This window comes from Enhydra lutris, unplaced genomic scaffold, assembly GCF_002288905.1.
Source record: "Enhydra lutris kenyoni isolate GAN:26980312 unplaced genomic scaffold, ASM228890v2 scaffoldscaffold80, whole genome shotgun sequence".
In the NCBI taxonomy this organism is placed as follows: Eukaryota; Metazoa; Chordata; class Mammalia; order Carnivora; family Mustelidae; genus Enhydra; species Enhydra lutris.
Genome location: NW_019154164.1, coordinates 5,245,287 through 5,385,144, shown reverse-complemented (window position 1 = coordinate 5,385,144; position 139,858 = coordinate 5,245,287). Strand labels below are relative to the sequence as shown.

At 41.3% G+C, this 139,858-nt stretch overlaps 2 protein-coding genes across 4 annotated transcripts; both read right to left on the bottom strand.

Annotated features, from left to right (window-relative positions):
* Positions 1-847: 847 nt before the first annotated feature.
* On the bottom strand, positions 848-1,261 carry LOC111160952 (potassium voltage-gated channel subfamily E regulatory subunit 5). The gene has a single exon (XM_022524353.1). The coding sequence runs from the start codon at positions 1,259-1,261 to the stop codon at positions 848-850; it is 414 nt and encodes a 137-aa protein (XP_022380061.1).
* A 17,277-nt stretch (positions 1,262-18,538) lies between these two features.
* LOC111160975 (acyl-CoA synthetase long chain family member 4) lies at positions 18,539-98,147 on the bottom strand. Of its 3 annotated transcripts, none has more exons than XM_022524389.1 (16): positions 98,078-98,147; positions 66,401-66,455; positions 53,149-53,385; positions 52,737-52,914; positions 51,283-51,392; positions 51,029-51,167; positions 46,041-46,191; positions 45,765-45,888; positions 42,875-42,946; positions 38,770-38,909; positions 37,483-37,655; positions 35,403-35,477; positions 33,179-33,370; positions 31,816-31,930; positions 27,182-27,339; positions 18,539-18,696 (listed from the first exon to the last, which is right to left on the bottom strand). In XM_022524389.1, exons 3-16 carry the CDS (start codon positions 53,374-53,376, stop codon positions 18,539-18,541), a joined length of 2,013 nt encoding a protein of 670 aa, XP_022380097.1. In that variant the 5' UTR covers positions 53,377-53,385; positions 66,401-66,455; positions 98,078-98,147. The 3 variants fall into 3 exon arrangements, with proteins under 3 accessions (XP_022380097.1, XP_022380099.1, XP_022380098.1); XM_022524391.1 differs by lacking the exon at positions 98,078-98,147 and adding an exon at positions 72,727-72,773 and having other exon boundaries at positions 53,149-53,679; XM_022524390.1 differs by lacking the exon at positions 98,078-98,147 and having other exon boundaries at positions 53,149-53,388; positions 66,401-66,447.
* Between the last annotated feature and the right edge of the window lie 41,711 nt (positions 98,148-139,858).

Here is a 139,858-nt window from a genome sequence, read left to right as displayed (position 1 = left end):
GGAGGAGAGCGGAGCGGGGGGGGGGGGGGTGGGGGGGGGGGGGGGGGGGGGTGGGGGCATTTGCAGGTACGGAGGGGATACACCCAACCATGGTTACCCACATCAGAAGACGGCAGAGCTGCTCAAAATCGGGCAAGTTACCTTAGGGATGAGAACTGGATGCAAGAAAGCCATACAGTTGGGGTCATAGGTCTTCCCCTGCCCTTGAGCTTCCCTCCCCCTTCAGTCCCCATTCAGTCCATTCTAGCCCACAGACTGGTCCTAGTGTCCTGCGAGCTCCCTGCGGCAAGAGGGAGGGAGGAGAAAGATGTCTGAGGTCTCTTGATTTTCTTTGTCTTGGTCCCTAAGGCAACAAGAAGCTGGAGCTGCTGCGGCCTGCCTGGCAGCGATGGCAAGCCCGCTGGCTCTGCAGAGCGAGCAGTCCCTGGCAGGCCCTGGAGCAGCTGCCCGTTAGACGGACCAGAGTTCTGATGGACTTCATGGCTCCCCTTCAATGCCAGGTGTTGGACGTTGTGGGTTCAGTTTCCCAGAGGGCTGGAGCGTGCTGTCAGGGCTGTCTGAAGACAAGAGAGCAGAGGCAGTTTAGTGCAGTTGGGTGTGGGGGGCGGGGCGGGGGGAAGGAATAGGGGGTGGAGAGAGGAGGGAGAGGAGGGAGAAACCTGGCTGGGCTGGGTAAGGGGGTGCTTCTTCCAGAGCCTGTCAGACAAGGTCTGCGGGCCTTTCCTTGTCTGGGCCTCGGGTGAGGCGGCGCCTGGAAGGGAAGGAAAGGAGCAGGAGGGCACCGCGCCCGCGGTGGACGCGGCAGCTGAAGAGAGCGCGCGCGCGAGGGGCAAGTGGGGCGGCGGGTCTAGACCCCCTCCGTGCCCGTGGCCGGGGTGGTAGGCGCCCCGGGGGCGAGCTGGCGGCGGCCGGCGGCCGGCGAGCCGGCTGCAGTCTCGGCGTCGGCGGCGGCCCACTCGTGCGCCGCGCAGGCCTGGGCCGGCTCGTCCTTGGCCTCGACGAGCTTGCGGGAGCGGGTGTAGGCCAGGATGAGGCCTCCGGCCAAGCAGGCGTAGAAGATCATGATGAGCAGGATGTAAAGATAGGCGTCGTCGCCCTTGGCGCTGGTCGCCTCGCGGCCCACGAACGGGTCGGGCACGACCCCCATGCCCATGCTCGGGCCGGGGCCGGCGCCCAGGCCGCTGGCGTTGCCCCGGTGGTGCAGCTCGAGCAGCAGGCGGCTGAGGAGGGTGCGCAGCCGCTGGCTCTCACTGCAGTTCATGGCTGTCGGGGAGGGGCACGGCGGCTCCAGGACGCTGCTGACCTTTCCCCCGAGGCGAGGGGAAGCGGGCAAGAGGCGGCGGCGGCACCCGGCTCCCGCGCGGGCAGTGGCTGGGGGCGCGGGCAGCGCGGGCCTCCTTATCCCCTCACCCCCGCCCTCCTCCCCTTCCCCACCACGCCCCCTCCGGCCGAGGCCGCCTCTTCCCAGGCTCCGGCTGTCTGGGCGCTCCGGGGAAAGGGGACAGCTGGTGGGGGGAGGAGAAGGGGACAAGGGAGGGGGCGAGGCCCCCGGAGGGGCGGACGGGCGGGGGCGCGGAATGCGCTAGGCCCCAGGCAGCGGAGGCTGGCAGGGCAGCTAGCCGGGGCCAAGCCTGGACCCTGGGCTGCGGAAGAGAATTCCTTCCAAGTTCTGGCCACCTGCCCTTGCAGGCCCGGCTTTGGCCCAGAGACAGCATCTGGCCCCCCAAGACAAGCCCTGCCCCCCGGGGTTTCCATCTGCGCTGCCTGCCCATAACGGGGCCGCCAAGGCCGCCTGTCCACGTCCTATGGCAACTGCTCCCACAGACAAGGACCCTGGCCTATCTTTCCAGCCCGTTCCCCTCCCCCCCCCCCCCCGCGCAGAGGAGGAGAGCATCTCATTCCGAAGATGCTCAGGACAAATTGGGTGGCTGAAGCAGAGTACGACTCCCTGGTCTCCCAGAAGGGGGGCTGACATACACCCGCCTCCTTGGAAGGACCCCTGCCCCGACCTCCTATCCCATTTTTAGAGAGGCCTACACATCTTAGCATGTGACTATACCTTCCACGATGTGACCCTGTTTCCCGCCAGCAAGCCCTCTTCCCAGAAATGAAACCAAGTTCTTCCATTAAAAGGAACACAGACATTAAAAAGGCCCTTGGATGACAGTCTCTAGATGTATCAGGATGTGAAAAGTGCGTCTTCTAGAGAATACGCACACCTGCTTTCTCTGCGTCCGGTTAGGCCCTCCGGCCCCCAGCCCTGAGCCCCTCCAGGCCTAGGCCCTGCCGGCTTGTTGTGAGGCAGCCATTTTTCCCCCAGAGGGTATCTTCTTTTAGGGGAAAGCAAGGCACTGAGACCAATAGCCTGGGCTTCACCAAGGAAACATACCCAAAGGATTGATTTGTAGACAGTGAATAGGAAAAAAAAATGAACAACAGGAGATCGTGCCGATCAGGTCTGGTTACCGAGTGAGAATAGAAGGAATGAAAAAAGGATATGTCTTTATGCACGCCTTGAGAATCAAGCTGCCTGTTCGAGACAGTTTGGTCCAACAGCCATTCAGTCTGCAGGTGCCATGGGTCAAAAAAGGAGGCCTTTTGGGTGCCTCTGCCCCAGCTGCACTTCAGAGAATGCAAGCTTCTGCATCTTGGGGTGAGATTGGCACACTGGGGACTATATCCAGGGTCTCAAACAGAGCCCTGCTTAATAGCTTCTACCCTGGTCTCAGAGGCATTCCACGTAGCCCTGAACACTGACTCCCTCCCAACCACCTTACCTCAAGGTCCTCAACTCCAACGGGCTCAGGAAAGAATTGTTAAAGTGACTTGGCATGAATGCCAGAGGACACAACTAGAAAATTCTCAAAACAGTATCAAACCAGGGACAGGACTAAAAAACTAAAAGACTTCGGTTACCTATTACATCATGCCCTGAAATCTCTAGGGCTTGGGGGTCTGGGGGTGAGGAAGAAGCCCCTTCGCTGTCACATAAAAGTCATCATTTAAATTTCTGTTGTACTTTCAACAGCCTTATGGACTAATATAGGATTATTCCCATTTTCAGAAGAGGAAAGGAGTTCAAGTAGTTAAGTAGCGGGACTAGAATGATAAAGTTTAACCTTCTTCTTCTCACTCCTAACACATTATTCTTGTCACATGGACGGTATCCATGAACTGCCTCCATTTTTTCACCTCTCCCTGCCGTGGAACCTTCTAGATTCTGGCACATTTTGCCAAACCGCTCTCTGTAAGTTCGCTAACGACCTCCTGACCAAATTCAAGGGTCTCTGCTCAGTTTGCATCTCTGACCTCAAGGATGAATTTGATACTATCAACCACCCACTCCTTCCTGTAAGTGTCCTACCCTTGGCTCTCATGGCATTGCAGTCTCAAGTTTCTCTTCTTATCTCTCTGAGCCATCATTCTCTGTCTCCTTTGCTGGCTCCTCTTCTTTCCTTTCCTCCTCCCGTTAACTGTTGGAATCCCTGAAGACTCAGTCCTCAGCTTTTCTCTCTTAACATCCATTTCCTTGGAAAGCTTCTCCTTACATGGTTTCACAGACCACCTGACGTGTACGTAGCCAAATCTGAATCTCTAGGTCTGATTCTTTCTCAGATCCACCCCCTCCTTCCTTTCTGGTTTTGCTACCATAAGCTTAACCCAAGCCCTCATTACCTCAGGTCAAATAGGCAAACTGCAGAGTCTTCTGGCAGATCTCCCTGACTGTAACCCAATCCGCCCTGCTCTGGCTAGAATACAGATCTTCCTCGACTTACAATGAGGTTATGTGCCAATAAACCCAACGTAAGTTGAAAAGACCTTAAATCGAAAATGCACTTATTATACCTAACCTGTAACACAGCTTAGCCTAGCCTATGGTAGACATGCTCAAAATTCTTCCATTAGCCTCCAGTTGGGCAAAGTCATCTAACACAAAGCCTATTTGATAATGAAGTGTTGAATGTCTCGTGTAACTTACTGAATACTGTGCTGAAAACAGAATGGCTGTGAGTGTATTGGTTATTAATGAGAGTGAATCAGAACACGTACAGCCAGTCTGGGAAGAGATCCAAATTCAAAACAATTTCAAGTACACTTTCTAAGAACATGTATTGTTTTTGTACTATTGCAACGTCAAAGAATTATTAGTCAAGCCGTCCTAAGTCTTCCAATACCGCTTCTGCCAATTCCCTTCTATGTTCAGAAACCCAGAGTCACTTCCTTTTGCTTCTTTAATGAAATCCAATCTTTTTGGCTGGGCCTGAGGTCCTCACCAGCAGTGGACACCATCTCCTCCCCTTGAATTTGAAGAACAGCTTATTTTGAAAAGCAAAACCCTGCAAATAACCAGAAATCTTACAATAAGAGCTAAAATGATTATATAAATATATACAAAGCTAACTCTAATTCCATGAAATGAAATAATTGCTAGAGAGAGAACACATTACTAATTTACAGAAGACTGGCATGGTGGGGCAGGAGATGTGGAGAAGGGGGTGGAATCAGGAATGGAGACTAGTCATAAAATTTTAAAAGGCCCAACCCTCAGCAAAAAACAACAGGTGTATGTGTGGGGATTCTGGCTTTCTTTTCACTCAAGGGGGCTGCTGGGCATCCCTTCAAATCCCAGTCCCAGGCCAGCCCTGAATGGCTGAGATGCCAACCCCATTTCCCCACCACACTTAATGAAACTACATCAGACAAGGATTCAGTCTCATTCCTCCCCACCCTTCCACCCCACCCCACTCCCAAACCTGCCTCCATACCTGTCACATAATCATCTGTTTATCCATCCTAGTCTAGAACTCACTTACTTCCTGGATGGTAATCAAGTGTGTCGACAAAGGGAAGTAATTTATAATCATGTATTTAGACTTTCAAAAAGTCTCGGAAAAGGTTCTGTCCCATGCCAAGTTTGTTTTAAAAGTACAATTGAGGCGCCATGGGCTAGGAAATGCTCTCGCCATTCCTTGAGACTGTGAGTGCTTCCTGACAATAGTGCAGCTCCATGGAAGTTGGTTGAATTGAACCAGAGTTGAATTTGGCTCCTGGCCAAGGGACAGGCGCAGATGGTAAGCACTGTTGGAGTCCAGAAGGCTGGCAGACCCACAATGGGCTCTGAGGAAGGGGCAGAAAGGAGGCTTCGTGAAGCACGAAGTCCAGACCAAGAAGGAATCATTCATTCGTTCATTCATTCCACAACTATTGATTGCATGTTTCGCTGGGCAGGGTGCTGTGCTGGGTCCTACAGACACATGGGTCAAAGAGTTATCCTGGTGAACTGTCTGTGGCTTCATGACTCTCACAGCCACTTGGGGAGCTGCAAAAAAGCAGGGAGTGAAAGGATCCAGAATAAAATGCATAGTGGGTGTGAAGTCTCACCGGAGTTCTGTTTCGGAGAGAATTCGGACCCTGGACCCATACTTGAAACACTAGAGTCCAAAGCCTTGTTTGAAGAAGGAGATACCTGGTGGTCTGAATTTACTGTTATGGCAACCCACCCTACCCCTTCCCACTCCTCCAGGGCAGGTGCATTCTCAAAAGAGGGAGGAGAACAAATGAGAAATTTCCTGGGTCCAACTGAGGCTTCTCAGTTGTTCCATAAGAAAATGTGTGGTGTTTGGGGAGGGGGAGTTGGCTGGAGTTTGATAAAGGTCACAATATTTATGGGCTGGAACGGGCCTGAGGGACTTTAAGTGCCTACTTTAGAGACTTTGAGACATCTCGGTGGGCTTGTGCTGAGGACATCCTCTATCGAAGCCACAAACCCGAGCATCAGATGCGGTTCTCTGATCCTCGTGGATTGAATGCTTAACATGTGCTGGGCAGATTCCATGTGTTATGTTCATTAACCTTACAGCAACCCTGCGAGGCGGGTAGGGGTGACGTCACACATATTTACCAGCAGCAGGTCTTGGGCACTGGCCGTGCAGAATAGACTAGAATTCAGAACAGACACTGGCTGTAAACGACCAGTTTAGCCTCACAGAGCCACAATCTAGTGGAACAAAGAAGTAAGAGAAGGGCATAGACTAAACAGCTTCCTCTTTCCCAGAAGACGGGAAGGAGGAGAATCTCATCTCCTCGACACTGCCTGGGTCATTGTGCATCTCCCTCCCCTCCATGCACGCTTCCATCTGTTCTCTCTGCTCATTGTATGTACATGAAAAGCTCCCTCGCCTGCCAACCCCTCTAAAGCAATGATATCTGTTGCAGCTGCCCCTTTTCTCCCAGAGATTTTCCAAGGATGTCACTCGTTGGCTTAAAATTCTTGAATGGGCCCCATTGGATCGCCAAATTATCACCTTAGTGCAGCCTTCCAGACTCTCTGCTCTGGCTTGAAAATCCCTTCCAATCATATTTGCAGCAATAACTACCCACACGTCTTCAATGCCAGGCACTTCTCCTTTTGTAATTATTATTATTATTATTATTATTATTATTATTATTATTATCACCCTGCAGTTGACTTACAACATTATGTCAGCTTCGGGTATCCAACCTGTAGGTTTGATACATTTATATGTTGCAGTATGATTACACTGTAGCATGAGCTAACACGTCTGCCATGTGACATACCACTTCTTTCTTGCGGTGAGAACAATTAAGACATTTTCCCACCAGATGAAATTTCACTCTCCTAAGCATCCCCACAGGGTGGGATAACAGGGACATGTGGGCTTGTCAGATGGTCCCTGCAGTCCTTTTGAGGGCAAGTGCTGCTTTCTTCCTTGTGTCCCTCCCCTAGCGTGGCGCAGTGCCTGTCATATCATAGGTGTTCAGGAAATATTTACCTAGGTTTGCGGTCTGCCTTCCTCCAATGAAACCTTTTTACATTTGAAAAAAAAATTCACTCCATGCAGGATGCCAAACCTGGTGGTTACATTTTTGTTCACAAAGAAAAACTTCATTGTGCAAAATTTCAAACGCACAGCAAAGCTGGAAAAATTTTATGGTGGAAACCTTATCACTTCCTAGCTAGTTTCCACCACTAATGTTTTCCCATATGGGCTTTATCCACCTGTCACCTGGTCATCTCTCCATTTGTCCGTCTAGCCACTGTCTTTTTTCTTTTCGAGGATGCAGACATCAGCGCACTCCACTCCTAAGCCCTTTCCACCTGCCCAGCCTCAACTTGAATTCAGTATTTGCTTATGATTGTTCTCCTGCCGAGGTAAAATACCCCTAAGATGACATGCATAGACATTAACTGAACATTTGCTGAGTTTTGACAAATGTAACTGTATGATTGAACTGCCACTAAGATATAGAACCTTCTCACCACTCAAGAAGGCTTCCTCTTGTCCCTTCCCAGACGTTCCCTTCCCTTCCTCCCCAGGGGCAGCATCTCTTCTGATTTCTTTTTTTCCCCATCATTGGTTAGTTTTGCCTGTTACATAACTTCATATAAATGGAAGCAAACAGTATGAATCCTTTTGTATAAGACTTCTTTTACTCAGCCTCATGTTTTTGAGAATCAGCTACATCATTGCATTGTCTGTGATCACAGTGCAGTTTCATTTTCCATTATCCATTCTCCTACTGATGGATCCCTGAGATATTTCCGGTTTCTGGCCATGAAAAGCAAAGCCTTGGCACCTGGGACACCTGGCTGGCTCAGTCAGCAGAGCATGTGACTCTTGATCTTGGGGTTGTGAGTTTAAGAACCCGTTCTGGGTGTAGAGATTGTTTAGGAATGAAATCTTTAAAAAAAAAAAAAAAAGGACAGCTGCTACGAATGTTTTCATACAAATCCTTTCGTGAACATGGGTTTTCCTTTTCCTTGGGTAAATACCTAGGGGTGGGAATGCTGGGTCACAGGGAAGATGGTTTTAGAAGACACAGCCAGACTGTTTCCCAAAGTGGTTGTATCTTTTTATACTCCCAAGGTTTGTGGTTGCTTTTAACCTTGACTTGTACCCGTAAAATGCATTTACTCTTATACTTCTGAAGGGGCCCGTCCCGACCATTTGTGGTTTATTACTTAAAGACTTCCCCCTGTTTTGCTGAGTGCTAAATGTACATCCAAAGTGTAGATAAAGTTGCTAAAATGTGAGAGTCATTTATGTGTGAGGACAGCTTTCGCTAAAAGCTTATGTGTACCAAGCACTGGGAGAAGAACTTCATTGGCACTATCCCACTCAGTCCTTACAAGAACCCTGTGAGGTAGGTATAGTACCATTCCCACTAGACAGACGAGGAAACTGAGGCCCAGAGAGGTTACGTAACTTGCCCAACGCCACACAGCATGCAGGTGGCCAGGGTCGGTAATCTTCATTACTGTCATGCTCTAATGCTGCTGTATAACTTCCTTCAGACAGAGGTTAAGGAGGGGGAAAAAAACCTTCTGTGTCAGAAGACTCATCCGACCCCCTTATTTTGCAACAGAAGACACAGAGGTCCAGGCAGAGGGGACTTGCCTAAAGTCCTCCATCGGTTCATACCGAGCCATCTGAATCCAGCCCAGAGGCCTTTCCACTCCACTGCACAGCCCTCTTCAATGCTTTGCACAGGTCCGATTTTATTTCTAGCTTTTTAATGATGACAAGAGTCTGTAACTCCTCTTGAGGTCTTTCAAAGCAGTGCATGAAATCAAAATGGGTGGCAGATCAACCCCCCTTTTGGGGCCCAAACACAAGGTCATAAAGTCAATTGTCAAATTTATGTCAATACACGCCTCGACCTTATCTTAAAAATGTTTCTCCCACCCATTCAGTTTTCTCTGGAAGGGGAAAGAAAACAATGTGGGTACTGGGGGTTTTCTGTGGGAAAGGAAGCGTCCCCGGGGGCACTTTTCTCTTGGACTCCCACAGCGCCATCTGGTGGAAGCCCGGAGTTTTCGAGCTGCTCCCTTCAGAGTGTTTTTCAACCGGAGCATTTGATGCCAGTTTCTGTGCCAGGCACTGCGTTAGGAGGTTAAGCACCGGGGACCCAGAGAGAGCCTCCTTCTAGCATAGAGCTCACTTTCCAGGGGTCAACAGCTACCTAGACCATTGCAAGGCGGTATGGTGGATACCCTATAGGAGGCAAAGAGTAGAGTATGGTAGTTGAGAGCAGCCGCTCTCAGCATTTTAATTCTGGTTTGGCCACCTCCTGGCTGTGCTACCAGGAGACATCACTCAACCTCTCTGTGCTCGTTGCCTCTTCTGCAAAATGGAAATACTAGTAAAAGTGCTCCCCGCAAACATCCCTGAAGATGTGACACTTGGGATGTTTTGAGTTCTCCGTGTGCATAACATATGGGTAAGCGAAACAACAAGGTTCACCTCCCTGCACCCCTGCATCATGAGGGATGGCAGAACAGCCTTTGGTTCAGGGATTGGGGGTGGATGTGTGTGCCAGGGAGTTCAGGGAGGGCCTTTGAGCTGGGAGATGATCTGGGAACATTTAGAAAGCACTGGAATCGGGACCCAGACCAAAGGAGAAATTGGTTCCCACAGTGAGTAGGCACAGCTTGACATAAAATTAGATGCTAAGAGAAAAATCAAGACCAGTTGTGTCAACTGCCATGTGTTTAATTTTTGGCTTTGTTTTGGGGCAATAATGCTTCAGTGGCTCTTTATTTATCCAGCACTATGCTAAATAGGCATGATGGGGCTTGTTAATTTCCCACTGCCTCGAAACAAGATCAGTTCTCAGCCCCTCAGCTTTTTTTCCCAAATTGTGTCTGGTGCACACCACGACTGTATATGTCTCTGTTTGTGCTGTTCTTCCCTGCAAATGTTTAACTCTTCCATGTTATTCAAATCTTACTCATCCTCCAAGGTCTGAACTCTCTTGTTCATTTACCCATTCATGAAATCTTTTCTTTTTTTAAATTGAGACATAATTGACATGTTAGTTTCAGGTATACAACAAAATGATTCAATACTTGTATATAATGTGAAATGGTTGAGTGAACATATGTCACCATATGCAGTTACAGATTTTTTTTCTCATGATGAGAACTTTTGAGATCTACACCCTTAGCAACTTTCCAATACGCATCACAGTACCACTAACTATAGTCACCATGCTGGACATGACATCCCCATGACTTATTTATTTTATAACTGGAAGTGTGTACCCTTTGACCCCCTTTACCCATTTCAACCACCACCCAACCCACTCTGTCTTTGGCACCCAACTGCCAATCTGTTCTTTGAATCTATGAGCTTTTTTTTTTTTTTTTTAAGATTCTACATATAGGTGAGATCATACAATATTTGTCTTTCTCTCTCTGGACATTTCCCTTAGCACAATGCCTTCAAGATTCATTCATATTTTCAGAGATGGCAACATTTCCTTCTTTTATAGCTAAATAATATTCCTCTGTGTTTGTGCACGTGCGCATGTACTTCCTGTATTTTCTTAATTCATTCATCCATCAGTGGACGCTTAGGTTGTTTCTATATCTTGGCTGTTGAAAATGATGCCGCAATGAACACAGTGCTACAGATCTCTTTTTGAGTTAATGCCTTATATTCTTCAGATAAATACCCAGAAGTGGAATTGCTGGATCGTATGATAGCACTATTTTTTACTTTTCTGAGGAAACTCCATACTGTGTGCCACTGTGGCTGTACCCATTTACAGCAGTGTACAAGTGTTCCCTTTTCTCCACATCCTCACCAACACTTGTTATTTCTTGTCTGTTTGGCACTAGCCATTTGCACAGGTGTGAGGTGATATCTCATTGTGGATCTGACTTGCTTGAAATATTTTCCTGAGAACTCACCACATGCCAGGCACAGTGGCAGGCCCTGGAGAGAGAGCAGTGAACGAGACAGACATTGTCTACCTTCCCAGACCTGACAGTCTGCCTGGGACTACAGGCATGGCATCATGGCCACGTGTTACCAAGGTTTTCCAAGATGAGGGATGTATCTAGAAGTGTATTTCCCATAGTTTTCACCACAAAGCACACACAGATAACGTCTATGATGCCCTGGGATGAATGAATAAGAAAGTCAACCTCCCAGGGAGCCCTGGCCACTCCCAAGGGCAGAGGGCATCAATAATTCAGCACACCTGGAATCTCTGGGCAATCTCTGGTCTAGAGTCTCAAGCTACGAGATCGCTATCGCTCTCACTCCACTTCATCCTTGCGGGCTGATGGGCACAAAAGCGATGCTGCTACAGATGAGTACACACTCTTCAATATTAGCTAGAAGCTGCTAAGAGTCACTCGTGTCTCTTCAGCATTAGGCTCAGGCTGGAGGCTCCGAGGAAGACTTCCCGGACAACTGAATCCTAAAGGGATCTCTGCCTTTGCCAAATTCCTACATACTTAGAGACTTCAGCTCACAGTCCAGCTTCTATTGCACGCCCATCGTCTGATACTAAGTGCTGACAGCACAAGCCCTTCTTCTGTCTCCCTTAGAGAGACACAGAGAGAGTGAGAGGGAGAAAACACGAGCGGGGTGAGGGGCAGAGGGAGAAGCAGACTCCCTGCTGAGCAGGGAGTCCAATGTGGGACTAAGACCTGGGACTTGGAGATCATGACCTCAACCGAAGCTTAGCCAACTGAGCCACCAGGGGCCCCTCAGGAGTACTTCTTAACTTTAATCACCTTAAAAAACTTTACAGAGAGAAAGTTACAAAGTTGTAAGAGGATACAAAGTTACAAAGTTGTAAGAGGATAAAGTCCTACAGCCTTCCTCCAGGAGGCAGAATGCTGAATTCCCACAGCTCCCAGGCCAGTTTGGAGTTTTTCCTTCTCTGAGTGAAACCAAAAGCCAACCAAGATACCCCACAACCCCGGGGTGGAGGGGATTGGGTCGAGAGAGCTCTTGTTTATATCATAAGCCCAAGGAAAGAATTCACAAGCAAAGAGAGCCCAAGAGCCCTCTCGCAGACAAACCAGAAGCTCCTGCTGAAATGAAACAGAAGACCCCATGTCCTTTCCTTCACTCAGACCCCCCACCCAGGGAGGTTAATGTTCTTGCCACAGGGAGTCTCTATGGCTAATGAAATGCAGATCCGGATTAGAAACAATGCAGACTTCCCCAAATCCACCTTTCCCTCCCCCTCCAGGGAGAAGGCTGGGTATCAAACTGGACAGAGTTTTAACTCATCTCTTAGATCCCTCATTTCGTTCATGCTTCCAACAGTCACTGTCTGGGCAGGAAGACATCCCTGGGCTTCCCTCTCTGGTCCCGTCCCTTATCCACTCTTGGGGAGCTACGTTACAACTCCTTACTACTCTCCTGTGAGGATATGTGCGGTTCACCATCCCAAACTGAATTAGGGCATTGGAATGCCCTACCCTAAGGAATGTGGAAGTTACCCCTAAGGTAGGGCTGTTGGCCATGAAGAAGAAAATACGTTTGGACATGTCCGTAATAGATACGTGCGTGTGTGTGTGTGTGTGTGTATATCTGATTCTGAGCTTCCTATAACTCTGTGGGCTTGCCAAGAGCCAGGCACAGGAAGAAATATCTGACTTTGAAAGACTTCTTTTCAGATTTATGCGCAAAAGTCACTCTGGAGAGATAACAAGATATGGGAGTCTCTTGACTTGTTTTGTTTGACTGATCTCTTACAACCCCAAGGCAAAAATATAAATTATTTAGAGTTGATAATTAGCACTTTTGAGTGGCCCCACCACAAAAGCCTGTTTCTGATTCTTGATACCTTTAGGAATGCCACCTGAGAAACATTCATTCTCTAGGAACCTCTCAGGTTTGCAAGCATCAAAGGAAATAGTCTGCCAAAGCAAAAGAAAACTCAGTCTTGCACAAATAAGAGAGGGTTATGGGAGCCAACTGTTAACCAGGAGCCTCCTTCCTTGGTAACCTATGAAGACCGTCCTCTCCTCTAGGAATTCTTTTGTGGCTTAGTCGTAAAAAGAGGTGCTTCTGGTGGGGGCCTGGGTGGTTTGGTCGGTGAAGCGTCTGCCTTTGGCTCAGGTGATGATCCTGGAGTCCTGGAATCCAGCCCCGCATCGGGCTCCCTGCTGGGTGGGGAGTCTGCTTCTTCCCCTGCTCCTCCCTCTGCTCCTGCTCTCACTCTCTCTCTCCCTCTCTCTCAAATAAATAATAATGTATTTTAAAAAAATAAAAATAAATACAAAGAGGTGCTTTTTGTTTATTTGGGTTTTTGTTGTCATTGTTGTTCATCTTGAAGTGCAGCAAGGGTGAAGAACCACTTAAATGGATGAGCTCACCTTGCTAGGGATCCAGGGATTTGAATACCAAGCTGACATTTTGATTTGAATAAGAATAGCATCAACAAGGTGGCATTTTAGCAAGATAAGTTTGATTTTTTTTTTTAAGATTTGATTTATTTCTTTGTCGGAGAGAGAGCCAGAGAGAGCACAAGCAGGGGGAGGGGCAAAGGGAGAAGCAGGCTCCCCGCTGAGCAGGGAGCCTGACACGGGGCTCCATCCCAGGACCCCAGGGTCATGACCTGAGCCCAAAGCAGATGCTTAACCGACTGAGCCACCCAGGTGTCCCCCGTTTGGCAGGTTTACATACGAGAGAGTAGACCAGCAGTGATGGAAGGAGTGGACTTGCCGAGAAACAGGTTAGGAGGTTGATGTGTAGTTCTAGGGGGAAAGGACTGAAGGTCCAGTCTAGGGTGGTAAGAGTGGGAAGCAAATAAGAGATGAACTGTAGGTACGTGAAGATGCCACGTCTAACAAACGAAGCTCAGCGGAAATGACAAGCGGGTGCCAACACTGACAGACACTCATCTGTGAGCGGGTGTTTTAAGGTCACTGGAGTTGTCTTGTCCCCTTCTTCACAGCCGTCAGGCCCACAGAGATGTTTCTCATGACCTGAGCCTCGGGCTCTCCTGCACCCTTACCGGAACACGCTAGTTCCAAAGACTGATCCTTCTGAGGCTTAGCACCTTCTGGACAGAAAGTAATGAACCTAAGTGATTCATCTTTTTCACCCTCAACGTACCCAAATACACCCATCCTTCAACCTCTTCACTGTATTACCTATCTTACCTGTCTACGCCACCCATCCTACTCAGGATGCTCCTAAGAAAAAGACAGAGGACAGGGGCGCCTGGGTGGCTCACTCAGTTAGGTGTCTGACTCTTGGTTTTAACTCTAGTTGTGATCTCAGGGTCCTGAGATCAAGCCCCGCCTACATTGAGCCCCACGTTGGGCTCCACACTCAGTGCGGAGTCTGCTTTAGATTCTCTTGCCCGTGGCGTGCCTGGGTGGATAAGTTGGTTAAGCATCTGCCTTGGGCTCAGGTCATGATCCTGGGGTCCTGGAATTGAGCCCTGCATCAGGCTCCCTGCTAGGTGGAGAGTCTGCTTCAACCTTTCCCTCTGCTGCTTTCCCAACTTGTACTCTCTGTGTTTCTCTCTCTCTATCTCTGTCAAATAAATAAATAAAATCTTTTAAAATGAAAAAAAAAAAAACCTCTTTCCTGCTCCTTGTGCCCCTCCCCTACCTAAAATAAATAAACAGTTTAATTAAAAAGTAGAGGTACAGAGGCTGGGGCCCAAATCAGGACTAGTTGAGAACTGTTGTTATGGACTAATCGTTCGTGTCCTCCTTGCCAGAAAAAAAAATTTTTTAAGATTGTATTTATTTGAGAGAGAGAGAGAGAGAGAGAGCGAGCGAGCGAGCAGGAGTATCCTCACTTCTTGTGATGGCTTCATCTACAGCCTCATATCCTTCTAGGAAAATTCGGGACCTAGGGTGTCGTTAACAAACCACAGTCACAGTGGAAAGCTAGAAGTTCTCAACCCTATAGGCAACATGACATGCCTTATTTCCTCTGTCGTTCGCCGTTCCATTTTTACAAAGGGTGTCTTCTTCAAGGTTTGGTCCTTTGATTTACTTATTTTTAAATAAAGGAAGAAGAAACTGAGGCTAAGAGGGTATCATGAGATTTGTCCAGGGTTACAAAGCTAGTGATAGAATGAGCCAGGCCTCCTCTCCTCTATATCCAGAACCCTCCATGGTCTTCTGGGACCAGCAAGCCTGAAAGCCTTAAAGCCCTCAGTGTGCTAAGTAATACGTGAAACCACCTCGCTGAGGAAATTGTTTGGCTAAGGTTGCCCTGATCCAAACACTTTACATGGACTAATGTGTTTTAATCCTCGCAACCACCGTGTGGGGTAGATCCTCTGATCAACCAACCCCATTCATTCAGATGGAAAAATGCAGCGGGCACACATTCATGAACTTGCTCACAGTCATAGAGTGTGTGAGGAGCAGAGCCAGAAAAGAGACTGAGGACAGTGTTTTATTCCACAGTATCAGGTGTTCCAAAGCAGTTCTACTCTATTAACTGTATCAGTGTAACAGCTTTATGTTCAGATGCTCCAAACTAATGGGTGGGACATATACAGGCTGGATGAACTGCTTAATGCAAATCCATAAACCTACAGATGAGTGCTTTTAAAATATGTGCTTAAAAGTCTGGCTAAGGGGCACTTGGGTGGCTCAGTTGGTTAAGTGTCTGCCTTCGGACTCAGGTTATGATCCCAGGGTCCTGGGACGGAGCCCCGCATCGGGCTCCCTGCTCAGTGGGGAGCCTGCTTCTCCCTCTCCCACTCCCCCTCCCCCTGCTCACACTCTCACATGCTCATTCTCAAATAAATAAAGTCTTCAAAAAATAAACATAAATAAAAGTCTGGCTATTTAGGGGTGACAGGCTGGCTCCACTGGAGGAGCATGTGACTCTTGATCACGGCGTTGTGAGTTTGAGCCCCATGTTGGGTACAGAGCTTACTTAAAAAAAAAAGAAACTAAATATACTTTAAAAATCACCCAATTTAAATGAATAAAGAAATAATGGCTGACTAGTAGTCTTCAAACCTCTGGGTTTTATCTTGGCGCATCAATGAGGTACAAATCAGCTTGATAACATGTGTGGATTTATTTCTTAAGATTTGAGTGCAAACTTAAAAAACAAGAACAAACCAAGCTTTTCATTAGGAATAAACACAAAAATCGAAGTAACAACCCCGCGATCATGCATTTTAACAGAAAGTACAAAAAATGAATACATTCTAATTTGTAACTACATTCGAAAATTAAAATATTCCTCTGGAGTTCCAAATACGACACAATCATTAACCTGTTCTCATTCTGTCACCTCAGACATATCCATCATATGCTATCAGGAAAACACAGGCAAGGATTATTATTAATCAGCCTTTATGCCCGAAAGAAACATTCCTCTCCTTAACTTCTGACTCTTTGAATCATTTACCTGTATCTCAGTTCTGAAAGCTATACAATTATACCTCTGCTCTAAGAAAAAGAAAAGAAGCAATACAAGTATCAGGGAGGCAAGATATTTTCATGTCATTAAAGCAAAAGTCGCAAGTGTTCAACTTAGAAATGTACAGAATTGTAGTAAATTTTTAAAGTACAACTTCATTTGATGGCTGACACGTCCTAACAGCGAACAATTTAAACAGGTATAAAAATGTAGGATTAAAATCTTTAGGCTCAAATACTTGAAAAGTCACTATGAATATGGTAAGATCGGTTTACATAACCATGTATTTTTTTTTCTGATGAAAAATCAGGTGGGTAGTGGCATCTCCCTTGGTCCCTTAACAGTATTTGGATTTTCTCAAAGAATTAGCAGCACCCAACTTTAAGTGTTGATTCCATGTTTCTAAAGGACCTTATACAACTGATTAGTTGGCAGTGTTCTAGCTTTCAGGAGATGGGACTGGGCAGGGGTGCAAACACGGGAGTATGCATGCATTCACATATTTGAAATCACCATTCCAGACGGGAAAACAATTCACATATTGAAAAAAAAAATCTAAGGGACTTGTCCTTGAAGGATCAACAGTGGGCCAGAACAGTAGAAGCTGAATAGTAGTCTACTTGATGACTGGTTTTTCACGCTTCCAAGGCAAGTTGGGAAAGATGAAAATACTCACATACACATAACTTCAGAGAGAACTTGCCTTGAATTGGACACTGCAGAACACTGAACAGAAATCTTTACAAAAACCTTCATTCTTGCTTATAATAACATCAGATTATTTATTTTTTCCTTTTCACCACCATATACATAATACTTAAATATTTTCATTATAAATATCTTAGAGCAAAAAAGAATGTATTTAATTGCAGTGGTGGCCCACATCTGTACAAAGCAATGTAAGCAACATATATATATATATATATATATATGCATATGTGTGTGTGTGTGTGTATAAAATGATTAAGAAAAAAGTGCAAAGAATAACAGTATTAAGAATTTTTGCTTTTTACAGTAACTATGGTTCAAGTGTGAAAACCTGTCAGATCTAGAATCCCAGATTTTAATGAAAGAGTCAAAAAGAAGCCAAAATGCTGCACAAGTATCTTCCCTTTGCCCAAACCGAGCATTTCCAGTTTCTAAACTTTTCACACAATCAGGAAAATAGTGGTAACAGTGTGTTCTTTCCCTGTCACTTCCCCAAACCCATCCATGTTAAGTCATCACTCAGAGATCCAAACAAGATATTGGGGAAGTCAGTCATCATAACCCGCTTTGCTCACATTAAAGCTAAATGAAAGGCTTTCTGAAATAAACTACGGATCAAGAATCAAATCAGCAACAGCAAACAGACCTTCAGTTCCAAGTGTAATTTAATACGAGGACATTTGCAAATCAATCCCTGTTATCATAGGTAAATTCCAAATGGAAATCCTTTCCTAGGTTAGGTGCTATGCAAGGATCAGAATTCTAAGTATTTATGATTCTTTCACCTTTTCACCTTTTCGAACAAAGAAAGTGCTTCCTGTTAAAATTGGATTCATTTTTTATCATCTTACTCTTGGTCTCAGTTTTTTCTTTTGAAAAGACAGACAATTTTTGGCAGTCTTTAACATAATTTACCCTTAATCATTTGAATAATTAGTTACTGATTTTAAGACCTCCAAGTTTCAGAAAACCAGTTCAATTTCCCTTTAAAAATATATTACTAAATATTTTTGGTGTGTTTAACGTTGTTGTACTCAGACTTCGGGCACTGTAATTATTCACAATATTACAACGATTCTACGTCTAACTTATGCCAACAATTATGAATCCTAAAGTGGCTTCCAAGGTACTACTATTTGATTCTATTATATTATGATTGAATTTTGCCTTCAAGAGAAATGGTTGGAAGAGAATTTCAAAGCCCTGCAGAACTCCTGCTTTGAGTAGTGTTAATACATATTTTTTTGTCATGCTTAGTAGTTTAAGCTTCTTCTGAACTAGGAAGACAATAGACATTGGAAGATACGAATTGCTGCAAACTACATTCTACTCCAATTTATTTTGTTCCACATTATTTTCCTTTAAGAAAACAAGCATATCTTGGGCTGATTTTTAAAACAGAATTTTTGCTCTAAAATTAATAACACAGCTAAAGGGAAACAACTTCTCAATTTCAGCCACATGAGAACTAGGCAAAACTAAGTTAAAGTAGACTCAACGACTATCTTAATCACTTTGGGTTTTTTTTTTAAATTACCATGTCTTTAGAATGATATACCCCTTACATTCTAACAACTCAACAAGGCTTAAAACTCTAGAGCTGAAAACCCGCCAAGCCACCTCCCGCACAGCTGTAAATGAGAGGCAGCATTCTACTTGCCCCCGTACATTCGCTCAATGTCTTTGAGGTAATGGTTCTTCAGCTCCTTCCTCTTCAGTTTGAAAGCGTCTGTGACCAAACCAGTTTCAGGCGTCCATGGCTCTGGACTTAGGCGAACCTTGATTGGAATTTCAAATCGCTCCAGTTTCACTGAAATGAGAAGGGGGGAGGTAGGAGAGAGGGACGGACAGGGGAGAGGGGAAGGGTTGGTTAATTTAGGGTGCCAGTATCTTACAATCTCAGTTTCATTGTAGAGTTCTTGAAGTGTACATAAATCGTTTCAGTCGCATGTAGTTTTAGCCCACACATTTTTTTTTTATTCTATTGTATATGTAGACACCCTCCTCTTTTGAGTCTCCCTATTTGTCATTTCCTCTGCCTGGGCTTGTCTTCCCTGTTGGTAGCTGCCTAGCTCACTTTCTTACTCCATCTTGGTGTCTGCTCAAATGCTACTCCTCAGAGAAGGCCTCCTGGACCCTTCAGAACAGGAGTCCCTGTGTCTGCTTAGCCTCTCTATCCTCTGACATTAGACTTTTTCTTAAAGATTTTATTTATTTATTTGACAGAGAGAGATACAGCAAGAGAGAGAACACAAGCAGGGGGAGCAGACTGGAGAGGAAAAGCAGGCTTCCCTCTGAGCAGGGAGCCAGAGGCAGTGCTCGATCCTAGGACCCTGGGATCATGACCTGAGCTGAAGGTAGACACCCAACTGACTGGGCCACCCAGGCGCCCCGTACATTACACTTTCTTCAGAATGCTTCTCACCAGCCCACAGATTATACGTCCCCGTCTGACCTACTAGAAGGCAAGCTCCATGCAAGCAGGGGTCTTTTGTTCCCTGCCATCCACGGGGCTCCATCAAGAGCCCTCGATAAATGTGGACGTATGTATTCATTCATTCTGCGGAAAACTATGCCTCTAGACAACTGTTCTTCAGGAGCTGTATTCGACACTCAAGGAAGAATCAAAAGGGGGATGGTGAATTTCAAACTTCAGCAGCATAAGGATGTGAGACAGCACGTACCGTATCAGAGTTAAACAACTCAGCGCATGCGGAGAGAGGTAATGAGGCCACTCAGTCAATCAACCAAGTACTCCATAATTTTAAATTCAATTATATCCCCTCAAGCTACTTACTATTAATACGGGCTCATCCTGAAAATCCTGATGGCCCCTTAACGGCAATGTCAAGCTACAAGAGGAGCTTTATTTCACATGCCATGAGGTGAAGGGACATGGACCTGCATGGGTACAGTCTACCGCTAACCAGCCTGGGTGACTTTAGAAACAACTAGGTTTCCATGACAGGTGCCAAAACCTCAAATACATGGAATTTTTGACCTAATACTGGCCTGGAGGTTTAGGAAAACTTGCTTCGATTACTGAATTTCTCATTAAAATGAGAGAAAAATAGCTGAGTGTGGAAAAATAATCCTTCAAATTACATAGAACCAAATTCCTAAAAGTAGTCCCTGAAGAGGCAGTAAAAGAACAGGAAACTTGCTCAAATTTACCACATCTATTCTGTTGACACATCACAGCTCAGTTATGGGGAGGGGGGAGGTCCAAAGTAAACCCATCTGCTCCCCAAGCTCACATTTGGTTCTCAAAGAAACACTTCCATTCTCAAGTATAGATTTGGCTCCAGAACCTTTTATTTCATATTCCTTTCCTTATTTACATAGGCCCTATTCATAAAAGTCACTATATTTCATTTTTATTAACTAAATTCCTGTTCAAAGTGGGGAAAAGGCTACATGAGAGGTTTCATTTTGGGAACTCCTAAATATTATCTAGTACCACAAGCTTTAGAGAACAATGGGCAATCACCTCGTTTCTTATAAACAGGATATACTGCCAGCAAGTGAGAAAGAGCAGGGGGAAGAAAAAACAAACAGTATTTTATGCATGCCATTTTATCGGAATTACCTACATTATGAAACAGAGCCTATAGGTGGCAGCAAATGTCGACATTTCAAGCCACTGGTCTTTCTCAAATAACCACAAAACTACTAATTTGTATCCTTCTCTTTTAAATTAGACTTTATTATTATTTAAGAGCGAGCGAGCACACCTATGGGCGGGTAGGGAGAGGGTTAGTGGCAGAGAGAGAGAGAGAGAGAAAGCAAGAGAGAGACTCTCAAGCAGGCTCCATGCCTAGCATAGTGCCCAACCTGGAGCTCCATGCCATGACCCTGAGATCATGACCTGAGCCAAATTAAGAGTCCAACACTTACCTGACTGAGCTACCCAGACGCCCCTATTACTTTGTATTCTTAAGATAGATACTACTTATACCTGAAACCATGCCCATAAGGTCAATGAGGCTGAAATGAATAGGAAATTTCAAGCTTGTTTTTCAGAGACCTGTTTCTCCCGAATCTGCTACTCTTTCTTTCCAGACCCCAACAACGAATCCACTAGCCCCCCTGGTGGAGGCATAAACTGAAGGTCAAGGGTATGGTTTTAGCCTGTGAACAAGCAAGGCTCTGCAAGCATTCCTTCCCAGAGATAAGGAATCCGAGACCCCATCCAGTTTATACTGGATCATGGAGCTTGCACCAAGCCCTTCACCTTGTCCTAAGACGACCTCCTGAAGGCAGGGGCCAAATTTTGCCTCATTTTAATATTAAGTCTGTATCCCCAACAACACAGCATACAGGTTACAAATGTTTGCTCAAAGTCCACGCTCCATCTTTCTTAAGAATCGTTAAGTTTCCCGTGCGGGGGGTGGCTCAGTCGGTTAAGCATCCGACTCTTGGTTCCTGTTCAGGTCATGATCTCGGGGTTGTGAGGTCCAGCCCCCGCCTCAGGCTCCCCGCTCAGCATGGAGTCTCCTTAACACTCACTCTCCTTCTCCTCTTTCCCCCACACTCTTTCTCTCAATAAATAAATCTTAAAAAAAGAGGCATGTTCCCCCACCCTTTTCATCAATATGTATATAATCTCAACCCCTGTAAATGTTAAAAACAAACAAATAAACAAACCTTGTCCTCTCCTGAACAGGTAGTAAAGGAACATGAAAGTTGCTCAAATTAACCATGTCTACCTGCTGAAACATTACAGCTCAGTTATGGGGAGGCGTCTGGAACTGTGGAATCACTATATTGTACCCTAGAAACTAACATAACACTGTATGTTAACTATACTGGCATTAAAATAAAATTGAAAAAATAAAAATAAAAAAGGCTTTGTGGATGTCGGATGCTACTTCTGATTCACTGTTTTTTGAGTGTTTGTTGTTTCTCTGTAAAACTTGGCCGGGTACTGATTTCTTCTCCCTGAGTATCTGCCTATGACCCTTCCAACCAAGGCGTCCAACTTTCTCTCAGTCCCTCGACTTGAAATGATTTAAAATGAAAACAGCCCTTTTTCTAAAGCCCTAGGAACAGATGCTAGGCTACTTGAAATGAATGTCAGCGAAATGGCCACAGCGGCTCAACTTTAGACAACCTTCTTATCTGCTGCTGTGCATGGGCCACTCGGAAAGATCACCAGAGACATTAGAATGGCAAGCCAGGGAAATCTGTCCAGTGGCCACCGCCTGCCTCCCTCCAACTAAAGATGCTTCACACCTGATAGCTAGAAACCATCTCCCTGGCAGCTCTCAGGACTCAGGACAGGGGGTTTATACTTTCCCCCAACCACGAACGTCTATTTTCCTTTTGTTTCCAGAGAAAGGTCACTTATTAGTTCCTTGACCGCTTGCATAATATAGGCCTAAGTGTGAAAGCCCACCTACCCCACCGCCTCCCGAAATGAGACAGCCGTTTAACTGAACTGAACTTCTCTAAGACTACTGCATGAGATGAGGAGCACACCTCTTCCCTAAGGTCCACAACACAACTCTGGCTACAAGGGAACAATGCACACAATCTGTGTGATGTTTTTCTAAGAAAAATCTTGGTCTAAAGGGGGATCTCCCCACTACTTCTAACCAGATCTAGGGGAGCCGTGTCTTGGAAGTTGGAAGATAAATCTATTGATTTAAAAATTTGGTCCCCCCTTTCTCTAGTCACAATCCCAAGGAACCCCTTTCTCACATGTGCTGTCTCTCTCAAATAAATCTTTAAAAAAAAAGTATACTATTATTTTTTTAAAGGCTGTGTCTCCTACAGAGCATGACTCCTTCTGAACAAGTCTGGGGCTCTCTCTCACTTTGTGTTTCAAGGTTAAGAGTCCTGTGTCTTCTCCAGGGGTCATAACCAGAGGGGGCCCTACCTTCAGGTGCAACCCCCTTCTCTTTACAGATACACTTCTCAACACACAACAACTGCTTAAAAGGAACATAACAAGGGAAGCCTGGGTGGTAAAGTCAGCTAAACATCTGACTCTTGGTTTCAGCTCAGGTCATGATCTTGGGGTGGTGGGATTGAGCCTCGGGTCAGGCTCCATGCTAAGTGGGGAGTCTGCTTAGGACTCTCTCTCCCTCTGCCTCTCTCTCACCCCTTTCTCACATGTGCTGTCTCTCTCAAATAAATCTTAAAAAAAAAAAATGAGGTTGAAACGAACAGGAAATTTCGAGCTTATTTTTCAGAGACCTGTTTCTCCCGAATTAGCTACTCTTTCTTTCCAGACCCCAGCAACAAATCCACTAGCCCCCTTGGCAGAGGCATAAACTGAAGGTCATGGGTATGGTTTCAGCCTATGAACAAGCAAGGCTCTGTATACATTCCTTCCCGGAGATAAGGAGCCCGAGACCCCATCCAATTTATACTGGTTCACAGAGTTTGCACCTAGCCCCTCACCTTGTCCTAAGATGACCTCCTGAGGGCAGGGGCCAAATTTTGTCTCATGTTAATGTTAAGTCTCTACCCCAAAGTGAAATGAGATGTATATTACCTGTCTGTTTGCTCAACGCACAAGCTCCGTCTTTCCTCATTAAGAGTCGTAAATCCGCCCCCCTTCCTCCGTATGTATGTATTCCCAATCACTATGATTATTTGAAAAAACAAAAAGAAAAACCAAAAACCTAAGAAAAAACCCTGTGCTCTCCCCCTTCGGGGAGGTGGATGTGAGACTTGCCCTCCTGTTGGTTCGGCTGCCTCTCAATTAAGCCCTCTCCTTCCTGCACACTCGCTGTCTCAGTGACTGGCTTTGCTGTGTGGCTGCACCCATGCTGGGTCAGGTTAGGTACCTCATGCTTCTATTTAAAACATGAAGAGGCCGTCTATAAAAGATGTACGATTTCAGGCAGATTTAGCTGAATACAACCAAGACTATTTTATACTTTTCGCATTCAGTCTTTGAAATTGTCATTGGAAGCAAAAGTTTGGCAAGATAAGTATTTTGTGGCACAGGAAAACTAGGATTTATACATTGAAGCTCATGATTATTGTGTATTATCGAAATCATCAATTGTTTGATTTCCCGCCTCAGTCTAGGAAAGTTATGAGGACCCAGCAGGTCCTAGAATTTTATTCCATTTTTCATCTGATTGTGATCCAGGTTGACTTTCCCCATTATTGCTTTTACACAGTGAAATGTACAATGACAAATTATTTAAGTTGCATTTTCCCCATCAGTACATTCAGAGAGTGACTAAGAATAACAGCTTATTGGCTGAAATACTTTTTGAAATAGTGAATTTAAAAAAAAATTAGGATCTGTACCAAAGAAAATTCTGGGAGCCCAGTGACAGTAGTATAAAAAGTGTGGTATATCAATAATACTATAACTGACAAAGCCATCTTCAGTAAGTGCCTGTTTTCAGGGTCATAAACTTAATTTTGTACCTGTTAATAGGCCATCTGTCATTTAAAACTTTATAGTGTCTAGAGTTAACTATAAGAATGCTCTTCTTGGCGGAACTGGGGGGCCTGGGTGGCTTGGTGGGTTAAGTGTCTGCCTTCAACTCAGGTCATGATCTCAGGGTCCTGGATCAAGCCCCATGTTGGGCTCCTGGGTCAGTGGGGAGCCTGCTTCTCCTTCTCTGTCTGAACCTCCCCCTGCTCATGCTCGTTCACTCTCTCCCTCTCTCTCTCTCAAATAAATAAACAAATTCTTTAAAAAAAAGAATGTTCTTCTTGGGGAAAAAAATTTTTTTATTTCAACCTGGTAGTTAATATTATCAAGTAGTGAGTAGAACCTAAATAGTTAATTTAAAAGAATAAATTATAGTAGACTAGTTAGGGAAATAGCGGTGCTTATATACCTCAGATAAAAGCATAAACATGTCTACAGGTTTTCTGAGAGACGAGGAACTTATATAGCAACAGAGTTGGAAACAAGCCTTTAAAATATACATTTTCTTTGACTCAGAAATTCCATTTCCGGGGATTCATACTTACTGACTAACTAACTAACTAAATAAATAAATAATTGAGTATACATGACAATATGTTACATTTGTTTATAGTGTGTTGCCAGGGAGAGGAACTCACCCTAAAATCCAACAAAGACTTAAGGGGATATTCCTATGCCGGAATACTATTTAGCTATTGAAAACGACAATGCAATTCTTTATCTACTGACTTAGAGATATGTCACTGATGCTGACAGGCTGGGGACATATACCATAAACAATGTAACATTACCACCAAAGATACCACTACTAGAAAGTGATTTTTTTACTTCCTCCTTTATAATTTTCTGTACTGTCTGGTATTTTATGATGAATATACATAACCTAATCAGGAAAATGATGTCTTCATTTTTTAGGAGGGAAAGCAACAGGGTAAAACTAGGTTAATAGCTTCCTCATAAACATGAAGAGTTGGGTGCCTTGTTGGCTCAGTTGTTAAGCGTGTCTTCGGCTCAGGTCATGATCCCAGGGTCCTGGGATCGAGCCCCACGTCGGGCTCCCTGCTCGGTGGGAAACCTGCTTCTCTCTCTCCCCCAGTTCCCCTGCTTGTGTTCCCTATCTCGCTGTGTCTCTCTCTGTCACATAAATAAATAAAATCTTAAAAAAAAAACACAAACATGAGAAGTTCACAGTTTCTCTCTGTTCCCTTGGAAAGTAATTTAATCAGTTTAAAATAATCTTTTAAATTAAAAAAGGTAGTAACCACAAGGAAACAGCTGAGATGAGAGAAAGAGGACACTGGGTGAGTGTTCAACAAAATTTTGGAAGACCTAAAGCAAACGGACTAGCGGTAACTGATGGAGAGTTGAGGGACTTAAAGCTCACTGCCAAAAAAAGAAAAAAGAAAGCTATAAAAGCTCACTGCCAACAGAGGACACCAGTGAGAGGCAAATGGACCTCTTGAGCCCATGTCTCTGAAGACAGAGGTGAGGGATACACTGAAAAGAGAGTTCTGGCCCTCGGCCCTTTTTCAGAGGACAGCTCTTCTCCCTCGCCTTGCTCTTCTCCAAGCAGGATGGCAACAGGTTTACTTTTTGGAAAGGCTGAACTAGAGAGACTCTGGACTCCAAGGACACTAGGTATGACAGAAGGAGGGAACAGAGCTGAAAACAAAAGGATGCTGTGAGGGTAAGAGCCACCCACCCCACCCTCAGCCCCTTTCCAATTTCTTCTTTTTGGGTCCCCAAATAGGCAGTCATGCTACTATCCTCCAGGCAAGAGACTCAAGAAATCTTTACAGAAATGGGATGACTTCAGATACTAACTTTGAATAACCTCTCAGTGAAGCCCAGTGAGCTCTCCAAACACTATTTTAGTGCCTCGTTCTCAAGTATGAATGGACAGACAGGGATCCACGGGTATAGGAGAGGCTATGAGCAAAGCAAGCAGGAAGTGGAGCTTGTAGGAAACGAACAATAACAGGAGAAGAATACGCAGAAAAGGAATCCCTTGAACATCCTTGGGGGGAATAAGAGGCAACACAGTGAGTGCATTCATGAAAGAGCAATAGGATGCTATTAAAAGAACATGGAGGAAAGAGGAAAGAGCTCTTGAAAATTAAAATTCTGACACTGGAAGTTGGAAATTCAATAGACAGAGAGATGACAAAAGTGGAAGGATTCTGCCAGAATATAAAACAAAAAGGACAAGATAGAAAACAAAAGGAAAAAAAGGATAATAAATCTAGAGGATGAAAACAAGAGGTCCAACAGCCATATAATAGTAGTCTCAGATAAAGACACAAACACAGAACTTGGGGGAGAAAAGCCATAAAAAGAGCGAGCAAGCAAATAAAAAAAGATGAATGGATGTTTCCCGGAACTAAAGGGCAGAGATCTATAGATTGAAAGGGCGCACACCAAGTAACCATATGCAATGATAAACGATAAGAGATCCACACCAGGGCATCCCATCATGAACTATCAGAACAAAGACAGACCATTCCAAATACAGGATAGATGACCAGTTAGCTGGGATGTTGTAACATGCAACAAAGAACTAGGTAAGTTTTTCTACTATATGATATTTAAGGATCTTTCCAACATACAAATACATTTACATATATATATATATATTTATATACACTCACACATATATACATATATACACACTAAGGTATATATATAATATGTATATGTATGAAATTTGTATATATACATATATATATATAAATTTTTTCAAGAAGCAGGTTTTAAAAACCCTGTATTATGAAAACAAAATAGATAGACGTCTCAAAGAGCCTAATGCATAAGACATCATTAAATGACTTCTAGGTACTTAGTAGATTAAATGACTTCTAGGTACTTAGTAGATAAGCAATTTCTTACTTACTGGCATTGGCAGCTTCTCTAATTTCTTTCAGTATTTCAGCTTCCATGGCAGGGTTATTGCAGATATCAACCCAAGATCCTTCCACTCCTTTCTGTTGTGCCAAAAGTGTCAACCTTTTCTGATTAGGAACCACAAAACTAATCACATAGGACTGATCACTAAAAAATTAGAAAATAACACAAAATGGAAATTAAAACATGGAGAACAATTATTTTTACATTATCGACTAGAACAGTACACATAATTTCAAATACATATTTCTGTTAAGTGTTACAGTTTCATTAAGAAGTAATAAAACCCATGGCACCTGGGTGGCTCAGTCAGTTAAGGGTCTGCCTTCAGCTCAGGTCATGATCCCAGGACCCTGGGATCAAGCCCCACGTTGGGTTCTCTGCTCAGAAGGGTGCTTGCTTCTCCCTCTCCCTGTCACTCCCCCTGCTTGTTCTCTCTCTCTCTCTCTTAAATAAATAAAATCTTGGAAAAAAAAAGAAGTAATAAAATCCATAGTACTGGCATAACGATAGACATTTAACCAATGGAACAGAACAGAAAGCCCAGAAATATGACATATGGTCAAATGATGTTCAATAAGGGTGCCATCACCACTCAATGGGGAAAGGACAGTCTCTTTAACAAATGGGTGTTCAGAGAATTGGATATCCCTTCGTAAAGAAATGAAGTTGGACCCTCAGCTCACACTACATATGAAAAATAACTCAAAAAGGATCAAGGACTAAACATGTAAGAGGTAAAATTATAAAATGTCTAAAAGAATATGTAGGGGAAAAGATTCATGACACTGAATTTGACATGCTTTCTCAGATATGACACCCAAAGCAGAGGCAATAAAAGAAAAAAACTGATAAATGGGAGTACAATAAAAATTTAAAATTTCAGCATATCAAAGGACATAGTCAACAGTGTGAAAAGTCAATCTATGGAGCTGGAGAAAGTACTGGCTAGCCATATAGCTGATAAGAAGTTAATATCTAGACTATATAAAGAACTCCTGTAACACAACAGCAAAAAAGAAAACCCAAGTAACCCAATTAAAATATGGCCAAAGACCTAAACTTATAAAACTCCTAAAAGAGTATGGGTAAGCTCCTTGACATCAGCCTTGACAACATGTGTTGTTGGATTTGGTACCAAAAACAAAGGCAACGAAAGCAAAAATAAACAAGTGGCACTATATCAAACTAAAAAGCTCTGCACAGCAAAGGAAACCATTAACAAAACGAAAAGGCAACGTACGGGGTGCCTGGGTGGCTCAGTCAGTTGAGCATCTGATTCCTGATTTTGGTACAGGTCATGATCTCAGGGTCATGAGCCCGAGCCCCACATTGAGCCCCACATTGCGCTCCTCGCTCAGTAGGGAGTCTGCTTGAGATCTTCTCTTTCCCTTTTCCCCTCCCCCGCAAATAAATAAACCAATCTTTTAAAAAAGGCAACCTGCAGAACTTGAGAAAGTATTTGAAAATCATTTATCTGGCAATGTGTTAATAACCAAAATGCATGAAGAAGTCCTGCAACTCAAGAGGGAAAAAATCTAATTAAAAAATGGGTTGAGGGGGCACCTGAGTGGCTCAGTTGGTTAAGTGACTGCCTTCGGCTCAGGTCATGATCCCGGGGTCATAGGATCGAGTCCCACATCGGGCTCCCTACTCAGTGGGGAGCCTGCTTCTCCCTCTCTCTCTGCTGTTCCTCCCCCTGCTTGTGCTCTCCCTCTTGCTCTCTGTCAAATAAATAAATAAAAAACCTTTAAAAAAATGGGTTGAGGGACACCTGGGTGGCTCAGTAGGTTAAAGCCTCTGCCTTCGGCTTGGATCATGATCCCAGGGTCCTGTGATTGAGCCCTGCATCAGGCTCTCTGCTCAGCGGGGAGCCTGCTTCCCCTTCTCTCTCTGCCTGCCTCTCTGCCTACTTGTGATCTCTGTCTGTCAAATAAATAAATAAAAATCTTTATAAAAAAATGGATTGAGAAAGCGAATAGACATTTTTCCAAAGACGACACGCAAATGGCCAGCAGGCACATGAAAAGGTGCTCAGCATTACTCATCATCAGGGAAATAAATGCAAATCAAAACTACAATAAGATAACATTTCACGCCTGTCAGTATGGCTATCATCAAAAAGATAGGAGATAACAAGTGTTGGCAAGGATGTGGAGAGAAGGGAACGTGGCACACTGCTGGTGGGAAGGTAAATTGGTGCAGCCGCCATAGAAAACAATGTGGATGTTCCTTAAAAAAAAAAAAACAAAAAAAAAAAACGAAAAATAGAATTACTGTATGATCTAGCAATCCAATTGCTTGGACAAAGAAATATAAACCCAAAGGATATGAAAAGATATTGAAGAGATATCTGAATTCCCATGTTCACTGCAGCATTAGTCACAAAAGCCAAGATATAGAAACAACCTGTGTTCGTCAATGGACGAATGAATAAAGAACATGTTGGGTGTGTACACACACACAAGGAAATATTCAGCTAGGAGAAAGAAACTTCGGCCATTTGTGACAACACAGATGAACCATGAGGGTGTCATAGTAAGTGAAATAAACCAGAGAAAGACAAATATTGCATGGTATCACTTACATGTGGAATAATTAAAAAAAAAAGTGAAACTCAGAGTAGAAAAGTGGTTGCCAGGGACTGGGGAAAATAGGAACAAGTTGGTAAAAGGGTACAAGCTTTCAGCTAGAAGACAGATAGGGTCTGAGGGTCTAATGTAAAGCATGGTGACTACAGTGGATAACACTATATTGTGTAACTGCAAAGAAGAGAGAACAAATTTTTAACGAGCAAAGGACTTGACATTTCTCCAGCGGTGATACACAAATGGCCAATGAGCATATGAAAAACTGTTCCATGTCACTAATCATTAGCGGGGAGATAGCCCTTCACACCCATTAGGATGACTCCTATCAAAAAAAGAGAAATAAATGTTGGTGAGGATGTGGAGAAATGTGAACCCTTGAGCAGTGTTGGTAGGAATGTAAAAATGGTGCTGCGGATGTGGTAAACAGTATGGTGGTTCCTCAAAAGATAAAAAATGGAAAGACCATATGACCCGGCAATCCCACATCTGGATATATATCTGGAAGAACTAAAAGTAGGATCTTGGAGAGATATTTGTATAACCATGTTCATAGCAGTAGGAGTCACAATAGTCAAGAGGGGGAAGCCACCAAAGTTGGCCGTTGATGGATGAATAGATACACAAAATATGGTCTATACACCAAATGGAACATTTTTTAAAGATTTTATGTATGTATTTGAGAGACAGGAAAGAGAAAGAGAGGGAATATGAGCCAGGGGAGGGGCAGAGGGAGAGGGAGAAGCAGAGTCCCTCCTGAGCAGGGAGCCCAACATGGGGCTTGATCCCAGGACCCTGGGATCATGGCCTGAGCCAAAGGCAGATGAGTAACCAACTGAGCCACCCAGGTACCCCCATCCAGTGGAACATTACTCAGCCTGAAAAAGGAAGGGAAATTCTGACATCTTCTACAATATAGATGAACCCTGAGGACATTATGCTCAGTGAAGGAAGCCAGTCACAAGAGAAATACTGTATGATTCTATTTATATGAGGTATCTAGACTAGTCTAACAGAAACAGGAAAGAGAACGGTAGGGGCCAGAGACTGGGGCCAGGGAAAATGGGGAGTTGTTTAATATCTAGAAAGTTTCAGTTCTGCAAGATAAAAAGTTCCAGAGACTGACTGCACAATGATGTGAATATACACAACACTAGTCAACTATACATTTAGAAATGGTTAAGATGATAACTTTTATGTTCTGTGGAGGTTTTTTTAGTTATATTTTAATTTTATTTATTTATTTGACAGACAGAGATCACAAGTAGGCAGAGAGGCAGGCAGAGAGAGGGGGGAAAAGCAGGCTCCCTGCTAAGCAGAGAACCTGATGTGGGGCTGGATCCCAGGACCCTGAGATCATGACCTGAGCCAAAGGCAGAGGCTTAACCCACCAAGCCACCCAGGCACCCCTACAGTTACATTTTTTAAAGGGTGTGATAAAGCCCCTAAAAATAAACCCTATTAACACAAAAAGAAAATGGTCCAATCCGTTAGATTTTTGACTTAGAAAACTTGTAATAGCTGTGTAAACTTCCTAGGAAAATTACTTCACAACTTATCTCAGTTGTTAAGGATGTTCAATGAAGTAAGTTCTGTGGCACAGCTAAGTAATTTAGCAAGACGTTGAAGGTGTTGAAGAATTAGTTAAAATGTCTCCATTAGGGACACCTGGGTGGCTCAGTGGGTTAAGCCTCTGCCTTCGGCTCAGGTCATGATCTCAGGGTCCTGGGATCGAGCCCCGCATCAGGCCCTCTGCTCAGAAGGGAGCCTGCTTCCCTCTCTGTCTGCCTGCCTCTCTCTCTGCCTACTTGTGCTCTCTCTCTCTGTCAAATAAATACATAAAACCTTTTTTTAAAAAAATGTCTCCATTATCTTGAATGATCTTCAGGCTGGTGAACTTTCAGAAATGTTTAACATTCCCCAGTGCTGGTGAAATGTTGGAGTTTCCCTTATGATTAGAAATGATCAAAATGTCTTCCAGTTGTCCTTCTACCATGAGTACAAGGAAGCACAAATGCAACTTTTGAAAAATTACCTTTTGGCAAATGCACAGATGTTGTCTATGAGTGGACAATTCTTCAGTGCTGCTTCTACTTTTCCAAGAGATACATATTCTCCTGCTTGCAACTTCACCAGGTCTTTCTTACGATCTGTAAGATGAAAAATGAGGAATGTTAAGTCACCCACAGTCCATTCTGATTTTCTTTCACTCTCACTGCCTTCATCTTGACTGACAAAGAGAATTCTTCTAAAGTCTCCTAAAATCTTCTTATATATAATGCTTGCCCATGCACAACACTTAAAAAGAAAACACCCAGCTGAAGAAGTACTGGCTAAAATGTTAGACCCCATACAGAATGCTTCGGTATCTTACTATAATCTTAACCACCATAATCAAGTGAATAGAAGGAAAAGGATCTCAGCGCACTTGATTTGAATGGGTGGCTCAGCCCATTATAAGCCATGTGAGCCTGGGCACGTCAGCTGACCTCTCCAACTCTCAATTTGATCAGAGATATTGACACAAGCATGTAGCACAATGTCAGGCATAGGGAACACAATTAATTAATGTGAATTCCCTATTTCCCATATTTGACATCATCTTGTTAAAACGACAGGGCTCCTGGCATGGGATGGCATGGCTTGCATAATCATCCATTGCCTTACGACTTTCGTACGAGTGCTGGCTTGCCTACCTCTAGCCTAACCCACTCTACATGCCCATAGAAACTACCTTTGATCCCAGGGCAAATAAGGATCAAGGGGAAAAAAAAGGCAGGGCAGGGAAAGGGATTGGTTCGAGATTGAACCATGCTTACTGGGGATTTCCCCAGCAGATCTAACTTCTAGATGAAGAACCACTTTTCCTGGGAGATCTCTAACTATATTCAGGTCAGGCATGGGTCCAGGGACAGATTTAAATGGACCACTGGAGATACAACTGAGGAAATCTGATGGCTTGAAAAGGACTGGACTGGGACCCTACAGACTGGTCCTTGCCAGCTAGCTCGTTGAATTTTACTTTCAGGTTCTGCCTGCTTAAAGTGAATAGCATAAAGGCTCTCTTGGAGTTCAAAGTCTATCTCAGTTGGCTCAGTGAGGGCAGTGTCAAACCAACCGACATTCTCAGAAGAATGGACTGCTATTGAGGATTTATAATTTTCTAAGGTTCAAGGATAACTGGGGCTATATAAATAGCCACTAGGTAAAGTAATGTGTCCACACTGCTTCTCGAGTGGGGAGGTAAGTGGTGAGGGATTCTATTCTGTGGTGTTCTAGGTATTCTAGGTAGGGTATGTTACAGTAGATGGTTATACAGTGCCATGTGTAGTTGACCAAAAAAAAAAACCCCTCTGTTGTGCAATCTTTGTGTTCTTGCAAAATGAGAATACACTGACCTATAATCTGCAAACATCCGTCAGGATGAAATTCTCCAATATCACCAGTACAAAACCACCTTTGGCCATTTTCATCCACAGAATAATCCTCTGCAGTTTTCTCCTCATTCTTAAAATAGCCCATGGAGATATTCTGTCCACCAATTACAATTTCACCTCTGGGGTTCGGCTTGTCGTGAATTGTATAACCGCCTGGAAGTCATTAAATGAAATTAGTTACTGTTCTAACACAGAATGTACTTGCATTAATTCTTAAAACTCTTACACTGTTTCTGTGGATCAAATTTTCTGTCACGTCCGGTGAGAATATTAGTTTATATTTATTCACATGGATGTGAGGACCATGGGTAACTGTAATTTCAGAAGCAGTAAGGAAGGCTCGATGATAATCACCAGCCACCAACTATGCCAAACCTCCCCATTGTGAAAAAATTTTCACACTTCGAAATGGGCTTCATAGAGCTCTGTTAAGACAGAAGTACCCCCAGAAGGGTAACGCTTGAAGCTGTTATAAGTTACTAGTATGCGGTCATCAATGTATTTCAGATTGTTTCCCTAAAGACGTTTTATTTGCTTAATCTTATTTAAATTTGTGTTAGTAACATACAGAGCAGTATTGGTTTCAGGAGTAGAATTTAGTGTTTCATCACTTACACATACCCAGTGCCCATCACAAGTGCCCTCCTTAATCCCCATCCCCCATCTAGCCTCTCCCCCACCCACTTCCCTCCATTGATGCTGTTTGCTCTCTATCGTTAAGGGTCTCTTAGGGTTTGTTTCTTTCTCTCCTTTTTTTTTTTTTTAAAGATTTTGTTTTAGACAGAGAGAGAGAGAGAGAGAGAAAGAGTATGCACACATGCGCGCATGCATGAGTGGGAGGAGAGGCAGAGGGAGTAGCAGACTCCCCGCTGAGCAGGGAGCCAGATGCAAGGCTCCATCCCAGGACCCCAGGATCATGACCTGAGCTGAAGGCAGATGCATAACCGACTGAGCTACCCAGGCACCTCCCTCTCTCTCTCTCCCTTTCTCTTTCTCTCTCTCTCACGTGCGCACGTACGTGTACGTGCACTCACTCTTTTTTAAGGTTTTAATACAAGAGAGCAGGTAGAAAGAGGGAAAGGGAGGCTAGGAGAAAAAGGAGGGAAACTTTATTTTCTTAACTTTGCCTATGACCAGTCATGACTTTAAAAGTGAGAACACTGAAATAATTGACAATAACTCTAAAATATCTTACCACTACTCATTACCTGTTTATTACTGAATAAAACTTACTTGCTTACTTGAAGGGAAATATACAAAAATCTGAATTCATAATCTGAGATGTTGATTGGATTTTATGTCCTAAAACAATTAATGCTGCTCTTAAACATTTTAAACTAGTCGGTATTTGAATTGGACGAAACCCACTGTACATAAAACATTAAGATCATTCCTATTCTAGAGAGCAGAGTTTCCTTCACAGCAAGAAAAATTCCAAATACATTTGCACAAATGGACCCACTCCCCCAAATGAATATTAAGGCTCGATGCCAGAAAATCAGAAACAAAAATTAGAGGCAAAATTTGCCTTACCCAGTTGTAGCAATATACCTCGTTTCTCTGACTTCACTGCCTCATAAACAACCCATCGAATAAAAACAATTGTGATGCCGACGCTCAACAGAGAAATTGTCCTAAAAGGTAACTAACCGGTCCTTTAAATTTTCCGTCTACGGCTCCATCCCAAGGTGAATATTCCCTTTTAAAATTGTAATTTTCTAATTACTTTGCTTCATCTGGCAAAGCCAGGCTGCTAATTATTTTGCAGTTAATGCAGCTAAGGGGTTGTTGGGGTGTGTGTGTGTGTGTGTGATCAGTCACTCAATCCCCCAACAATCTGGGGTTTCATTTCCCAGCCCCAATCTCCTCACTAGCAAAGTTGAGCTTCAAAAGATGGGATATATCTCCTTCTCCAAACCTAGGGAATGGCCCACTAAGAATATTTTTCCTCTTTACCATCAAGTTTTCTCAAGTTCAGAATCACCACGCCTGTATTCTAGAGATTTTCTTTTCCTCTTCGGAACCTGACGATGTTACCAAGGAGAAAGCAAGCACTGGGAATGAACAGCAGAAAAGACTCACACAGCACCACAGACCACCTAACACTTTAAGGACTGGGCGTCTTGAGGCTCAAGGTGGTGTGCAGCATATCTAGAGCCAGTGGAGCTTGTCATAAAATTCTTACCTTCCTGCCAGTCTTTTAGCTTAATTTCACAGCAAATGAGAGGGGCTCCAACTCTGCCAGTAGTATAGTCAGTAACTACAAAGGAAAATGAAACAAAGATATTAGCATACCACATTTCAGACCCACGTGAGACCAGCAATACTGGAGTCCAAGCCAGAGTCTTACAGATGACAAAAGAGAGGCCATCGTGAGTGCAGTGCAAAGTGCAGTCAGTGTTTTGATATTTCAAGCTCATTTCAACAGTGCAATCAATTTCAGCTGCTGTTACATCATTTTTGCTTCTCACGGGCTATATTTCAGATAACGAAGTACAAAGCCCTCCGGTAAATGAGAGCTCGCTCCACCATTACCTACCTAGGATTACAGTAAGACAGATTTGGAGTGGAATTCCTTCTCTACCATTCACTGACTGGCTGTGCAACTTGACAAATTACTTAACCCCACTAAGCCTCCATTTCCTCATCTATTAAATGGGGAGAGTAAGAAAATCTACTTCTTAATAGGGATATATACTATAGGGATTAAATGAAATGATGTGTGGAAGGTGCTTAGTACTTCCTAGCACAAACTAAGTTTTCAATGAACGTTAGATGTTTTTACCAAACATGAGGATGACGATGATGACGATATTCTCCTTCTGTAAGCTGGAAGTCCTGCTATCCATAATCAATTATTTATAGATAGCCAGTAATGTACCTAGCATTATATTAAATACTGAAAAGAGAAAACACATAAAGGACCACATGTGTTATGTGCCCTCAGTGAGCTTACAAACAACCTACCTGAGCCAAAATGCACATGAAGCAATTTAGAGCACATTTAAATACTCAAGCGCACAGTCATGGAAGTGAGCACCACGGTTACCTCAGAGACTAGCAAGATCAGTGTAAAACTGGGAAAGACTTCATTGGGGAGTCGAGCATGAAAAGGCAGCCAAAGGGCATTCTAAGAGAAGGGAACAGAAGCTGCAGAGAGGTGAGAGCAAGAAGGCCCAGATGAGAAAGAGTAAGAAGACTGGCTGGTCTGGAGAGCAGAGCCAGGTACAAGGAGATGGGAGAAATCATGGAAAATGACAATGGCTACAATGGCGCCAGATCAAAGATGTCTGGAAAGCTCGGTTGGCCGGGAATGAAGCAGTGTTTGAGGTGGAGGCGTCTAACACAGGTACACACGATGAATCCAAAGTGCAATCATGGAGGCAGGCACAGCTGCGGAGAGGCTGTTGCGGCAGAGCATTGTGAAGTAATAAAAGGCGGGATGCCAAAGGCGACATGAAGGGAGGGACCAGTACGGTGAAGAAGTGGGAAGATCTGATCCGAGTTAAAGATATTTAATTAGATGACTTTAAAGTGAATGCTCTGAATGAATTTAAGGATGCTAAGACCACTGTCACAAACAATTTGTGAGGTGGCGAGATGGTCTGGGATGTTGGATATGATTCTGAACATAATAAACTTAAAGTGAAAGAGGGATGATCTCCCAAATATCACCATACCCAGTATTTCCCAATCCAAGATGATTTTGCCCCTCGGGGGATATTTGGTAATGTTTCCAGTTATTCCACTGCCATAACTGGGAGGAGTGAGTTACCCCTGCTATCCATCCATCCAGCCACTGAACAACTTACGACACACCAGACAACCCAAACAATAAAGAACTCTCTGGTTCAGGATTTCAGTAGTGCCAAAGTTGAGAAACCCTGCCATGGGATGATGGAAACGACAGAAGAGAAAACAAACAAGAAGTCAGGGCGGGAACATGCATTCAAGAGGGAGCATGAAAATGATACTTTATTCCAAGAGTGCAGTTCTCTGAGGAAGAAATCATTTGGAGAGAGAAGTTTAATGGCCCAGGGTGACAGAATTCTGAGGACTGACAAAATGGCATAAATATTTACAAGGCTTAAAAATAAAGGGCACACATGATAGTTCAATTAAAAGTTACTGAAAGTCTTCAGGTTTGCCCTGAACCTGATATCACGTAATGAGGTATAAAAATACCATAGTTCCTAAAGCTAATGCAAATGGGTTTTATCAGCACCAACTAACATCGAATTATTTGCCACGTTACCAACACTTACCTTCAGTAACTGTCCCAGCACCACACGATTCTGTGAGTCCGTAACCCTGACCCACTGGGCAGCAGAAGCAGACATTCATGAATCGGTGTGTCTGCGGCGACAGTGGTGCTCCGCCAGACAGCATCATACGGACATTCCCCCCCAGCAAAGCCTTTACCTTCTTAAACAGTAACCTTGAGAAAATGAAAAAGGAGGAGGGATCGTTTTAATGCATGCATATGTTATTCTTGGTGACATCCCAATTTATAAGCTCTGAGCAAGACCGCTCAACTTGGCTGGACACCTAAGTTTGAGAACCATGGTGGTAACATGAGAGGTTAACAAAGTGACAACCAGTAACACTTTGAAAAAAAAGTCAGAAAAATGCCAGATGGTAGTGACAACTGTGGTGAGCCCAGCATAACATCCAGAGAGGTTGAATCATTATGTGATATGCCTGAAACTAAGGGAACATTATGTGTCAACTGCACTTTAATTTTTAAAAATGCCAGAGAAACTCTTAAAAATGCAAAAAAAAGAATGCAGTGTTGGGAAATTGCTTTGACATACAGTAAATGAAAGAAAATGATGTCATTGAAGGAAATAAATTACAGCTCTCTTTAGAACATTTAGTTATCAACTTCTCTTTCTCTTAATGAAAAATGTTTCCCCATCTCCACTCTCCTAGCACTGCACTTTAAATAGCCGTTATAGTCATATACTTATTATACTGTTCTATGAAGACAATACATTGGAAACTTTATGCAGAATAAAATCTTGAGTATCACTTTTAGTTAGACACGACCTTTTTTAAACTCAAATATCTTTTTTTTTAATTTATTTGACAGATCACAAGTAGGCAGAGAGGCAGGCAGAGAGAGAGACAGGAGGAGGAGGCAGGCTCCCTGCTGAGCAGAGAGCCCGATGCGGGACTCGATCCCAGGACCCTGAGATCATGACCTGAGCCAAAGGCAGAGGCCTTAACCACTGAGCCACCCAGGCGCCCCTAAACTCAAATATCTTGATTTGAAAGTCTAGTTTTTCTTCACAAGACCAAATTTTATAATTGAATCTTAACTATTCACTCGATTATTAAAATCTATTAAATTGCCACAATCAGAGCTTGGGGTCCTATGTGTTGGCTGTGTAAGCAGTGAGGGTTAGAAATGAATAAAAGAGAAATGCAAACCTTATGATGACGGTGCTGATGCTCAAACTAACTTAACTTGCTAGTTACTTATTCAGCTTCCAGATGGAAACACACAAGATCTAAAGGCTCACACTATAGAGTCTATCAAATGTACTTACAGATTGCAAAGTGGTGCATCATATCCCTTTTTGATCTGTTCCAATTTGTAATCATACCCAATCTTGAACAGTGTTTTCTGAATATAATTCATCTCTTGGACTTTGCTCATAACATTCTTATAAATTCTATCCATGATTTCCTAAAAGGTAAGCACAATAACCAATAATCTGAAAAGAATTACACCAACACTGAGACACTCTTTAGTTGAAGATACCTTGTTTACAACATCTTAGGTAAAAGTCTTCACTATAATGGATATGTGTATTACATAATTAATTTCACTGAATTTACTTGTTCACTATTTCAAAAAGACTAGGGGTTTTTCAGTTCTATACACTAAGTTTACCTAAAATTTTTTTTAAATGTTAACTAACTAGAGTGTAAATAATTCATTCTCCTCCCACATAAAAAACCTTTTTTAAATCTTTTCTTTCACATATATTCATTTATTTTCAAAAAACACCAAAATACCATGTTGAATCTAATCCTGATGTTTTTCTCACTACTACCTTGTAACTGTTAGAGCATGGCAGAGAGATTTACAGAGCTTCTTAAGAGTTTACTCATACAGTTTTCTAAAGTTCTATGTCCCTATAATTTAGATATTTTGATTCCCTTTCAACAGAAGCTAAGACAACAAAAAAGAATAGGTTTCTTGCTCACAGCTCCTTGGAAAATTAAACGTAGAACTAGGTTTAGGATATAGGGATTCCCAAGATAGTATTTAAAAAAAATAAAACAGACAAGCAAAAAGGCCCAGACTATCACTAAATGTTTTCTTAAAATGACTTAACACAAATTAATAAGAATTGTTGCACAAAGCACATCTATTTGCAAATACCTGGTTAAATATTTGAAGTAGCAATCAGTATAAATTCAGTTGTGCTACCATGAATGACTTTAGGAATAGCTCCTCCCATATCAGAATAGAGCCATTCACAAATGAAGACAACAAAACCATCTCTTGCATTCTGCTACATGAAATAAGGCAGACGGAAAAAGACAAATACTGTATGATCTCACTTATACATGGAGCCAAACTCAGCAACAGAGAGTAGACTGGTGGTTGCCGGAAGTTACGGGGTGGGCGGAAATGGGGAGATGTTGGTCCAAGGGCTTACAAAATTACAGGTAGAAGATGAGTTACGTCCTGGGGATGTAACATACAGCACAGCACAGTGACCACAGCTAACAAGAATGTATTGTATATTCGAAAGCTGCTAGAAGAGTGGGTCTTCAATGTTCTCATTGCTCACAGACACATACACACACATACACACACGCGGTAACTATGTGAGGCGATGGGTGTGTTAAGTAATCATTTCACAATATCTGCATATATCAAATAATCACACTGTACACCCTGAACTAACATAATGCTATGTCAACTGTATCTCAGTAAAGCTGGCAGGGGTGCAGAGAGGCTACGTCAGCATTCAAGCATGGGACAGCGTCGTTCTGTCCATTTCCACAGATGGAAGCATTATTACAGAACTGAAATATTTGTCTAGATCTGTGATTGAGAAATTCCAAAACTTCCCTGGAAGGATTTTAATATCCTGTAACTGTCCCTCTGAAAAAAAGTGAATGGGATGTTGGGTGGGAAAAAAGCATATGGGAGTGAGACAGATGTGTGAGAAGCAGCCCCCCCGCCCCGCTCCTTCCAGTAGATACGAATCATCAGCACAGAAAGGCCTCAGTGAGGAAGGAACACAAACAGTACGGTTACAACAAGTTGGCAGGATTTATTGTTAGCCCATTAAGTCACCCTTTAGTTCAACCTAATAATTACATGATGTTCAACTGAGTCACTGCTTACAAGAAGCAGCGATTTATTCTAAATTCTGTGAATATACGATACTAAATGGATCTTTTGTTCTGACCCAGGAAAGAAATTAACTCAGATAATAGAATCTATCAGTTCTCAGCAAAAAAGATTTTTTTAAGGCCTATTTGTAGAGGAGTAGGAAGAACTAAGGGAACCAACAAAGTTGGGTGAAGCATCAATGGACCAGCAACATGGGGATTGTTTACTATCCCTAGGCCTGAAGAAGTAAGTGGAGAGAAGTATCATTGGAACTGGTAAGGACTATAGCCATGGGCAAGGCCTGGTTATGGCTAGTGGGAAAGAAGAGACTGTCCAATGGGCACCTGACCACTTCCCCAAATCACAGCCCAAGAGGAAAGGAGCAAAGTATGCAGAACACCCCTCCACCCCTCCCCATGCCTCCATGCCCCATGATCTCTCCTGAGTGCCAATAATTTCGCTGAAGCCAACCACAAATCAGAAGGCAAGCAAGCCCTGATAATTCATCCACAGAAGCGACCCTTTTAAGACACAAAGCAAAGAAGAATGGACGATGGGCAATTGGAAGATAAATAGCATATCAGCTAACTCCTGCTTATCTTCAGACCTAAATTCGGACATTACTTCCTATAGTCCTGGCCCTTTTCCTTCCCTTTGTTCTCTGATATGATTTACTAAGGATTCCTGTACTTTGGGTAATAAAGCCAAAATACTGTCTCCCAAAATGAAACAATCCTAAATAGATAAGCATAGTAGTTAAGTCGACTGACTCTGGGATCAATGTAGTTAAGATGACTCAGTTCACACTTGAACTTTAGCACCTGCGGGCTCTGTGACCTCAGGCAAGTTTTTTTCCTTTAAAAAAAAAACCGGAAAAACCGAACCCACCTATAGCACAGTGCCTGGAACACAGTAAGTACCTTGTGCTACCTATCACTAGTGTCACTTTCTTATGCTTTAGTGAGAAGATTCTTTCAGTTGGTAAACATGCTGAATCCCACAGCACCTCTAAATAAAAAGGCAAAGGCCACTCTGATCTATCCTTTTTGGTTATTTGGTAATTTTGTAATTAGAAGCTAAAAAAAAAAAGTAACTTCCATCTGTAATTCTTAGAAAACATGGGCCAAACACTTCATGATCTAATCTCTGACTTTCCGTGTGCAAAAAGAGTTCTGAGAAAGATACTGGGATAAGTCTTAAAATCTGATGATAATACAAGCAAGTCATGATACACAATCCCACTGCAGTTGCCAAGCCTGAAAGTACTAGAATATATTTCACTCTGTAAATTGGAAACACTGTGTTAAATATTTCAGAATTTATTATTAAAAGGTCAAAAAATGGGGCACCTGGGTAGCTCAGTCGGGTAAGTGTCTAACTTTGGCACAGATCATGATCCCAGGCTTCTGGGATCCTACCCCATATTGGGCTCCCTGCTCAGTGGGGAGTCTGCTTCTCCCTCTCCCTCTGCTCCTCCCCTCCCCCTACGCTTGCCGCTTGTGCTCTCTCTCCTCTCTAATAAATAAAATCTTTTTAAAAAAAGAAAGACCAAAAACTATAATGTCTTCCTTTTCATAAAAGACACTATTTCACATAAGGATTTTAAATATCTAGAAGAGCTTCACTTTGGAAGCTCTCTCCAGTGCCACTTTTCCTGGTCACCGTAAGGGTCGGGAGGCTCGGATTCAAGACTCAGTTTCCTAACCTTGGATAAGCTGCTTCAGTTCTCTGCGATGGCCTACATTCCCTCCGTTTTGTTTTGTTTTTGTTTTTTTAAATTGTGATGAAACAGAAATCATCTATAGGATAAACTTATACCTTTGAAACATGACTGATTCTCACATGAGGTGATCCGAACTCAGGTCATTTTCAGCCCCTAATTTTAAAGTATCAGCAACACTAGCAGGCATATATTTCAGAAGCTTGCCATCTCACCCCTCTCGATACTTATTGAAGCTTTTAATGAACACATCTGCCATCATTTCAACATAGTAAAATTAACATTTAAAACCGTACACAGGGGCGCCTGGGTGGCTCAGTGGGTTAAGCCTCTGCCTTCAGCTCAGGTCATGATCCTGGGGTCCTGGGATCGAGCCACGCATCGGGCTCTCTGCTCAGCGGGGAGCCTGCTTCCCTTCCTCTCTCTCTGCCTGCCTCTCTGCCTACTTGTGATCTCTCTTTCTCTGTCAAATAAATAAATAAAATCTTTTTAAAAAACTGTACACAAATCCCTAAGGGTATTACCTTTTTAAAAGTCCAAGTGCGAGCAGTAAAGAACATTTACATTCTGTACTCACCGGAACAGCTGCCATGAGTGTAGGCTTCAGTACAGTGCAATCCCCTTTGCTTCCTTTTTTAATTTTGCTGGACTATAGCAAAGACAAAGTAAATAGGATGAGGAAAACCAATCTTCACAAAAAAATGTTGTAATTCAAATATCAACGATGACAGTGACAGAAATTTACACATGGAATTCATCTACTGCCCTGGGAGTTATCAGAACTATCATAACCTACGAAAGTCTAAAGCATAAGTGCTTTATTGCTTTGGCCCATAGATTATTTCTTCTAGCATATTTCAGTCTTCTTTAGAGCAGAAACACTGATTCAGAATGAAGAAGAATGGGATATTTTGGTAAATTGAGCATTATTATTTATGACATAATGACCATAACAAAAATCATCCATTAGGGGCAGGAAAAAAAAAGGAAAAACAGAAGCCCTCCACTGAGGTAGGTGGGGCACTAAAACAAAATTGAGGATACTTTTAACTTTCTTGGATGAGCCAAATGGTAAAGCCACCTCTCAAAGTCACTGCTGTCAATTAACATCATACCAAAATACTCAAAATTTGATAACATTTTGGTTGACAGGATACTGAAGACGCTGCCAGTGACCATGGGAGATTTGCACATACATATGTCAATGTGTATGTACTACTTCTTTCTTTTGTTTTCCTTTCTTTTACTTCTTATACACATAAATACTGTTTGGGATTTCAAATGTCAGATCAGTAGGTAGAAACAATGATAAAGGAGCCCACTGAAAAAGGGAGATGAAAATAGAAATCTGTTAGGGTGCCTGAGAGGCTCCATTGGTTAAACGTCTGACTCCTGATTTCAGCTCAGGTTATGATCTTGGAGTTGTGAGGTCGAGCCCCATATCAGACTCATGTGCAGGGTGTGGAGCCTGCTTCAGATTCTCTCTCTCGTCTTCCCCCTCTGCTCCCCCCTCTCTAAAAAAAATAAATAAAATTTAAAAATAAAAAGTGAAAATAAGAATCTGCTATAATGCAGTTCGCTAGTCTGTAAGCTTAGATGTAGGCTGTGTTAGTTGTGCTGCCACAGGCGGGAAGAAAACCAGCTCTTAAGAAAAAGTGTGATATTCCAGGTAGCACCAGCCTTGTCACACAGAAGGTTCTGCTGGAAGAACTCAATTGCCTTTATCCTACTTTTCTTTAAGATGGATAAAGGAAGGGGCGGGGGGTGGGGGGTTGGGGGAACAAGGTGGTGGGTATTAGGGAGGGCACGTATTGCATGGAGCACTGGGTGTGGTGGAAAAACAATGAATACTGTTACGCTGAAAAGAAATTAAAAAATGTTTTTTCTAACAAAAAAAAGTCTTATATTAAACTGAAAACAAACAAACAAAAAGATCGATAAAGGAAATAAAATAACTACTTGTTGTTTTGTGTATGTGCAAGCATGTGCACTTTTGCAAGTGGGAACCTATCTATCCCCACACAGGCATACCACACACAGGGTGGGGGGAGGCGCTGCTCTATAGGGAGAAAGATGGGTTCTTAAGTCCTTTGAGAGAGAGTTGCCCTCTGTGTGGTGCTGACCACTTGTTGTTCTAGAGAGCCATTCCACAGTAGACGCAGCCTAAAAAGCCCTTCCTCACTTTATTACTCTCAGTAATGACATCAGTTCTCTTGTCTTATTACGATTGCAGGAACCCTAGTTAGAACATCACAGTGATCTCTGGCTTCATATGTGGTGCCTCTCATCTCTCCACTTTTTCTGATTCCAGACATGAGAGAGATTCCTGGGTCTTAGATGCCTGGTAAAATTTGAGACTCTTTCTTATAAAGGTCATTAAAAAGGTAGGTGGGGCATTCACTCCATTGGCCCCCTTCCCTACATGGATGCGACTGTTTTCAGAAAGGCAGTGAAAACAAGGGCTGCTAGTCCCTGGCTTCTGAACTTTCCCAGGGGTGGGGGGGAATCACACTCAAAGCCTATTGAAATGTTTTTCACATTAAAAAACCACACTACAGTGCACTGACACATAATCATCACAGATCTCCCTTTCTCCCTTCTTTCCTTCCTTCCTTTCTTCCTCCCTCCCTCCCTCCCTCCCCTTCCTTCCTTCCTTTACCATTACAAAGCTTTCTAAAAAATCTGTTTTACAATTCAAGCCCCAGTGTTAGTCACAGGTCTATTTTAACTTGACTACATCAGGTGCCATTTACTAGCAGGTATTGGTTGTGTAATTTCAAGTGGGCTTAAAGTACATGAGTTCGCTCTACACACTACTGGCCTTGCTACTTGTGAACACCAGGGAGAAGGGAGATCCTGGACCCAGGGCACAAAGCTGAGGCCTGTCTTTGGAGAGGCAACAGAACTTGCCACGATGATGGAAATGTTTGGTACCTGTGCTGTCCAGCGGGGTAGCCACTAATGACATGCAGCTACTGAGACCTTGAAATGTGGCTACAGCAATTGAGAAATGAGATTTTTCTCATCTAATTTTAATTCTTCCTACTTCAGTGTGTGGCTAGGGACTACTGCAGTCGACAGCACAGTGCTAGAGAAAACCCGGAGTAAAACCAGGCCCCAATCCCACCACCACATCTCTGCCCCAAAACCCACCACTGTTGATGGATAATGCACCCAAAAGGCCCAGAGCCTTTATATTCTCTATCCTAGCTCTCCAAAATCAAAATCTAATAAAGACAAGATGAACTGTGAGTTTCAAAATCGTTTAAAAAAAAAGATGCAGATAAAGCAATGCTAACAAATCCACAAGATTCTTTTCTACGCCTACATATCTGCTCATGGGAGCTATTTTTGAACTCAAGGAGAAAGCTTTCACAGAATTAAAATATCTCAAGTTTCCGCAATATGTTGTCAGCCAAACAATGCAACTTAATCTGATCACGCCGATATAGTGAAAAGCTTGTCACCTGGTCAGAAAGTGTAAGTGGAGAAGAATACCCAATCCTACAGCCATAGGTAAAGCAAGATATCTCTGCGGTCAATTCTAGTACGTGAGCCAGAGGCAAGTAGCCAATGTACGTGTCCTTTGGTCTAAAACAAAATGAGAGAAACATTTTAGCCATTCTTAAAAAGGTGTGGTAATTAGGAACATCAAGAGTCTTGTCATTTTAATATAGACTGGGCTCAGGGAAGGCCAAACACGAACTCTGACTTCTAAGGAGAAAGTGGAATAATTCTCTTACCCCAGTCCAGGAATTCGCTCACACTGGCCAGTCATGCCAGCGATCAGATTGCTATGGTGCATCATCACTCCCTTGGGACGGCCAGTAGAGCCGCTGGTATACATGACAATGGCCATGTCCGAAGGGGTCGGTCTGTTCGGAGCTACGCTCACTAAATAAACGAAAAAGCACCACATTTTCTTCAGTTTAAAAGTTAAACTGCTAAACAAAGATGAAGATTTTTAGGTTTCTGCATCATGATAACCTGTGTAAAACAAAACTCTCTACTGATACGCAACAGAAAAATGGTGATCGAATTCTGGTGACCTGCAGTGAAAATTTCAAACTTGATTTGGCCCATTTTCTGGATACTCAGCCTAATCCCGGTCTACACCTGCCTACCAGCAGTGTTATGGAAAGCTATCCAGGACTTTGAAGAATTGGGAGAATAGAGTATTGTGCACAAGCGCCTCAGGTCTCAGTCTTCCCATCTTTAAAATGAGACAGTTGGACCTGATTGTGGTTCTTAACCACTGGTGGGCATGAGAATCACAAAATACCATCTCTATCTCTGGTCCCTAGCTTGGAACATTCTGTGTCTGGGATGGAGCAAAGGCTCGACAGGTGACACTTATACACGCCCCTAATTGGAAACCACTGGACTTGATCTTTCTTTTTTTTTTTAACTTTTTCTAAAAATAATTTTATTTTTCAATAACTAAACCGTGGGCACTGAATTACATAACCATAATACATTTAACAGGTGATTTTAAGATCAGATTCCAAGTGGCAAGTAAAATCCAAAGAACACCAAACCAAAATTACCTTTTCCACTGTTTTTATCATTCCTTCTTGAAATCTGTATAGGAAATCATTTTTTCAAAGTACTGAATGTGCAGTTAGATAAAAATAATGGTGTAAGAGGTCCTTTCTCTCTGACTCACTTGCTCACTCTCTCCTGTAGTCAGAACACTTGTCATGTGTCTGGCTTCAGGACTCCTTTAGGCCTTCCAGATTTAGTGCTTCTTGCCCTGCCTGGATTGGATCATACTTTGACTCTGTGTAATTGAAATTAGGCAGGAATTTCCAGACACCGAGAGAGAGAGACCACGTGGAAGGGTTTATAACAACTCCATTCCCTACCAAAGGTAATATCTACATAGTATCTAAACTTCTCGTCTTCTAGCCCTCTGTCTGAAGGCAGGGCTGTTTAATCATCTTAAAGGTCTTGAGCTCCAGTGCTATCTTTGCTTACTGAATGACTGAGAGAGGAGAATAGAGAGGTGCTCCCCACTGATTAGCTTCAGCTATCTTGAGCAGGGGGTCAGCAGACTTTTTTTTGCAAAGGACCAGACAGCAAATAGTTCAGGCTCTGAGGGCCATACAGTCTCTGCCAAAACTATCCAGACATAGATGCTTGTTAAACAATTGGAATGGTGTTCTAGTACCAGTTTATTAACAGAAACGGAGAGCAGGCTGTAATTTACCAACCTCTGTGCTATAGTCATGCTTCTCAAACTATGTGTGGTAAGGACTTTTTCTCCCCCCCCCCCAATAATTTGTGGATGGATGCTTTCAGAAAATACAATAAAAATGCATTCTTGGAAAAATGAAATAAAAAAGACACAACACACGAACTGAAAAAGCTTAGATTACACAGACAACAAATTACATTTCAATAAGTACAATTAGAGCAGTCATACACAGGGAAAGCGAATTAGAAAAACTGTAAATATTGTTACTTGAAAGTATCTTTGAGCCTACCAATAAAGAGAATTGCTATTACCGTTATTACTTTTTTGTCATTCCACAATACTAACAAACAGTTGAGTGAAATCGAAATTCCCCCTTTATTAAGTGCCTAGATACACACTCCAAGCAAATGTTGTATATGTCAGTATTTTAAAACTAACACGACAGAATTTGTTTCTTGTTGTTAATTTACCTACTCTAGACTGACAAGTGTTACACAGAAGATATTATGTTTACCTAAACTGTTCCTATGTTGTTTTTTTTTAATAGCTCTGCTGAGGTATAATTGATACACAAAGAATTACACGTATTTAATATACACAATTTGGTGATCTGAACATATGCAAATGCCTGTGATACCATCACTATGATCACAGACCTCTCTCCATCACCTGCCTCCGTTTCCTTGTGTTCCATTGCTGCTGCTGTTGTTGCCTTCATCTGTCAGGCGACTTCAACTCTACATGCTCATTTGAAACAGCATACTGAGGCCTCCACTTTCAAGGTGGGGTATTGTGGCAACCTAGTAACCTCCTTACCATTCCAGAATACACCAAAATGGCCAAGAATCCACAGATCTTTTATCAGAATTAAATAAATGTTCTACAAGATGAGTGGCTTTTTATTTATTTTTTTAAGAGAGAGAAAGCAAGCTCTCTCTAGTGTCTCTCTTTTTTTTTCTGAAAGATTTTATTTATTCATTTGACAGACAGAGATCACAAGTAGGCATAGAGGCAGTCCGAGAGAGGAAGGGAAGCAGGCTCCCCGCTGAGCAGAGAGTCCGATGCGGGGCTCAATCCCAGGACCCTGGGATCATGACCCGAGCCGAAGGCAGAGGCTTTAACCCACTGAGCCACCCAGGCACCCCGATGGGTGGCTTTTTAGAAATTACTTTATATCCTTTCTGGTCCTATAATGGTGCCACTAGGACAGGGAGACTGGAGCGGTGGTACTGTAAAGGCGATGTCATGATTATACATGTGTCTAAACTCGCAGAACGTCCAACACCAGAGTCAACCCTAGTATAAACTATGGGCTTTGGGTAATAAGGATGTGTCAGAGTAGATCCATCCATTGCAACAAACGTACCACTCGGGCGGGGGATGTTGGTAAACAGAGGAGCCTATGCTTTGTAGGGGCAGGGAGTGTATGGGAAATCTCTGCACCTTCTGCCCAATTTTGCTATGAACCTAAAACTCTACAAAATAAACTTTGTTTTTTAAAAATCAGTTTAGAAAAATGAATTCTACTTTTACATACCAGTTAAAATAAAAAATTTAAGCAGTGCGATTTACCACTGAAATAACCAAAGATAAAGTTATCCTTCAACTGGGTCATGCTAATGCTCCTTAAAGAGATCTACTGTCGGGGTGCCTAGCTGGCTCAGTTGGAAGAGTATGCGACTCTTGATCTCAGGGTCATGAGCTCGAGTCCCATGTTGTGCACAGAGGTGACTTAAATAAATACAACTTAAAAAAAATCTACTGTCAATTTATAGAATCAAGCAAATAAGAACTGCATTCTTTCTCTGATGACTAAGGGAAGCAGCAGCAGTAGACATGTTAAGCTCTTCTCAGTCTAAGAACACGACGTGATGCTTCACTTCTTGTTATCATAACAACTATTAACTAAGGTAAAAAAAATACATGAGTCTCATTACTGTAGAGATAAGTGGCACTAGGTGGGATATGTGGTCTATCAAGTTACCACTGACACAAAATTATGAAGATTAATACCCCTACAGTCTTGTATCAAAATCATCTGGTGAATCAACAGCATTGGCAACAGATCCCTGCCGCTAAGGACCTCCCAGATGACCTCAATCTTGCAGTGTCAGTCTGGTGTTGAGAGACAATTCTCCACGGGTCTCTTGAGTTTCTGCATGTCTCGTGAACAGAGGCAGTGACTGGGTTCTAGACCATCTTTTCAAGGATGTTTGTGCAATAAACCACCTTGGAAGATAGAGATAGCATCTACCTCCAGAGCAAAAGAGTAGATGTGCTTCCTGTCCAGTACAGTAAAAATAATCTCTCTCTCACCAGAGCAGTCCTACTACCCTCTATAAAAGCTCTGGGCTCCCTAATCTCATGGTTGCTCTCCTGTAACACGACTCACTGCGGGTGCAGGCAGCATCCCAACCCTCTTCACACTGCCCTGTGAAAATGGGAATGTGGGGAAGCAAAATGAATGCTGACATTCATTTTGGCTGCTTTGGCTGAGAGTAAAAAACTGTCCTTCATCTCTGACCCAGGGATTTCGGACCTCCAGGAAGCTGCGGCTGGCTCACTTGTTTGCTTGAAAGGGGGGCGAAATCTCAGCCTCCATGCCATTCTCCATACTGGGTAAAGGGCTATACAGTCTCTCTTTTTCATTGCAAATGTGTTCGGTACCTAATGGTCAAATACTCAGAAGCTAAAGAGGGGTTCAACCAATGTTTTCTCCTATCAAAATTAGTCCTTTTCTCATCTAAGTAGACTTTCGTGATCTTCACATTAAACATGAAGAAAGAAACTACTTAAATGGAGTCTGTAATTTCCTCAACCCTCTGTCCTGCTGACCAGCTGACACTCTGCCATAAGGTGCATCTGCTGGTTTCAAATGAAATACCAAATACCACCTCAGTGGGAGAATAAATCTGACCATGAGCTTGGCCAACAGCTTTTTGCATCCTCTAAAACATCAATAAAATCACTAGCATTAAGCATTTAAAAAAAGTTACTGGGGGCACCTGGGTGGCTCAGTGGGTTAAGCCTCTGCGGTCAGCTCAGGTCATGATCTCGGGGTCCTGGGATCGAGTCCCACATCGGGCTCTCTGCTCGGTGGGGAGCCTGCTTCCTCCTCTCTCTCTCTCTCTCTCTCTCTCTCTGCTTGCCTCTCTGCCTACTTGTGATCTCTCTCTGTCAAATAAATAAAATCTTAAAAAAAAAAAGTTACTGAATGGAAGTCCTTAGATCTTTTCTTTACGTGAGCTCCAGGCTGGAAAATTACAGTGAGTCACTTGAAAAAGAAGTTCAGACTTCCCTAAGTCTGAACCACTGAATACATTAACTATTTGGTAGATTTTTAAAAAATGGTTACCTTTGAGGAGAAAAGGAGAGTAAACTTTAATCATATATGTTCCTGATAGTTTAAACATTTAAAAAAATTTTTTTTAAATCCAAGAAGTTTATGGTTTTCACTTGCATTACTTCTTTTCCTAACCTACCGAAATAAACCTTAAATAGATGAATAAATTTTGTTTTCACTGCTTTACTTACCATTTTCTGGCTTGGATCCCAATTCTTCTACTGATTGCATGCTGTGAATCTCAAATCCTTCAGGGTATTCTGCTTTATTGATAGTCTTATTGTCCACATAAATGATGTGTTTAACACAACTGATGTCTGACAATGCAGTCTGTTGAGCAGAAAAAAAATCCAGCTGTTACATGTAGGCCTGTAATATACTCAATTATTGGACATTTTCCTGTCAGAGAACACTACCATGAAGTCAAAGAAGAATTCTTATTTACCTTAAGTTTGCTTTCCAGAAGTTCAACGCTAGTGATCAGGTAGGTCGCCTCAGATTCATTCAACCCATGAACTACAGCTTCTTTGCCAAGTGTGGCATATAAAGTCACAACTACATAATAAAAAATAAACACATATGTTAAATGATAAACATTTATGAGATAATATTATTTAAATCGGCCTTTTGTGATGGGTACACTCATGGATGCAAAGACATTTTATAATGTCATTTGATTTCATGTTCTCTGCTATCACCTTCAAACGTTGCCTGAAACTTCCCAATAGCCCCAATTTGTCCTTACAGAGTCTCAGGATTCCAACCTCCTAAACCTGAAGAAACCTAGGCATACTGGAAGCGTGCAACTGTTAAAAAATTAGTCAATCAAGATTCTCAAGGCCAGTAAGTTTCTGGCTGAACTCTTAATTTAGGTCAGAGCTAGCCCACCTAGAACTACCCTGTGCCATGCTCTTTCATTGGGCATAGCACCAAAGAATGAGTAAGTCCTTGAGAATCTTCAGATTGAGGATTTCAAGGTGGAATCATGTCCCCACTCCTAGGGAGTGTTTTTAGTGGGCCTAATATCCAAGCTCAATACTGGTGACCTCCAAGCCTTAACTGGGTGGGCCAACGAGATCTACTCTTTAGGGGCTGCCAGACAAAGGAAACATAAGCTGAAACCAAGATGAGTTAGAATCAAGGGGTGTCTGTTAAACTTCAGACTGGAAACTCAGCTCTAGGCTAGCAACCAAAACAGCAACATGGTTAGGAAGAGTGACTTTTCACAAGCTGTTGATTGCTGAAGGTGGGTGATGGGTATATAGGGGGTCATTTCATATTCATTTTGTTTGTTTGAGATACAAACTCTTGATCACTACACTGCACTTGTAGTGTTCTTCATTCAGTAAACAACTGAGTGCCTAGCATGTGGTAGGCACTGTTCTGGACCTTGAATTTTCAAAAACAGTGTCATGCACAACAGCAAAAACAAATGCTTATGAATCAGGAATACACCCTGTACTTTACTTTCTGGCCAATGTAGCTACTGTCAGTTCAAGTTGTTATGTGCTCATTTCACATGTAAAATGGAATAGGTCAAAGAAGAGGCCTTGAAGTAAAGCAATGAACTAGAACGATCCTAAGCAATGATTTTCTTTTGTTGTTTTAGTCATTATCCTGTATGTCATGCCTTAAAAAACACTCCCAAACCTTTCATATATAATTCACTTCCAAATGAAAAGCAAAACTAAACTCTATTAAGCCGCCAATTCCCATACTGGCTATTAGAAATTACTCTCTTTAACAGAAATTATCAGACAGCTTTTACCAACAGTACATAGCGTTTTATGGATAGAACTTATGCAGAAAAATTGCTAAAGAACACAACAGCATCACAGAACAATTTCATATGTTACTAAAACCCCTTCTCTCCCCCCTCCAAAAACATAAGGCACTTACGAGGGAAGTTGTACTTAAAGCAGGTCTGGGCCGCAATCATCCATTCGGCCCTGGTCTCGCAGAAAATGGCAATAGTGTTCTTTGGTTTCAGTCCCAGGGCAGTGAGTCCGCTACCAAAATTATTCACTCTGCAGTTCACTTCAATATAGCTCATCCATTTATAGTTCCCAAGAATTAACTGTTAAAGGAAGACATTCTCTAATATGAGTATGTTTATTTCAACAAGCAGTCAAAATACTATTCAAAGAATAGAACTCTAAAACTGCCTTTAAGTGAATATGCAGAAGCTGTGAGCACCCTCTGGGAATTGGTTACACAGTGTATTTAAGTGGAATGGCAGCATATTCTAAACGATCAACTGATGCATACCTTCCCCTTAAAAAAAAAATTAAAAAGTGCAAGAATGCTGTACCTTCTTAAAAACCTTTCCATTAGGCTGCATTTCGTTTTCTTCACTTAGGATTTCTCTGGTCCCAAGGCTGTCCTTCTTCCCAAACTTGGACACGGCGTGATCGAATAACTTATCCAGAGTGTCGGCTCCAGGGATGTCTATAACAGCTAGCGAGTCGAAGTGCGTGACAGAGCGATATGGACTTCCAGGTTTGTCTGAAGTGGGCTTAGCTTTTATTCTCTTTGCCATAGCGTTTTTCTTCTTGGCGTTGGTAAGAAAATACCATGGAATAAATATAAGGGCACTGTATATTGTTATTAACAAGTGGACAGGCAGCAAAATAATGGTGAGCACGTTTAGCCTAAGTTTCATAGTGGCAAGGCTTCTACAGTGGTGTTTGTGTCTTGTTATTCTTTGGCTGCAGAAAGCCTTATTTTGCTGAAGAAGGCAATAATGGAAGCAGCAGTGAGAGTAGCAGTATAGCCAAGGCAGTTCAATTTTAATGCTACAGATAGAAGTTAGTAATCTTTGGAAGCCGACAATAAGGTACACCTGTAGGTGAGGACAATGAACCAGGCAGAGAGCAGGATAAAGGAAAAAAAAGAAAAAACAAGAGTATTAGCAAGTTGATAGCAACACTGATTTAAATACTCAGGTCTTCAGTAGTTTATGTAATTGATCTGATACAGAAAGTTGAAATAACTGGTCTGAAAGACTGGCATTTTTCAGTTCCAAGCATTGCCATAAACTTCTGAATTTAATGTTGAGGGATGCTACTTTAATGCTTACACGAACGTACGGATGGGATACTGAAGTCTGGTTGAATTTGGGGAATGCCAATAGTGAGATTTCCCTTAAGCATGTAGATGTAAAACGGGTAGTTTTAAACAGGATTCGGTTTTATATGCAAAATGGGAGAAATCCACTAATGTAGGTTTATTTCTCAATGACCAACCCGGAAATACTATTTCTGAGGTAACGCTGTTCACGATCTCCTGGCCCCCAAACTGTTGAGCAATAGAATTACAAAGTCATTTCCTAAGTGCTCTTTTGTGCTCAAAATTGCACCCCAGTGCCTGGGAATAGTCATAGCAGATCCAAACTGGTATCAGTCCAGTCCTGGCCTTTGTCCATGACCAGTTAACACTTATGAGGAAGTCGGCACACAAGTCAGATCCAGTGTCTTTCAAGCTTCTTTCCGGAGTGGGGGGAGCAGCTAAACAGCTTCTTCAAATAAAAAGTCACGCAGACTTTCCACATATGCAACTAAAGTGGAACTGCTCTGGCTGAATTGGGGGCGGGGTACTGGGGGTGTCCAGAGCACCCACACTGGACTTCCCGGAACCCCACTCCCAAAGTGACCGCCACTGAAGCATTTCCAGTGAAAAGCCTGTGGAAAAAGCTAAGTGCTCTGGTGTGCGGTGCAAGCAATAAATGCAAGAAGGCGTCCAGGGGAAGTGTGAAATAGCCACCAGTAGGTAAGGGAGGCTCTGTGGACATGGGACTTAAACTGGACCTGGCAAAGGAGGAAAAGACTGGAGAGCATTCGGGCAGGGAAGCCACATGAAGATACACAGAGATAGGGGTGAAAGGGCCTTGGGGGAGTAGGAAGTGCCAATAACAAGGACACTAGCCTAACTGGGGCACAGAATGCATGCACGTGGGCTAAAGAGGCTATGGGTAGTACAGGGTCTGATAGATCAGACAAAGTCATTTTGATTTGATTAGGCACAAAACCGGGGGCCATGGCAGGTCAGGAAAATAGTGCCAGTTAGAAAGGAAGTGCAGCAACAGCCTCGGGGACAGTACTAACTCACAGGGAGCTGGCCTGCCTTCAGCTGAGAAAGCTGTTTTGGAGAGTGGTGGCATATTTCAACTATAAAAATTAATAGTTCACTTGGTGGAGACAAATTGAAGCCCATCCTTTGGCAACTCCTGTGACAAGAGAGGGACTATCAATCCCAGGACAGCTGTGTCTTTTTACACCAGTTACCATAAAGAGGTAGTTTAATCCTGCCTCAGTTTTTGTTTATGCCCTTCAACTGAGTGGGGTAAAGTGAGCAAGAAACTACAAGTGGAAAGACCTGGGTTTTGGTTCCCATCTTGGTCACTAACTGGCTGGGTAAGCTTGAGCCAGACAACAGATCTAAGCTTAGTATCAGACTAGATCAGTAACCCTTAACTTCTTGAGGCGATGGACCCCTTTTAGAATCCAATGAGAACTATAAACCCAAGCTATACAAAATGGTATCTATAAATTTAGGGGGTCTGTGGTTTCCCGGAAATCTATCCACAAAACTCTAAGGGTGACACCAACACTGAAGTAAGAACTGCTGGCCTAGATGATTTCCTGGGATCCTTCCAAATTTAAGTTTTGTGATTTACCCTACCTAGAAATTGCTTCCTTGGTCTGACAAGGCTGGTCATTCACTTCTTCCTCTAACTTCCTACATCACTTGAAATGTCTAACACTCATTTTGATCCTTGATTATATTACCAATATTACCAAACATCTAAGCACCTAAGTATATAAGCAGAGACCAGTATGTAGTTCTCAACCCTATCAAACCAAACACCTTTTTCTTAGAACGAATATCCTGTAATAATATTCTTCTATCAATCTTAAAGGATAGTCACAGATGATAACCTACTTATGTGCATAATTTAAAAAAACAATTCCTGCTGGTAAGAGAAAGGAATACCAAAAGGAAATCAACTCAAGACAATATAATATTTATTTCAATATATAAATTCTCAGAGACAATACCAGAAGATCAAAAAAAAAGTCTAGCCTTCAACTGAAAAATTGTCAGACTTGGGGCTGAAGATCTATAAAGAAGACAGCTTTTGAAGGGTTTATAATCTAACTGGATTAACTGTACTATATATTTTTAGTCATTCATGTTATATACACTTAATCTTTTATACATATTTGCCTTAAGCTTCAGAGGTAGGGACATGTCTTCTACTTAATCCTCATAGAAACACACACACACACACACACACACACACAACACAACACACACAGAGTAGGCACACCTAGAAGAACATTTAGATGAGGAGAGATTGGAGACATCATTTATTCCAGTCATTCTGAAATTCTTTCTGGTGGTGGCGAGGGGGACATGGGTCATCCATTTGAATAAAATCTTACATGAACATGGGAAATACAAATATGTATAGATAAAAGCCAAAAGCAGAGCTGTTTTGGTGGGAGAGGCCTGAGAGCCCCTGCCTGGACTTCTTGGAACCCCCCAGTTCAGCTGAATGACCCACTGTTGTTGGTGAATAAGTAGCCAAGTGCACATCGAAACCAACCCCCAGCCCCCAGTCCGGTGCTCTTTCAAGCCCACTGGCCAGCCTCTGCCCAGTTTTGCCTGTCATCTTAAAATTTTTCCTTGCCAAAGATTTTCTAGGGTTACACTCACATCTATTGATAAATTCATTTCAAAAAGAGAAAGAGGAGAGAACACCTACCATGTGCAAGTTTTGAGCACTGGGTACAAAGATGAGTAAAGGATGCACTCAGTCTTTTAAATGCATTTACATATGTGTTCATATGTATGATAGATGGCAGGGAAATGAGTTCACAAACATGTAGAATATATCCCATAAGAGGGGTACCTGTCTGGCTCAGCTGGAAGAGCATGTGACTCTTGGTCTCAGGGTCCTGAGTTCGAGCCCCATGTTGGGTGTAGAGATTACTAATTTGGCAAGGGAGGAAAGATGGTTGAAGTAGGAAGTAGAACCATCTGGAAAGGTTTCACAGAAAAAGAGCAGTGGAGGTAGACAAGAAGGATGGCGTGTTTTCAAAAGACGAATAAAACAACTGGAAAAAGAGGACAGTCCTAACAGAGAAAACAAATGGATGGGCGAACGGATGGAGGCAGAAAAGGGCAGGATGGCGGAGAAACAGCCGTAGTGTAGCAGAAGCTTTAATGCCTTCCACGTGAGGAGCTACTCCACTTGAGGGATTGAAGTCAATGGGAAAATTGAATTTTTTGGGACCCAATTTTACGAGCATGCAGCTGTACCCTAAGAGACACACGTGTCTGACGAGTCAGCAACTCAAGATTCAACGCCTGCCTATTGTACTAAGGGGAAATGAACTATTCTCTAACCTCACATGTGCTGATAAGCGGGACTCTGAACAAGTTTACCGACCTCTCACTGAAGAGCTCGGGGCCGGTGGCATCACACAGCAAACAGGATGCTACTTCGTGGCACCATTGGCAGAATTCCTCCCCATAGCCAGCTTACAGTCCACGGACACCAATCATCAGTGCTCGGAACACAGTCTTGCCCCCCTTTCACTTTGTTGTACTTTTTGGGGAAACTTCAACCCGGTTAAATCTAATTCTCCACTGAAGTCTGCCCCTGTACCCATGCAGCTGAATTTGGCTGGAGAAAAACTGGACTGTGCTGAATGCCCCCTGCCCTACCATGACGGCTTCTTCCAGCAGGCCCTCCATGCCGCGCAGGAACTACACTGCACCAGACTGCTCCATTCACTGGCCTGCTCTCCTGGGTTTCCTGTCTGCTCCTCGCACTTCTGACCGTCGACATCTGCTCTGCCTCCGTCACTCCCGCCACTGTACCTACCCGCCTTCTCGCACCTTTAGCCACGTGCTCTTCCCTCTCCTGTGACTCTGCCCGTGGACCAGTGCTGCGCCCGGCTGGCGCTGACCCCTGCCCAGGGGCTCCCGGGACCATGTCCGCCTGGGCCCTGCCTCTAGCTGGGGGTGCCCGTGCCCTGCTCCACAGAATCATGCCCATTAGCATCACAACAGGGCTATTCTTTCTCTCACCTTAAAAACCATAGTGCATGGAGCCCTGGATGTGGTGCATAATCAATGAATCTTGGAGCACTGAAAAAATAAAATTAAATTTAAAAAAAAACACCATTGCCTCTCTTGGATGTTCTCTGGCCACAGCCCCATTTCTTCACATCCTCATCAGGACTTGAGAGTCACCTGCACTCTTCCTCTCCCCGCTCTCTCTCCCTAGCTCCTCTTGAGCCTACTACTCAGGCTTTTACCCCCTACCACTCCACAAATTGCTCTGATCAAGGACCCCTGAGCACCTCCACATCTTCACATCCCAAGGTCAGTTAAGGCTCCCTCATCTCTCTTGACTCATCAGCAGCCTTGGACAAGGCAAACCCCTCCGTTCCTGGGATTGAAACCTTCACTTGGCTTCCAGGAGACCACACTTCCAGTTTTCTTCTGACTTCTCTAGCTGTTCCTCCTCAGTCTCCTTTGCTGCTTCTTCCTTATGTCCCTGACCTCTAAATGCCACAGTCCCTGGTCACCTAACCTCCTCTTGGCCTTCTCTACACTCACTCCCATGGTGACCTCATTCAGTCCCACAGCCTTAAGATGGCATGTATGTATATATATGCTGATGAGGCCCATATGTCTCCCCCTCTCCTGGAGGTCTTCCCTAAACATTAGATTTGTAGATCCAACTTTTTCCTCAATAGATCCCTATCAGTCAAGTACCTCTGACTTAACATGCTCAAAGCTGAGCCACTGACTGTCCTGCCACAAACCGATCCCATCCATTCTTGCCCGGTTCAGTAATTCCAGCTGCTCTGACCAAAAACCTTTGAGATTCCCTCTCTTGCACCTCTCTCTCTCTCTCTCTTGCTCCTCTCTCTCTCTCACACACACACATTCCACACCCAACTCAGCAGCAGCAAATCCTACTGGCTCTACTTACAAAACACATACCAAATTCAACTATATCTCCCTACCTCCACCGCTACCATCCTGGTTTCAGCCACTATCATCTCTTACCTAAATAAATGCAGTTGCCAATCTGATCTCCCTGCTCCCACTTTAATAACAAACTCTAAACTCGGCAGCCAGAGGGCTCTAGTTAAAATGTAAGGTAGATTAGGTTTTTCAAAGTATCCCCATACAACCCACTCAGAAGTTAGTCCTCACTCTGCCCTATGAGACGACAGGGATTTTTCCCCTGCTCTCTTATATTTATGACTTCATCTCCCATGCTTTCCCCTGGCTCATTCTGCTTTAATTCAACCTGTTCCTTGTGGTTTCTGGAACACACCAGGCATGACCCTGCTTCAGGCCCTTTGGACATGTCTTCTCTCCCTGGAATGTTCTTCCAGCTCCTTTTTGTCTTCACTTAAGTATCACCTTCTGCAGCCATCCTAAAATGGCACCCCAACACCTCCAGTCCCTTTCTCGTTCTTTCTCCTCAGCACCTATCACCAATATGACACATGCTTTCCTTTTCATATTTGTTACAGATGTCCCCATAAGCTCCATGAGGCAGGGTTGACAGTCTGCTGCTGAATACTAAGTGACCACAACAGTCCCTCTGTGCATTAGCAGTGCCATAAATCTGCTGACTGAAATAAGAACAGATATGGTGGGCCGCCTGGGTGGCTCAATGGGTTAAAGCCTCTGCCTTCAGCTCAGGTCATGATCTCAGGGTCCTGGGATGGAGCCCCACATCGGGCTCTCTGCTCAGTGGGGAGCCTGCTTTCCTTCCTCTCTCTGCCTGCCTCTCTGCCTACTTGTGATCTCTGTCTCTGTCAAATAAATAAATAAAATCTTTTAAAAAACCATTAAAAAAAAAGAACAGATATGGCATTGCTCTGGAACAATAAAGCAAAAAATGTACTCAAGTACAACAGCCTGAAAGCCACCAACCTTTGTCATCTTTAAAAAAAAAAAATCACTCGTCTGTGTTGACATTCTAGGACAGGGTATCCTCTTAAAAATCCCTATAATAAACTTAACCTGTTTTTAGCTGCTTAATAAAAAACATGAAACTGGAAAAACTGCCTGTTGCACAGCAGTAAAAGACTGCTCTTCTAAATGCATGAAGGCTATGCAGTGGGGACTCTGTGCTTTCTCGCCCATGCCTCTCACTGAGGTATGCTGTCCTTCTGCATATCAAGAGCGATACCTGCTGCCCTCCCCATTAGGAAGACATGAACTCGAAGCTGTGCTTCCTTGAAATCAAGAAATTCATTTGTACGGCCTCCAGGAAAGGGCAGGCCATCATCTTCGGTCACAAAACAGTTCACTGTTCCTGTTGAGGATTACCATTTCATATGGAGAGCAGATGAATAACCACTCACTGAGCATGGACTCTGGGCTAGGCACTGTGCTCAGTCCTCCAGATGCATTATCTCACTGAGTCCTTCAAGAAACCCGTTTGAGGTGGTACCTCATTTTACTGATGATATAACCAGTCTCTGAGAGAGCATCTGCCCAACGTGACCCAGTAAAGTAGGGATTCTGATCCAGGTCTAATAGATTTTAAATAGATAATAATAGCTTCAAATAGATTTTAAAGCTACGTTTTCATCTCTCCTATCTGTGACCCTGGTCACAATGACAAACTTTGTGTATGAAGAAATCCTGGCAGCCTATATCCCAAGGCATTTTTATAGGTGAAAAAATGTCCTCTAGATATCGAGGGAATCCTAGAAGCTTAGGGGAAAATTAAATAAAATTTTACCTTTTGTTTTAAGGTCAAGTTTAATGTTAAATATTTCATTCCAGTTACTTCAAATGCTCTGAGATAGTTAGCTTAAACACAAAAAGCATTAGTGATACATTTAAGCTCTAGTACACAAAGTAAACAAATGCTATATATTGATTAAAGTCTGAATTTAAAAGAAGAAATCATCTCCCCCAGAAGCATGTGACACAACATCGATTTAAGAATGAAAAAGAAAAACTAATAAACTGAAATCCATTAATGCCCACACGTTTTTTTCCCCCAAAAGTCTGGGAAAACAGACTTCACTAAGCAAGGATGCATGCATTTGCCAAGTTGAAACACACAATAAGGACAGATGAAGGTCATCTGTCCTGTCCTTTACAAACAACCTTATGAAAATGTAAAAGGTATCAATTTGAAAATCAATGATTAACTATGTAAGTGCTACTTTAAGAAATAACATTTTCATGTCACACATCATTTAAAGGGGTAATTTAAATACCAAATAAAGAGAAAAATTGCCTTCTGTATCCACTCAACATTAAATCAGAAAACAATTACAAAAGTTCCAAGAGGGGTGCCTGTGTGGCTCACTCCATTGAGTGGCTGCCTTTGGCTCAGGTCATGATCTCAGGGTCTTGGGTTCCAGCCCAAATGGGGCTCCCTGCTCAGCAGGGAGTCTGCTTCTCCCTCTCCCTCTGTGCTCTCTCTTTGTCTCTCTCAAATAAATAAATACAATCTTTAAAAAACTAATAAAATAAAAATAAATAAGTAAAAGTTCTAAGAGATTAAACAGATAACATACCTGTGGCACTTTAAAAGATCCTATTTCTACATAGTTGTTGCCTCCCCGAGACTTATAAATGGGTGGAGTGCTTTTAAAAAAAAAAAAAAAACCTTTTCTCTCACATACTATTAAAAAGTTCCAAATGATTTTAAAATACAGAAAAGAAAGCTCAAAAATGATGTTAAAAGAATGGTTGCAACTCTGGAAAACAGCATGGAGGTTCCTCAAAATGTTGAAAATAGAACTACCCTATGACCCAGCAATTGCACTGCTGGGTATTTACCCTAAAGATACAAACGTAGTGATCCGAAGGGGCACGTGCACCCGAATGTTTATAGCAGCAATGTCTACAATAGCCAAACTATGGAAAGAACCTAGATGTCCATCAACAGACGAATGGATAAAGAAGATGTGGTATATATACACAATGGAATACTATGCAGTATATATACAGCAATATTTCAAAAGAAATGAAATCTTGCCATTTGCGACGACGTGGATGGAACTAGAGGGTATCATGCTTAGCGAAATTAGTCAATCGGAGAAAGACAACTATCATATGATCTCCCTGATATGAGGGAGAGGAGATGCAACATGGGGGTTAAGGGGGTAGGAGAAGAGTAAATGAAACAAGATGGGATTGGGAGGGAGACAAACCATAAGTGACTCTTAATCTCACAAAACAAACTGAGGGTTAATGGGGGGAGGGGGGTTGGGAGACGGGGGTGGGATTATGGACATTGGGGAGGGTATGTGCTATGGTGAGTGCTGTGAAGTGTGTAAACCTGGCGATTCACAGACCTGTACCCCTGGGGATAAAAATATATTATATGTTTATAAAAAATAAAATTAAAAAAAAAAGAATGGTTGCATTTGGTTAATGAAATCAAACCTCACAGGAGCTGTATTATAATATAATAAACTTCATATTTAATATCAAAACTTTAAAATGGTACTATTTTAAGAAAATAAAAGGCATTAAGGGCAGCTAGTAGGCTTTCTTGCTGTTAGTTTGCAAGACTGAATAATCATGTGAAATATATATTCATCTGCCCTTTGTAAGTCTCACCTGATTCAAACTGACAGACCAATCTAATTGACACGGTATAGTTTGTACAATCAAACTTTAGACCCGAGATACAGTAATTATAACAAATGTATTTGTTATAAACAAAAACAAAAACCTAGGATGAATATATGAGCGCCCTGTCCCAACACACCACACCTGTGCCTAGCTAGCTATTTTAACTACAAGCCTCTCACTACCACGACTGATGTTTGGTGCGTCTCCAGCAAGATTACCCAAACCTGTCTACTTCCTCACCTGGAGAGGTATTAACCCCTGAAGTCGCCATGCTGCCAGTCTCCTCCCAGCTTTTCCCAGCAAAGAAAGCACCTCAGCTGCCATGCTGAAGATGCTCTTTCACAGTGTAGCAGAAGTCCTCTCCCATAATGCTTTAAGAACATCCCCAGCATGCATCAGATTATGTTTTTTCTAGGTCATAGGATCTTATAATTGGGATCCTATCTATATGTGTTGAAATGAGGAGATCCAGCAGCCAATGTTGCTGCCTACACACTTCACATACACTGTGTATGATGATGCGGCTATTCCTCATTTCAAGTGATCACAACACGCTGCATTTTTAAATATGAAGCTTTCAAAAGTCAGAAGTTGGTTGTAGAGCTTTAATTCAAAGCTCAAATTAAAGGAATACTGAGGACAGACCAAGCCAGAAGTGGCACCTACTGACCAAGCATGATGTTCCAATCCAACTTGATTAGACACCAGGAGAGAGGGAGGAAAACTAAGTTCTGGGGGGTACGTATTTGCAGAGAAGTAAGAAGGGTGCAGTGCTATAAAACAGGAGTAGGTAGCACAATGCCAATTTCAACATCCTAGGCTACTGCTGAAGATGAACTCCTGCAGATCCCTGTAGACAGAACCCTGCTGCTAAATTACAGGGCACATAGCACCATGGGGTAGACTTTAATTTTGTCTGTAAAGTCTTCTATTTCCCAGGTATTTTTTTTCTCTAGGGGAACACAGTCATGGCTTATCAAAAATCATTCAAAATATCTTCAAAATTAACTTTCAGTTATAATAAATGCCTTGCATCCAAGTGAGATCCTACCTCTCTTGTCATGTTACCTATTTATTAATAATAAAGTAACACAAACCGCAGGCTGCCAATCGTGAGTATAGATCAAAAAAAAAAAAAAAAACCTGTGACCAGCATATTACTTCCCCTAGTAATAACTTTGTATACCGGGGACAATTTTGCAACCATTCCTTTTTCTGCCACATGACCTACCTTCCACATTTGCTAGAGGAGGAGCCAGTTCGACAGGTTAGTTCTTTGCTAATGTTTCCCAGTACTCTTTACTTTTAAAAATTATGCAACAATGTAGTCTTAAGTCATTTCTATTTTTTTTTTAGATTTTGTTTATTTGATGAGAGAGACACAGCAAGAAAGGGAACACAAGCAGCAGGAGTGGGAGAGGGAGAAGCAGGCTTCCTCTGAGCAGGGAGCCAGATGTGGGACTCGATCCCAGGACCCTGGGATCATGACACAAACCGAAGGAAGATGTTTAACAACTGAGCCACCCAGGCGCCCCTTCAGCCATTTCTTATAAAATGGCCAAATAAGTCACTACAATTCAGCCACATGGCCACCATGTGAAACTGTGGTATGGTTTTGTCTTGTTTTGTTTTGTTTTTACAAGCTCACTCTGTGCTTCCGTATTAAAATACCTTTAAAGTGAGATTATTAAAAGAACTCAAAGACTGATGAATCTGTTGAAGACTGAAATCCTGTAGCCATTCAGACAACTCTCAAATATTAGCACTAAGAAAAAGAAGAGCACAGATATTCCAAAGACTGCAGAAAGTTCAAGATTTTTTTTTTAATTCTTACCATTTCATTATGGCTGTACCTGACATTTTAGAAATTAAAGAATTCTTCCCTAAAGAAGGAAGCCACATGATGCTAAATACAAGAAGCCAGGGGAAAGTACTCTTAGAGTTAATGTCTCCATACTAGGGATGAGGAATACTTTCCATTCTTTTCTCTTCACGTTCATTTGTTTCCCTGGCCCATGCATGCTTCACTAAGGTGAGTGAGGGAGGGGGATAAGGGAATTAGGTATTTCTGCTTTGAAGTGTATTAGGGACAGCGAAGGCCCAGCTATGCCAATCAGAGTGGAGTCTCTGAAGTGTCAAAGGCACTCCAAAGTATCTGTAAACTCCTGAGTACAACTGCACATATGTTTCTGCCAATGTGTTTGGCAACTCCTACTCTCTGCCTTGGTAATTTTTTTTTTTTTTACCTATCTAGATGGGCTGTAAGCCGACTGTTCTAAATGTTTATCTGTGTTTGTAGGGTGTGTATGTGTGCATGCGTGCTCACACATGCATGTGTGCATGTGGGGCATGGCAGGGAGAGGTGGGGGAGAGAGGAGGATGGAGGTGGGGAGGGAGGCCAGAGGAAACAGACTCTCTGTGCACAAATAAATCAACTACAGAAGCCTGAATACTACTGTCATCAAGATGGCACCACAGGCTATTTCCCAAGGAAACACTAGCCTCACTGATACCTCACCACTTTTACGAATCATGGGGTAGCGTGCTAAGCAGCTGAATTCAGAGATGGCTAATTTGGGCCTGCTGAGGAAAATCTCTGGCCATGTTTTAAGATTTTTCTAATGCAGGCTCATCAGCAGACTTTAGTACCAAGCTACACAAGAACATTAAGTCTTGAATTTCTTTACACTCGGAATTCAAAAATAGTTATTAGCACCTAAGAACTACTAGATCTTCTGTTTCAAGTTTATAACCAATTATAATTAAAGTGATTCTCAGAAGACCAGAAATACAAGAGATGCAGCATCGTATACAGGGTTTTAGTCCCAGTTCAGCAGCTTGCTGAACAGTAAGACGTGGAACAAATCAAATAACCTCTTGTCTGTGTCCTCATCTGTAAAATGAGAAAACTGGATTCTTATTTTAAGATATAGCACAGGCCTGTAATAGTTTTAAAAGCAAAGAAGGATGGTGAGGGGAATGATACAGCTGCCTTGGGTGGGGGGCAGGTATAGACATTAAAAAAAAAAAACAAAAACCCTATGATTTGCTATCACCATCATTTCATAAAATACAGAATGTATTTAATGCCCCTAAATTAGATGGGCAGATCTCATAATAACAAGAAATCATTTGAAGGGGAAGAGTTTAACCTTAAAAAAAAATGCATGGCCTGTTGTCCTTACTTTCCTCACTTCACCCTGGACCACGAAAAACTCCTCACTGACCACCACTGGTCTAAAAATCGATGCTTGGGAAACACTGGACTAGGTAATTTTCAAGGTCCAAGACTAACACTAGGACTCTAATTTTAAGTATGCTATTGTGTTTCTTTTAAGTGTGCTGTTATGTTTCTTTTATTCCATGCTATGGTCTAGAGAAGATACTCCGGTGAAGGAAAGGGCTAATACCTAAAATTCTGCAAATCAGAAATATATTTCAATCAGTTTTGAGAACCAGTAACTAGAACAAGCTTCAACTTATTAGGGAGAGCAGCCACTACTACAGACATCCTCTCATCGAGAATAACGAGCCTCCTTACAGTTAGCAAAGTGAGGCAAAGGGAAGCAAACTAGCTTGCCAAAGACTCTTGGCCTGTAAATCTCACCAGTCAGAACTGGAACACTCCCATCTGTGGCTCCACTTTTCGGTAATCACTCAAGGAAAAACATTTTACTTAGATTTCAATTATCACTTCCCCTTCCAAAAACGAGGGGTGGTAGCTTAAATTTTAGAAGCTGTACAGGGTAAAAAGTTATCCCGTTTTACTTTTCCAAATATTGCCCTTTTAACACAAACATGGAGATTGGCAGGGTTTTTCCACAACAAAAAGAGTCAAGATGCCTGTTAGTATAGTTAAAACTTAATTTCCTCCAAAAGCTGATAAAATGACAAATTTAGAATTTTCAAAGAATACTTACAGATTTCCTTTTTCTCTTAAGAAGAACGCGTGTATGTATCTTTTGTGATTTCAATCTGCAATAAAAGACAACATTAATGGGTACATTGACACAAGAGAAGAACCCCTTTTGAAAACACTCAAGTGCTGTTTCACATTACCCGTGCATCTTAGCTCAATGATGAGCCAGGTATCCAAGACAAAATAAGAAATGACTCAAGATGGTCATCTGGCTAGAAGTAATGCTATTAGGATCACAGAAAAGTAACTTAGCCTAAGAAACAGTAGTCAAAACTCTGTGGGAAAATGGTAAGATGAAAAAATGGGCAGAGGAACTAAATAGACATTTCTCCAAAGCAGACACCCAGATGGCCAACAGGCACATGAAAAGGTGCTCAACATGACTCATCATCAGGGAAAGGCAAATCAAAACCACAATGAGATACCACCTCGCACCTGTCAGAATGGCTATCATCAAAAAGACCAGAAAAAAACAAGCCTTGGTGAGTTTGTGGAGAAAAGGGAAGCTCTGCGCAGTATTGGTGGGAACGTAAATTGGAGCAGCCACTCTGGAAACCGGTATGGAGGTTGTGTAAAAAAAATTAAAAATACGACGATCACATAATCCAGCTATCCCACTTCTGGATATACAGCCAAAGGAAATGAAAACAGGATATCAAAAACAAATCTGCACTGCCATTTTTTAAAAAGATTTTATTTATCTATTTGAGAGAGAGACAGTGAGAGAAAGCATGAGAGGGGAGAATGTCAAAGGGAGAAGCAGACTCCCCATGGAGCTGGGAGCCCGGTGCGGGACTTAACCCTGGGACTCTGGAATCCTGACTGGAGCCGAAGGCAGTCACTGAGCCACCCAGGCACCCCTGCACTGCCATGTTTACTGTAGCATTATTCACAGCAACCAAGATAAGCAAACAGCCTAAGTGTCCACCAATGGATGAACGGGTAAAACAAATGTGGTATGTACACACAATGGTATATATTCAGCCATGAGAAAGAAGGAACGCCTGCCATTTGCAAAAACATGGGTGGACTTTGAGGGTGGGCTTTGTGAGATGAGCCAGGCAGAGAAAGACAACTGTGGCATGATGTCATTCATTTGTGGACTCTAAAAAAGCCAAACTCACGGGAATAGAGTAGAATGGTGGTTACCAGAGGCTGGAGGGGGGACCCAGGGAGATGTTAAAGGGTTGTTAGAAGATGAGTAAATTCTGGAGATCTGATGCCCAGCACAGTCATCACAGTCAACAATGCCATGTCATATACTTTCAAAACTGCTAAGGAACTAGACCTTAAATGTTCTCACCACAAAAAAAGAAATGATAATTATGTGATGCAACAGAGGTGTTAGCTAAAGCTAAGGTGGTAATCGTAACAATATATAAATGTATCAAATCAACATGTTGTGCACCTTGCACAATATTATACGTCAATTATAGCTCAATAAAAAATGTTAAAGTAAAATGAAAAGAAAATGGCAAGAAGCAGGAGTCATGCTGTTAGTAGTTTTATTTGTACCTCTTGTTCCACCCCCCAGCCCCAGTCGGGACAGGAGCCATTCAGGGATAAAGTGTGACCACAGGAAACTAGTCAATCTACCCAGATAGCCTCAACCCCAAGTGCCTGCAGACGCCTAGCGATTTTCCCATCAAAATCCAAAATGAATAATTTCCTTTAAACAGTGCAAGATTCTTTCCAAATCAAAACACAGCACTGCTCTAGGCAAAAACCTACAGATATTTTCATGTTCCCTCAGCGAACATACAGATCAGCTTTATGATGCTCTTGAAGCTATACATGCTATGAAGGTTTTGGACTGACCTACGTTGTATCGTGCAGGAGAAAACAACCTATCATCTGAACACCCAGAATAGTAAACTACGGCCCTTCTGTAATTTGACATTGCTTACTTACATTTCAACACTGCGGGGGTGTCCTAGGCACAATTATGATTTTGAAGAAGAAATGAAGTCCTATCTTCATGAGGTAGTACTCAGTACTACTTGCACGAGACTGTGAGAAAAACCCTTCAAACACTTTTTTTTAAAAAATCTAGACACTCCAATGGAAGTCGCAAACATCCATATGACTAACGACCACATTAACTACTTGGTGTTAACTCAGTTCATTTTCTCTCCTGCTACCATCAGAACAGGAGGGCAAGAATGATTTACACCCAGACCTATCACCAACAGAGCATTCCTTTTGTTTGGTTTCACAGAACTACTTCTTCACTTCAAGTGAATATCCACAATCTACTTTTGGAGAGGGTGTGCTGGGGACGGTGTCAGTATATGTGTGAACACAGATGGTTAAGACTACTTATAAACAGAAGGCATGCTACTTAACATTTTCTTATTTTTCTCCCACAGGGCTAACAATTCATATTAACATAAGCAGAGTAAATCTCTGCATATACACACTCAAAGTCCGAAGAGCTCAAGAAGAGAATGTTGGAGAAGAAAAACTTCGTATTTCTAAATACAAATGGATAGATTTCCCCCACAGATTAATTCAGGTAACTGATAAACAACAAAGACCAATTTTCTACAAAATCATTTAAAGACCTATGGGTGGCAGGGGGGAGATACAAAACTATCCACTAGCTTGCTTAATTTGGAAAATAATTTCATCCATAAATATTGGTAAAGAATAGTATTTATACTTGGTCGTTGGTACCATGGAAGGAGAAGATGGAGAGGTGAATCAGAAGTGTCAGAGAATTCTCTCAGCTGGATGAGAGGCCCAGTTTCAACCTTCTACTCATTTCCAGTCTCACAGTCCTCCATCAATCAGGCAAGACAAAGAAACTCTCAGAGGTTCTTAAATACAAGAGACAGGGATAAAGTCCTGTCCTGATTTTTTTCCAGCATCTGTACATTTACCGGTCATTTATTTCATCATTTAAAAAACAAAACAAAACAAGCTGCCGCTGCCCAGCAGATAGAAGGGAACTAAATCACATTTCCTCACCTTACTTTTTCTACACGATGGAAAAACACTCTGAACGTAACCTCTCTCCCCCTAGCCTCCCCCTACCAAATAGCACCCTGTTCTTAGAGTCATTCTATTAAAATGAAAGACATAATTTTGTACGAAAGATCTAAGCAGATGACCACCTTGCAGCTTCCACTTACAAATGACTGGGACTAGAAATAGGAATGATCTGGCTGAAATTAGAATGCAAATTTGGAACACACTTTTCACTTTCACATGTATATGCAAGTTTTTGTTAGCACAAGGAAGTTGGAAATCCTTCGCAAAGCAAATTTTTAACAGACTGAAGCATATAACATAGTTTGTTTTGACTTAATGATCACCTGATACCATGGAAAAAAGAGAATACAGCATCTAGAGTTTATCGCCTTTCAATTAGGAAATGAGGCAGCCCTGAGAAAGCCTTACTCATCAAATACCACAGAGCAAAACAGTGTCCAGGCAGCTAACAGGATGGTGATTAAGGAAAAAGCAACCACAAATACAAGGCAGGGCTGTTCAACTTCAGACAACCCTCATATTTTGAGACAGACTTCAAAACAAACCATTACTGTGTTTAGTTTTTGCCCTGTTGCAAGTAAGTTAGTCTGCTAACCAGTATTTTGAAAACATTCTTCTAGAAGTCAAGTCAATACTCAACTTGTGATAACATCTGTTGGAAATGTTTAAAGCACAATCAATCTTCCTCCTGTCATTAATGTCTCAAGGACCAAGCTTAGTACGTTTAAAAGAGGATGTTTCAAAAAGAGTGGGAAACAAAGTCCTGAGCATTTAGTGTCCAAATCTAAAAGTAAATTCTGGTGAGTCCCTTATAGAACAATCTCCTCAGCAATAGTCTTTCACAAGTCTTGCTTCAGAGAGATGAGCGTATGTCATGTATCCACTAATGGATGAAAACTGCCATAACTATAATACAGTTCAAAGGTTAGCAGTATTGAAATCAAGAACAAGGCAAGTACAAAACAGTATGTATGACTCCGTGATATACGCATTTCTTTGAGTGGGTACATGTTCACAGAAAAATTAGCAAGATACACACCAAATATCAATTGCTGTGTGGCAGCATTACAGGTGCATTTTGCGTTTTAATTTTTTTGTTTTGTTTTTTATACTTTTGTATTCTTTGCGCTGATTTTAACAGCTTCCGACGTTTCCATAAATATTGTTTATTTTTAAAAATGATTTTTAAGGGGCGCCTGGGTGGCTCAGTGGGTTAAAGCCTCTGCCTTCAGCTCAGGTCATGATCTCAGGGTCCTGGGATGGAGTCCTGCATCGGGCTCTCTGCTCGGCGGGGAGCCTGCTTCCCTTCCTCTCTGCCTGCCTCTCTGCCTAGTTGTGATCTCTGTCTGTTAAATAAATAAATAAAATCTTTTTAAAAAATGATTTTTTAAAAAAAGTCATAAAGAAGAAGAAAATGACATTTAGAACAAGCCTCTGTAACTATCACAAGCCAATCAAACTACTAGAGGGTACTACTCAGAATCTAAGCTGTAGTAGAATCTTTTCTTTTCCCCTTAAGAATGTATAAAGTATTGGCAGTTCAAGAGTCTTAAATGTTTCGTAGGCTTGTAGGTCACCTGGTTCATAAAAATTGAAATGTATAAAACAAATATTATAACCTAAATAATAAAACTACCCCAAATTATCATGTAATAGTGTAAAAAATATGGAGATGATTCGAGGCTGTCATAGACTAGAATGCTGGTTCATGGAAAAGTTAGGTAACCTAAAACAAAATGTTTTTTAAAAATATTCATGATATCTCAATAAAGTCTTTTTTAAAAAAACATTACGAAATATAAAATACAGAGTGAAAGTATCTTTTATATTCAATTCTCCAGAAATAACAGCTTTTAGTAGTACGGTGGGTACTCCTGGGGATGTTTTTGTAAACGTAGTCTAATAAACACGCGTGCACACAGGCGCACACACACACACGCACAATTTTTAAGCAAAAAGTGAATCATACTATCTACACAGGTTTGCAACTTTCTTTTTTAAAAATATGACTCTCTTACATGGCTTTCCATGCCAGAATACATAGAGCTACATACTTCTAAACAGTTAGGGATGGCTGGGTGGATCACTGGATTAAGCAGTTAAATATCTGCCTTCGGCTCAGGTCATAATCCAGGGACCCTGGGACTGAGCCTGGCATTGGGATCTCTGCTCAGTGGGTAGTCAGTTTCTCCTTCTGCCCCTCCCCTCTGCCGATGCTCCCTCTCTGGCTCTCTCAAATAAATAAATAAAATTTTTAAAAAAAATACTCTTAAACAGGCATACGGTATTCCGGCAAAGAATACCCTTAATGATATATTTATGCCAGTGTGTCTATAGGATATATTTCTAGTTGAATTTCTGGGTCAAAAGGGTATGTGACCATTTTAGGTTCTAGTCTTTTAAAATTGCCCTCCAGATCTAGAAGCAAAGATACTCAGTAGCAGTGATCATACCTAGTACCCAGATCTTAGGTTTCCAATTACCATTCTCCAGTAAAAGGAACCAGGGCCCTTTAGAGAAGTAGTTGATTCCAGAGCCAAGGCAGGAAAAATGCCAGCTGAACCTGGTATCTTCTGGTGCCAGAAAGTAAGGAAGTGCTTAAAAAAAAAAAAAGATGGGGATGTGCCAAAGGGACACAGGGGCCAACCCAAAAGAGCTCTCAGTGGTCAAAGCTGGAACAATGTGAACAACAATATAAATGATAGTATTAAATTATATCCAAAAGATAAAGTAAATATCCATGAGTCCACACAAATACAAATAAATGATTGACCAAATAAATAAGTATAGGAGGGAGAAGGGACAAAACTTCCTTATATAAGTTCTAATTAATAAATGTGGAAGGAATAAAGGAAATCAAAAATCTCCATTCAAACACTACAGTAAAGTCCTGGGTGGCTCAGTCAGTTAAGCGTCTGCCTGCAGCTCAGGTCATGATCCCAGGGTCCTGGGATCAAGCCCCACATCAGGCTCCCTGCTCAGCAGGGAGTCTGCTTCTCCCTCTGCCCCTCCCCCTGCTCATGCTCTCTCTCTCTTTCTCAAGTAAACGAAATATTTTAAAAAAGCAGCACTACAGTAATAATTGGCTGCACACAAAATCCACTGATGGATGCTAACACTGGTGAGTGGAAGTTTAAAGTTGAAACTGGACATATACATGGTCTCAAAATACCACCAAATATATATTAATACAATATAATAAAGTATTTATAATACCTATTAACTACAAAGGAAAAAATGATAACTTTACTGTGGAGAAACACAATTGACATCACCTTAACCAGGTGATCAAGATTACCATCACCAATTACAGGGCACACGAACATCACATACCTCCGACAGGACACGCTGAGAAGAACACAACACAGCTTTTCTATGGTGTTCTTGCCCAAATTACATCATCTTGAGCTACCAAGAAAGAACATCAGGTAAACCCAAATTAGGGGCGTTCAACAAAGTCCTGAATATTCTTCAAAGCTGTTAAGGTCATGAAAGATAAACACTGAGGAGTTGTCATGGAAGAGACTAAGGAGGGGTAGAGAGTCTTAAGTTACAGGAAATCAGTCAAAGACAAATACTATATGATTTCACTCATATGTGGAGTTTCAAAAACAAAACAAGCAAAGGGGGAAAAAAGAGAAACAGAAAGACCAACCAAGAAATCGACTTCTAACTCTAGAGAACAAACTGATGGTTACCAGAGGGGAGGTCGGTGGGGCGCTGGGTGAAACAGGTGATGGGGATTAAGGAGGACACTTATGATGAGCACCATGTGATGAAGGAAGTGTGAAATTATTATATTGTACACCTGGAAGTAATATAACACTGTATGTTAACTGGAATTAAAATAAAAACTTAAACTTAAAAAAAAGGAAGAGACTAAGGAGACATAATAACTAAATGTAATGTGAGAGCCTAGATTAGATCCTGGAACAGAAAAAAGATGTTAGTGGAAACACTGATTAAATCTGAATAAAGTCTTGGGGCACCTGGGTGGCTCAGTGGGTTAAGCCTCTGCCTTCAGCTCAGGTCATGATCTCAGGGTCCTGGGATGGAGCCCCGCATCGGGCTGTCGGCTCGGCGGCGAGCCTGCTTCCCCCTCTCTCTCTGCCTGCCTCTCTGCCTACTTGTGATCTCTGTCTGTCAAATAAATACATGAAATCTTTAAAAAAAATTTTTAAAAATCTGAATAAAGTCTGTAGTTTAGTTAATAGTATTATATCAATATTAATTTCTTAGTTTTAATTAATTATACTATAGTTATGTAAAATAGTAACACAAGGGGGAGCTAGGTGAAGAGCCCATTGATATGATGTACTATCCTTGCAACTCTTCTGTAAAAGTCTAAAATTTATTCCCATCCCCCCCAAATTTTAATGACCTCTAAAAGAGAAGATACTATTTCACATTCCCACCAAAATTAACATGCCCATCTCAGGGCACCTGGGTGGCTCAGTCTGTTGAGTGATTTCAACACAGGTCATGATCTCAGGGTCCTAGTGAGCAGGCTTGAGGATTATTTCGCTTCCTCTCCCTCTTACCCCCATCCCCATGCACTTGTGTGTGCTCTCTCTCTCTCAAATAAATCTTTTAAAAATATATGCCCATATCTCCATATCCCCTCCAACAATGAAGTGAATCCTACCAAAAACACTTTCTTTTATATTTTTCAATGAATATATTAAAATGTTTCACTATATCTAAATTTCTTTTCCTTTTTTAAAGATTTTATTTATTTGACACAGAGAGAGACACAGCAAGAAAGGGACTACAAGCAGGGGGATGGGGGAGGGAGAAGCAGGCTTCCCGCTGAGCAGGGAGCCCGGTTCGGGGCTCCATCCCAGGACCCTGAGATCATGACCTGAGACAAAGGCAGAGGCTTTAACCCACTGAGCCACCCAGGCGCCCCATGTATCTAAATTTCTTATATGAATGAATATGAATCCAGTAACTTTGCCCATTTTTTCACTTGATTATTCATATTTTCTTGGTGATTCATAAGAGCCCTTTGTATATTAAGGAAATAGACCCTTTTTCTGACATATTACAGATACTGTTCCTGGTATAGATTTTCTCTTATTTTGGGCCAAATATTGGTTTTTATGTTTTAAGTAATAACATGTACCAGTAGTCTCCTTTGTGGCTTCTGGGTCATCTTCCCTCCTTGAGATTTAAAAACCTCCCTCGTATTTCCTAGAAGTGTATGATTACCAAGTCAAAGATAGACTGGGTGATGGTGGGGAGTGTGGGAAAGGAAAACTCTTGATATATACCTATAAAATTACTTTCCAGAAAGGCTGTACCTATCTATACTCCCATCAGCAGCTTTAAATATTTTACTATAAAATAAATCTTTTAATTGAATAAGAAAAATATCTACCTTACCTATATCCTACCCAAAAGAAATCACTTACCACCTTAGGGAAAAAAAGCTGACATTCTCTGAAATTCTCCTGTGTCAAAGATTTTATGCATGCCCTTCTTTGTATCCAGAATTCTGCTCAAAAGCCAGCTTTTCTGGGATATCTTCACTGATACCTTGAGCTAACATGTCTTGTCTTCTTTTGAACTTTTATAGCTCTTCCCTAAACGCTTGAAACTTGTAATACATTACCCAAATGGGCATCATCTCTTTGCCTTCCACTCAGGTGACAAGAAGGATTTTGAAGGGAGGGCATTTCAGAAGTTAGTTGTATTACTTATAAATTTATCTTAATCACTTATCTAAACAGTAAGCTCATTTGGGAAAAGGACTGCATCCTATTATCTCTGTATCCCACATGGGCTTGGAAATAGCATCAAATATTTGTTGGAATGGATAAGAGAAATAATCTAACACTTCTCATACAGCTGGTTGAAGTCATTATTTTTTCCTTCACAATTAACATCAGCCTTCATTTTATCTGTGACCGTTTTTTAATTTATTGAAAAATAGATTGAACCATAGTTGACAAAGTGTTATATGAGTTTCAGGTGTGCAACATAGTAGTTTGACAATTCTGTACTATTTTTAGTATATAAAAATATATACTGTTAATACATATATTAATGGTATAGAAAATATATATAACACGACATATGATATATATTATATATATTAATAGTATATAAAAATATACTATTTTTAAACTAGACTTTCTGTTCACATTATCATCTTTGGCAGATATCTGGGGAAAACATTTACACCAAAAAATTACGATTATATTTTAGAATGATGATAATCAATGTTAGCCAAACGGAAAGTCCTTTGTTCTTCTCATAACTCAAAGATTATTCTTTAAGCATTTTTTAAAAAAGATTTTATTTATTTGAGAGAGAGAGAACATGAGAGGAGAGAGGTCAGAGGGAGAAGCAGACTCCCCACCGAGCAGGGAGCCCAATGCAGAACTCGATCCCGGAACTCTAGGATCAGGACCTGAGCTGAAGGCAGTTGCTCAACCAACTGGAGCCACTTAGTGCCCACTCAAAGATTATTCTTGTCACTACTGGAAGAACATATCACTTGCATATCCATGACAACAATGAATATTTCCTCGTGTAGTTAAATCTGCAGTATTCTGGGGTAGTTTCTTTGTTTTGCTTTCTCAGTTTTGAAGCAATGCTTATGTATATGCTATGCTACACCCAAGCTTGAAGACAGAGTCTAGTTGCAATCCCAACAGAAATACTCCCAACTTTAGTATTAGGTTACCACCCATTTTGTTATATAAATGCTTCCCTTATCATTAGTATCTTTACACACACACACACACACACACACACACATGTCCCTACACACATTTAGTTTTACCATTAGTATGGTAAAATATACATTAATACATATTATACACACATACATATGTAAATTGTGTATATAAAAATAACAAGTACCTAACCTACAATGTAAGTACTATGCTTCACCTGGGACAGGAAAATAAACTAGACGTATATGAAAGTTGTACACTTTCAGAGCTAAAATGGGCTCTAAGATGGGAGTAGTGAACTAGTCTCCGAAAAGAAACTCTTCTCCCTCTCTCCCCTCCCAATGACTACAGGAACTAAAATAGGATCTACTTTCTAGAACATTAGGAAAACATCTTATCTGCTTCTTTATGAGAAACAAACTGAGGGTTTTGGTGGGGGCAGTTGGGTGAGCCTGGTAGTGGGTATTAAGGAGGGCACGTATTGCATGGAGCACTGGGTGTGGTGCATAAACAATCTTGGAACACTGAAAAAAATGATAGAATTAAATTTAAAAAAAGAATTAAGAATTTCTTTGTAATCAGTATTGATTAGTTTTACTCTTAAGATGAATATAAAAATACCAGAAAACAGGGGTGCCTGGCTGACTCGGTGGGAGGAGCATGTGACTCTTGATCTCAGGGTCATGAGTTCAAGCTCCACACTGGGTGTAGAGATTACTAAAAAAAATAAATAATTTTTAAAAAACAGAATATTACAAAACAGCAAAAAAAAAGTGCACTGTCCCTATCCCTTCTGTTTCGTAGGATTAAATTAACAACAGCATCAAGAGGGAAAATTCTCTTTAAAAATTCTTGATGTATCATCACATTTAAATAAGAATTTTCTAAGTCACAAACATCAATAAATCCTACTTGTAAGGTCTGCGTAAGGTATAGTTTTGCCATTATGAAACAACCACTGGGAGGAAGACGGTTTTAATAGATGAAAATTGCTGTCACACTGGTGATTCCTGACTTGGGACCAACAATTTCATGACACCGATTTTTAAACATTTTGGCCAAATAGATTATAACATATCAAACACCGGACTTACTAAATCCCTTTCTTCCAAGTTTACTCAAGAAATGTATTGATACATGGATGGTTCTGAATTTATAGGGCTTCCATTTAAATACTAAGGATCTGAACAATACTTGGAGTGCTTGTTGCTTTAAGAAAGTACTCCTGTGTGATGACCAAAACTTCCCAAACTCCACGTGATTTTTGACGGAGGTTACATTTTGTTTTTAAAGATAACAAAAGCATGGTTCTTAATAAATGCCCAGAAAGGTCTAAGAAATGATAAGCACTCATGGAGCAATAATTTTAGGAGAAAAAAACTAGAACTTACCCCTCAAGTTGTGATTGATAAACTGCTTGAGAGAGGAAAAATGTATTTTTAGAAGCACAGACTCTTGAAGCTAAAACATGGCCTGTTTCGATGGTTCTCGAAGTATCCTGGGCTACCTTTCAGTACTGCTGTTAATATTACATTCCCATCTTCAGTTACCAGGAATAGTTTTTTTTTTACTAGAACAGCAATGCATGGAAGTTCCATCAAAAGGAGTGCCAATTAAGAATCAAGAAATCACTCAGTCCTGCCAAATATACACAAAAAAGCACTTTATATACTGTTGACAGAAGTGTAAACTGGTACAAGCCTCATAGGAAGCAATTTGGAGATATACATCAAGAGTTCTTATATCATAACTCCCCACCTAATAATTTCATTTTCTACTTCTAGGAATATCCTAAGGAACTAATCAGAGATGCACACACACACACACACACACACACACACACAGATAAGAGTCATCACTGCTATAAAGGGAACAGAAAACCTAGAACAAATTTCACATGCCCAAACGGAGATTGGTGAAATAATGATGCATCCATACGATCACATGCTACACAGTCATCAAACGCAGCACTGCCGAAGAATATTCAAGGATACAGGAAAATGTTCAAGATACGCACAGCTTAATTGGCTTGAGAGGTGACTTAAAGAACAATAGCAACTTCCTCAGATATAGGCAGGCTACAAGTTAAAATGTTAACCCCTAGTTTGGAGAATTATCGGGGATTTTTAATTTTATCCTTACATTTTTCCTACACTTCCTGAAACTCCTTCAGTGAACATATTAGTTTCATCATTTAATAAATCAGTTGGAAATAGAGCATCAGTCTTTCAGTTCATTCTAGTGTTTGTATATGTTGGTAGGTGACAATGAATACGGCCCCCAAGGCACTTGACACTACTCAAGTGACAGAGGGACACTGTAAAAGGAGCCAAAAGTCAACTTCAACTGCACTACAGAAAGATTAGACACTTCTGTTTCTTTTTTTTTTTAAGATTTTATTTATTTGACAGAGAGAGGTCACAAGTAGGCAGAGAGGCGGGCAGAGTGGGTGGGAGGGAAGCAGGCTCCCTGCTGAGCAGAGAGCCCAATGCGGGACTCAATCCCAGGACGCCAAGATCATGACCTGAGCCAAAGACAGAGGTTTAACCCACTGAGCCACCCAGGCGCCCGACACTTCTGTTTCTAAACTAGTCTCAAAGTAAAAGAAACTTTGTTTGCTCATGCAATATAATCTGTGAAGTCGGGCACGTGAGTGGCTCAGTCAGTGAAGCATCTGCTTTAGGCTCAGGTCACGATCCCGGGGTCCTGGGATCAAGCCCCGAGTCCCGGCTCCCTGCTCAGCAGGGAGTATGCTTCTCTCTCTCCCTCTGCTGCTCCCTCCGCTTCTACTCTCTCTCTCCCTCTCTCTGACAAATTAATAAATAAAATATTTTTAAAAATCTATGACACAAAATAAAATAGTTTCTTTTTTCTTGCTATAACTACAACGTTAAAGTTTTCCCAAAGTTAACTGTCCTTGTGGTCCCCTATGCCAAAATGCGACTAAGAAAAATTGACTACTACTGCCAAGTGAATAGAGGATATCAAAAAGCCAGACAATCGTGAGGGGCTCCACACAGACTGAAATACAAATAATTTCTTGAGGGCCCAGAGTTCCACTCATTTATTCTATTACAACAAACAGGAATTCAAATGTCAGATGATATCTGCATAAGATTTAATAGGCACCTCATACTTGCCAACTCTTCTGCCTCACAAGGAAAAGATTTTTCATCTGACCAGAATCAGTACCCTAGGAGTGATAAAGGCCTTCCCTCAGAAAAAGTATCACAAGCAAAAGGTACCTGATGTGTATCATTTCTTTGTCTTCCACTTGGGTGGTAAGAAGGATTTTGAAGGGAGGGCATTTCAGAAGTTAGTTTTCCATCAATATCCACTTGTTTACAATCTCAACTCTGGGACCAACTACTCTGAACTTGGAAGCATATCCTCTTACCCAAGACTGTCTAGCTTCAGACATTCCAATCCACTGTGATATCACATTACAAATGTGTACTAGCTTCAAAAAGGAGTAGGCAGGAAAGGCTGAATCATTTCTTTCCCTCAAAGTTTTCACTTCAAAATGTTTCGGGTAACAGTAAAGTATCATTAAGTAATCTTACTTCCTGTAAGGCCCCAGACAGCTATGAGCATGTCCTGTAATAACCTCGACAGGGCCCAGCAGCACAGAGTTCACGACTCTAAAAATTATCCAAAGAACACAGCTGATTGATATATATACAATTCCACCACAACATGCAATAATACATCTATTTGAAAATTAATGTTTTACTCCAAAGTCAAGAAAAGTTGATCTGTGGCTGATGGTTAATTCAACTGGGTTGAGCCAGTGAGTCTGAAGCTAATCTCACAAATTTGATCCCATATGAACTGGTTAAAATGATAGTGATCACACTTGCCAGTTTGCCAAAGTCTTTCCCCTGGTTTACCTGTTGGTCCAGTGTAATTATTGTCAGAGTCCCCACCCTTTTTTTTGGCAAAACCTCCTTCATGATGACTCTAGTGATAACCCTAACTCTGTCCCACAAAGGAACAAGGCAAGAATGTATGACTACATCAGCAAAGCCAACATTCACTCTAGACAGAAATACTAACTCTTGATTGAATCCACTGTCATATGCAAATAGGCAAGTAAATGAAAGTACAAGCCTCGTGCTATTAAACACACAAACATATACACACACACAGTTCTTCATTCCACCTGTTTCAACAATGCAAAATTATGACAACCTTAGTTTACATACAACTGAATCTTTATAATCCAACTTCTAAAATCTAGATTAAAACCTTAATTGAGGGACGCCTGGGTGGCTCAGTTGGTTAAGCAGTTGCCTTCGGCTCAGGTCATGATCCCAGCGTCCTGGGATTGAGTCCCACATCGGGCTCCTTGCTCATCAGGGAGCCTGCTTCTCCCTCTGCCTCTGCCTGCCATTCTGTCTGCCTGTGCTTGCTCTCTCTCTCCCTCTCTCTCTCTGACAAATAAATAAAATCTTAAAAAAAAAAAAACCTTAATTGAGGGGTGTTTGGGTGGCTCAGTAGGTTAAGCGTCCAATTCTTGGTTTCGGTTCCTGTCGTGATCTCATGGGTAGTGACATGGAGCCCAGGGTTGGGCTCCGTGCTCAGCAGGGAGTCTGCTTAAAGATTCTTTCCTTCTACCCTTTCCCCTACTGGAGCAACTCTCTCTCTCTCTAAAAGAAATAAAACCTTAAAAAAAAACCTTAATTGATAAATTCAAACTGAAGTCAATTCCTCAATTTACAAAATACATACATGTATTTGTAAGTACATAAAAAGATAAATCAAATCCACTATAAGAAAATATCTCCATTTATAGGTCCTCAATTTATACAACTTTTAAAGACTGTCATCCTATTTAAGAAGTTGTATTTACCCAGTGTACCTAGGTGGCTCAGTTGGTTAAGTGACCAACTCTTGATTTCAGCTCAGGTCATGATCCCAGGGTCATGAGACAGCCCAGCGCCAGGTTCCATGCTCAGTGTGGAGTCTCGAGATTCTCTTCTTCCTCTTCTTCTGCCCCTCCCCCTCCCCCTGCTTACATGCACATGTGTTCTCTAAGTAAATAAATAAATAAATTTATTTATTTTTTAAAAAGTTGTGTTTACCCTTTAACTGAAAGGTCAGAGAGGAAGATATTGCCAAATTAACTTTAGCAATCAGGCAAAAATTCCAGCCTTGCAGGAAATACGTGTTACTTATCTTTAACACACACACACACAAAAAAAAAACACTAACTGAAACTTCCCATCTATGATTTTCTGGAAAATACGGGTTAGCAACCTTAGAGTTGCATATCAAATGAAGTATCTGATGTCCAATCAATGACAAAGTACCAGCGCAAACCAGAGAGTTTCTGGGCTACCCCAGATGCTATAAGCTTAAGGAATTTTTCACATATTTATAAATTCTAGCTCTTGGAATAGTCTGCATCTAGTACAGCCTAACATTGTTTACTAAGAAAAACTGTATTTAATTTGGCCAATCCTAAGAAAAGACCACAGATTTAACAGGATAAGGTCCTATGCTTCATCAAAGGCTAAAGAACCAGACAATGAAGCTCCAGTCTAACCCAGTGCCCTGCTGAGAGACCGTCTACCACAGAAGTTAGGAGCCAAAACACTGGAGCCAGATGGCCTTGGTCCAGCTCTTGGCTGTGCCCCTTACTAGCACTGGGTGACCTCCAGCAGGCTATTTAACCTCTTTACTTCATTTGCCACAGCTCTAAAATGGAGGGAATATTATTACCCCCTGTTGAAAGGACTTTTGTGAGGCTTAAATTGAGCTGATCTCAGGGCTCTAGCCATTATAAACTTCTTTTAGTTTCTCAAAAGCACCAAGCTTAATCTCTCACCTCTGAGTCTAGCACACGCTTTTTCTTCTGTCAAGAACATTCTCTTCTCCCTTTCCCTGGCTTCCTTTACGTCTTGGTTAAAATGGCACTTCGAAAAAGCCTTCCTTGACCTCGCCATGTTACATCAGGTGCCTCTGCTTTTTGCTCTGTGGGCACACATACAGCAAGGCACTTAAACTTGTTCAGGTTGCTGTTCCCTTGCTGGACTGGCAAGCTCCTTATTGGCAGAAGCCATGTCTGTCTTGACTCCTACTATAATCCCCAGAACCTAGCACAGTGCAGGAACACTGTAGGTGCTTACCAAACAGCTTTTGAACAAACAAAGAATGAATTAAACCAGTAATACTAAGCAGAAAGGAAACCAAAAAGTCATTTCCAAGTTAAATCTTTCACTCTGAGGTGGACATGCGTGCCTCTTCCAATCTGAGCTGTATAAAAGGGCTTCGCTCGGGGCACCTGGGTGGCTCAGTGGGTTAAGCCTCTGCCTTCAGCTCAGGTCATGATCTCAAAGTCCTGGGATCGAGCCCCACGTCCGGCTCTCTGCCCAACAGGGAGCCTGCTTCCCCCTCGCTCTCTGCCTGCCTCTCTGCCTACTTGTGATCTCTCTCTCTGTCTGTCAAATAAATAAATAAAATCTTTAAAAAAAAAAAAGGGCTTCCCTCTCCCATAACTGAGAAGTTGAAAATTAAACATGACAAGTGTCATATTCTGACAGGATACAAACTCGATGCCCTTGTGGGGTAGGAATCATGACTTCATAAGCAGAGCAAATAACGGTCTGTTCGGTGTGTTACTTATTATTTCATGTCTCATGTTCCAAAGCCTTTATTTAAATAAGGATGATCACAGCAAAATTACATGACTAGTGTATCTCCCTGAATATTATCAGCTGTGCTAAATGAAACCCATAAGTGCCTGGCAGGTGGGGGGAAGAAAAGGAAGGGGAGATCATGAATACAGAAGCGCATGAAAGAAAGGGGAAAGGAAATGAAAGTATTTGATACGCTGGAGAGGGAGAGAGCAACAACAGCCGCTCCTCTGCAAGGTACCACTGGGTGGCACCGTGTCCCTGGCTAGGCCATACAGGTGTGGGACCAGGTGAGAAAGCCCGCGGGCTATCTTGCATAGAGCTTGGGTTGAATGTTCAGAAGTCTTTTTTCCTTATACACATGGGCAGATACAATTCACTGGAGCGCAAGTTCTTTGCATATGTCACCAACACAGGCATAGGTCTTAAGGATCCTGTTTATCAGCGACACCTGGAAGGGAAGTTTGTCAACACTTTTGCCTGACAAAATGTTGGTGTCAGCTCACCACTCTAAATGCAGAGATACTCAGCAGAGTGAGAAGCCAGGGATTCTCGTGGAATGAGAATGGCAGGAAAAGGGAGCAGAATAATCTAGAAAGCTTTTTCAAACGATGAGGATGACCCATACAAAATTGCCAATATAGTCAAAAACTTGTTACGTGCCAGAAAACAGCAATTTCAAATGGTTCAACCTAATACACAGGTATTTGGACTCACTGGCTTAATGAGCCATGGTTACTGAGAAGAGGGTGCCAGACTTCTCGGGTTTATGGCAGGGGGAGTTATGCATAGTTTGGCCTTAGGTCATGAAGAATTAACTAAGCTCAGGAATGGAAACAACAAAATGTCTTAAGGGAAGGAAAACACGTCAGATGAGGGAAGACGTAAACACACACAAAAATATTATATTAAGTGTAAAAAAAAGCAAATTACAAAACAGTACATAAAACATATCTTGAGACTTGTCTTTAAGGGAAACCCAAATAGTTTTGGGGGGTAGGGAGCAGATTTCTATTCCCTATAGAAAAAAATATGGAAGCATGTGTACTAAAACTATCAGTAGCTGGCTCTGAGTAGGGGGGATTACCCATACTTTGTCTTCTTATCTATACATGTTTTCTAAAATAAACATGTATAACAATTTTGGATCCTGGAACAGAAAAAAAAAAGACCGGTAGAAAAACTCTAGAAATCCAAATAAATTTTATAGTTTTGTTAAGAGTAGTATGCTATCGTTACATAAACATGAAGGGGGAGCTGGGTAACGATGAACGGGACCTCTGAACTACCTTTATAAATTTGCTGTAAGTCTAAAATTATTCCAAAATGAAGCATTTATTTTTCAAAATAAGCCATTTATTAAGATCACATTTGAAAAATCTAGAAAAAGGAATCCATTTGGTTAAGGGATCCCTACATATAAATGAGAATACATTGAAATAAAACTTCTTTTGACAGGAAAATTTCCTTGTGCCTTCTAGCATGAAAACAGAGAGGCGTAAAGATGGTCATACAATATGGCCTCTCCTAAATATGACAGTGATGTCTCCCTACTGGGCACAGCCTCACTGAAAGCAGAAAACAATGGTTAAGTCTCTTTTCTTTGGTTTTATAATCATCATTACTGAAGACTTACCACCATATTCACATTTCTATTTGAGGAAAGGAATTAAAAATAGGTACAACCAGTAATGACCCATTTCCTTTGTAATATTTTTTTTAAAACTTAGTTTCCCAAATCCTGGGCAGTTACATGTGCATGCACATGCGTCTATTCAAAAACTATTCAGTGAGCACCCACTGCGCTGTCTTTACGGGGCTTACTATTCAATAGATAATACTGTAAGTGGACTAACACAGATAGCAGACATACTAGAATAGGAAAGGAGGGTCACCCATGAGGCAACCCTCGACCCTATAATAAGCCCAACCAGGTGAGTATATACATTTTAAAAAGCTAATAATAATAGCTAACCTTTGGGATTATCCAGTTATACCTATTACTGCTTAGGTCTAAGTTGGCTTGCTTAAAACGTACTTTTTTAAAAACCTCCTTCAGATAATGAGGCAAGGGAAAGTTTGCAAAGCCAAAGAATGAGAGTGAGTTTCTGACAAACAATAAAGGAAAGAAAGATGCAGAGCTGGAAAACACAAACCCAGAACTAAAATGTCGCAATCAATTCCACCTGCACACCACTAGCCAGCTACTACAAAGAGCACTGCCTTTGGGTTATACCACTACTCTGGCAAGCATAAAATTTGGAATAGGCTAGCTCCACTGTGGAGCATATCCAGCAGAGGTTTTATTACTTGGAGGTTTCGTTACTTAAGTATTTAAAATGCCTTAATATAAGATGCCTCAATATACAACAATTTTGCACAGGATGAGACCCACAAAAAGAATTTCAAAAACAGATTTAAAGAGAAGCACCAAGGCTCTAGAAACTCCCAAGCAGAGCAGTCTTATTCCCCATCTCCATGAAACACTGCTGTTTAAGGGAGGGGATGTATGTGCCATACAAAGGTCAGCTAAGAAATCTGCTACAATGTCAACAGGGTTGCTATTTCCTGCTAGCAGATCTCACCCATGTATCCCTGAAGCAGGGAACTTCTGCTGCATCTGCAATGTAATTTACCTAGAAGACACCCCTTTGCAATTATTTCTGTGAACATTTAATCTAAAATATATTGTCTTTAGACTAGGTTACAATTCAGTCCTCCTTGAAGCATCTGCAATCAATGTGAGCATCAGTAAAAGCTAAGAAGGTGCTCTGTTTTTATAAGAGTATGAGCCAATCTGTTGCTTACTCTTCCTCAAAAGCAAAACCAAGGTCAACCCAGAGGAAGGTCTGAAAACCAAAGTTCTCTGTTACTAAACATCTTCAGGTCTGATGATTATGTGACAGCAGCTTACCGGTCAGATTTTTAAAGAATAAGAAAAGGTATTATAAAAACAGTTCCAACAGCTCCATCTTAGAGTTTCCAGGGCTGCCCCACCAGTGAGTAGAAGAGGAAGGCCCTGAGGTTCAGCGCCTGGTGCCAAGCCCAGGCAACATCCTGATCTTTCAGCAGCAATGGGGCAGTGCCGGGAAAAGCAAGAGAAAAAAAGAATTTTTAAAGGTTTAGCAATAGCAGGATGCGGCCCCAGACCTGGCCAAATATCAAACTCAACACAAATTCCCAAAGTTTAGAAAATCATCCCACAGAACAATTTTATGCAACCCAAATAACCATGACACTTTGAAACATCACTGATTTTCCCTTGCATGGGAGGTAGAGGTCAGCAGCAGAGGCAACAAATCTAAGAAGGGATTTTGCATCCTAAACAAATTCTGAGTCACTCTACCCAATGCAAAAGAAACTTTTTCTCATGATCTCATGACAAAATGCTGTAGCATCTAGAGGAGAACGGACAAAGAAAATTACCATAGTGATACATTAGCTAGGAAGGGTGCAAAATTAGAGAAATCAACTCTAGGTTGAAAAACAGTTCCTTCAACCCAAATTAGCTGCTTCAGAAAGAATTGCCTGTGTATGGTGACAGAGGGTAACTAGACATTGTGGTGATCATTTTTGCAATGTATCCAAATGTCGAATCACTATGTTGCACATCTGAAACTTATGGAATATTATGTGTCAACTATACTTCAATAGAAAAGATAACAATAACAAAATAAAGGATAGATCTTTGACCACCTATTCGATAAAAATGAGCTGCTTGCATCTCCTGAAAGTCATTAAAGTAACGTGTTACGTACCCGTAATCCCACCTTTGAAAAAGACAAAGAGTTTTGACTCCATTTTGCAGATTTCCACTGGAGACTGTGGTATCATCCAATAAAACATGACAGGGCTTCTCAATACATACAGTCTTAGCTTAAGGAACCCCAGAGGCTACAACTGGTTTTTAAAATATGTCTTTATAGCACAAATGGGTTGGGATTCCTGGTTTCAGACCTTAAGATACACTCTGGGTACAGATCATATATTCACTGCCATTTCCTAGTCCTTTGGTAATGCCCTAGTGTAGCACCCACTTCCTCTCTCCTGCCTGCTATGCCTTAAAGCAACATAACCCTCCAAACAAAGGCAGGCACTGAGGTGGTCCGGCTTCCTCAGTTGAGGACAACGAGAACCAAGATTGTACGCAAGCCCTTTCTCCCTATGAGGTTTTTTAAAAAAAATGCCATCTTTAGGGCTAGGGGCTTTCTGAGAACAAGATCAGCTGTCTGAAAGTTGTGTTAGGGACAGCTCTCCCATTTCACCAAATGTTATCACTGCAACCGTGGGCCAATCACTCCACACAATCATTTCATGTAAGCAAAGAGAAAGGACATAGATGCAGGCTACCACGGAGAGGAGACAGGGCGTGGCGAGCCATCTGGGCACTAACATGTCTGACACATCTTCCTCCCAAGGGTCAAAGGGGTGCCACCTTGTACAACAGCTTTGCTTACAGAAGCTCCGGCGGGGGCGGGGGGTAGGGGAGCATGGAGCTAGGATTCAAGACAGCTAGCAGGGCTGGGGCAAGTGTCATTTTAAACCCACTGAATCATCCCTCATTCACTTCTACCCAGGTAGTCCCCAAAGACATGCTGTGAAAGTGAGGTGGGGGGAGGTCAATCAATTCAAAACAAGAATAAAAAAAAGGTGGCAGGGGGTTCATGGAGGTTTCCATGTTGCAGCTGTCTCCTCCAAAACTACTTTAAAGGATACCACCTGTAAAGAATAAATTCTTTGGGGGCTAGTTCCTAAAGAAAACTACCAGCCTACAAACATTTAAATGTTCAGCAATCTCTTGGTGGTCAAGCAAATATTAAGATTAATGTAAATATGCCTATAAGTTAAAAATCTGCTTCCACATAAAAACCCTGGCCTTCATACTTGACACTAAACACAAAATCTAGGAATCCAAAAATTTCTGGGGGAAAATGTGAGTTGTACAACATCCTTATGAGTTCAATCATTTTACTTAAAAATGTGTAATGTAACTGTATTGAATGAATATGCTAATGCTTACATTTCTTTCTACATAGCTTCCCATCTGTGGGTTCCTATAATTCACCAAAAATGAGCCTGAACCCTGCGTCTTTTCTAGTTTCCTGGTTATGGAAACTACTTACTTCACAGAAATTCTAACCTACTCCTGTAAGGAACTGCCTGGGCACCAAGAGAATCCCAAAGACTTTAAACCATCCTAGACCAACCTTGCAATTGACCAAATCCTGAAGGTTTCTGTGGTTCCAGGCAGAAGAATGCCATTTTCCCTGGCCTGCTTTTCTCTTTTCTGCTCTATTTGCCTAAAACACATTCATCTGACAATTGTTTATAGCTAGTTCTATCCAGTTTGGCCCCTCAGTCAAGTTAGGATTTTTCCACTATTCTTTTAAGCAACTTCTCTGTATCTTCAGTGATCATGTGGAACACAGCAACTTTTATTCGGATTCATCCCATGAGACCTTAGCACTAGCTCTGTCTTCTCTCTGGTTTTCAAAGCCACAACTGAATTTTAAGCTCATTCACCAAGTTCCTGTTTCCTGTCTGAAGGAAATGTTGAGCTTTCAGTTCATCTGAGAAGCAGAAACGGCTGACATATTCTGAGCCTAGTGAATGAGCCCCATCTCAATGGTAGCAGCTCTGCTCATTTCTCTAGATTTTCTTTGATGACACCTCATCTAGGTACCTCTAGGAGAGTGGTCCTTTGAAACCTTATCACTGCTTGTTTTTTAATCATATTAAAATCCTTTAACCACATATTAAAGGCAATGCACAGAATACCTAAGAGAAACCAGGTATTTCCCCAAGCCTTCCACTGCATTCACCTCACAACCAGTAGAATCTACCAGAAACATTTTCAACAACTCTGTAACAGTCGAGTCTCACATGCCCCTCTCATTAACCAAGTGGGAAATACAGACCCTCTATCCTGACTCTCCTGTAAAATCTGCCCCCTTGACAGCTTGACAGCACCCATGAGAGAAAAATCCTCATATTGCAAAATCAGTTTCCAAAAAACTGAGATGCACAGCTTTGGAGAACAGGGACACTGTTTCAATTGCCACAGCAAAAACAAGAGCATCTACCATGGGTCTTCACATTCACACCATTGTTGGCAAGGTAGACTCTTCTTTTGGTACTCCATTGAATTCACTAAAAATGGTTAAAGTATCAAAAAGTATTCAGTGTAACGTAAAGTAAGGTAAAAATTTTCACTTCTAAGTTCACAGCATAAACCCAGGAGAAGTTGTAATGAACCTGCAGTGGATGTGCTTAACTAATGCTTCCAGATGGCTCATGGCTGGTTCAGTCAGAAGAGCACGACACTCTTGATCTTGGGGTTGTGAGTTCAAGCCCCACGTTGAGTGTAGAGATTACTTAAATTTTTTTTTTAATGCTCCTAGATGACATGTGAGAGCAGAATGCATACATACGTGCCCAAATCAAATGTGATCCGCCAACACAGCTCTAATATTCAGTTGTATACACTACAGATGGAGATATCATAGACAAAGATTCATGTCGTTACAGAAAAGCTAGATTTTCTTCACCTTTATAACTTGTAAAAGAATATAATTATGCCCACACCTTTACCAAAAATTAGAACAGTTGGTTTTTCTCTAAATCAAAGTAACTCTTAAAGTTCAGTTCTAAAATCCTTATTAAAATCCTTTAAAATACTTATTAAAGCCAAACTCCTTGGGGTGCCTGGAGTTAAGCATCTGGCTCTTGATTTTGGCTCAGGTCGTGGTCTCAGGGTTGGGAGATGGAGCCCCATGTTGGGCTCCATGCTAGGAGGGGAGCCTGCGTAAGAGTATGTCTCTCCCTCTCCCTCTGTCCCTCACCTCTCCTTCCCCTTCTTAAAAAACAAAACAAAACAAAACAAAACTCCACTCAAAACAGATTGTTAATTACATTCTGATACATTGAACTTATACATCATTACTAGTAACTACAATTTAAAGAACATGCTTATATGGGGCGCCTGGGTGGCTCAGTGGGTTAAAGCCTCTGCCTTCAGCTCGGGTCATGATCTCAGGGTCCTGGGATCAAGCCCCGCATTGGGCTCTCTGCTCAGCAGGGAGCTTGATTCCTCCTCTCTCTCTGCCTGCCTCTCTGCCTACTTGTGATCTCTGTCTGTCAAATGAATAAATAAAATCAAAAAGAAAGAAAGAAAGAACATGCTCATAGTTAAATTCAAAACAGAACTGAACTGGTTCAACAGTGAGAATTTTAAAATTCCGTGGCTATTTACTTTTAGTGACCATGACTTCTTTTTTTTTTTTTAAAGATTATAGTTTTCCCTAGAAACCAGTTATTTTAACCAGAACACTGTATTTACATGGCAGTGTTTTTCATTTCCCACCAAGAGGTCTTTTTCACTCATTCAAAGTTACCCATTCTGAAAGATGCTCATGATATAATGCCACGTTGAAGGAAGTGAGTTACAGATCAGTCTATGCTGTAAGAACCCATTTTTGCAGAAAAATACACGTTTGCTCATGTGCCTATGTATGTGCGCAAGTGCCTACACATGTGTATACAGAATGTGTGCACAAACAGATATAACCAAAAATTAGCAATAGATCTCTCTGGGTATGGAATTACAGTGCCTTTATACTTCTTTGTACCTATATTTTTAGTGTAGAAAATCTAAAAGATACAAATAGTACTTTACCAAAGGGAGAAATTACCAAAAAAGTAGCAGAGTACTCACTAAACACAAGGCGCTGAGTTTCTAGCATGGTGTCATTGTTTAATGCACAACATCGGGACTGGGGTGCGAGCACCCTCCAGAGTGTAAATGTGTCAGACTGTTCATCTGTATAATCACTGGTAAAACAGTAATCACAAATTTATTTTTTTTAATATTTTATTTATTTATTGGACAGACAGAGATCACAAGTAGGCAGAGAGGCAGGCAGAGAGAGAGGAGGAAGCAGGCTCCCTGCTGAGCAGAGAGCCCGATGGGGGGCTCGATCCCAGGACTCTGGGATCATGACCTGAGCTGAAGGCAGAGGCTTTAACCCACCGAGCCACCCAGGTGCCCCAGTAATCACAAATTTAGAAACTCACCATAGAATTGGGCAGGGTCAAAAATTAAAGTATCCCTTAGACTGCCTTCCTTTAACAACACTCCCTTTCCCCCCAGAGATAACCACTCAGGGTGTGTATCTACTGGACCTTTTTGTATCATCCGCACACATAGTAAGGGTCTGCTGTTGTTTTTAGGTAAGTGGAATTATGGTATGTGGACAGTGCTGACTGCCTCCTTCACCTACCTCCTTTAACAGTGTACTTTGGAACTCCTATGTCAGTTATTACATAGGTCTATCTGAGGGTTTCTTTCCTTTAATAGCCCTATTGTATCCCATAGACCAGCATATTATCATTCAGCTCATTCCCCTACTGATGGACATTCAGGTTGCTCTGAAGGTTTCACTGTTATAACCAGTTTCACTGCAGTGAAACCTTATACATATCTTTATACACATGTGCAGATATTTCCCTAGGTTCCTAACAGTATGGCTGGGCCAAAATACACATACATTTTAAAATGAGAGGATGTGGGTATTTTTTTATCAAGAAGCTATACAATCCGCACTCTCAGTGACAGTGTATGATAGTACGCACTTTTTTGCTAAAAGTGGGTACTATATTTAGTTTTGCCAATGTATTTGGTGAAAAATGGTTTTCATTTCCCTAATTACTAGAGGGAACTTGAGCATCTTTTTTCATATTCATCATTTTTATTTCTTTTTCTGAGAAATGCCAATTCATAACCTTCTAATGTGTACCTTTTTCTTATTGATTTTCAGGAGCTCTTTACATAAAGTGGGTATTACATAGCAGAAGACTTTTTTAGTAAAAGGTGTAAGATTTAAGCAATCTGCAGAGAAACCAAAGTATATAGTAGAAGCCTTTTTATCTAATGTTATTTGGAACAGTTGATTAGTTATTGAAAGGGTCAATTAAAGTAAACAATCATAAAAAATACGCACATGACAAACATTTCATTTTATCTTCATTTCATTAGCAGTAAATGCACACATGTACCTCAAACTTTTGCTAGAGGGCAAAGAAGCCGAGACCTTTTTCTTTAACTCCAGGCCCACTAACAGTGAAGAAATTTAAACTGAATTTTTAGAAAATGTATAACTTCAAAGAATTTAAAAGACATTGACAAAGCACTATGAGTGAAGAAAACTTTAGATTTTTATCCTTATTTTATACAGATCTTTTATTGTCTTACCCACACCTAACTGGACAGTAGTCACTTGCTTTCATCAGAAAGTGTTTTGCTATAAGGACTTGAATATAACTATTACCCGGCTTAACAATTATTCACATGTGCTGAATTTTATTTTTTTATATCTCTATGCACTCTGTACCTCCCCCCACCCCCCACAAAATTTGAAGCAAACCCCAGACATCATATTATTTCATCTATAAATTTTTCTAGGTTAAGTAATAAAAGTATCTATTCTAATGGTGGGTCCTCAAGCATACTGGCATACTGGAGACCAGCCTACTGACAGCAAGTGCTCAATGCCATGCATTTTACAAAGGAAATGAAGAGCATCGTATCATGTGGTGAGTCGGTGAGGGAAATGTCAATTAAACCTTCCACTGCATATGTAAATGGCATTTCCCCCTAGTCCCATCACTTGCATTTTAACTCTGTCACAGTTGTCTTATGCTTTCCAGAAGTTTTTCAGACATATACCTAAATTTTTAAAATACATCTTTAATTTCTTTTTGTATATGATGGGAGGCAGGGATACATCTCTTTCCCAATGTAGAGCCAACCCTCTTAACTCAACTACCATTTCAACAGCACCCACAGGGCATTTAAGAAAATTCAAGTGTCAACTTCAAACTGACAAAAGAAAACTACGCAAACAAAACAGTAAGCCAACAGTCTAAGTTCAGCTTGCCAGGCCTGGACTATGGTGTATTTAAAGGTTAGGGAGCAGTGCTGGGAGCAGGAACAAGGGCACTGCCCTACCTGGCTCGGTCATGAGCACTCTGGCTTACAGTGGGGTCCTCCAAAGGACTTCACAAATGCATAGACCTCTTTCTGAATCTCACCAGCTGAAAATCTACATCACACTGAACTCGCCCACACTTAACAAGAACAACAAAATCCACATTCCCACCCTTCTATCCATTCCTTCATGCTGCTCCTAGACCACAGGTCCTTGTAGACTTAGTGAAGAAGATGAGTACACTCTCCTGAACCACAATTTCCCATGGAAATGTAACTAAAAGGTACTAAAAGTCCAGGTAAAGTCTGCTGAATTTCCTTTATAACACAGAGACTCAATCATTTATAACACTGCTTTATCTCTGGGTAAACTTTGTCTATAAAGGACCAGAGAGTAAATAGCCTTTGGCGGGTCATACATTCTCTGTTTTGACTCCAATAATGCATTTTGAATGCAGCCAGACAATATATAAACGAATGGATGTGGTGTGTTCCAACAGAAGTTGATTTACAAAAACAGGTGGTGGGCAGGATCTGGATGCCAGCAGTATTTTGTCAGCCCTTTCCTTACACCAACGATTGATCTTTATCAAATAGGAATACACTACCACAGCTGTACACTTATTTGAGCAAATATGGTGACACTGAGGGAACAAGTAATACTTTCAGTACCATCTTACAGAAATGAATACTCCCAAAAATAATCACTAAATTTTTCCTATAAGTTCTTCTCATAAAAGGAGTACATCCATTGTTCAAAATATAAAATTGTAAGCCACTTTAAAGCCAATGCTTACTTTTAAAGAAAATGAAAATGAACACTAAGTAACTACTCTAAAAGGAAAATATACAAAATATATTTTGTAGACGTACAAATTCAGCAGTCTTTTATTCATTATTCTGGTAATCAACAATGAGTGTAAAAAGTCTCCTAAATACACAGTAAAGATTCATGACCGCAGTACTCGAAACACAGAAGTAAACTTTAGATGAGAACACAAATTTGTTCTTTGGATCACTTACTTACCAGAAACCTTGATATAAAAAAAAAAACTATACAGTTTTGCCAAAACAGTTTTAATTTAGAAAGTGAAACCAAAAATCTCCTTGGCACATCATACCTACTTAATTTTAAAATATTAATTTTAACACTTCACAGCCCGGTAAGGCAGAATATTTTCAAGGGACAAAAGATGGCAGCCACTTTAATATAGCAAGAGCATGTGTGAGTATGTATTCACACTCCAAGCCATCAAGACCACTTGTTCACAGAACACATTTGAGCTCCAGGATGGTTGAAATGAAAAAAGTTCCACTGCTTACAGAAATATTGAATGTTCTACAGAACAGCAAGGAATAAAATTAAATAACAAAGGCACATAAGACCCTTGACACCCAAGGCACTACCCCTAAAAGGAAAAATTGATAAACTGGACCTCATCAAAATGAAAGACTTTTGTTCTTTGAAACTCCCTGTGAAGAGGACGAAAAGACAAGCTACAGACTGGGAGAATATATTTGCAAACCACATACCTGAAAAAGGACTAGTATTTAGAATATATAAGGAACTCTCTGAACTCCACAGTTAAAAAAAAAATCTCACAAGAAAATGGACAAAATGCATGAACATACATTTCACCGAAGAGAATACAGAGATGACAGATCAGCACATGAAAAGATGTTCAACATCATTAGCCACCAGAGAAATGAAAATTAAAACTATGACAAGATATCGCTAGACACCAAACAGAAAGGCTAAAACAGAAAATAGTAAGACTGGCAAATGCTGGCAAGGATGAAGAGCCTTCATACACGGATGGTGGGAATGCAAAATGGTACAGCCACTCTGGAAAACAGTCTGGCAGTTGCTTTTAAAATGAAACATACAACTACCTTACCACCAGCAACTGCACTCTTAGGCTTCTATCCCAGAGAAATGGAAATTTGTGTCCACACAAAAACCAGTACACAATCGTTCATAGGAGCTTTATTTATAATTGGTTCAGAACAAAAACCAGAAAACAACCAGATGTCCTTCAATCGGTGAATGGTGACATAAACTGGGGCACATCCACACCATGGAATACGGCACAGCAAAGGGGCACATCCACACCATGGAATACGACTCACCATTGAAAAGGAACTACCTGGATACAAGGTAGACTCCCTACAAGAATCTCCAGGGCACTACCCTGAGTATAGAGCACCTGGGTGGCTCAGTGGGTTAAGCCTCTGCCTTCAGCTCGGGTCATGGTCTCAGGGCCCTGGGATCAAGCCCTGCATCGGGCTCTCTGCTCAGTGGGGAGCCTGCTTCCCCCTCTCTCTCTGCCTGCCTCTCTGCCTACTTGTGATCTCTGTCTGTCAAATAAATAAATAAAAGCTTTAAAAAAAAAAGCCCATCTCCAAAAGTTATATCCTCCATGATTCCATTTATATAACATTCTTGAAATGATGAAATTATAGGCATGGAAAATAGATTAGTGGCTGCCGGGGATCAGCGAGGGAGGGAGATAGCTATGGCTATAAAAGGGCAACACCAGGGATCCCCGTGGTGATGCAACTGTATCTTTACCCTGGAGGTGGTTACATGCATTTACGAATGTGATTAACACTGCACAGAACTAAATACACACAGGCAAATGGGTGCATGAATAACTGGTGATCTCTGAATTAGGTGGATGAATTGTATCTATTTCATCAGTTCCTTTGTTGTGATATTATACTAGGGCTATGCAGATGTTACCACTGGGGAAAGTTAGATAAAGGGTACTGTTTCTTAGAACTGCATGAGAATCTACAGCTACCTCAAAAATGAACAGTTAAAAGACAATGAAAAGAAGTATAGACCACCAGCCAGTGATGGGAGTCGAAAAATAAAGCTTTTATTTTTGCTACCATCTCAGGAACTAAAAGTCAAGGAAGGGGGAGAAAAGGAATGCCAGGAAGAGAAGCTATAGGCTACAATTAATACAATCATCTCCTCCTTCCCTATGGAGCTTTGAGGTCCCCAGGATTTTGTTTGTGTCCCTGATTTGAATGCTGTTGTTGCTGTTAATAAAAATAAACTGTATATAAATCTATCTCTTTACAACCCTCTCATAACCATCCCAGCCTATAAAGTCATAAAGATGGTTTTCTTAACCATCATATCCTAGTGGCCTGGCACAAAATAAGTGACAGCTGAAGGAACGAGATAAGTTCAAAGAGCGATAAATGAATGAATGAGATGCCAGCATATTCTTTAAAGTTCCTAGTCAACTGCAGTTACAAGGCAGTAGGCTGCATGGACACATTCACTTTCAAACTTCTAAAGGCCACAAACGTTTTTTAAAAAGTTTGAAATGCACACATTTCACTTGCAAGCAGAAGTTAACAATACTCGACTTTTGTAAAATGCTTCCCAATTTATAGACTTCTGCATATAGTCCCCCCTCATTTGATAAGGATGAATTAAGAATGAAGCACACATACATTGGAACAGGTATATGCAGATCTTTGAGCAAAACATTCTAGACAACTGGTATAACTAAGAACTTATGGCACAACATTAATGCAACTTACGTCACATAATCACATATAAAGATTCATTATGTATATATTTTCCAGTATAAGAAGAATTCAAATTAGGGGGCTTACAGTTCACTCTGTCAATCACCACAGCGCTTTTACAGATGCAAAAATGAAGAGAGGCTAAGTGAGATGTCCAGGATTATACAATTAGCTAGAGCTGCATCCAGAGCCTCTCCAAGCCCCAATTCATTTTTCCTTTTACTGAATTGGGCCAAGACTCTCCTTCCTCCTCCACCCATCCCACCCCTACCCAAAACACATACAAAAATGTTCATCTGAATCACTTTTTTTAAAATAGGGTTTTCAGGGGGAAAACTTTCTTTTTTAATGTTGCATTACACCGCCCCATGGATTTTTGAAGTGTCAAATTACCTCCCATATCAGAACAAAATGGTACTTTATCCTATGGCAGAAGTACACTAACGGTCTACTGTTTCATCCTCCACCTAAGTGGTGGCGAGGGTGTTAATTCTAACAGGAGGCTTACATGTCTTACACTTTTGTGGCTCCAACTGAAAAAGAGAGCTACTTTACAATTCAAGAAGAGGTCTTATGCGATAAAAAGCTTGACTGATAGGCTCATTGACAGTACTGTAATTGAATCGCCACTTGCACACAGCCATATGTATCGAGAACAGTTACAACTATTAAGAGGCAAAATCCAAGAAAAACTAAAGTGACAAGCAACTACCAGGAAATGAGGCTTTAATTAGGTTAAATATCCGTTATGCAGCAATATGGAACTAAGCATGAATTTAGAAGTCCTAGAATCACACTGGAGGAACCTTATTTGTGCTCTAGTCCAACATCCTCATTTTTGTACATGAACAGAGGCGTCGATTTAGCCACTAACCAATAAAGCAGACTGCTTACTCTTTCAAGGGGATTCATTTTTTCAAATGCCATTTTGCCCTTATTCTGCATCTCACCGTCGTGTCTTGGAGCAATGACTGATTATTTTGAAGGTGAGACACTAGAGCAAAATTCATTTCAAGAGGGTGGAAAAATGCCTTTGAAGGAGGAGATGTTGGAGTGCAGAGGAGAAATGACGTCCTATTTAAAATATGTAACCCCTTGATGGGGGTTAGGCAATGAATCATATTCTCCTCGATTTTTCTATGTGCTATAGACATCGGCTGCAATTCTTTCTGTAGGGTACTCAACTGAAAGGAAGAGGAAGTGAATAAAGCTCATGCTAAATATACAGCATTCATGAGGACAGGGATGTAGATAGAAAGACAGGAAAAAATACAAGCATGCTTCTGCTAGAATTCAGCTGTTTTCTAACATACCTAAAGATACGGAAGCTAAAAGGATATCGGAAGCCAGGGCATCCCTCAAAGCGAAAGGGCGGATGCTGCCCTCGGAGCCAGACCTATCCAGAGGGGACAAGGTGGTGTTGAGGTCGAGGGGCACCGTAAAGGTTGTTTGGAGGTCTGGCAAGCACCTGAGGTGCTCCTTCGGAAAGGGTCAAGGCAAAGCCCAGAAGGCCGGTCGGGAGGAGCCTTCTGGCCCTCGCGGGGTGGGGGTCGGTGGGCGGCAGGAAGAGGGGCAGGCCGGGCTCCCTAGGATCCTGGACTTCAGCGGAGGAGACGATGCAGAGACCCCGGGAACCTTCCCGGCCCCGGGGGAGGTGGGGTGAGAGGTTTGCAGGCGGGCGGGTAGCTCGGCCGGGCTCTAGGAGAAAGCGAGCCCGTTCCGGGAACTGGGACGTCCCCTCCACCTCCGCGGGGCTCAGGTGTGGGACGGCGGGGCCGCCGGAGCTCGGGCGCCGACTCCGACAGGGGTGGGCAGCTGGGGCTACTCACCGGAGACACGGCCCCGGGTGTCTTCGCAGCCGGCCGGCGCCTGGCACTCGGAAGCCCTCGGAAGAGCCGCGTGCCCGCTAGCGCTGGGGCGAGGAGGGGCGCGCCGCGGAGGCCGGAGAAAAAGCCGCAGCGGCGCGCGCGCACCCGGACGGCTGGCGGAGGCGGGACGAGGCGCGGCGTGGCGCGAGCCCGGAAAAGACGCGCCCGGAGGGGCGGGCGGAGCGGGGGCGCGCGGTGGTGTGGCTGAGCCGGCCGAATCGCTGGCGGCCGACGTCTCGGCCCACCCACGCTCCCGCCTCCGCTCGCCCCCGACGTCAGCAGCGGAGGCGGGGCCCGGCGGGCTTCCCGAAGCGAGGGAGGGGCGCTGCGAGCGAGCAGAGTCGGCTAACGGCTCCTCGCTGGCTTGCCGCAGCCTCTCGCTCCGGCTTCCGAGCCGCTGGGAGAGCCGGCCGCCTTATCGACTGTGTTTTCGGAAGGGCCTAGCGGCTATCTGATATCAGCGAGGCTTGGAGCGCGCCCACGCCGGCACCTGTGCTCCCTTCTTAGGACTCAGCCCCGGGAGGAAAGTTCCCCTCGGGTCATCTTCCAGCTGCCCTTTAGAGATAATCATCTTTGGACTTCTGCTCTTTCTTCCGACAGAGATCCTATTCTTTGATTAAAGACATCCTGCTCCTCCACGCCTGAGTTACTGCCTCGGTTCTCTTATCTCGCCTCTCACTCCGTTAAGACCCCGCTCCCTCCCATTTCTGAACTACCACTAGGATGAGGGCGGTGAGGGGAGGAGGGTTCCCTCGATGCCTTTATTTTCCACCGCAGGGGTCATGGCCAAAGAGCCCACAACTGATAAGGAGAAGTCCCTTCAGCATTGTGACATTTTACTGGCCATGATCATGGCTTAGGAGCCTGTCTTAAAAAGACCATTCCCAAGAGATTCAAGAAATAGCTGTTAAAAGTAAGATTCTGGTGAACTGTTTCGGGACTGCAACAGGGACAGACCATAACTGTAAATGAGCCATGACGACAAGCTGCCTAGAATGTATCACCAGAAGGATTAAAGCACCAATATTCTTCCAAGTTCCCTGATGCGAAATGGAGGACTAGCTTCCTCTCCCTGCTAGTAGTGGTCATTTCATTTCTCTTGCTGTTTTCCATCTTCCCATAGAATTACACATGTGTGTGCCACCCTTTCAGATTACAGACTAGAGTCATTCTGGAGCTTTAGTATGCATCCAAATCATCTGGGGTGCTTGTTGAAATATGGGTGCCTGGAGCTACAACCTCCAGATACTGTGATTAGGGTCTGAGTGGGTCTGAGAAATTTGATTTTTTAATAAGCATCCCAGGTGACACTATGCGTGGTGAGAGGCCCACAATTGGAGAGCATAGAACTACAGCTCTTTTGTGTTACTTACTCTGAAGTAGGATTACTCAGCCAGTTTCCAACAGGTCAACCCACCTACCTATAATATGCCTACAAATTTTACTATGGCAGTCATGAACTTCCTTTTTCGATACTGACCTAGAAAGTTCAGGACTTCAAACAACGAGTTTGTTGTGTTTATTTTATGAGCAATCTTGTAATACCAGAAATAAGTAATCATTTGTTAGCTATATAATTCACTAGGTACCTGCAGAGTACAGAGCACTATCCTCCATAACAGGGTTAACACAAATGAAGTAGAAGAAATGATCATCTCTGCCCTCAATGAATTTAGTGTCTAGTCATGGAATTAAAATACAGACACAGAACAAACCCAGTGTAGCACATAAGTCAATCCATTAGACCGGGAAGAAAAAGGACTTATAATTAAAAAGTACTTTTGTTGAGGTGCCTGGGTGGCTCAGCCAGGAAAAGCCTCCGACTGTTGATTTCCAATCAGGTCATGATCTCAGGGTCCTGATAGCGAGCCCCTGAGAGAGCCCCGCATTGGGCTTGGAGTCTACTTAAGGATTCTCTCTCAGCCTCTCTCTCCCTCTCTAAAAAAAATAAATAAAATAAAGAGTACTTTTGTCCATTTCCTTCACTAACTGTCATTTAGCTCAGACCTCTTCGACTAGGTGATCTCCCCTGAACACTGAGCCCTTAGCTTACTGAAGTTGCTCCAACTTTAAAAGGTATCGAAGAAAGAGCCCAAAGCTATCTGTTTTTGTTGGTATGTGTGACTTTGTATACATACATACCTAGGCATGGACCCAAGTGTATAATAGAGATATAGATCTATTTATCAGACCCAGAAACTCTTTCAATTTTTCAAGATCTTTATCACTTAAGTTATTCATTAACACAGACAGTTGGGGCTACCTTTATCATAGACCACATCTCTTTGCTCTACAGTGAACCACACCCAGGATGAAGACGGAAGAAGAGCTACATCCCCCAAAATGAAACCAGGTAGCTCCATACAATTTCTAGCTTTCCTTTCTCACGTTTTCAAGGTCAAAATAAACCTTGTTTAACTTCTTGTCATCAGAAACCCTCCAGCACTCCTACCCAGGAACAAAACATTCCCCCAGCCAGCTGCCTGACATTTTAAGAGAGAACATTTGCACAGTTGTTTACCAGTTAGGAAGACAGGGTATTATTATCGCTGTTTTACAGGTGGAGAAATAGATCCAGGTTAAATGACTTGTCTAGTCCCACAACTAACTAGTAACAGAGCCTGGATTTCCTACCACGGGTCCCCTGACTCCTGGATGATGGCATTTACCAGGACATCAGGCTTCCTCAGTATGATATCTTGCCTGGGACTGCCAACCCAATTAGAAACCGAAGAGATCAACATATGGAAACGGAAAACAGGAAAATAGACGGCACAGTCGACAGATTCAAACTACAACATAAAAAGGACGAAAAGCCTGAAAATAAAGCTGTTCGAAACCAAGTGGAATTCAACGCGACAGCTCTGTTAGCAGGTACTCATACTTGGGCCTTGCTCACTTGACTCTCCTGTAACAAGAAGCTGAAACAGATAGCCAGACTGCTCCTGAAAACAGAAAACAACCGCTCTTCATTGACCCTGTAACAAGGCTTTTCATGTTAAACATACTGCACAGGTTTGTAAAATAGTAACTTCTTCCTGTGGTCCAACTACAAGCAGCAGGACTTTACAATAATATTTGCATAGACAAGTTATATTATATTTTGTCCTGAGCAAGGCCTTCTTTTATTTTCAGGCCCAACCACTGGGCCAAATACTGTCTTCGATGGCTTGTGTGAAACGAGTGAAATCAGAAACCTAGACAGGAGATGATCTTACTGTGAACATAAATAATAACCCAACTACTCTATTCAAAACTGATCAGAGGCCTAGTAGCTAGATCTAGATGTTGTTGTTTGAGAAGTGATCCTTTTATTTTTCCAAAGAGCCCTTTCTTTTCATTCCAGCACATTTGGCAGGTTTTTATATTCACGGATAGACCAAAATAAAGGGAAAGACACCCCATGCGTCTGAATGGAAGGGGATAGTATTGTAAAGCCTCAATTCTTCCCAAATTAATCGATAAAGTCAGTGCAGTTCAAATCAAAATCCCAGCAGGGGTTTAATGGAACTTGACTACAGTGTGTCTTACTAATTCCTTCTTTGTCCTCTTAAAAGTGAGCTCCTATCCCCTCTAAATAAACTCCTCCCAGTGTCCTTGCAAACTGCTTTAGTAACCTTCCCAAAACGGACAGAGAGAACAAAATATTCCGATTATCCCTAAGGCAGGAGGCAAATGAAATGGGCTGTGGGTGTTATTGGAACAGCATGGAAATTACCTTTAGTACATTTTTATTCCCTTTCTGTACGATTGTTGCCCAATAATGTTAGGGGAAAAGAAAGGTCGCCGGCATCATAACTCATATTCAGTCTCTCTTCATTTTCCTTTCCCCTTAACATACCAAAACGTTCTATTTCATCTTCCATTCTTTTTTTTTTTTTTTTTTAATTTATTTATTTGACAGACAGAGATCACAAGCAGGCAGAGAGGCAGGCAGAGAGAGAGGAGGAAGCAGGCTCCTTGCCGAGCAGAGAGCCCGATGCAGGGCTCGATCCCAGGACCCTGAGATCATGACCTGAGCCGAAGGCAGCGGCTTAACCCACTGAGCCACCCAGGCGCCCCTCATCTTCCATTCTTAAAAGACAAGGCAAATAACGACAACATTTTCAAATGTCCCTTACTCAGAATCATTGTCTACCAGAGCTAGAAGGCCACTCAGAGGAGGACTAGTAGCATCGAAACTATGTGGGCTTTGGACGGGGACCACCCTGGACCCAGTTACATAATGTCTTCTGAGCCTCAGCCTCCTCATCTCTGAATTGGGGCTAATAATGGTTTCCCTTTCATAGGGCTCTTCTGAGGGAGGATTAAATGAAACCATGCTCGTAAAAAGCTTGGTTTATGACAAGTGTAGAGAAGATGGTGGCTATTAATTACCAGGTATGACCTCCTCATTCTACTGATGAGAAAAAAGGAAGCTGTTACCAAAATTCACATTCTTCCATTTACGCCACACCACTCTTTCTCCAGATTCTCCTGTTTATTGAATGACTTTCTTTAGCGCCAAGGGCTAAATTCCTTAAGTGGTCTACAACCACCACCCTCACTTTCATTTACTAAATCACTCTGTAACCTGCGCGCTAAACCTCCATTCCCTTCAATCCTCTAAATAGGCCTTTTGCTAATGCCTTCTGTGAAATGGACAACCCCCTTCATTATACCTACATATTCATTCTGCTTAAGCCTTGAACATTTATTCAAAGCAATCCTTCTCCAAACTAAAATGTTATAATAAAGCCGTCTCCTTTGCTTGGATGTGTGTGGCTCTGGTCCAGGCTAAGTTATTGTTATTCAAATGGAAAATCTTTAGCAACATGTTTAAATAACAATGGCCACCAGGTATTAAATACTTCCTCAGTGCAGGGCACTGCACCAAACACTTTACAGGCATTATTTCATTTTACCCGCACAGCAAGCTTACAAGGTAGATACTGTTATTATTTCAGAGGAAAATGTGCATATGGCTGGAAAAGTAATATTTCACATAACCATTTCATTAGCACATAAACCCACCTAAAAGAGAAGCAAATTCTCATTTTTGGAACATCTTACTTCTATATTAAACACAGGGGGAAGCCCTCTTACAAGAAGACATTGATAGTGAATACCCGGAAGGTGGACTCATAGATTCTGAGTCACTTTTAGCTAGGTTCTTTATCTAATCCAGACCATCTATACAGGCAGCTTTCAGATTCAGGGTCTAACCTCAACTTTCAGAGAGCTCATTTCAATAGTATTTATGAAAGAGTTCAACAAATCTAATTTTGTTGCCAGTGGACAAAACATTACATAGGGCAACCCAGATCAGCTTATGAATTGGTTCTCTCTCTTAATTGAGACATGATGCAAATGAGGCCTAATGTAAAAATTATCCAAACTCTTTATAGCTACGCATCACTGTCCACAGACGAATACGTTTCTGGAAGACTATTTTAAACAAATTTTCATACCGTAAGCCCTACTTTTCTACTGCTTGTCTCTATTATTCTTTTTCTTACAAAAGAAGGGCATGTTCACTTCTTTCATTCAAATAGAAGTATATAAAATAGGGCGCCTGGGTGGCTCCAGTTGGTTGGGTGACTGCCTTCGGTTCGGGTCATGATCCTGGAGTCCTGGGATCAAGTCCCGCGTCGTGCTCCCTGCTCAGCAGTGAGTCTGCTTCTCCTTCTGACCTTTCCCCTTTCATGCTCTCTCTCTCATTCGCTCTCTCTCAAATAAATAAATAAATAAATAAAATATTTTTAAAAAGAAGCATATAAAGTAAAAGGAGTCTTTGATTCTGCTCTACAGAGATGATAACTGAGAACAAGCTGATACACATTTTCCCGAATGTTTGCCATTCACATACAGGGTAACATATATTTATTTTTCAAAATGAGAACATATTATACATATTGCTCTCCAAATTGCCCTTATCCACTTAATAATGTATCACAAACATCATTCCATGGTATTATGTTTGTATGTAGATATCTAAGTAATTAACGTTTTGTTTTGTTTTTTTTTACTGCTACCCGGTATTCCATAGTATGGACGTACCATGATGTATCATCATATCCCTCTTAACAAACATTCAGGATTTCCCCCTAGTTCTTCACAATACTCCAGTTAATATCCCTGTGCAAATATCTTTGCATATTTGTTCAAGCATCTCTATATAGTTAAGCCCAGTAACTGGAAATGATGCTGGGTCAAAGGCTATGTGCTCTTGAAATTTTAAAGGATACTATCAAGGTGTCTTTTAAAAGGACCAAACCATCTTACACTCCTACTTAGAGTATGTAAGGGTGCCATTTTCCTCATATCCTTGAAAACATCGAATATTATCAAATCTTTAAAAATCTTATCAATCAGGGTATCTGAGTGGCTCAGTCGGTTAAGCTTCTGCCTTCAACTCAAGTCATGATCCCAGGGTCCTGGGTTCAAGTCCCGCATCAGGTTCCTTGATCAGGCGGGGAGCCTCCTTCTCCCTCTGCCTGCAACTCCCCTTGCTTGTGCTCTCTCTCTTTTTCTTTCTCTCTCTGTGACAAATAAAAAAAATAAAATCTTAAAAAAAGAAACCTTACCAATCCAATAGGTAAACAATGCTTTCTCATTATTGTTTAATTTCCTTTCATTAAAATGTTTGAAAATTTTATATATTTTTCTAAAAGTAATAACTATTCATTATAGAAAACAGAAAGCACCAAAAATATATAAAGAATGCTCTTTACTCTTTTTTTTTTTTTTTTTAGTATCCTCCACACCCCATATGAGGCTTGAACTCACGACCCAGAGATTAAGAGTCACATGCTCCACCAACTGAGCCAGCCAGGCGCCCCTAAAGAGTGCTCTTTATTTTTTTTTTGGAGATTTTGTTTATTTATTTATTTGACAGAGAGAGATCACAAGTAGGCAGAGAGGCAGGGGGGGGGGGGGAGGCAGGCTCCCTGCTGAGCAGAGAGCCCATGCAGGGCTCAATCCCAGGACCCCGAGATCATGACCTGAGCCAAACTCAGAGGCTTAACCCACTGAGCCACCCAGGCACCCCAAGAGTGCTCTTTAAATCCACAATTCTGTAGCCTTGAGTGAGCCACTATGAATATTTTGATGTATTTCTCACCAGCTTCTTCTTATGCGTATTTTTTTTTCCAAAATTGCAACCATTCCACATGCCTAGCTGACACTTGAACAGCATGAGGAGAAGGAGTGCTGATCCCTTGTGCAGTCGAAAATCCACATATAACTTTTGACTCCCCAGAAACTTAACTACTAATAGCCTGCTGCTGACCAGAAGACTTACAGATAACACAAAAAGTTGATTAGCATATATTTTGCATGTTACATATATTATATACTGTATTCTTACAGTAAAGTAAATTAGAAAAAAGAGTTATTAAGAAAATTGTAAGGAAAAGAAAATACATTCATAGTACTCTACTGTATTTATCGAAAAATTTCCACGTGTAAGTAAATCCATAGAGCTCAAACTCATGTTGTTCAAGAGTCAACGGTATAGTATTGTGTGCTTTTCTTCACTTGACACTGAAAGTGAGGTCTCCCCCATGTTGTTAAAAATTATTTAAAGAGGATGCCTGGGTGGCTCAGTGGGTTAAGCCGCTGCCTTCAGCTCAGGTCATGATCTCAGGGTCCTGGGATCGAGTCCCACATCGGGCTCTCTGCTCAGCAGGGAGCCTGCTTCCCTCTCTCTCTCTGCCTGCCTCTCTGTCTACTTGTGATCTCTGTCTGTCAAATAAATAAATAAAATCTTTAAAAAAAATTATTTAAAGACCAGGTTTAGGGCTGCATAATATTCTAGCACATGGCTATTACATAATAAATTTAACCAGTCCCCTATTGTGTGGGGGGGGGGGCATTTAGGTTTCTAAATTTTTCGAGTGCTATAAGTGACACTGTTATGAATATCCTTGAATATCAATTTGCATGTCTCTCTAATTTGTTTCTTTAAATAACTGTTGGATGTTGACTTGCTGAATCAAATGTTATTATTTCAAGGTAATTGACTGATATCACCAAAACTTTTCCGTCTGATTTTCAGTAGAAATTGAAAACAGTAATTTGTAATGATAGTCCCGTTGATGAGTAGTCCCCAATAAGAAAACAAATGCATGCACTGATCTGCTGTAAAATCATAAAGGTAATTTTAAATCAAATTAAATAAAATGATTTTTGAAATAAGTTACCAACACAAAATAGTGTTTGATTCAGGGTGGAGAGGTTGTTTCTCTTGTTTAGGATTTGAGTTTGGGGAGGTTTTTTGGCAGGAATATAATATCTTAACATTCTACTGGAGAAAACAGTTGGGGAGAGATAATTTCAATGAACAGAGCACACTGACCTTAAGAGTCCCTTTAGCTTCAATTACACCTCCCTCCCCCGGACCTCATACTCTATCCTGTTGCCAGCCTTTTGTAGAAGCAGCTGCTTTTTTGGAAATAAACAAGCTGATCTTGGGCTGAAAGAAAGGCACTAAATACAGAAACCTAAGGAAAGCACAAAAGCAAAGTATGTCTGCAAATTAACAGAAAAGAAATAGCCACAAGGTAATAAAAAATATCAAAAGGGGTCTTCAGATATTACAGATCAGATCAGTTCCCTGATCAAGTTCTGTGATCATAAGTTTTGATAGAAACTTTATCTTACCTACTACTGTTTTTAACTTGAGAAAACCTCTAAAACTGGAAAGAAATACTAATGCAAAGACCATGCCTTCATCACTTCCACTTCTTTGTATTTAATTTATTTTGCGTTTTTATTTTATTTTATTTTTTCTTTTCCTTTTTTTTTTAAAAAAAGTTTTTTATTTAAATTCCAGTTAACAGGGGCACCTCGGTGGCTCAGTCATTAAGCGTCTGCCTTCAGCTCGGGTCCTGATCCTGGGGTCTTGGGATCAAGGCCCGCATCGGGCTCCCTGCTCAGTGGAGAGCCTGCTTCTCCCTCTGCCTCTCCCCCTGCTTGTGTTCCCTCTCTCGCGCACTCTCTCTCTCTCTCTCTCAAATAAATAAATAAATAAATAACTTTAATAAATAGATAGATAGATAGATAGATAGATGAAGTTCTAGTTAACAGACAGTGTAATATTAGTTTCAGGTATATAACATGACAATTCAACACTCGTGTACAACACCCAGAGCTCATCACAAGTGCACTGCCACAGCTCATCCTGTGTCATGCCCAAATGATAACCTAACCCTTCCCAGATAGATCTTAAATCCTTGACCCCCCCCCCTCAGGGACTGAAGGTGCTAATTGTTCTCTTCTGACAACAAGCTGACCCAGAGCTCCTCTGACCCAGAGCTCCCTGGAACCTGTGTCAGATGGGCTGGAGAAAGGCCCCTATGCTGGCAGGGCAGATCACCTTACCATTTATTACAACTTTTCAGCTACACGTTAAGAGGGGGAAAAGTTTCAAAACCTGGTACTCTCCTGCAGAAAAAAAAAAAATGCATCATCAGATTAAGTGCAAGTCAAGGTACCCTCATCTGAAGTCACAGAAGTTAAGAGAACAAAAGACTGGAAAAGTTCAGATGAGAAATGCTTGAGCCACTGACTAGGAAATAGTGCAATGTCCTGTCTGAGTCAGTTACACTGTATGATAAACAAACATCTATGACACACATTGCAAAACGGAGATTAAGAAACCTCAGGGCAGAGGACAGATCATCACACATACAAGTGTACTGAGGCACTCAGCCAATACACAAAGAGGAGCCTGGCTTCAGAACTTAAAAGTCTGTGTCCCTCGGCCCTTTTTTTCTTTGCTCCTTTTTAAACTTATTCTGTTGATACAGGTTTGAACTGAAGCAACAGCTTTAATTTCCATATGTGCAAACAAAGGAAGAGTAGGCGTCTGCTTTGAAATTTAAAGCACGTAACACATGAACTTCTCAAATAGAAGTCCAGAGCTGTAAAAGATTTTAAAGGTAATGGAGAGTCTGGTCATTGATTTATTTACAGATGAGGACATGGAGGTTCCAAGAGGTTAAGTAATTTATTCAAGGTTACAAAACTAGTCATTTCAGAACTGAGGGTTGGGACAGAGATCTCCTGACTATCAACTCACAACTCATCCTACTTTGCTACATTGTCTACCTCATATTGACTTCCCAGAGGTTTGACAATCTAACCTTAAGCACAGTTACCAAAACCATACCTATTAAAGTGCTCTGAAAAAAAAATAAAGTGCTCTGAATTGCTTGATTTAAAAAAAATCAGGAATATCTAAGGAAGACAGAAAAATATGATCTGTTTAATTTATGTGGAACATATCTGAGGAAGCAAGCAGAAATTTCGATGGGAAAGATTTTTTTTTCTCATTTACTTATTTTGTTTAGGGAAAAAAAAAAGTCCCACAAACCTTTCCAATACCCTTGTTAATTATCTGCATGTGTGCAGACCTACAAATGTCCCTTCTGGGTTGCCATGTCCTCCTTAGCCAGTGGACATATGAATTTGATAGTCAACTTGTCCTGTCTATCATGGCTTTCCTTATTCCCTGTCTGTCAGTTTTATGACACTCCTGCTATTTCATTTAACTGTATCAGCAAATAGTCAAGGTCTGTAAGACTTGCTATCAGAAAGGAACTTTCCACTGTTGTGGGAAATGTGACATTCTCAGGGGTGGGGGCCAGGAAGGCATTTGGGGCATCGGCCAAATAGAATCTTATGACGCTAGCCCTCTCATTCTTGTCTGCTTCTGATCTATCTTCCGCACTATCTAAAAGAAACTATAACAGTTCAGAAATTGTCCAACGTCAGAAGTAGTCTACATTGAACATGACCAATAAATACATGAAAAGATGCTCCACGTCATTAGTCTCGAGGGTAACATAAATCAAAACCACAATGAAGTACCACTTCCCATCCACTAAAAAAAAGGAAAATCTCAAGTATTGCACGAGGATATGGGGAAAAAACCTCCCATCTTGCTACCAGGGACGCAAAACAGTACAGGTGCTGCTGAAAACAGCTCAGCTGTTCCTCAAAGCGTGAACCATGGAGTTACCATATAATCCTGAAATTCCAAGCCTAAAGTATATATCTAAAGTTGCTGAAGATAAGCATTCAAACAAACACAGGTACACCCCTGTTCTTAGGAACATTATTTATAATAGCTAAAAAAATGAAAATGCCCATCCATTTACGAATGGACAAACCCAATGTAGCACACCATAAAAATGAATGAAACACTGGTACACGTGAAAAAGGCCAGACATATGATATGATTCCGTTTGTACAAAACATCCAGAATAGGTAAATCCATAGAGACAGAATGCAGAACACTGGACGCCAGAGGCTGAGGGAGAAGACACTGCTTAACGGGTACAGGATTTTATATAGAAATCACAGAAAAGGGATGCCTGGGTGGCTCAGTGGGTTAAAGCCTCTGCTTTCGGCTCAGGTCATGATCCCAGGGTCATGGGATGGAGCCCCGCATCGGGCTCTCTTCTCAGCAGGGAGCCTGCTTCTTCCTCTCTCTCTGCCTGCCTCTCTGCCTACTTGTGATCTCTGTCTGTCAAATAAATAAATAAAATCTTAAAAAAAAAAAGAAATCACAGAAATGTTTTGAACCTAGACAGGGGTGATGGCTGCGCAATACTGTGAAGGTACTAAGTGCCTCTGAATCATCTGCTTTAAAAGGGTTCATTCCATGGTATGTTAATTTCACCTCCATAAATCATGAAAAATCTGCATTGAAAGAACCAAGTGAAAGACTACGAACTTTCTGTTTTCCAAAGTTCACGAAACGAAGCATCAGAGAAGACACCGCTGATGGTAATACCTCAGAAAATAAAACAGAGTAGACAAAGGTCCCTGGGGGTAAAATTTATGTTCAGTGAGTTGCAGGGTGTTTTTCTTGCTCACTTCTCTTGGCTCCTTTTCTAAGACAATGTTTTCTATATCTGCGTGAAACCCTAAGTCCTAAAACCTAATGGCTTCAGCAATGGTGTTTTCTTCTGTCCTCATGGGGTTTTTTGCTTCTCTTAAATGAGAAAAAAATCTAGGAAGAAAATTTTAGTTATATAAATTGTATTTAATTTAATTATATTATTAATTTTAATTATACATACAGTATAACAAGTTGTAATCATTTTGTGATTTAATGAAATTAATAAACTATGTAGTGTGCTTCTAATTCAGGAGGCATTCAAACTACAAATGGTTTTTTTTTATTTTTAAATTTTAAATTCAATTAATTGACATATAACATATTACTGGTTTCAGAGGTAGACCTCGGTGACTCATCAGTCTTACATAATACCCAATGTTCATTCCATCATGTGCCCTCCTTAATGTCCATCATCCAGTTACCCTATCCCCCCAACCACCTCCCCTCCAGCTACCCTCAGTTTCCTATGATTAAGTCTTTTATCGTTTGTTTCCCTCTCTGATTTTGTTTTATTTTTTCCTCACTTCCCCTATGATCAAATAGTTCTTTTAAAATATTCCATATTTTGAGATTTTATTCCTCAATTTCCATTTTTCCCTTAAGAGATTAAGGAAGCACAAAACATTGTCTACGAATTCAGAATTTCCCAAAATTTTAAATATTTACTCCCAACTCCTGCCTTCACATCCATTCAGTCATTCGACAAATATTTATTTAACTTGGACTCTGTGCCAGACTGGGTGTTGGTACACAGATTCAAACTGACCTAAAGGGGCAAAGTCCCTGCCCCTAGGAAGCTTATGTGGTAATGTAGCAGACAAAACAAGACAATTTCAGAAAGTAGTAAGTGCTATGAGGAAAATAAAACGAAATCAAAATAGGTGTGTGTAGGTGAAGGGACTGTACTTTAGATTTAGGAGATTAGCTTTGCTGAGAAGATGATGTTTGAGTTAAGAATGATGAAAAAGAGCCAGCCTTGTCCACCCAGATCTAGAGGAAGAGTAGTCCAGGTAGAGGAGTCATCAAGTACAAGGGTCATAAAGCCAGTCTGGCCTTGGGCCTTGAGCAGCTGGATGGGTCAAGAGAACCAAGGGCAGAGGACCATAGAAAGAAGACATGAAGGTAGGGAAGATCTGGTTTTTCAGAGCTTTAGAGGCTAGGGTAAAAAGTTTGATTTTACTCAGGTACGTCTATGCTCTGAAAGGTCTTTCAACACCAATGGTAACCTGGCCAAAGCTGTAGCTAAAAGGGGATGTTGAAACACACACACATACACACACAACTTAAAGGGGATATATCAAGACAACCATGCCTCTCTCTGGTTGTGAGAAATTAATGTGATCAACCTGGAAGACTGTTTTCTTCCTCTCTAGTCCAGGGTTTCTCAACCTTGGCACTATTGGCATTTAGAGCTGGAGAATTCTTTATCTGAGCAACTGTCCTGTATATTGTAACATGTTTAACAGCATCCCTGGTCTTTACCCATTAGATGCCGGTAGCACCCCTCCCCCAAGGTTGTGACCCCTCTTAAAAATCCTCAGATGTTGACAAGTGTCTTGAGGGAAGGGGTGAAATATTGACACGGATTGAGCACCATTGCTCTAGGGCAGGGCAAGGAAGTGAAAAGTTGTCATGTACAGAGAAGGCAGACTTTGAAGACAACAGCATTTTCTTTTTGATTTCACCTTTCCTACCTCCAGACTCATTTCAAAGCATCTCTTTGATTCCCTGAACTCATGCACTCATGACAACTTTAAGACCTTAAGTCAATATTCATTAAATTCATTCAACACAGACTACCAATGTGTACACATTGAGGCACAAGTTTTTTTTGGTTGCGAGGTGGTGGGGGAAGGATACCACTGCATTTGAATAGTCTGGGTCACTGTCTCAACTTTTCGGCTCATTTCGGTTACACAGAGCTTTAGAGAGACTAAATCTCTCATTTGGTGTTCATACAACACCCAAAGAATTACTCATTTTATGCATTGTAACAAAGTTCTGTGAAAACACAACTTTTAGTCATTGACTTCGATTTTAAAATTTAAGTTGTATTTCCATATGTACCATCTAACAGAGTAGAATATCAAAGGCTCTAGAGCAGGGTACTCAACCTTGGTGCCATTGACCTTGGCTCAGACAACTCTTTGTTGTGGTGATCTATCTTGCATATTATAGGACCAGTATCCCTGGTCTCTGCCCACTACATGCCATAATCACCCTCCCCAGACCCTATTGTAAAGATTAAAGTGCCTGGGGGAGGGGGTGCCTGGCTGGCTCAGTCAATGGAGCATGCGACTCTTGATCTCAGGGTTGTGGGTTCGAGCTCCATGCTGGGTGTAGAGATCACTTAAAAAAATAAAATCTTAAAAAAATTAAAAGGTCTGCAAGAAATATCCAGACATTCATACTAGTGAAAATGAAGGATGACTAAATCAATATGGGAAAAAAGACAAATCTACCACATAGAATCCAAATAATTTATGTAGCTATTTCCCCTTAGTTAGATGGAGCATAAGGACTCACCCAACGAATAAAGGCTGCACATAGTGACTTGCTTCCAAAGAAGAGAGAATGGAATGGGGGAAAAAAATAACTTTAGAGCAGAGAAAGCTCATAAACACTATCTTGGACAGGTGGTTGAGATTAACACCATCAGCGATAAGTCATGTTGATAGCCCTAGATATGATACGATGAGAACAGCTCTTGATCTCTATTATCCTTCCCCTTAAGAAACTCATAACCACATTCTAATCACAAGAATAACATCAGCCAAATCCCAATTCAGGGACATTCTACAAAAGTTCTGACCTATATTCCTGCAAATGGTCAAGGTCATCAAAAGCAAGGAAAGGGAGCGCCTGGGTGGCCCAGTCGTTTAGCCTGCCTTTGGCTCAGGTCATGATTCCAGGGTCCTGGGATCGAACCCAGCATCAGGTTCCTTGCTCTGTGGGAAGTCTCCTTCTCCCTCTCCCACACCCCCTGCTTGTGTTCTCTCTCTTGCTTTCTCTCTCCCCGCCAAATTAAAAAAAAAAAAAGCAAGGGAAGTCTAAGAAAACTGTCAAGGCCAAGAGAAGCCTAAGGAGTGATGACAACTAAACACAATGTGGTTTCCTTGATGGGACCCTGAAACAGAAAAGGATATTAGGTAACAACTAAGGAAATTTGAATGAGGCATAAACTTCAGTTAGTAATAATGTATCAATATTGTTTCTTTTCATTATAACAATTTATCATACTGATGTGGGATGTTAATGATAGGGGGAACTGAGTTGAGGTATTTAGAAGTCACTGTACTGAGTTTGCAACTTTTTATAGTTCCAAAAACTACTAAAATCAAAAAGTTTATTCTTTAAGAATACTTGCAGACATTGCCTTATGTCCCCTAGATGGCAAAGTCTCCCTCAGTTGAGAGCCAGTGCTCTAGGTCCTTAAAACCATTTGCTTTTTCATTATAGCGCTTTTCAGCCTTTATATTTGACCAACTCCACATTCTTCTTCATGCTGTCAGCAATTCTTGCGGGGCAAGGATTTTTCTTATGACTTCTAGATCACCTGACTCATCACCCACAGTTTCCAAAAATTTATTCCTCTATAATTTTGTCCTGGAATTTACGACATGCCAATCAAAGTGGAGTTCATTGTCATTTCCCTCATGGGTAACAGTATCTAATAAATCAGGTCTATAAATTCTTGTACTTCGTTAGTTTTTTTTTTTTTATGGTTTTCACAGTTTGAAAATCTTCATAGTGAAATGACTAATTTAAAAAGGACACTTGCTGGGGCACCTGGGTAGCTCAGTTAAGTGTCTGCTTTCAGCTCAGGTCATGAACTCAGAGTCCTGGGAATGAGCCCTGCATCAGGCTCTGTGCTCAGCCGAGAGTCTGTTTTTCCTTCTCCCTCTGCTTGCCACTCCCCTTGCTCTCTCTCTCTAATAAATAAATAAAATCTTAAAAAAAATAAAAAGGGCTACTTGCACTTCTTCACCATTGCTGTAACTGTAGTCTGAAAGTGCTATTGTGTTCTTATTAAAGCTGCTTCACCTGGACTGCACAGGACTTCACTGAGATTGCACCGAATTATGGAACAGATTTATGGAACAGAAGGCTTCAGCTTTGGATATGAAATAGAATTAATTTAAGCCAAGGGGGTCTGCCAAACTCAATGTCATCAATCACTTTCCATAGCATTTTGTGATGAAAGCCCACCTTAGTTAGCAGTTATTCAGCCATGAATAGTAATGAATTGCTGTCCTCTTCTGGATCTAAAGATGAAGGAACAAAAGCCTCGGGCTCAATATTGAAATTAAGCCTAAGAAAATGAAAAAGAGCAGTAAGAAAGAATGACAAAGAGAGTCACTGACTCTTTCAAGGTTTAATTCTCTTTCTGAGATGGTGGTTCATTTTATATCACCGTTTCCTTCCTCAGATATGCTCTTCTCCTTCCCACTCATGCCCTGATAGAAACAGAGTCTATGTTTTTATTATATGCATAACAGAATCTTGGCTGGGCCAAAGCTGGTGCTAGAACTTCATCTGAAAGAGACCAGGTGATTGTTTCCCCTCTCCCTTCCTTTACCTATTGGCATAAGTCTATATGCAAGGAGATTTTGGAATTTGGGCTGAAGGAAGAGTAATAAGTTGGCTTTTTTTTTTTCTGGGGCACACAGAAAAGATAAAGATAAGGAAAGAACAGAGGGAAAGTAGAGTGTTGATGCTTTGCTTAGCCCTTTGGGTTTGAGGCCTGATGGAGAAGAGAGAACCAAAAGCTGAAGGCACTGTTTTCACGAAGGCCCATCTGTGATCCTGGGCTCAAATTATGCTGTTTCAAGCCAAAGTGACAAAATTTATATAAAATTGGGTGAGGATCCTAGATTTCAATACCTCCAGGACTGGAAGCTCTGTGCTATTTGCACAAAGGGTGTCAGCAGTGGAGGCAATGATGAGGTGCCTTGATTAGTAGTCCCGACTGTAAGAATGGGAGTGAGATTTTTACAGGCACATGTGGTAGCCCCTCCCCACTGTCCTCCACCCCCCTGAGAATGATCAGAAATAACTGAAGCGTCTTTGGAATGGGGTTAAATTCCTCTGTGAGCAGGTGGGGCCTTGCAGCTGATGAAATCTGGATAGTAGTGTTCATGTGATCTCATTTCACCAGCTGGAAATGTTTGGGATATTAGTGTTACATAATTCTTCTTTTCTGGGGCTTGATTCTAATAAAAACTAGGACTTCTTAAGCCTACCTCCATTATAGAAGAATCCTGCTCCAAGCCTAAGCCATCAGTCCTCTCCTAGATCTAAAGGAGTCCTACTGCAGTTTCTTCTGAGCCCTTTGAGCTGTCTTATCTAACATCATAGTAACTGGCTATAGCTCTCATCCTCTGTAAATTCTCTAGAATTAGTCTTCCTGAGATAGTCTCCTTCAGAAGAATCATTTAGCTTTATCCACCTTGGTAAGCTCTAAATATCCTTTTGTAAACACTTCCTGAAGGGAGCCACTTGCTTCTTTCAATGACCGGTGATTCTTTCTATGAAAGTGTGTCTCATCTAACCATAACTTCACTGAAAACCTAGATTCTTGTAACTCAAATAAATATAACATTATTTTGCTCTTTGTCTCATTTTTTAACTGTTTCTCATTTTTTAACATGCTCAACATGGAAAAGAAGTATTCATGCTCTCTGCATTGTGGCAGATACAGAAAAAATTTAAGTGAACATCAAGATTGCTAGACTATATTATCCCTGACAAAAGACTTAGCACAAATTTCCTGGACGCTAGCCATGTATCTTGTTGATGATTCATATAAAATCCATTTAGGTTTTCATATTAATATGGTTGGTTATGTTGTAGATGTTAGAATTCTAACCATTCCCCTCTATCACTAAGGATTTGAAAGAAGTTTGTGTAGTAGGCTTATTTTTATTTTTCACAACCAGGACTAGCAACCTAATGAGGAATTTGGAAACTGATCTTTGGAGTAAGTTCTTAATCTGCTTCTCAATTACCATGTAATTCATCCAAGATCCAAATGCTCCTGTAGTCTGTGGGTGTAAAATGGAAAATATTCACAAGATGACAAGCAAAGTGTCAAGAAAATAGATAGGAAGAGTACTGAGGTCACATACCGGACTTTATCGCAAACATGATACAAAATATCCTGAGATATTCGTGGCGATAGATAAGCAAAAACTAATGACAAATCCTGCTATCTAGAGAAACCAGAAAGCCAAAATTATAAATTGATGTCTCAGAAGATTAAGTAAGCAGAGATAGTGGTAAAGCAACATCAGTCTTTAGATTAATCCAGAGGTCTTCAGAATTAGGGCTAGGGTTTCTTCAATAATGATAGCATCATCATATTTAAGTCAGATGAAACACCAGGATCGCCTCCCCCCCCCAAAAAAAAAGAGGTCTTAGAATGAAGCTAAGTGGAATTATACTAAACCCAATGCGCATTCCAACATTTTCCATATAGCAAGCACAAGTTGGGTCACTATAAAAAGGCAGTCCCTCTCCACAAGAAAATGCTGTAAAGTTAAAGCAAAACAAATCTCTGAGGATCTTCCCATTACTATAGAATTGCAGACATCCGTAGCATTAGGCATGCCAACATGGAAAACAACAATCAAGCAAGTCATCGATGAGCAGAAGATGCTGAGTGCCTTCCACAGTACGAGTGCTGAGGAGGGTGTGAAAGAGACATAATATCCGATCTCTGGTTGCAGCGACAAGACTTGAATACATAAATCAGAGGAAGCCATAAAACCAAACAGACGGGTTAAATGCAACAGTGCTGACTAGAAGTGTCAGAACAAATCCAAAAAGGCCAGAGTGGAGAGTTTTGTTTTGTTTTTTTTAAAGATTTCATTTTTTTATTTGACAGACAGAGATCACAAGTAGGCAGAGAGGCAGGCAGAGAGAGAGGAGGAAGCAGGCTCCCCGCTGAGCAGAGAGCCCGATGCGGGGCTTGATCCCAGGACACCGGGATCATGACCTGAGCCGAAGGCAGAGGCTTTAACCCGCTGAGCCACCCAGGCGCCCCAGAGTGGAGAGTTTTGAGGAGACATCTGGATTTGAGCTGGGCAGACATTGAAGGAGGGCAGAAAGGCTAGGTTGTAAGAGCCAACACGAGTGAGGGCAAGAACTGAAAATGAACATGGCACGTCAAGGAGATTCACGTTGGGGAAGAGTTGGAAGGTAGTTCGGGAAAGACAGAATGCAAAGTGGAATAGACGTATCAAGCTAGAAACTGAATGGCTACAGAAATGGCAGCTAGAGTGCCTGACACCCAAGAATTTAGAGAGGACTGCTTCACTTACGAGACTCTTGTCATCCTTCCACACATGGAGAACTCTGCCAACTGTGTCATCTCTTAAGGGTACACAATGAGGTGAAGATGATGCAGATATGGAGCAAAGGAAACATAAAAAGGAATGGCCCGGGGTGTCATCCCTGCCTTCTGGAATTGAACCATTATTGCTCCATCCATTACAGTGGAAGTCATTTTCATACAAAATCTCAACCTTTGCCTGGGGACAATAATAGCTATTTGATCAATTGTACAGTTAATACCAATGAAGTGCCTATCTCTCTAGCCTGCCAATATTTCAGTAAGCAATTCACTTTAATGCAAAACAGATTATTTTCATTTGTTTTTAAATTGTTTTTATCTAAACACAGCAGAGATAATATCTACATTGAAAGGTGGCTTTAAAAACACAGCAGGCACTTCTGGTTTCCGGTCCAGCCAGTAAAGAACTTAGAAGTCTCTACTCCATCCTAACAGAAAGTAAAAAGCTGAACAAACTGAAACACTCACAACTCTTCTTAAATCCACAAAAGCAGCGAGATCTTGAAGCAAAATGCTGCCCCTCAAAATTGGAGAGACAGATAGGCAGAAACGGAGAATCACAACTTACCTAAGGCAGATATGCAAAGCAGAAATCTCCACAGGAACCAGTACTGGGGTAGGAAGACCTGATTATAATTGATGAGTTACTGGAGGCTTAGTGTGTAGACAAGTCTGACAGTGAAAAAATCCAGAGGGGACCCTACACTTTTATGAGTCTTACCTCCTGGAGCTCTGTCAGGTTCTTAAAGTGAAGAAAAGAGGAAAAGCCCCTCAGGCTTCCAGTAAGGGAAAGGGAAATGAACTATTTCTAAATAGGCTAGAGCATTCTGTTCTTTTTTTTTTTTTTTTAAAAGATTTTTTATTTATTTATTTGACAGAGATCACAAGTAGGCAGAGAGGCAGGCAGAGAGAGAGGAAGGGAAGCAGGCTTCCTGCTGAGCAGCGAGCCCGATGCGGGACTCGATCCCAGGACCCTGGGATCATGACCTGAGCCGAAGGCAGCGGCTTAACCCACTGAGCCACCCAGGCGCCCCTAGAGCATTCTGTTCTTAACAAGGCCTGCCCTTTAGAGAATATATTTTACCAGAGCCTAACCTATTGGGGTTTTACCAGAACCTAACTGACTTGGGAGAAAGGAAATATTCCATTTTAGTTTGCTCTAGCCTTCCATGTAGGGGGAAAGGGAGTACCCAAGTTCCAGCACCCCACCCTAACCTAGTCATCCTGTCATAACTAAGATGAGGGAAAAGGACTGGGAAACACTGGTAAAATTTATGGTCCATTGGCACAGGCTCATTAAAAGACTGAAACCCAATCATCAGACTATAAAATGCCTCACCTGCCCCCACACCTTACCAGCATATCACTAAAGTCCTATTTACTGGTAATCTTTTCATTCGGTACATTATGTTTGGCTTTCAACAAAAAATTATGAGACCTGCTAAATGGCAAAAATACAGTTTGAAGAGACAAAATAAGCATCAGAATCAGACTCATATATGGCAGGGATGTAATTATCAGATTATTAATTTAAAACAACTATAATTAATGTGCAAGACACTCTAATGAAAAAGTCAACAACATGAAGGAGCAGACAGATAATGTTGGGCAGAGAGATGGAAATTCTAAAAAGAATAAAAAAGAAATTCTAGATATCAAAAACACTGTAACAAAAATGAAGATTGCCTTTGATGGGCCCATCAGCAGACTGGACATGGCTGAGGAGGGAATCTCTGAGCTTGATGACATGGCAATAGAAAGCTACAAAACTATAAAGCAAAATAAACCCAAAGCAAGCATAAGGAAGAAAACAATAAAAATTAGAGCAGATGTCAATGAAACTGAAAACAGGAAATCAATAAAGAAAATCAACAACACCAAAAGTTAGTTTTTTTAAAAGATCCATAAAATCAGTAAGCCTCTTGCTAGGCAAACTAAGAAAAAAATAGAAATGACACACATCATTAATATTTAAAATGAAATGAGGGAATCATTACAGATCCTATGGACAGTAAAAGGGTACTAAAGGAATAGCATGAACAACACCATGCCCATACATTTCATAACCTGGGCAAAATGAACCAATTCCTTGAAAGATACAATCTGCTAGAACTGACATAAGAAAAATTCACAATCTGAATAGGTCCATATCTATTTAAAAAATTAAACCAATAATTAATAACCTTCTAAAACAACAAACATCAGGGCCAGATAGATACACTGATGAATTCTACCAAGCATTTAGGGAAAAAATTACATTAATGCTCTATAATCTCAGAAGATAGAAACAGAGAGAATATTCCCTAACTCATTCTATGAGGCCAGCATTACCATAATACCAAAGCGAGGCAGAGATATTATTAGAAAAGAGAACTACACCGATCAATATCTCTAAGGAGCATATAAGCAAAAATCCTTAATAAAACATTGACATGTTGAATCCGACAATGTATAAAAAGAATTCTACACCATCACCAAGTGGTGTTTATTCCAGATATGCAAAGCTGGTTCAACACTTGAAAATAAATGAATGCAATTTATCACATTGATAGACTACAGAAGAAAACTAACATGCTCATATCAACAGACACCCAAATACATATGATAAAATCCAATATTGATTCATGGTAAAACAATAACAACAACAACAACAACTCTCAGCAAACCAGGAATAGAGAGGAACTTCCTCAACTTGATAAAGAACGTCTGCAAAAACCCTCCATCTAACCTCATACTTAATAGTGAGAAATTTGCAGCTTTCCCACTAAGATTCAGGAGTAAGGCAAGGATGTCCACTCTTACCATTCCTTTTCAGCATCATATTGGAAGTCCTAACTAATGTGTTAAGACAAGAAAAGTAAGTAAAATGTATACTGATTGTCTTTCTTTGAAGTCTTTCTTTGAAGACTGTCTTTCTTTGAAGATGATATGATTGTCTATGTAGAAAATCTGAGCTGACAGTCAAAAGAAAACCCTCCTGGAACTCATAAGCAATTATCCTGCAACTAATAAGATTGCAGGATACTAGGTTAATATACAAAAGTCAATCACTTTCCTATATACCAACAATGAACAAATGGAAAGTAAAATTAAAAACATAACACTTTACATTAGCACCTAAAAAAATGAAATACTTAGGTTTAAATCTAATCAAATCTATATAAAATCTATTTGAGGAAAATTACAAAACTGATAAAAGAAATCAAGGAAGAACAAACAAATGGAGCTATTCCATATTCATGGATAGGAAGACTCAATATTGTCAAAATTTCAGTTCTTCCCAAATTGATCTATAGATTCAACACAATACCAATCAAAATCCCATTGAGCTCTTTCGTGGCTATCAATGAACTGATTCTAAAGTTTATAAGAGAAGGCAAAAGACCCAAATAGCCAACACAATATTAAGGAATAACTAAGTTGAAGAACTGCTACTACCAAACTCAAGATTTACTTTAAAGTTACAGAGATCTAGACAGTACCCTGTTGATGAAAGAAGAGACAAATCGATCAATAAAACTAAACGAAGAACCCAGAAATAGATCCACAAAAATACGGTCAACTGATCTTTGACAAAGAAGGCATGGCAATAAAATGGAACAAAGATAATCTTTTCAACAAATGGTGCTGGGTCTATTGGATATCCATATACTACAACAACAACAATCTTCTTATATTTCCACAAAAATTAACTGAAAATGGGTCACAGACCTAGATGTAAAATGCAAAATTATAAAACTCCTAGAAGATAACATAGGGGAAAACCTAGAGGACTGGGTATAGTGATGATGTTTTTAGCTACAATATCAAAGTCAAGATCCAGAAAATAAATAATCGATAAGTTGGACTTCATTAAAATGAAAGCTTCGGTCTGTGAAAGACAATGTCAAGAGAAGACAATGTCAAGCTACAGGTCAGGAGAAAATATTTGAAAAAAAAAAAAAGACCCTATCTGATAAAGAACTGTTCAGAACATACAAAGAACACTTACAATTTACCATTATGAAAATGAACAACTCAATTTAAAAAAATGGACAAAAGATATGAACAGACACCTCACCAAAGAAGATATAAGATGGCAAAAAAGCATATGAAAAGATGCTCCAGGGCACCTAGCTGGCTCAGCTGGAAGAGAATGCAACTCTTGATCTCAGGGTCATGAGTTTGAGTCCCACATTGGGTGTAGAGATTACTAAAAAAAAAACAAAAACAAAAACAAAGAAAAACATAAAAAAAAAGAAAAGAGGCTCCATGTCATGTATTATTAAGGAAATGAAAGTTAAAACAATAATGAGATACCAGGCACACCTATGAGAATGACTAAAATTCACAACCCTGATAACACCAAATGCTGGTGAGTATGTGGAGCAATAGGAATTCTCATTTATTGCCGGTGGGAATGCAAAATGATATAGCCACTTTGCAAGATAGTTTGGAAGTTTCTTGCAAAACTAAGCTTATTCTTAGCATATGATGGAGCATTTATTTGCACTCCTTGGTATATATCCAGATGATTTGAAAACTTGTGTCCACATAAAAACCACACATGTATGTTTATAGCAGCTGTATTCATGATTGCCAAAACCTAGAAACAATTGAGACGTTCCTCAGTACGCAAATAGTTACATAAACTGTGGCACATTCAGGTCATGGAATAGTGATCAATGCTAAAAAGAAAGGTTATCAAGCCATGAAAAGATATGGAGGAAACTCAAGCACATATTACTAAGTACAAGAAGCCCATCTGAAGAGACTACATATTGTATGATTTCAACTCTATGATATTCTGGCAAAGACAAAACTGTAGATAATAAAAATGCCAGTGATTGCCAGGGGTAGTGGAGTAGGAAGGAATGAATAGGCAGAGCACAGAGGCTTCTCAGGGCAGTGAAAATACTCTGCATTGTACAGCAATAGCAGATGTTTGTCACTATACATTTGTTAAAACCCAAAGAATGTACAATGTCAAGAGTGAACCCTAATGTAAACCATGGGCTTTGGATGATGATAGTGTGACAGCGTAGGTTCATCAATTGTAACCAATGTACCACTCTGGTTCAGGATGATGATAGTGGGAGAGGCAGTGTATGCATGGGAGCGGGGAGTATAAGGGAAATCAATTTTGCTATGAACCTAAAATTTCTCTAAAAAATAGTCTATTTAAAAGGGGAGAAAACCACAATGGACAAAATGTCAAAATTAAATTATTCTAGTAGCACTAATAAGATGGCATCCTTTTCAATGGTTAACATCAGAAAATCTAGTTGCAAAACCCCACCCCTTTCATCTCACTGGCATGTATATTCGTGAGGGCCATAACAAAGTCTATTCTTCACCACCCTTGAATGTACTATTAACAAAACGTTAAATGACTATTTGAACTTGGGCATGGCTATAGAATCTAGTCAGTAGCTCAAAGAATGTAAAAAAACTAAATAGGTCCATATGTTTTCTCCAGGGAAAACATTTAAGTACATTGACCCAATGTACTTAAACATATTTAGTCATTCATTCAACATATATTTATTAAGTGTCTGCTATGTACCAGGCACACAGTGTGTGCTAGGTACTAAGAATACTATGGTAAGCTCTTGCTTTCAAAGAACTAACAATCTAGTAGGGAGACAGACAATAACCAAGTAACCACACTAACAAATGTCAAAAGGAACGATGAAAAGTGTGACAAAGGGTAGTAGAGAGTACTGTGACACCTGGTAACAGCGAGAGTAGTCCTAGTCAGGGCAATCAACAAAGGCTACCCCAAGGGACTTACTCCAAATGAGATCTGAAGAATGAATAGGAGGTGAGAAAGGAAGGACCAACAAAGAAATCAAATAAACAAATCAAAATTTGCAGAGCCGCACCACAAGAAGGAACAGGGTGACATGGAAAATGTAGGCAAATGTGGCTAGAGTGTAGACAGTGAGGGGGTTTGAGATGAGCCTGGAGAAATAAGTTATGTGCCAGATCATGCAGGACCTTGTAGGCTACATTAAGACATTTGTGTTTATTCTAAGAGTGATAGGAACCCATAAAAACTTTTAAGCGTGAAGATGATATGGCATTCTTTATGTCAAGACCATTCTCTGCAATCAAAAGAACAAATAGGGGGGCACCTGAGTGGCATAATCAGTTAAGCATCCAACTCTTGGTTACAGCACAGGTTGTGATCTCAGGGTCATGAGATCAAGCCCCACGTCCAGCTCCACAGTCAGCATGGAGTCTGCTTGTGACTTTTCTCCTTCTCCTTCTGCCCCTCCTCCCTCTCTAAAATAAATAAACAAATCTTTTTTTAAAAGAACAAATTAGAAGAGACACTACTACTACATATGTAGTAAATGTGGGTAGATTAGGAGCTATTGGGGTAGTCTAGGAAAGAGGAGATAGACAGAAGGATGGTGCTAATGGAGATGGAAAAAAGTGGATGGAGTCTGGAGATTTTTAGGGGTTACAATGAGAAAATTTGACCTAACCAAACCAAGTTTCAGAGTTGAGAAGGAACAGGGGGTATCAAAATATCCCTAAATACAACTGGATGGAATGATAAGGCAATCCACAGAGAGAAGGAAGGCTAGAAGACCAGGTTTAGGAGCAAGTTGCATTTGAGTGACCTTTGGGAACCCTAGAGGAGAGATCTAGTAAACATTTGGATACATTGATCCGAAGGTCAGGTGAGAGGTCTGAGCTGGACGTTGACATTGGGGAGCTCATGGAAGCTGTAGATGTGGGTGAGCTTGCCCAGGAAGAGAATAGAGTGAGATGGGAGGCAGCTGAGGACTGAGTCTCAGGAAAAGTCAACATTTATAATGAAAAAAGTTGCTGGGACAATACGTGAATTCTCTCTCTACTTCCAGAATTCAGAAATCCCAATTTCTTTCTTCCGCTTTGCCATTTCATTACTTGATAACATCCAAAAAAATAACTCCCCCCTTCTTTAAATCAACATTTCATTTGTTGAAGGAGATTAGGCCATTTTTTTGCGAGGGAACATGTTTACTTTTTGACAAATGTCATTAGGAAGATGCTAGTAAATATATTGTTCAATTGAGAACATGATAGCAGAAGTTTAACTTGGTGGAGTATTATTTGGTATTATTTGGTGGAGCCTTATTCATAGACACGTGGGCCTCAAAGGGAGCTGCTGTGCTCTTTCAGAGTGGTTTCTGTGAGGGCAGGAAGTGGACAACCACTGTATTATTGTGATCTTTGAGGTGGTCAGATCCTACATGCCCAGCCATTTTCTGAGAGTAGAGCTAGACTTTCAAAATACATCAGCTTCTTGTCAATGACTGCTCCAAGAGAGAGACAGAGAAAGACTGAAAGAGAGAGAGAGCAAGGCCTACCCCCCAGACCTTACTCAGTTCTGTAGTATATATTTTTATGCCCCTGAAAACTGGAAGGGAGGAATGAGCTAATAACTTGGTTGATTTAACATTCTGACCTCTGAGTCAAGAAGTTACTCAATAATCTTTACCCTCCCCAAAAAGTAAATAAAAAATCCTTACAGTGGGCAATGAGGGGGTAGTGTATTCAGGGTCAGGATTTCGTGGCTCTGATACTGACTCATATGCTGGATGATTGCTGGGTAAACTATATCAATTCCCTCCATTTCTGGATCAGTAATAACTCCTGTTTCTCCTATCTCTTGGGGTTGTTATTAGAGTCTGACGAAATCACACATCTGAAAGCATTTTGAAAATGTCAGACATTATCATGCCAAAAAGTAAGCCACCAACCCTGAGAGCTAGTCCTTGAATAAGATACAGCTTTGCTACAACATCCATTGTATCAGTCTGTTCTGTTTTATGTCCAAATCCTGTTTCTTTTGAAAAAAGGGGTTCTGAGCTATGAGCTATTGAGATAGATGCTAGCTGCTTCTATCACCACAACCAAATATCAAATATCTAAATGAAACATTGTTACATTAATCAAAATTCCAGTGTACACATGGAAACTCTGAAACAAAGAAATATAAAATGAAGGTTAGTTTTTATCATCATATGAGTTCAAAAGCCTTGACTTAGCCTACTAGACCTTACCTTATCGCCTTCTTACCTATCTCTGTGACTTCATCTTGTACCACTTTACCCTTCCCTCTCTCTGTTTTAGCCCTTTAGCAAAGGCCTCCTTGCCATTCCTTGAATAACCCAAACACTATCTTGCCCTAAGGCCTTTGCATTGCTATTACTCAGAATGCCATTCTCTTTGACACTCCTCATTTCATTCAGATGTCAGTGGATGGGGAGGCCTTCCCAACTACCCTATTTAACTGGCCAAATCACCCTACCTACAGCAGCGCATAGCCTTATCACCTACCACCCACGTCTTTCCTTTTCCTTCTTCTCAACTTGCTTTATTATGCTTCATGACACTTATAACCACCAGATGTCCTATATTTGCTTTTCTGTTTTTCTCCCAACAAAGTGTAAGCTCAATGAGAGTAGGGGATTCTTGTCTTATTTGTTCCACCTCTGTAACCTTAGTGCTTAGAACATAGCCTGAAATATAGTAGGCACACAACAGATAGCTGTTGAATGAAAGAATGAGAAAAATATATTCCTACTGCTCCTTTGGCTGGCAAAATCCTTTGTAATGCAGCACCTCACAATCATGAGCTCAAAGAATTAGAATGAGATGTTAAGCAGCAAGATATTTCTGTGAGCACAATCTTTTAGCTGATTTTGCAAAAATATAGGGAGGAACATCAATATCGCACATGTTACGTTATTTGGACCTAACAGAAGTCCTTAAGGTCACCAACAGGACAATCAGACTGACATTGAAACAGTCATAGTTCATTGTAACACAAATCAGGGAAGAAATGTGCCCTGCCAAGGTTGACGCGAAATGGTGCAGTTATCACAGAAAGCGGAAGAAAACTTTGTGCACAAACTAAAGGACAGTATGTCCTATCAGTTTGTGGGGCGGATCTCAATGTTGTTGGAACTTCGGCATCTGTCCTTTAAAGGATCCTGTGTCTGGGATTATAGGACCACTTCACGAGAGGAGGGGATGGTCTGTCAGTGTACATTACAGAACTAACCAGTGCTCATAAGAGCAAGAAATAGGAGGAAAAAAATGAGAGCTATGCATTGTGGAGGTAGTCATGGCAGAACTGTTTTGAAGAAATCTATTAAATCATATCAGAAAACTGAACAAAATAGGTTAGAATTTGCAGTCACATCTTACCTAGCGAAATGTGTTCTTTTTTTTTAATTGAGGTGTAATTAACATATAACATTATGTTAGTTTCAGGTCCACAACAGAATGATTCAATGTTTGTATATATTGCAAAATGATCACCATAATTAAGTCTAGTTAACATCTGTTACCATACATAGCTGCAAGAATTTTTCCTTCTGATGAAAACTTGTAAGGTTTACTCTCTCAACAACTTTCAAATATGCAATACAGTATTATTTACTATAGTCATCAAGCTATATATTACATCACCATGACTTATTTATAACTGAACATACATAACTTTTGACCCCCTTCACCCATTTCTCTTACCACCCCCAATGCCAATTGGGAACCACCAATTTATTTTTTGTATCTATGTTCTCTTTATTTTAAAATTTTATAGAGTTGACTTACAAATTCAGTACTGTGATTACTGCTTGCTTCTATTTTCCATTTTGTTTACAATAAGGAACTAATATCTCTACTTCCTCTCACATGCTCAGGGGTAGCCAGATCCCTTAGCAGTGACTCCAGTACCTGAAACTATATCCTCATTCATTGACAATGACCTAGGATGGTGTGAAACTCCTGGTAGAAAATTCTTTGTCTTCATCCTTTTCCTCTTCAATGTCATCTCATGTCCAGCAACAATAGAAGCATTTATTAGTTGAATTTTATGTGCCTGGTACTCTGCCTAGCATTGGGATTTTAAAAGCCTTTCCATGTCTTGCCTTCAAAACTCAAAATTATAAGTTGTCCCACTTGGAAACAACAGCACAAAACTGTCTTCATATTTAGAAATCATAAACAGTGTGGCTTTTTGGGAATGAAGGACTCAGACAAGCAGGATGGTAGAGTAGTTAAAAGCATAGGTCCTGTCTGAAGTCAGAGTCCTCCAAATCCTATTCTAGCTCAGGTACTTCCAAAACCTGTGTGACATAGACATGCTGTGTAACCTCTCTGGGCCTTACTGTCCTCATCTGTAAAGCAGGGATCATAATCATCATCATCATCATCTGTGCAGCATAGAATTGTTGAGTGGAATAAACAAGATAATCCCATGTAGGGTGACTAGAACTGAGTCTGGTTCATTGAAAGCATTCAATAAATGTTAGCTGTTACTCTGCAAAAAACTCAATTTCTGCAAAAAACTCATTTTTTATCAGAAGGAAAAATTTTTGCAGACTTTCTAAGAGGCAACTCTGGCTACAAATCAAAGAATATTTTCTTTTGTGAAGATTAGCAAAACTATCAGTTGCTTGATAACCTTTTGTGTCAAGCCCTCATGCACAGTGGTCATTATAAATGTGTAACTAGGAAATCCAGCAATATAGGAAAAGTTAGATTCAGATACAGGGCTTTAAAAAAAAGCACATACATTTCTGTGAAGCAAAGGGGTTGGCAAAATTTCTCTGTAGAGGGGCAGATGGGAGATATTTTAGGCTTCACAGGACAGATAGTTTCTATTGTAACTACTCAACTCTGCTACTGTGAGACATTTACATATTTATAGGCAGTATGTCAATGAATGGGCATAACTGCGTTCCAGTAAAACTTTATTTACAAAAACAACCTGTGAGGGGCCCCTGGGTGGCACAGCAGTTGATTGGGCATCTGACTCTTGGTTTTGGCTCAGGTTGTGATCTCAGGGTTGTGGGATCAATCCCCACTTGGGGTTCCATGCTGGGTGTGGAGCCTGCTTAAGATGCTCTCTCTCTCAATCTACTCCCTCTCGTGCCCCTGCCCCAGCTCAGTGCTGAGTCTGCTTGGGACTCTAGCTCCCTCTCCTTCTGCTCCTCCTCTCTCTCTTTTTCTCTCTCTCAAATAAATAAATAGATCTTTAAAAAAAAATAGCCTGTGGGCCAGATTTGGCTCATGGGTCATAGATTGCCCACCCCTGCTCTGAAAAATTGTCCTAGCTTATGAGGATTCTAATGGCCACTTCAGCTGAGTAACCACAGAAAGCAAATAAACTGGGAGGAGAATAAAGGAAGTGAGAGGAATTGAATAGGAAGATAAACAATGGCTTCTCCAAAGTCCTTCCAGCATCCTAAATGGTAGTAGACACCTTATATGACCAGGGAACAGTATGCTTCATTCATCCTTTCCTTCACTTAACACCTAAGGGTATGAACTTACCATGCCCCAGGCACTGTGTTGTGATGTATAATGCTGGGTGAAAACAGACCTAGTCTCTGCCTTCATATAACTTAAAATCCAGCCAGGTAGGGACAGGGAGCAACATCAAATGAACACACAAAAAAAATGGAAACCCACATCTCGGCTAGGTTGTGTCTAAGTTTATAAGAGAAGGGTTGCTCTAGTTGTGGAGCTCAAGGTAGGCTTTCCTGAGGAGCCTAAACCTAAAACTTAGGTTGATATCTGACAAATGAGTAGTAATTAGGGAATAGGATGGAAGACCATTCCAAGCAAAGGTACCAAACAATGGCTCTATGACAGTAGAAAGTACAGCGCATTCAAGTGATGAAAATAAGGTCACAATGACTTGAGTCCAGAGGTCCAGATGGAGTATGGTGGGATGTGAGGCTGGGAAGGCAAGTAGAGGTCAGACTATGCAAGATCATGTAGTAGCAATCAATTATTCATTTATTCAGCAAATATTTACTTAATACTACTCTATGTCAGACTCTGTGGGTACTGTGGCAAATGAGAAAGGCAGATGTTAAACAAACATGCAGATAAATCTATAATTACAAAGCTCTGCTTCTGGAAGCTTTATGCTCTGAAACCCTGTTTAGTGGTGTGATATATTTTTAGAAATTACTGGGCCTGTTTCCCAGGATGTAGTCCCAGTTTAACTAAGTGCCCTGCTTATAGTTGCATGTACATATATTACTCTACCTATTACTTTTTGGGAGTCACAGGTGAGTTTGATATGTCATCCCCCATGCTTCACATGACTTTCATGTTAATAAGGAGCCACAAAAGGCCTCTTTTGTTTGGGTCATGAGCTTCCAGACAGATGTGACCCCCCACCGTGATGTTCATTTGGACAAGTCTTTATAACTTGTCATTGAGGATGGTATCATGGACAAGACTATGACAGTAGACCCTTTCTGAGTATTTGACCTATGGATTCAATTGTTTCAATTGGAGCTCTTTTTTTTTAATTTGTTGCGTGCTTCTCTTACATATCTATTCCTATGGTAAACCCAGTCAATGTATTCTAGGTTACATTTTGAACCCTTAGAAGAAACAGGGTTCTGTTCTAGGGAACTGCAAGGTTTTTGGTATTGATGACTCCAAAAAACTAACAAGACTTTTAAACAGTTTCAAAGAGATTTCTTTACGATGCTACTGTTTCTCTCTTAACTCCTTGGCCTATTTTTCTACCATAGATGGACATTAAAATGTCACGGAATGACTTGTTTTGTATAAAGCTGGGCTGATTGCCATCTGGTACTTGATGCTAGTCCAGATGGGTAGAAGAGTTATTTCATTATCTCCTCTATTGCAACAATTTGGTTCTCAAAGTGTAGACCACAGATGCTTAGGGTTCCCATGACCCTTTGGGGTAGGGGCCGGAGAGGTCAATATTACTTTCATAATAATACTGAAATATTTGCTTTTGCCAAAGTGTTGCCATTTGTGCTGATGTTCAAGAAACAGTGGATCAAGGCAGAGGCAAGAAACCCTACTACTCATCATTTATTCTTTACCTCTGTGCACAGATAAATAAATATAAACAGATAAATTATTTTAAGTTTCTTTGTTTTAATATCTAATTTAACATAGGTAGCTGTACCACACATCAACAAAAGATATTCGTGGTCCTCCATGATTTTTAAGAGTATAAGGGGCTCTTGAAACCAAACTATTTGAGAACTGCTGCTCTCTTCATCTTCCAAACATCAGTCTTATCAAGACAAGTTTCTTCTTTTTAATTAAAATTCACACATATCTCCAGATCTATCTCCTCTTCATGACTTCTCAAAAATAAAGACTAAGGGCTCTAAAATAAACTTCTAGAATTCCTTAAGCAGGCTGCTGTGCATTCAACCAGTCTGTTTCTTCTCACTCTCTTCTAATGTGGTGTTTTTGAGAGAGTGACCTGAGTTTTCCAGAATTTTGGTGTACTGGGCAGCAGTGGTTGTGGTTTTACACACTTTCCCATTCTTTGCCTATTAACATCATCCCCTTCCCATCAGAGAGCTGCCTCCCTATTCCATGTCTTCCTGATGAGGTTGTCAGTCATAGTGCTCCAACCTCAACCCAAACCTGCAGACTACAAGAGTGAACACATGATCCAGGTTTGGCCCAACCATAGCACTGCAACTTCTGGGAAACAGTGATTGGTCTGAAGGAGAGGACACATGGCCTAAGTTAAGTGAATTGGAAGCCTTACCCAAAATTATCTGAAGTAAATGTATCCTCACTTTAAAAAAAAAATATTTTACTTATTTATTTGAGAGATAGGCACACAGACACACTCAGTCACACACACACACACACACACACACACACACACACACACACACACAGGGAGAGGGGTAGTGGGACAAGCAGACTCCCTGCTGAGTGGGGTGCCCAATGCAAGGCTCGATCTCAGGACCATGAGATCTTGACCTGAGCCAAAATCAGATGCTCAATCAACTGAACAACCCAGGTGCCCCATAATCCTCACTTTGATCATGAATTGAAGGGTATATGATCTAGGCTACTACCCATCATCTTTCCCACTATAGAAAAAGAACCTGTCTATGGACTAAATCCAAGTAGCGACAAGAAGAAATAAAGATGAATAGAGAGAAAATTCTGTCAATGTCTAGTACTTACTGCAATCTCTGAGGCCCTGGTTCCTGGCAGGTTTTTCTCCCTTTATAGGTTACCCGAACAAATAAATCCCTTTTTGGGCTAAAGTAACTCTTCTAGTTGAAAGAATTTGGAAGAGTGCATTTAAGGAAGTTACCTAACCTTCTGACTTTAGTTTCCTTGTGGGAATATCTACTCCTTCACTTCACAGATTGAAGGATCTAATGAGATGTTTAAAACACATTGAAAACTATAAAGCATTATACAAGTGTTCAGTATAATAAATATTTTCTTTCTCCATCCCAGTAGCAAGGTGACTAACTTAGCTGCCCCCAAACTATTTTTAGACCACTAAGTATACTCATATCAAATCCTTGGGCCCAAGAATGGCTTAAGAGGGCTTTGAATTTCCTCTGGAAGTCAAATAAGGCTTAGAAACTTTTCAACTACAGTTACTCTATCAAGAGGGCTTACCCTGCACTTAAGCCACTTCAAGAATCATGAGGACACCAGGAAAGAATTGACTGTTCAAGGATCTGGTTGGAGGTGTAGGGGCCAAGGGCAGCTGCAAGATGGGCTACTTTGGCATGAACGCTGTTTTTGAATTAAAAGCAATCAAAATAAAAGGTTTCTGCACAGTGAAGGAAACCATCAATGAAACTAAAAGCTAACCTATGGAATGGGAGAAGATATTTGCAAATGACATATCTGGTAAAGGGTTAGTATCTAAAATATATAAAGAACTTATAAAACTCAACAGCCAAAACACAATCCAGTTAAGAAATGGGCAGAAGACATGAATAGGCATTTTTCCAAAGAAGACATACAGATGACCACCAGATGCATGAAAAGATGCTCAATATCATTCATCATCAGGGAAATACCAATAAAAACTACAATGAGATATCACCTCCCACCTGTCATAATGGCTAAAGTTAACAACTCAGGAAATAACAGATATTGGTGAGGATGTGGAGAAAGGGGAACCCTCTTACACTGTTGGTGGGAATACAAACTGGGGCAGCTACTCTGCAAAACAGTATAGAAAGTCCTCAAAAAGTTAAAAATAGATCAACCCCACCACCCAGCAATTGCACTACTAGGTATTTGCCCAAAGGATACAGAAATACTGATTTGAAGGGACACATGCACCCTGAGGTTTATAGCAGCATTATCTACAATAGCCAAATTATGGAAAGAGCCTAAGTGTCCATTGATGGATGAATGGATTTTTTAATATAATGGAATATTACTCAGCCATAAAAAGAAGGAGATCTTTCCATTTGCAATGACATGGTTCTAGCTGAAGAGTATATGCTGAGTGAAATCAGTCAGAGAAAGATAAATACCGTATGCTTTCACTCATATGTGGAATTTAAGAAACAAAACAAATGAACATAGCAGGGAATAAAAAGGGAGGCAAACCAAGAAGCAGACTCTGAACCTCACAGAACAAACTGAGGGATACTGGAGGGAGATGGTGGGGGAGCGGGGAATGGGTTAAACAGGTGATGGGTATTACGGAGGGCACTGATGATGAGCACCAGGTGTTGTATGTAAGTGATGAATCACTAAATTCTACCCTCGAAACTAATACTGCGCTGTATGTTAACTAGCTGGAATTTAAATAAAAACTTGGGGGAAATAAGAAGTTAAATATTAAGAAAAAAAATTTAAAAATAAAAATAAGAGAAAGCAATAAAAACCCAACGGATTCAGGAAAAGTTCTTTACCTCCCCCTTATCTGCCTGTTTGTACCAGGAAGAGGGCTGTTCACAGAGATTCCCCTTTACCTAAGAAATGTATCTACATAATTGGGCAACCTTTGTTTTCCACACACCTCCTTTCACCCTCCTGCTAAAGGCCTTTCTCTGCCTTGTATCTTCAGACCCTAACCCCTCTCCTTAGCTCACATAAGCATCGTGTTGCCTCACTGCCTTTGAAATTTCCTTATCTGTATGGATTCCCAGTATGTACACTATTAAATTTGACTTGTTTCTGTTAATCTGTCTTCCAACAATTTGATTCTTAGTCCAACCAGAACGGCCTTGAAGGATGGGGAAAATTCCTCCTCCCCAACAGAGGTACGGATCAGCTCTTAGAACTCTTCAATAGGTCCGGACCAAAAAGAGGCACAGGAGAGAGAAATAAAATAAATGAAGATGAGAAAGTCACATGTTAACCGAAGAGGACTCCCATACAACTAAATGCCACTTAATAGGAAGCATAAATGAATGAACCAAATAATAATAATACTAATAATACTAATAATATTATTATTATAACTCAAATGGTGGGAAGAACACAGGTGAATCATCTATGGCATATGGAATATGGGGTGTAGGAGGGGGCTAAATACCATGGGGACATTCATAGTTTCTACAACATGCTTGGCATCTTTAGGTTACAAGGATATATTCTCTCACTATGGCCCAAGCTATCCAAGGACTCAGATCAGAACCAAGGTGTTCTCATTTGCTAGTGGCTGCTCTAATCTGTGCCCTTTTAGAAAATGACACTAGGAACACGAGGCCCCGTAGGGGACAGTATTTGGTTCTGTCTTATCAAAAGACCGACTTCCCCATAAATCACTCCTCCAAATATTTCTCATTGTCTCCTTAACTGAATTTGATTTCCCAGGTGAGGCTTCCCACCAGGAAGCGGATCATTTCAAAGCTAATGAATGACAAACCACCCAGCAAGAGGGTGAGAGCAGCAGGAGAATGATTTTATTTAAATTGTGAAAATAGAAAACCTCCCCATGCATCTCTAAACAAACAAACAAACAAAAAATCCAGGACAGTTGGACAGGCGTTTGCAGTTTCTACTGGCTGGTAAAGATGTACCATTTTTACCCACTAGAAGCAGGAATGGCTTTTAATTTTGAATGAGGTTTTGATCATGAACATTCTTTCATTTTTGATTCTGCCAAGGACCCGCCAGATGGCCTTGTTTCTGAGTGGGCAATGTCTTACTCATCACTGAGTTTTCTTTTTAACACAGCAGTGTAACAAATCTCCTTCGTTCTGGTAGTCCTTTGGCCCTCTTCCCTGTCATCAGTGAGAAACCATGGGGCTTCATAATTGGTTAACTTCAGAGATGAACATAACATAACATACCACCTGTTGAAGACTGAATTTACACCACCACCACCACCCCCCACGACCCCACCCCGCAGTGCCATGGGCCTTTTTACTCTGTTAAAAAAACAAATTTAATCTTGGAGCATTTTGGTTCACCTGCCTCGGTAGGATAGAATTCCCTTTATAGGCCACCCAGGAATCCACCCTTCCGTGGCTTAAAGTAAATTTGGCATGGCACTTGCAGCTTTACCAGAGCAAACTGGAAAAAAATACAGGTGGAAAAAACCCCTGTGACCTGACCAACCTCCGCTGCGGCCCTATAGACAGCACAGCTGGGCACCATGAGAGCAAATCAGACTTCAGTTAGCTCTGCCTTTCTGAAAAGCATGTTTGTTGGTTCAATGTGGGGGAAACAATCTGTTCATGTTCTATGCCATTCAGGTGTAGCACTATTGTTGTTTTGTCATAATGGACTGGCTTTAGCCAGTACCAGAAAACTGCAGAGTAGCAAAGGCCAAGGGGAAGGGGAGGTTGGAACAGTTGGCCGCTTCTCTGTCAAGTAGAAATCTCTGTGTGACCTTGTAAAAAGGCCATTTGACACACTTCACTTCCTGACCAAGCTCAGAGAGGTACATTAGAGGCTCCAAGGCCCCCCGAACTCGCCCCTCCCCACTCCAAGTTGTTCTAGTCCTTTGAATGACTTTCAGTCCTGTTTCTCGTATAGGAAATGACCCAGTATTTTAGGGGACAATATTAGGCAACACTAGCAAGTATTGAGAATATTCCCAGAGACAATACACAGTGATCTGCTGAGGCTAGACCTTTGACTATGACTTTCTTATGGTTCTTTATGATGATGGTCTTGACTAGATTCTTTAGCTAGAATTTAGCTATGAGAGTCGTGTTCATATCTCAAGGATGAACCAATGCAGCCTTGAGAGCCAGTCTTCATGTCCCTGGACTCACTCGCATAGATTCTATCAGCCTCTGGGCAAAAGAAAACGTGAACACCCAACTACCCCAATTATTAGAAGATAATAGAATCTGACTCATTCCTTCAAAGAATGAGTTGTAGGGATATTTATTTATACCCATTTAGGAATCTTCCAAAACATTAAGTAGATGCCTACCACCCAACATGGACATTGGTCCAGAATAATAATAACATTTATCAAACACAAGAGGCTCGACACAGTCAAGGGCTTTAAGCATGTTTGAATTAAATCCTCATAACGACCATAGGAAGGAGGTGTTGATGTTGACTCTACCACTCATTCATTGGGAATTGGAACTTTGTTACCAGACCCTAAACTCTTCACCACTGTGCTTTTCTGTGTCCCATTTTTGTAAGAAGATGATGAGGATTCTGTGAACCAAAGTAGACCAGATCAATGCTACTAAAGACTGTGGACTGCAGACCAGTGTTAGCCTGTGAACCGTTAGGTACCAGTCTGTAGTGAGAGAAGTTGGAAATTGAGAGTTAGCTTTTACAAACATGTATAGCAATGTAACAGAGTATGCTTTTATGTATGCCTCACCTAATTATTAAAAAATTTGGCCTCATCTTTTGTGTGTCTTTGGTTTTTACTTAGTATCATTTTATGGTAATTCATTTTTATTACGTATTTTTTAAAAGCGTCAGCCCAGGGGTGCCTGGGTGGCTCAGTCAGTTATGCGTCCAACTCTTGATTACCTCTCAGGTCATGATCTCAGGGTTATGAGATCAAGCCCCATGTTGGGCTCCATACTCAGCGTGAAGCCTGCTTAACATTCTCTCTCTCTCCATCTCCCTGCGCCTTCCTCACTCCCTGTCCAGAAAAATAATAGTAAGAAAAAATAAAAGCAGCAGCCCATGATGGATTGGAATCTAAAAAACAGAAAGAGAGAAAAACTAGTCTTTAACTGGACTAAATAGCATATGTGTATAATGACCCTTATAAAGAGAAAAATGGAAGATAGGGAAATTTGAGCTTCTTCACCAGGGCTGTGGAAGTTTTCTGTCTTTTTTATCAGCCATCTCCCCTTCTCCCTGATAAATTTACCCATTTCTCTGTTGGGTTTAAGGAGAACAACCTGTAACTCAACTTCTCCTCTTCCTAGTTTGAAAGCAACTGAACCACGAACACCAGAATAAGATAGAAGATCAAAACATCAGTTACGAAAATAGACTGGGAGACGGAGCTGAAACGTGAGACCTCAACTGTCTTTCTCATTCCTCCCCACCTAGCCACTGGCTCAGCACAGGGCTTCTCCCGCAAGCTAAAGGGAGGTCACAATAAAACTCTTAGAAGACCTGGAGATGGCAGAGTAGGGTATTCTCAATTTCTTTTCAAAAACTCATTACTCAGGTAAATTTTTCTTCATTTGGTAGGGCACAAGAGAGGGTCCAGGAGAGAGATCTTGGGTGTCTCTGGAGTGTATATTGCCTAAAGGAAATGTGAGGTTAAGGGAAGGGAGGTTCCCCTAACATGTGTGATAACTCCATTCATATTATTCCTACCTCCAAATATCCTACTAAAATGCACCGCATCCCATTCTTTGAGCTTTTTGTCCCCATCACTGAATAAACTCTTGAAAGTCTATCTCCACCAGACAAGTCTGGAGAAGTGGTAATAATTCCTTATTCAAGCTCCCTTGCTCACCCCCCTGGTAAATGTCCTTCCTTTTTTATTTGCCCTCGGTGAAAATGTGTAATTGATCAAATTCTTGTAAGTTATTAATTTTTTTAAAGATTTTATTTATTTATTTGACAGTCAGAGATCACAGGTAGGCAGAGAGGCAGGCGGAGAGAGGAAGGGAAGCAGGCTCCCTGCTGAGCAGAGAGCCTGATGCGGGGCTCGATCCCAGGACCCCGGGATTATGACCTGAGCTGAAGGCAGAGGCTTTAACCCACTGAGCCACCCAGGCGCCCCTGTAAGTTATTAATTTTACAAGTTCTGAAGTTGTTGCCTACGCGGGCAGATGATCATGCATGGGTCTACTCATTTGCTACAGCTCAGTGTAACAATAGGCATTTGAGAACTGCTTTGATCTCAGGGATGGCAAGGATACAGATGATGGTAAAGATGTCTCTCCGGGCTGTTTGCATTTAAATCCTTAATCCTGGGGCGCCTGGGTGGCTCAGTGGGTTAAGCCACTGCCTTTGGCTCAGGTCATGATCCTAGGGTCCTGGGATCGAGTCCCGCATCCGGCTCTCTGCTCAGCAGGGAGCCTGCTTCCCTCTCTCTCTCTCTCTGCCTGCCTCTGTCTACTGTGATCTCTCTCTGTCAAATAAATAAATAAAATCTTTAAAAAAAATTAAAAAAAATCTTTAAATCCTTAATCCTGGATGAGAAACCAGTTTCCCCACTTCTATGGCTTGTTTTCTGGTCATACCTGATCTGCAACTTTTCTCCCAGATTATCAGTTCTCAGCCGAATACTTTTCAACAACATACATTAGGAAAAATTAGATCCCTCTCATATGATATGTGACTTGACTTTTTGAAATTATATTCTCCTATGGAGGAGGGGTTTTTTCCTGTTTGGGGGGGCTTGGGGGGGCTGTTTGTTTTGTTTTCTTTTGTTTTGCGGAGTAATTCTTTTTTTTTTTTAAAAGATTTTATTTATTTATTTGATAGAGAGAAATCACAAGCAGGCAGAGAAGCAGGCAGAGAGAGAGGAGGAAGCAGGCTCCCCGCTGAGCAGAGAGCCCCACGCGGGGCTCAATCCCAGGACCCTGGGATCATGACCCGAGCCCAAGGCAGAGGCTTTAACCCACTGAGCCACCCAGGCGCCCCTTGCGGAGTAATTCTTAATGCATTTGTATCATGAGATACTATTACGTGGCCATCACAACTCCGTGGTGTGATCAGTTTCGTCTTTCTTCCTGGCTTCCTTTCCTGCCCTTTCCTTGTCACTGATCCTCCTTCCACATGACCAGAGCACCACCTATGACACTTTCCAGAGCTGCTGTCCAGACATCCTTCTCAGATCTGCCGTCTCTGCCTGCATTCTGGACCTTTCCATCCCACTTCTTTTGTCGGTCCTCTTTACAAGAAAGAGCCTGTTGTATTTGAACAAATGCCTTCGGGAACTATTTCTCCAAAGAAATAACATTAATGGTGGGAATGTTGTAAATGAAGGTAGATCACTAGGGGTACCATCCGGGAGCAGAGGCTTTTAATTACCTTTCTGATCACAGTCTGTAGATGGCTACCTACATGTAAGGTCAGGTCTCTGTATTAATATTTGTATCACCTTGTATAAGTACGTAATTACATTTTAAGAGATGAGCTGTGTACTCACATATATGAATATGAATGCAAGTTTCATAAGTGCATGCTTGTGCAAACCCCTCATTAGGACATCAATAAAACATTTTCTTGCTTTCCTGGGACCTCTAGTTTCTGGCAATATGGAAACTGTCTCTATTTGATCTCATAAAATTAATTATTACTGTCTTTAAAAAAAACTAAGCTAGATATAAACTTAATTAAATGAGGAGCTAAATCTCTGAATCTGGGCACTATGAAATTGGCCAGCCCGGAGCACACTTACCACCATCTACCACTTCGTAGCTTGGAAGTCCCACCTTCAAGCCTCCTTTCAACTCAAAACTGGTTAGTTTTAGGGTAGACCTCTCTAAACGACTCCTTAACACAGAAGGGCTTCCTTCATCTTGATGAGGTTTCTGGTCCTAAGACCAGCTTGGGATCCCAAGCTCTGGGTTAAGGTGCCCCAACCCATATTTCCAACCCTGTGGCCTTGTAACATTTGCTATGACTTCATCTGTATTCCATTTATGTTTATAACTCACAGAGAACAGGGAAACTTGTAATAAGCAAAAAAGAGACTCCTGGGTGTCTCCAATGGAAACTAGATATTGTTTGGTATGAATTCTTTGAGTTACCTGCATTTGGTCTTTCATTTTCTTTGAGCTATCTAAAAACCCTGCAAGCTGTAGATAACTGGTCCCAATGAAAAATACTTCTTGCCCATAGACATACAAACAAATTCTGTCTGGTGGCAGTTCAATTGACTTCTTTTTTCCTCCCTTCACGGAAAAAGCCAGCTTCTCATCTATTCTTAAATTCAACATTTCCTCAATCCATATAAATGTGTGCATTTTTGACTACTCCTTTGGACTGGTGGTTAGCATCTGACTAGTCCTTTCATGGATAAGGAGTTAAATAAAATCTTTAACACATGCTCATTTTATGTCTGTACAAGAGTCACGATTGACAGGTGTAAGCTCTTTGCAGGCAGAGGCTCTGCTGGAGTTGGAGTAGCGAGTAGTTAAGTGTGTTTCGCTTTCCAGCTCTCGACCTTGGGCAAGTTACCACTCTGTGACATCAGGATATGCCCATGTACTGGTATAAGAATGTCTTCTCTGTCTACCCTAGGGCCTTGCCACCAGGACAAAATGAATCTACACATGGAAAAGAATCGTAGAAACTAGAAAGTGTTGGAGGTAGAGTC

What these genes read in the sequence shown, in the direction of transcription:
- LOC111160975 (XM_022524391.1), bottom strand. Translation starts at nt 53,499, where the DNA reads ATGAAACTTAGGCTAAACGTGCTCACCATTATTTTGCTGCCTGTCCAC. An exon ending in CTTTAAGTACAACTTCCCTC is followed by an intron (nt 51,393 to 52,736) that starts GTAAGTGCCTTA and finishes TTTATTATGTAG; the next exon opens with TTGTGACTTTATATGCCACA. An exon ending in CACTCATGGCAGCTGTTCCG is followed by an intron (nt 38,910 to 42,874) that starts GTGAGTACAGAA and finishes CTTACCTTTTAG; the next exon opens with GAAATCATGGATAGAATTTA.
- LOC111160952 (XM_022524353.1), bottom strand. Translation starts at nt 1,261, where the DNA reads ATGAACTGCAGTGAGAGCCAGCGGCTGCGCACCCTCCTCAGCCGCCTG.